Raw genomic sequence first — 144,179 nt, forward strand, 5'->3', positions numbered from 1 at the left:
GAGTTACATTGTTTTTGGGGCAGCGGTAATAAGTTGTTCCCCTGTCAGTCAGCCTTTCACACATGCTATGTAGTACTGCAATTTGGTGACAAGGTTTTGAGTTGTCATATCTGGGGTGTTACAATTTCTTCCAGTCAGTAAAACTAACTAGGGTCATATTGTTAGCTGTGGGAAGTCTTCTCCATTAGTTGGCATACGCCACACGTTTAATGTAAAACAGGACAATACAATTTCTCTGCAGTTAACATTGTTCTGGCCAATTGTTCACACGCACATATAGTTGTTCCTCATTTGTTGGGTTGGGTATGACTAGGTGTTCATGCACGTCAATTGTTAATGGAACGGCTTAATTGTGCTATTCTTGCTAGGGATAGTTTCTAACTCCTTATCTATTCCTATTACCTCTTCCTCGCATATCACGCACACTAGCGATCCTTCCTTCCCTCAGAAAATTACATTTCATTTCCCTTCTTCAGAACAAGCGCCCCTGCGTAGAAGCATGATGGAGAGCTCACCAACAAATAACTACAGGTAACGCCTCCCGAAGTGTCAGAGAGATCATTCCTGAACGGGTGCATTAGACTAGCATACTAAGGATTGCTGAATGTTTCCTTTTAGGTCACCAGACTGCATAGATTAACGACACACTCTAAGAATAGCACAAAACAGATTTTCCAGAGAAGTGCTCCCGCAGAGTTTATGAGGTAAGCGTTACAGAACGCAAAGCCTTGCTGAAAAATACTCTGTCTGAGCATTCATGGAAAATACAGAGATGGATCAGTTGACTCAACTTTTGGGGGAATTACGAGCTGAAGTCCACGCAGCTCGGTCGGAGACCAATGCCCTTAGAAGAGAGCTGGTGGTGAACAAGGATCGAACAGAAGAATTGGCTCGTCAGCTGTTACAGGCTCAAGCAGGTCAGGTACCGCTACCATTAAATAATTCCCAGGCTTCTGCATCTACGGCGCCCCAGGCTCCAGTCCAAGTGGTCATTCCTGGAAACGTTCCGTTAGCTCCTCCTGAGCGCTTCACAGGAGATCCAAAGAAATTTGCTGTGTTCTTAAATCAATGCAGATTACATTTCTTGTGCAGACATGGAGTGTTCCCCACAGACCAATCAAAGGTGGCTTTCGTGTTATCTGATTTGGGCAGCTATGCGGCCGATTGGTCCATACCCCTTGTAAATAGGGATGATCCGGTGTTGCAAAACTTCCAGGATTTTCAGAAAGAATTGGAAAGACTTTTTGCTCGACACACTCAAGGGCATGCATTGGATGGTGAGTTGTCATTGAAGCAAGGCAATCAAGAATTGCTGGCCTATGTGGCCACCTTTAATAGGTTAGTGGCAGAAACCAATTGTCCTAAGGAAAAAAGAACAACTTTATTTTATCGAGGTCTGCGCAGTGAATTAAAGGACGTTTTGGCACAAGTGGAGGATATCAATGACTTCATTGATTTGACTATTCAGTTAGACCACAGGTTACAAGATCGTAGAACTGATCGCGCTCGCCTAGACAATCGAGCGTATGTGGTTCGCCCAAGAGAATCAATTGCAAGATCAGGCCCAGAAACTCACTCCGAACCCATGCAGTTGGGGGGAATTCGAGGCCCAATTTCTCAGACGGAGAGAGAGAGAAGACGTCAACAAAAGTTATGTCTATATTGTGGTAAGGCGTCTCACTTTTTAAAGGACTGTCCAGTAAAACCGGCACGAAAACCGTTGGGAGGAGTGGGTCAAGATCAGAAGGACCAGAATTCGGAAAACTCCAGTGCCCGGCAAGTTTAGAGGTCAGCTTGTCGAGCGTGGATAAGGTTTCAATGACCTCCCACTTTGTGTTTCCAATCATCCTATTCAGTCTTGAGTTTCCCACAATAAGACATGAGTTGACTGCTTATATTGACTGTGGGGCTATTGGCAATTATATGGATCTTCACCTGGCTAGCAAATTGGGATTTCCCTTAACGGATAAGTTAAAGGCAGAAAATGTATCCGGGGTCGACGGCACTCCCTTAGTGTCAGGTCCGGTTACACAATGCATTAACAACCTTATTATGCTCTGCCAGGAGGGACACAGAGAGAGGATCTCTTTTGACCTGATTCGAGCTCCCCAATTCCAGATTATCTTGGGAATGCCGTGGTTGGAAAAGCATAACCCATTGATCAATTGGCGAACTAGAACTTTGGCCTTTGCTCTTGACTGCCAAAACTCTTGCAATTCTATGGAAAGTTCAGTGGAGATAATGCAACAGGAGGGGTCTACGGAAAATACTTTAGGTCTTATAGGCTCCTTGCCCCATGAATACGGGAAATTCCAAGATGTATTCCAAGAGGAAAAACAAGCCAAAGTATTGCCCCTCACAGACCTTACGATTGCCAAATTGATTTAATTCCTGGATCCCAGCTTCCGTGCAGTCGAATTTATGCTTTGACAGAAAAGGAAAATGTCCATTTGAAAACTTATTTGGATCAATATCTGGCTAATGGATTTATCAGACCATCTAAGTCCCCAGCAGCATCACCCCTATTTTTGTCCCCAAAAAAGGAGAATTGAGAACGTGTATAGACTACCGAGCTCTAAATCAAATCACTGTAAAGAATCGCTACCCTCTTCCACTCATTTCTACATTGTTGGACCAAGTAAAACAGGCGCAAATTTTCACTAAGCTAGACCTCCGAGGTGCATATCATCTAATTCGCATAAAAGAGGGAGATGAGTGGAAAACTGCATTTCGAACCAGATACGGGCTTTTTGAATACATGGTGATGCCTTTCGGGCTGTGCAATGCTCCAGCGGCCTTTCAATCCTTTATGAATGACATTTTCAGAGATATGTTGGATATTTGTGTGGTGGTTTATGTGGACGACATTCTAATCTTTTCTGATGACCCTTTGGAACATGTCAAGTATGTGACTGCTGTTCTCCAACGACTCAAGGAAAACTCTCTATATGTTAAACTGGAAAAATGTCACTTCCACGTTCCAGAAGTTGAGTTCTTGGGGTTCATTTTGTCGGCACAAGGAGTCAAGATGGACAACCGAAAAGTTGATGCAATTCTCACCTGGCCTGCACCCACGTCTGTTAAAGGAATTCAAAGTTTTCTAGAGTTTGCAAATTTTTATCGACGGTTTCTGTCTGATTTCTCACGATTAGTTCATCCCATTACGTCCTTACTCAAGAAGAACAAAAAATTTGATTGGACTACAGAGGCAGATGAGGCCTTTAAAAAATTAAAGGAAAGATTTACCGCAGCCCTTGTCCTCCAGCATCCACGGCCGGACCTTCCGTTTGTGGTGGAAACAGAGGCTTCAAATGTGGCCATGGGAGCAGTGTTATCACAGCGCAATCCGGACTCCCACGAATTGCATCCTGTAGCCTTTTGGTCTAAAAAATTCTCCTATACAGAGCTCAACTATACAATTACTGATAAGGAATTGTTGGCCATCAAGTGTGCCCTTAAGGAATGGAGACATCACCTACTTGGGGCAAGACATACCGTTACCATTTTTACGGATCACCGCAACCTGCAGTATCTCCGCTCGGCTAAGGCACAATCCTCCCGTCAACTACGTTGGGCCCTCTTTTTTGCCAAATATGACTTTGTCGTCATATTCAGGCCGGGGGTGCGAAATGGAAAGGCGGATGCCCTATCTCGTATTGGAAAAGGTGAAGAAGCTTATGTGCCTCCCATTCCTGTGGAAATTATTTCTGGGGAAAAGGTGCTTGGAGTTGTGGGTACAATAGATTTGTCTTGGGAGAAACTGAGAGAGGAAGTCAAAATCAGCATGAACACTGACGAACTGCAGAAATGGGAGGCAAGGGGTGAAAACTTCAGTGTTCTGGATGGGTTGCCATTCTATCGGAATCGCCTGTATTTGCCTAGGCCCAGGCTGCAAGTTCAAGTAATTTCCGACTATCATGGAGCCTTGCTGGAGGGTCATCCTGGAATTACCAAAACCATGGAGAAGGTGAAAAGATCTTATTGGTGGCCCACATGGCGAAGAGATGTAGTACAATTCTTGAACACTTGCGGAAATGGTGCTCAAAACAAGAATCAAAAGAGTAAACCTGCTGGCCTTCTTCAACCGCTGAGTGTGCCACCTGCTCCCTGGCATACTCTCTCTATGGACTTCATCACAGATCTACCCATGTGCGAGGGGTATGATACCATTTTGGTGGTGGTAGACCTTTTTTCAAAGATGGCGCACTTTGTAGCATTGAAAGGTTTACCTACAGCCTCGGCTCTGGCTAAAACCTTTTTGGAGAATGTAGTAAGACTCCATGGTTTTCCGTCAATAGTAGTGTCTGATCGAGGAAGCCAGTTTGTTTCTAAATTCTGGAAAAAATGCTGCGAACTGGCCAAGTTGGAGGTTCGCTTGTCCACTAGTCATCATCCACAAACGGACGGACAAACCGAGAGAACTAATCAAACCTTGGAACAGTACCTCCGATGTATGTTGCATCAGTCTGAAGACACCTGGTTTAATATCTTGTGGGTAGCTGAATACGCTTACAATAACTCTATACACGCCTCCACAGGTTTGAGTCCATTTTTTACCTTACATGGCCGGCACCCTCGGACGTCTGCCTATGATCCTCCTGAATCCTTAGAAATACCAGCTGTGAAAACTCTGCATGAAAAAATTGCCACCGCACTGGTGAAGGCACGAGAGCACTTGTTTGTTGCCAAAGAGGCCCAGAAGAAATTTGCTAGTCTGAAAAGAAAAAACACTCCCGATTACAAGGTTGGAGATTTAGTTTGGCTGTCTACCAAAAACTTAACATTGAAGGGGTCACGAAAATTACTTCCAAGATTTCTGGGACCATTTACGATCGAAAAAGTGATTAATCCAGTGGCCTTGAAATTGACCCTTCCCAAGACCTTGAAAATCCATCCAGTGTTTCACGTTTCCTTGTTAAGCCAGTCAGCCCGAATACCAGAATTCATGAAGTACCAGCCCCAATGGAAGTTGAGACTGATCAGCCAGAGTATGAAGTCAAGGCTATTCTGGACTCCAAGGTGGTGCGCAAGAAGTTGTTCTATTTGGTGGATTGGAAGGGGTATGGTCCTCAGGATAGAACATGGGAACCCCAAGGGAACATACATGCGCCTAGATTGCTGAGAGCCTTTCATAGAAATAACCCGTGCAAGCCTACCAAGGGGGATTCTGGCTTAGGAGGGGTTTTGGGGGGGAATACTGTCATGAGCTTGGGTCATGCCCCCAGATTAGCCTCTAAGAATTCGTGGACCACGGCTTATCATGCTTGGTCTGTAACAAGGAAAGAACCATGTTTAGGCTATATGGCAAAAGACACTTCCTCATTACCTAAGATGGCGGCCTAGTGGTTCTATGGAAAGTGACAGTTATGGTCTAGTGCTTCACACTCGCAGCATATATAAGCCCCTCCCTTCACCTGATCCGCGCTTCGCGTCGTCTGCTTCGCAGTGTACGCTTACCGTGGCGCCAGTTCCAGTCACAGTTTTTCCTCAGCCCATTCTTATAATCTCCTGACCGTGGTTCCATAGTTTTCCTCTGAAGTTAGTCATATATATTCCCGTCATTTCCACAGTATTCCATGGTGTCTGGTTTTAGTCCGCATTCTCGCAAGTTGCCTTCACGGTTACCTCAGCACTGTTGCCGCGCTCATTCCTGTCAGCAGAACATTTTGTGAATCTCCCTCAGCAGTCGAAGCCTGTTGTTTCGTCAACCAGCATTTATCGCAAGTATTGGCTGTTAATGTTGTTGCGCCCTTGTTTTAGCGTGCATTTCCAGTCAGCTGAGTTACATTGTTTTTGGGGCAGCGGTAATAAGTTGTTCCCCTGTCAGTCAGCCTTTCACACATGCTATGTAGTACTGCAATTTGGTGACAAGGTTTTGAGTTTTCATATCTGGGGTGTTACAATTTCTTCCAGTCAGTAAAACTAACTAGGGTTATATTGTTAGCTGTGGGAAGTCTTCTCCATTAGTTAGCATACGCCACCCGTTTAATGTAAAAAAGGACAATAAAATTTCTCTGCAGTTAACATTGTTCTGGCCAATTGTTCACACGCACATATAGTTGTTCCTCATTTGTTGGGTTGGGTATGACTAGGTGTTCATGCACGTCAATTGTTAATGGAACAGCTTAATTGTGCTATTCTTGCCAGGGATAGTTTTTAACTCCTTATCTATTCCTATTACCTCTTCCTTGCATATCACGCACACTAGCGATCCTTCCTTCCCTCAGAAAATGACATTTCATTTCCCTTCTTCAGAACAAGCGCCCCTGCGTAGAAGCAGGATGGAGAGCTCACCAACAAATAACTACAGGTAACGCCTCCCGAAGTGTCAGAGAGATAATTCCTGAACGGGTGCATTAGACTAGCATACTAAGGATTGCTGAATGTTTCCTTTTAGATTACCAGACTGCATAGATTAACGACGCACACTAAGAATAGCACAAAACAGATTTTCCAGAGAAGTGCTCCCGCAGAGTTTGAGGTAAGCGTTACAATCTGGAACAGGGTATTGTTTCAGATGAGGGGTGTACAGTGAACACAATCTATTGTATTCTAGAATGCAAGGAATATCAGCTTTGACTTTACTTGAATCAAAGTTTATTAGCATTAGACCGTCTAGTGTACGTAAGTGTGATAATGCTACGTTGCTCATGCCTTCCTTAAACACTGTGTTTCCTATATCTATCAATGCTTTGTCTAGGGTAAGACCTTGGGATTTATGAATGGTAACTGCATATGCAAGAGTTAGAGAAAATTGCTCTCTACGTACATACATGTCTTTGAAGAGAAGGAATCGAGCAATTGAGCGTCCTATCCTTTTCACTTCTGAAACTTTATCAAAGCGAATATTGACAAACTGTTGCTATCACGTGGGTATGATTGAAAGCCAACAACTGTGCCCAGTGCTCCATTAACTAGCCCTTGCTCTACATCAAGGTTACGTTTAAGCATGACTCTACAATATAAGGCTAATTTCAATATTTTTTCCAACCCAGCTGTGTTCGAGATTGAATTTTCTAAACTATTTAGTCTTGTTTTGGCTTGCTCACACATGGGTACTGTCAAACCATGTACGTCTAGTTTGTCTGTGGCGCTCATTTTCTTTCTTTAACATTGTTTCATTGAATTTGAAACAGCTTGCAAGAGTTGGCATTAAGGCCATACAATTGACATTCTTGTGCGCTATTTGTTCCATAACATCAGTTGCACATGCATTATCTCCATAAAGTGCATGTATATGCCGCTTTTTCAATACAGCTTGTGCTTCTTGCGATAATACACCAACTCTAATACTTTTCAAAATGTTGGCATAAGTGAGATCTGCAGATTGCTGCATGTTCTCAGTTAATTCTCTGTATTGGAAATGTTGCCAAAGGTTAACATTACCTATGCTACCAACAGTTTTCCGGAAGAGTTTGTGGCCTAAGGTTTTAAAAATCGGTTCACCTTTTACTGGTGTCAATTGTAGAAGCTCTTCGAAAACGATAATGTGTTTCCCTGCAAAGAGTTCTTCGTTATTACATTAGATTGGAGACCATGCTCACTTCATCTACTAGTAGCATTTTCATTTGTTTCAATGCTCTATGTAATTCCATTGCAGCTTCTGCCGAAAGTTTGTAGTAGTCTAATTTATTTTGATGCTCTACTGGAAGCAGTAGTAATCGGTGTAAAGTCACACCGCCTATGTTGTAGGCAGCTAAACCTGTGGGGGCTGTTACAACAGCTGACAGTTTGTTGTTTGTCAATTGTTGAAGGAACTTGCTGATAATTTTGTTTAAGAATGTTTTCCCTGAGCCAGCTTCACCACTGACGTACAGCAGTATAGGTTTGTAATTTTGACAGGTACATTCTTTATTTTCGTGTTGTATGCCATGCACAATTTGTTTTGTTACCTCTCCAAAAATGGTTCGCTGATCGTTGTTAAGTTTTCCTTGTTGTACAGTTAAGTCCTCTGTATCTTCTTGATACTGATACATGGTGCTTTCTACTTCTGCCATAGCAACTTCAGCCTCATTTGCTATTAGTGGTTGTCCTAATGGTTCTTGACTTCCTGTTACAGAAGGTTGACTACTGTCCGAAGAGTCTTTATCTATTTGGGCCTGAATTTCTTCTTCCTGTTGCTGCTCATTGTGTAACATTGTTTTGTATTACCATCGGTGATAGTGCTTTCATTTGCTTTGAAAGCATCTTCATAGCACTCATAATTATCTAGTATGTCTTCCTCTTTTCTCCATGGTTTGAAAAGTTGTAACAGAGACATGTAATATAGTTCTTTCTGTTGAGGAGTTTTTAATGACAATTTCACATGATTAATTAAGCTTCGTTTGTTAAGTTTCACTAAACTCCCTTCACAATCGGTCACTCTATATCAATGTTTGCTTTCATCGGGTTTTACATTATTTTTGTATGCAAAGTTTTGTGCTATGTGGTATAGACACATGCTTTCCAGAGTGGTACTCCTATTCAGATGGTATGTGTCCAGTAAATGGTTTTTTAGAATGTCTTGGCTGTTCGGATCATTTCTGGCAATTGTTTCAATGTCCTCATATGATTTTAGCACTCTTTTTCGAGATTTTGCAGGACCAAGACTGAGCCATACTATGTTGTCTGATTTTTCCATACAAAGCGGTGCCGGTTAAACAATCTGCTGCTTCATAGGCCCCACATTCTCTGAGAGAGCATTTTTATGCCTAGGCTGTACAATTTCTGTGATCATGTTTTCTCTGATGCTAGGTCATCCCAGAGGTCTTGAAGCTCTGCTTTTTCTGCTTTTGTTAAGTAGGCTGTAACATATCGTGCAACAGCAGTTTAATTGTCTGCAATGTACTGCACATCTATGTTTGCATTCCATAATAGGGCAATGATTGCATTGTAATCATTGATATATTTTGATTCTTCCCTTCTTTTTATGTAATGTGTGTATTTAGGTGATTTACCTTTAACACTATGTCGAACTGAAGACATGAAGTTGTTTACTTCACCTGTTTCTGTAACTGGTCTAGGGAAACCAAAGCGGCATTTGGTGTAGTATTTATCTTTGTTTTTGTATTTACGGCGACAATATTTGACACATTTGTATCTTTGAAATTGTTAAATCTGCCCATGCAGCTCACTATGTGTCTGTTGTGAAGGGATTTCACATGTGACATATTTTTGGATAAACTGCAAAACAGTGCTATCACTGTCGTGCCCAAATTTCAGATCCATAACAGCATGTGAATATGTGGTGCTCCTCTCGCTTGATATTCTTTTCTCCAAAAGAAGTGTTGCATTTCTCCAAGGGGAGGAACAGTTTTATTGCAAATAAAGTGTAGCATTGCAATGAAACGATGATGGAAATATCTTGAGATATTAACTGGATCTAGAGAGCAAAGTTCTCCAGGTGTTAATATATCTATGTTGTTTTTGTTGCTGTTTGCTATGCGTAGGACCTCATGCAAATCTTCCCATGCATATTCTGCACAATTTAGCATAACAAACCAAGTTGGTGGTCCACGGTTTCTGATCATGCAACGCACGTCTCCGTGCCGTCTGAACCAGTATTCCTTTGTACCACGCATGTTTGCAAACAAATTTGTTATACTTGACTGTAAAACCTCATCTTTTTCTTGTACATTTTGTATTAACTGCGTAGCTGACATATTTTGAAAGTGCGTTCCAGATTTAAGAATGTGTGCAACTCCATAACATAGTGTTGCTAATTCACTTTCATAGAGTAGGTGGAATATGTATTCCATATTTTGCCTAAATCTGGGATCTTGCGAATACATTCGTAATGAGCGGTATTCTGATGCCCCAATCTGAGTGGGGTCTATCATCGTATCTTCCACCTTTGCCAGTTGGAAATAGCAGTGGAAAAGCATGTGCTTCTATACTTTTTTCCCAAATACTCATTGGTGACTCTTTGGTTTGTCGCATTTGGTAAGTTTCTAGTGCATCATCTATGCTTTCATTGGAATGCAATGGATGAATTGTGTAATGGTCCAAAAGAGTGGATACTGTAGCTGGATCCAAATGTTCGAATTGCCCAGTTTCTGATGGCTCTTGAATTATTTCAGTTGTTTGCCTTAAGCTTTCATCAATATTTATTTCCTTGTAGTACTCATTGTTATCTTTTAGATATTGCAATGCTTGTTACTTTGTGTAAGTCTACTAATTGTTGCCAATTTTTTTTATCCTTTATTGGTACTCCATTTAACAAGACTATCAAAGAATGGTCTATTGAACGTTCCACTCCTAGAGTGTGCACATTTTCCGTTAGATCTAATGGCAAGTAAACTACTTTGCCACAAATTCCTTTAACCAATTCAGAGGAAGGTAAATTTGCTGTTTTTGGATGAAGGCGTATAATTGCTTGAAATCGGTGAACTGTTTGAATTATTATGCTCTCATACAAATTGAGCTGCTGCAGCATTTTTGGTAATGGAAACAATTCAAAATTATTTGTAATTGCACGTGAAGGAGTGTGGTTGTCTAATTTTGCAGTACAGTAACTGCAACATATTAGGTGTTCAATGATTTCATATTTGCTTTCAGCTAAAAGATACAAAGCTAATTCAAACCATTTAGAGTCTTCATTGTTTTCTATTTTGTATGCTATGTCTACATTTTTTGTTTTCCTTTTGTAAAACGTTCTGCGGCAACATACACACACATGGTTTGGTACTTCAGCCGATGATCTTTTACATTTTAGTATTTCTTTTCTATATGTGTGTAATAGAAGGTTGCTATGTGCAGAATTGTCGCTACTATGCTCTAAAACTGTTGCATTTTCTACGTGGCTTTCACTTCCAAAATACTTTTTCTAAATACGGTCCATTTCTTCTTGTAAGTATTTGGGAGTATCATGCAGAAGAGTGGTATTTAAATTGCCTAATTCTGAAGCTGGACTTTTTGCACAGTATATTTTGTACACTAAATTTCTTACTTTGGAATGATGTACTGCTATTCTTTTGATATCATGGAAGGTATTTTTGCAAATAGGGCCAGAAATGCAGGGTAATGAATGTCCTTTTAGTCCTGTGACTTTCCGCACTACACAAATATCCATATTTTGCAGCACTTTCATTTTACTTTTCTCTTTACCTTTTACATATTGATTGAGGAACTGACAAAGATTTGAAAGCTTTGTTTGGAATGGCACACATTGATGTGCACGGCCATTTGTATTCTGGACGGTGTGGTTCTGCTGAATCAAGAGGTAATTCTGAGTTTTCAGAAGACAGTTTTGTAAGCAGTGTTTCTTGTTCCATGATGGTAGTATTGATTTTCTCATACCCTCGTCCACTGCTATGGATGGCAATTGTGTTTGTTTGATTTTGTTTGTATGCTTCTTCATTAAAGTATGGCTCTGTGCTTGTTGTGTGACTCCATTCACCACCAAAAACATGCAAAAAAATATTTTTGTTCACATTCCTTTTATTGCTGAGTTTAATTTGTAGTTTGGTACTTAGTTTTGTTAATGCTTTCATCCTTTTCAACACTAATATGAAAAACTTCCTTTTGAGAAGGATGGCAATGTCCATGAGTGCTTGTAGAATTAACTTTCTACGATACGTTTTAAGGGACGAGGATAATTTTGGTCCTCTTCTTAGTAGATTCTGAAGTACTCTGTGACGAAACATTTTTGCTAACATACTTTTTTTTACTATGGGTTATTCTTACACTATCAGGATTATTAGGATATTAGGAACATTGTTAGCTGTACTGGCAGCTGTTTTTTTTTTTACATTTCTGTGTTTTGTGACACTTTTTGATGGAGGAGGTACAGTTTCGGTAGTTGAGACTTATTTTGTTATGTTACCCAACTGTATTAGGTGGTTTGTACCAAAATTCTCCACTAACTCTACAACAGATGGATGCTTACATTGGGTACCTTTATTTTTATTTGTTCTAATTCTGCGTTCCTTTCTACAGAGCTGCTTTTTGGTAGGCATTCTTTGGTGTCTGTTGACAAAAAAAAGTATACTTTGGTCTGTTCTCCAATGTATATGCGCTGTGTGCATGTGTGCATAAGTGTGATGGGGATGCTCTTTGGCGTGGTGTGTCAACGCACAGTGACCTCTAACTATCATTTGGTAAGCTACTTTACTGTTTGTATACCAGTACAATGTGCTTTAGATGAGAGTACAAAGTGTCCTACTTGTGACGAGAACCATTATTAATAACAGAAATGCCAAAAACTTGCTACCACAACTTACTTTCACAATCTAACCTTCTAAGGATTCCCTATGTTCTTTCAGTACCAAACACACAGGGATTTGTCAGCCATTTCACCTGTTATTCTTTGTTCAATAAATGGATATTTATAGGTCGAATGGCTTACAAATGAATCCTTGCTTTGGTGCCCAAAATAAACAAATAACCCACGCCGCCTCTTTAAGGAGTAGTTACAATATGAAGGTTGTACTGTACTTACTTTTTTGTACAAGATGACCAGGTTCCTTCGGATATGTCATCTGCAGTGTAGATGCTGTTGACTCTCGGGACAGTAGTCTTCACTGTGAATTAAAAAAACTATATTAATTACTTTGTGTGTTTGCAGCGGTCATGATACTGCAGACTTTACTTGTACTTCTTTCGACAGAGGATTAAACTTTCATATTTCAACCCAGTTGACGTGCACTTTTCACTTCTCTCTATGCAGTCTTTCCATACTACTTACATATGGTACTTGAAAGTCCTTCAAAATAACTACATTTTTTAAGGGTTTGGAAATGCCTTGTTGTTTGCAAAATGTAGAATGCATAGGAGAGAGGTTTGTAAGCGATAGGGCAAAGTACTAGATGGGCAAACATTTTGTACTTGTTAATGAAAAGCACGATGTCCAAAAATCGGGAGACCCTCCGAAGGACATGTGAGCACCACAATCGGGAGCGATTACTATTCTCATACGATCACATTGCAAGAAGCATTACTGTAGGCAGTGCAGAGTACAGAACTCCGACATTTTCACATACAAAATTAAGGTCTACCCTAAATTCTACTTCTGAACTCACATGATTTTGGTGGGTGTTACCTGCCTTGTAAAGGGCAGACTCACCCGCCAAGCCTCCTGCACGGCCATTATATCCAAATACAAAATCGGCTGATTTCACCCGCCTTTAAGACAAAAATGGTTGAGAGCTATGCCTAAGCAGGCATGCTTGCAACGTATGTACAGGTTATGCAGACGACAGTAAGCGGTCGTGCGATTTGTTAATGACAAATCGGCATTGTTGCACTTTAAAAGGGGGAGCGTTATGTGTTCCCTATGGAAATTTACCGCTATTATTTTGTCTATTTTACATCATAAGGGTTCCACATGTACTCTGATTAAAATGTACATACCTGTACTCTATACTGATGTATGTGCACATGCATGGAGCTGTACATAGAAATTTGCAATCCTTGCACAGTCGCTTGTGAAGTAGGTGCTTTGCAATGGTATGCGATTTTCATTAAGAATCATCAACAGTAATTTTGAAGTGCGCAATGTTGATGACGGAGTTAAAATTAGCGATGTTCTATGTGATTGGTGGATGATTGTGCGCCCGCTTAGTTGTGTCCAATGAGGGACTCGCTTTGGTACCGCTGTAGAAAGGGTGGAAGGACTGGGTAAGAGTTACGTGTCGCACATAGGCAACGCTTGTCCGCTGGTAGGGCGTGTCACATACAGGTTTCTACAGCAAATCCTGCATGGCAAGACGACTGTGGACATCAGCCAATCAGATGTTCACATTAGTCTTTTGTGTCGAAAGACAGTGCGCACACTGAAAATGGCAGAGGAGCAGAGGGTCAGGGTTTTGCTCCTTGGAGACATTTTTGTGCAAGGCTTACAACACTATGCCAAGAGTAGGCATGTGGCACACCATTTCGATGTGCGAGGAGTGGAGATGGTGTGGAGCGCTGACACTGATGACAATGCTGCGGCAATTCTGCAAGTTTGCAGAAACATGCGTCGAACTTGCCACTTGGGATACCTGACTTCATGTACTTTGTTGGCAGATATGGCACAGTTGGTTGAAGTACTCATGACCATCTTCCCAACATCAAAATGTATTTTTCCTCCTTTACTCCCGAGATTGCAATGGAACAATACTTCTGGTTTCTGTCCAGATCAAAGCATCGGGAGGTGCATCATCAATCGCGGCATGTGTGCATTCATGCTACGAGTTGGTATGTTTTTTTGTAGACACGATAACATTGCTCCAAGCAATGCGCATTACTTTGAAGGAGATGGTATTGCGCTATCCTCTTTGGGAAATGCGATGTTTTTTTGGAACCTAAGACTGACTTTAGAGAAGGTTCTGTAATGTTTGCATGAGTAAAGCAAGGACAACAAATACAAAAGAATACATAAAATACCACATGTCTGTACGATATGTGGCCAAAAATAAAAAAATAAAACAGCTCTTTTCGGAGCCTACCTTAAAGGGGAATAGTACTTTAATGTACCGTCGTCACGCTCTGATCCTGTACATGTCCGCGAACATGGCGGTAGTTAGCAGCCAGCATATATCAACACCGGGGATTGAAGGGTGGAGCTGCATGTAAATGAGAATGAGCGGAGCTAGGGATTGGTCTATAAAGTTCAGTAGGTATGTTCTGACCGACGTACTTTAGTAAGACCGTCTTCTCCCTCACAGGACACCACACAGCAATGGCTTTTCATGCTCAAAAACAGATTATCTGGATTGTGGGAGACTCATGGATACATTGGTTGAAGGTGCATACAGAAAGCTGCAGTTTATCTACAAATCTCAGATTTCCACATGGGGAAGTGCACTGGCATGGCGTGCGTGGCATGAGATGGGTGGACTTGGTACCTCTTTGTGTTACTTTACAGACAGAGCGTCCTCCAGATATATTCATCATACATCGTGGAGGAAACAGTTTAGGCCATGTATCTGTCATTTCTTTACAATTTGCCATAAAGGAAGGACTCGCGAAGCTCATGGACATGTTTCCAAATTGTCAAATACTTTTTTCCCGTATTGCCCAAAGACAACAATTGTTGCGTTCTCAGCATTTGGTCCACAAATGGAGAAAGCGGGACGCAATGTGAAAAAGGCTGTGTGTGCCTTTTTAAGAGATGTTGGCATGTCCTCTTTCCACAATGAAAATATTTTGTTTCGTAGCACTTTCATTTTCCGCAGAGATTGAGTCCACCTCACATATGCTGGTAATAAGATGTTTCTTCACAATTTACAAAATGCATTGGGCCCTCTTTTGCAATCACACTAACCTATCTGACAATCCATTTTCCCCAATCCACTGTTTTTCACCCACACAACACACCACCAAAAGGCTCTTTTCAGAGCCGCCACTTACTTCCAACGTACACTTTATTGCGTTTGTGCCGCTTGCACCCTCCCTTTTTCCCCTCTACGACTGTCCGCAAACTTTTGCTGAACTCCACAGGGGTCTACGGCCTTCACTTCATAGTTCTATTGTTACACTGAGAAAGGCAGCTCTGAAAAGAGCCTATTCTGTCATTTTTGTTGTTTTTACGTTCATTAATTAACAGCAATCGACACACTAGGCAAAGAGGCGAAAGGAGGGTAAGGAAGGGACACCAGCCACGGGGATAAGAAAGGGCAATTCAACACACAAATATTACGGGTGATCTTTATTTAGGTAAGGAGCAAATCTTCGGGTGCTCAGTGACTGCAGCCTCAAAAGCACTTTGAAAACTCTCCCCCCTGCAGAGTACTGTGTCACAATACGTGCACACTACTGTCACCTTTGAAAGGTAAGGGTCCACAGCATTGTGAATGGCTTGTGAAGCAGCTGGAGGGAGGCGCTCCCCCACAGGAGTGTCTCTTGTGGTGGGAGGAGCAGATTCCGAGGATGCTGTGGAGGAACTTAATCGACTACGCTCTTCGCATGGCACCACCTTGCAAATGTCTGCAGTGTGGAACAAAGTGAGGTGTCGCTTCATGGTTGTCCTACCAAAACTGTACGCTCCAAATATCCCGCGACTCAACACCACATTGCATTGGTTACACTTCACCAGGTTCGCACATGCTTTTGGCACGTTCCCATAAACAGAAAACAACCGCCACACCCACGACTCCCACCGAGTGCTCCCGGTGCGGGGTTCCTCCACTTCATTCTCTTCCTCCTCTTCTTCCTCAATCTCTACATCCTCACCCATATATCTCTCTTCAGGCCCTTGGTGAGGTGGTGATGGTGGCAGGTTTGGGGGTGGTTCAGAGGCTAATAACCCAACAGCAGCCATGGAAGCCATACCGATTAGTTTCCTTTTCGTCACTACAGCAGTAAAGGCAACGCACCTCTATATACTATAGCTAGAAGGACAATGAAGATGCGCTCGGGGGTGTGGCCTTTTGAAGGGGTGCAGGGGTGTGCCTCGCGCCCGTCTTCATCCCTACAAAGCGGTACACACATTTTACACAGCAACTCATGAGGTGGCCTATTGTTTGGGATGTTTGAAATTACATTTTTACACTCCTCAATAGTTTCCCTTGTGTCTACAAGTTCATTTTTAGTGTTGCGGAAGCACACAAACCGTGGAAACTAGTCCCCATGCGCAGCGTAGGTGCAGTCACAAGATGACGTCCTCAACACATCCGCCCCCTTAATGTAAGTCCCCTGGATAGCAGATGCAAACATGCGCATGCGCACAAGTGTCCTACGCACATTGTTCGAGTTCTCAAACTACTTCAAAGTGCGACACAAGTGAGACGGACAGTTAGCAACTGGCGCCACGTTGCCAATCCTTTCGTTTGTACTGCGCATGTGCATGCATGCAATGTTCACTGTATGGACAGTTCCAGTGTCCTTAGAACAACTCCATTTTGTTTGCCTACGAACTTGCCGGCCACCGTGCCTGTTCTACGGACGGCACCATTTTGACTGCGCCCAATATGGACCGCTATACTGTCCTGCCCACACTCCCTTTTTACTTATTTACACCCATTCCGGACATCTTGTGTGTTCTACGACCATGTATTATCTCGTTTCCAAGCGGTACACCAAGATAGTATATCCTTTGGACACCCCTTTCTGTTTATGTACGCACATTTTGAAAAGATGGTGCAGTCACACATCACATCCGTCTTACTTGGCATTAGACAGCACCCACATTCCATTGCTTGCAGATAGGTCGAACAGGTGCGCTGTTCGCAAACATTTTACGTCTTTTTAAAAAAAATGTACACACAAACTCTTTCTCTACAACTACTGTACAAAACCATTTACTACACACATACACACACATCAATCTAAAGAAACAGCAGGGGAAGCGGACACTGAAACAAAAATGGGGGAATTTGGATTTAAAACGGGCAGGTTATGAGGGGAAGATTTGTGAGGGGAAGAAGGGATGGATACTTCGTCGAAACGTCGATTTTCCTCTTGCAGTTTTGGGGATGGTTCACTAGGGAATGGAGAAGCAGGGCAGGTGCAGGTGGGGCAATACTTTTGCAAATAGGGCCAGAAATGCAGGCTAATGAATGTCCTTTTAGTCCTGTGACTTTCCGCACTACACAAATATCCATATTTTGCAGCACTTCCATTTTACTTTTCTCTTTACCTTTTACATATTGATTGAGGAACTGACGTAAAGTGATGTCATCAATGTTATTTGTGATGTCATCTTTGATGTCCTGGGTGTTAGTCTTAGCAATGCACGTAGATGGTGTGAGTTATGGTTGCTTAGCTTACTATAAAGGGGGAATGTGCAGTGGAGTTTGGGTGCACTGTGAAGTGTAACATTCCTTTAGTGAAGTCTTTTTAGTAAATGTACATATATATGTATGGCAGGGAAGGGAAAGAAAGGGGCTAAACAAGTGATGTTGTCATTGATGGCATCATTGACATGTGGGATGACATCTTTCATGGTCTGGGTGTCAGTGTTAGCAGTGCACAGGGGTGGTGGCAGGGTTGGGGGCTTAGTTGACCATAACTGGCGAATTTCAGGGTTTTCTGGTTTTAATTTGAACCATAAAGGGGAGGAGGAAAGTTTTTTTTTTAGTGAAGTGAGCAGGGTTTTGTTAGGGCAACTTAACCATAACGTCCCCTCAATAAAGTTTTTTTTGTAATATATATATATCTAAAACTCGGCCCGCGGTAGCGGCCATTTAGGTATGGTTAAGTTGCTAAACTCATAGGAAGACCACTTTTTGGGCAGCTTATAACTTCGCTCCTCCTGGACGAATTTGGATAAAACTTTGCAAGAAAAGTATATGGCCCACTCTGAATTGTTTCGGAAAGTTTGGTGAGTTTTCGTGCAGAGGAGGGGGGCAAAGTTATAGGGGATGTCCCACGTTTTTTTTTTCTTCCATAGACTGAATGGACAAAAACTTTGCACACGGCTACAGCCGAAACAGCTGGATGGATGTTAACCAAATTAGCGACAGGAGCGGGGCGTAGGTGCCGAAAGCGTGCTTTTGTGTGTTTGCTGGAAATCCAACCAGTACTTTTCTTGAAAAGAACTGTAATGTACGTCACAAAAAATTAGTGATATCAACCCTCCGCGGACTCATTTCCCTGTTCGCTCCGTGGACAAACGTCTCATTGGTTTGCAGTACAATGTGATGTCCGCGAACATTGGACGCGGCCGGTAGTTGGCTGGAGGGAAGCGTGCTGTGCATCAAAATTTTTGGGAAACGCCGCCATGGATTATGGGAGGACAGTGCGGTGCCGAAAGGGCCTGGTAAACATACTTTACGCCATGTGGGGGAGTGAGAAGTGGTTCATCTGAGATATGTTATTAGGTGGAAAAAGACGGTGGTGTGCCTGCAATATCCGTGCGAACTGCGGCAATTCGCGGGTCCCTCCACAGGCGACTACCATGTGTGGGGAATGCAGGCAGCCTTTGCAACGGCTCGGTAGCTCGTGCCGCAACCTCTTACCGTGCTGACTGGTGGCAGCTGAATTGCAGAAGGGGAGTGCTTTGCACATAACATAAACATTGTAACATAGTGTGTGCTATGATGTGTTGGGTGTGGTAAGCCCTAGCCCCTTACATGCATGGCTGGGGTACCAACAACTATGGGCCCTGATTGCAAGTAGGTTTGACATTGTTGCCTTGTTTGTGTGGTTTGTCAACATTGCTTACATTGTTGGTTCGATGGGAGTGCCAGAAGTGAGCTGACATTCCTAAATTGTTGGTTCTATGGGTGTTAATTGTTAGAACATCCTACAGTTTTCGGTGTATGGCTGGAGATGGTGCAGTGCCAAGTCCTGTAGTGTGCACACTGGGTGCAGTGTTGGAGTCTAGAAGAGGGTAGGGTTCACGTGCATCTTCTATGTGCTTGCTATTACAGTGTGTCAACTGGGTGCAATGTTCTAATAGTGTGTGCATAGAAGTGGATAGGGTTGAAGTGCATACTTTATGGGCTTGGGTAGTGTCCATTGCGTGGAGTGGTGACTACTGTACTGCACTGTGAAGTATTGGTTTTGTGGACTAAATAGACTGATTTCTTGGGTCGGTTGGCAGTAACAACATAGTATGTAAATAAAAGTGGGGAGGGGTGCCGGAGGCTCTGTTATGTTTGTAGATTCTGCTAACTGTTGCATGTTTCCATGTATAGCTGTTTCACAGTGCAGAGGTTGGGTAGGAGTGCCAGTGGCTGTGGTACGTTTGTGGATTTGGGTACTTTGTCACATGTTGGCATGCATGGTTGCGATGGGTGTGTCCAAGGCCCAGACTGTTGGTTGAATGATCCAAAGGAAGTAGGCCATGTACCCAAGAGCCAAGGCCTTGACCAAACCCACTGCAGCAATGCAGTTTGGACTCTGCATCAGTCAGAGGGTTGTGACCTGTAAATAATGGTTGTGGAGCAAATTTTAAACTCGATAGAGCACCAGAAGTGAGCTGACATGCATACGTTGTTGATTTCGTTGAGTGTGGTAATTGTTAGAACACCCTACAGTTTTCGGTGTATGGCTGGAGATGGTGCTGTGACAAATCCTGCAGTGTGGATACTGGGCGCATTGTTGGAATACTGTCAGTATAGAAGAGGGTAGGGTTGAAGTGGATCTTCTATGTCCTTGGATACTCTGCTTTATAGCGATTGGTGGGAGTAGAGCCAATGTTGTTAAGTTTTGGTGGTTTGATTGACAGTGACGCAATACTTAGTGAATGGAAGTGGGTAGGGGTGCTGGAGGCTGTGGTGTGTTTGTGGATTCTGCTGTTACATGTTTCTGTGCATCGCTGTGTTATGGTGCAGGGGTTGGGTAGAAGTATCTGGCCACATGTTCGCATGCACGGCTCCATTATGTTGTGCTGGGTGTGGGCAAGGCCTAGACTCTTGTGTGCATGGCCAAAGTCGTGATGGGTGCCGCTCTGGATGATTTTGGATGCTGAAATTGGGGATTCGTTTGCTGCACTTTCTACTGGATGGGCTTTGGAAGCACACGCGACAGGCACTCGAAGTGTGTAACGGTAAATATTGAGTGCTGTACAGAAATTATAGTGTTGGATGCAGAGGTCTTGTCTGTCTTTGGTGCATGCGTGTGTGAATATTTCACAGTACCCAGTAAGGGAGTGCTGGAAAAAGAACAGTGGAAAGGGAAGAAGTAGTGTCCCTGCTTCACTGGGGCGTGGCCCTCACTGTAGCTGGGAAAGCGCACATGCCACATCCTGCCATGGAAATGGAACTGTGGGGAATATCCAATTGGGTATTCAGGGTGTGGTTGACAGGAAGGGGCGGTTCTATTTTTTCCCAATACTCTGTGTAGTGAGGTTGGTAGAGATGGAGAGACGCACAGAGCTGATCGTGGGTGATACCTTTGTGCAACATCTGCACAGGTGTGCCGTGCAAAGAGGCGTTGCTGCTAATTTCTGTTTGGAAGGAGTGGACGCTTTGTGGGGCAGTCTCTATGAGTGCAGTTTCCATGGGATGGTTCGCCTTTGCAGATATATGGCCTCTGTGGCTGCCGTTAATGTTTTTGGGGTGCATTATGGAAGTTTATATTTGGGTTACATGTCATGTGGACGTTTGCTCCGTCACCTGAAGTTGCTGAATGCAGTGATTTGGATTTTTCCCACTGCAAGGTCGTGTTTTCTCATGCATAACACCAAGAGGAGTATGGGACCATGCTGGTGTAATTTGTCCCCAGCCAGAGCTCGGAAGATGTCTTGTAAACAGAAGCATGTGTGAATTTATGCGCATTGCTGGGATGTTCTCCACCCACTATGAGATCATGAGGTCGCAAAATATGCAGTGGCACCAAAGAAATGGCATTTATTTGACCGCCATTGGCAATGCCATTTTCTTTTACACTGTGCAAGGAGCGTTGACCAGAATTCAGTAAAAATGTAAGGAGGAGAAGCAATCAGAAACAAATGTAAAGTGAAAAAGGTTTGCAATCACGTAAAAAAAACACGTAACAAAAAAATATTTTCAGAGTCACCACTACAGACCCAATCCCCTACCCTGTTTCAAATTTCTTCCCCCCTCCCCTTACTAGCACAATAACAATGCAGATTCCATGGTAGTTTCAGGATTACATGTGCCACATCTGGCACTTTTCAGGATGGCAGGCATGGAAATGGGACTGTGGAGGGTAACCCATTGCTCAGTAAGGTTTGTGGTTGTAGTGTGCACGCAACAACTGTGGCAGAAGGTCTATTTGTACAGAGACCTGCAGAAGGCTATGTTTGAAGTGTGCGAGGTAAGGGGAAGGCATCCTGTTTGTATGCATGCACTGTATGTACTTGATGTACACTGCTAAGAAACATTGCATGCTGCTTTTCTGCAATATTTTTACGAATTTTGTAGGAGATGGGTAGGTGCGGAACAAAATTTGTAGCATTGTCGGACGGCAAGAAGACAGTTACTGTTTGGATGTTAGAATGGCTAATATGGGTAAATGAAAACATTGAAAGCATATTCCATTGCAGTGGCACTAGATGGTAGGTGATGGGAGAAAGAACAGTACGTCTTGTAAGTACGTTGTGGACGTTCAATGGCAGACAGGCTGCTCAGAGGCACTTAAAACACAGTTGTAAAAATAGTGTACAGAAAATATTTCTACCTGTACTTTGCAGTGATAGGTGGCCATGTGGATTAATGTGGATGCAGAAATCTTGGATAGTTTTACAGAACTTTCTACTGGAGGTGCTTTTGAATCACATGACACTTGCACTCTGATTGTGTAACGGTACATTTGAAGTGTTGTACAGAACTGATGCTGACGTCTTTGATGTGATTGGTGGATGCGTATGTGACTAACAGGACCCAATGAGGTAGTGCTGGACAAAAAATAGTGGAAAGGGAAGGACGACTGCTCTTGCTTTACTTGGGCACTGCCCTCGCGGTACTTGGGGAAGCGCAAGTGCCACAGTCTGCGCTTCTCACCATGCAGGCCAATAGAAATGGGACTGTCGGGATTATCCAATCAGGCACTGAGGCTGTGGTTGAAAGGGTGGGGCGGTAATACTGCGTAGTGAGGAGGCTGACATGGAGAAACACATTGTATTGATTTTTGGTGATGCCTTTCTGCTAGATCTACACAAATATGCCCAGGAAAGGCATGTTGATGGCGATTTCAGTTTGGTAGGAGTGGACGCATTGTGGTGCGCTGTCGATGTCTGCAGTTTTGCCGTTATTCTTGATCTTTGCAGACAAGTGGCCAGTTTTGCTACAGTGCACGTTGTCGTCTTGCATTATGTCGGCATGCATTTGGGTTACATGACTTGTTCACGTGTGTTCCATCGACTGAAGAGGTTGATGAAGGCAGTGAAGAGACTTTTTCCCACTGCCCAGGTGGTTTTCTCTGCCATAACACCGAGAAGAGTATGGTACTATCCTAATTTATACTGTGCCCAGCCAAAGGCTGGAAGGGGTCTCATCAATAGTAGCATGTGATTTTATTTTTTTTTTTGTCCGCTCGTGGGATGTTCTTCTGCAACCATGATGACATTCATTCTCGAAATGTGGTGTGCTTCCATGCAAATGGCATTTCTTTGTCCAGCATTGGTGATACTCTTTTGTTTGCCCATATGTAGGAGGTGTTGATAAGTTTATTGTAAGCACGTGAGAAGAAAACATAAACCCCCCATAAAAACCGAAAATAAAGGTGTTTCTCTACGAAACAAAGGCTATTTTCAGAGCCACCACTGATGACGGAATCCCCTAACGTGGTTGCAATTTATTCCCCCACGCCCGCACACAGCACGAAAGCCACATCCGGGGCATGTGAGGATGGCGGGCATGGAAAAGGCACTGTGCAGGCTAAGTGATTCCACAATAACATTTCTGGTTTTGGTGTCTACGCAGAGGAATGTTGTTCAGAACTGATAGTGTTAAATGGAGAGCTCTTCATTGTGTTTGGTGGATGCATGTGTGACTATTTATCAGTACCAAATGAGGGGTTGCTGGAAAGAACATAATGGAAAAGGAAGAAGGGCTGTTACTGCTTTACTAGGGCGCAGCTCTCGCGGTACTTCGGGAAGCGCACATGCCACATACTCCCGTTGTGAGCATGCTGCCCATGGAAATGGGATAGTGGGGATTATCGGTACTGAGGGTGTGCTTCACAGGAAGGGGCGTTAATACTTCTCTTCGTTACTGTGCGTAGTGAGGCGTGCTGACATGGTTGCCATTACTTGCAACGATAATGTAGCATAGCAGAAATTATTCCAAACTCAGTTGCAGATCACAGCTATGTAGGCTGCTACTCTGTTCTGAAAAGCTACAAACAGAATGTGGAGCAGGTCTGCAGTGTGACCTTTTGTAGGGATGTTGCAGAGACCTTGCAACCGGCAAAGAGGCCCATATCGTTGAACCAAATACATACATGTGCAATGGCACATTGTGGGGAGTTTGTAAGCGTGCAATTTCCCAATAACACTACGTAGATCGCAGAATATTGCACTTTTCCACTGGTTAAGGATCCGGATCGTGTCCGCGCCATAAGGGCCCGCGCGCAGCATAGATGCAGTCCCATGGTGATATCGCGCATGTTCTTCATTGAGACGGCTGTCCAAAGGACGCGCTTTGGGCAGAATATTTTGTGCGCATGTGCATAGGTGTCCTATGCACACCGTTTGCATCTCTGCAGTAATTAATATTGTGACACACGAGCGCTGACCTTTTTGGGACACGCTGGCTGTTTGTAGGGTATAGCAGGTGGGATGTTTATGTGTTCAGCTACCTGTAAGATGCGGGTGGGTGCCTCAACCTACTTAAAGTTTGGCACAAGTTTCTTTGCATATGCTGGACAAGGGGCAGTGTTACCAGGAGATAGTGGAAGAGATGCACATGTGCGTACTTGTGCAACGGACAGACATCCGCTCCCACAACTAGTTATAGGTGATTCACAAGCTGCAGACATGCGGTTCGTACTGGCATGGTACACTTGCCTCCATTGTGATTGCGGCTAGGCCGGGCAGGTGCGGTGTCAGTAGGACACCTCCCTTTTCCTTAATTGCGGTAATTCCCACCAGTACTGTGCGCCGCTGAGTCATAACAGCATTTTAAAACCAAAGGAAAAGGTACATGTACACTCAGCAACAACTTACATATCAACGTTTACTTCCACACATTCATACATGCCATTAGGAAAGGGGGGGGGTAGCAGAAGTGGGTACGTATTGTGAGGAATTGCAGATTTGCACAAGTAGGTCGTGAGGGGAGGAAGGGTTTGAGGTAGCAGCATAACGTCTCTAATCACACAGATTTTGATGGGTTGGTGGGCTGTGAAATGGGGAAGGTGTACATGTGCAGGTCGGGCAGTGGTATTTTATTTTGACCATATTATGTCCTTGTACGTCAACTTTTAAGGTGGTAAAATTGTTCACCAATTCCCCCATTTTGCTTTCCGGCTGTCCAGTTTGCTAATTACAGAGTTTCTTTCTTTCCTGTGCCCGTGTGCTGCTGTTGAAAGGGTGCCGCTTGTGCTGCCTTGCTTTCCTTTCCAATGTCTTCTCTTAAAGAAAAAAAATTTGTTGGGTGTACATGAGGCAATAGATATTATAGATTTTATGTTTCAGACAGCAGTGCGTACCATTGGGGTTACAATTGTGAGTCATTGCGTCATGAGTTAAATATTCTTCCAGCACTCGAAGGTGCTTGCCATTGCTGCATAAAAAAAGAAATGTTATGCTTCTCAACTGTTCTATACTGCACCACCTGTGCAATTATCAGACAAACTGCAGTGTGCTTACTACGTTGTAGTGATGTTCTGGTCTTAGTACTTTCCAGTCCTTACTCTGCCCGTTCTTTGTTACCATGTAAAGTAGCAGTGTAGTAAGATTGTTGAAGGCAGACGTCACTTCTCTTGTTGGTGCATTCTGTTAGGGTGTACTCGCTATGCCTTTGTGCTGTTCGTTTCATAAGTACACAGTTTGCAGACCTCCTCTATTTTCCCTTGCACTTCATGCACATGGTGCTGTTTGTATATGTTCTTGGGTTTGGTGAATGGTACCACTACGTAAGAAAGCCCCAGCCTTTCTGAGCAGGTTGGATGCCACCCGAAGTCTGCAACCAGACACATAGTCCGCGAATGCTGTGCGCATTAACATGGTGCCAGCAGTTTCAGTATGTTCTACAGAAAAGCTTTACAAACTAAAGGTAGCCTGGTAAAAAAAACATGAAATTCAGTGAAAAAATGTTGTTAAAGGGATGGCCTAGTAAAAATGTTTATTTAAAAAATAGATAGGCCACATACAAAAAAAAAATACTTGCATCCTCCATTTTAAAACTTCCTATGTAAAATTTTGAGCTATTCAAGCTCAAAATTTGGAAAAAAACAAGCACAGGGGCACAGCCATTTTGTGAAATGAAGGCCCTCCTGTGCTGGCTTTTGCTTTTGCGGCACTAATGAAGGAAAAGCCAGCCAGCTGTAGTAAACAAAGTCTACCGCTGGGTGGCTTTCTCTTCATTAGTGCCGGGACTCGGAGGACGCGGACCGGAGACCAGAGCAGGAAAGCTGCAGCTGAATCTCGGTAAGTGCTAATTATTTTTTTTACAAAAAATAAGCACTGGCTGCGGTTTTTTTTCTAAGTTTTCCGGGCTGGAGGAGCCCGGAAAACTTAGAAATAAAACCGCAGCTTTAAAAACGCTGTATTTATGTTTGCGGTCGCTTTTGAAGCGACCGCAAACATAAATACAACGTTATTGTGTCGGAAAACGCTGCGGTTTTTCTTTCCAAGTTTCTCAGGCTCCTCCGGCTCGGAGGAGCCTGAGAAACTTGGAAAGAAAAACCGCAGCGTTTTCCAACACAACCGCGTGTGTTTCTGCCTGCTGTGGCTATCACTTTGGGTCTCCGGTGCTCCCAGGGAAGCTCCCAGGGGAGCACCGGAGACCCAAAGTGAAAGCCACAGCAGGCAGAAACACACGCGGTTATGTTTACATGCCACGTAGTGTTTCTACCTGCAGCTGATTTCCCATTTGGGGCTCTCGGGCTCCCCAAATGGTAAAGCAGATTCAGGCAGACACAACGCGGTTGTTTTCCGCAATGCCGCGTTGTGTCTGCCTGAATCTGCTTTCCCATTTGGGGCTCTGAGAGCCCCAAATGGTAAAGCAGATTCAGGCAGACACAACGCGGTTGTGTTGGAAAACGCTGCAGTTTTTCTTTCCGAGTTTCTCAGGCTCCTCCGAGCCGGAGGAGCCTAAGAAACTCGGAAAGAAAAACCGCAGCGTTTTCCAACACAATAACGTTGTATTTATGTTTGCGGTCGCTTCAAAAGACCCCGGTGGAAAAAGAGGGGGGGGGGCTGTTACGGACACGGACACAACCTCCGAGGAGGAACTGACCGAAAATTTGGAAGAGGCCCAGCCCCACGGGAGGAATCCTGAGGGGCGGGACGACGAGTACGAGGGTGGCAACGACGACGAGGTTCCCGTGGACGAACAACCGTCGCTCCCGGCACGTCTGTCGCAACCCGAGCCTCAGGACAACTCGGCGACCATTTTGACGGCAATCCAAGCCTTATGAACGGAGATAAGGACGAGACTGCCCCTACCCCCGATGGACGACCCAGCTGTACCGGGTCCGTCGGGAAGCCCTCCGAATAAGAGGAGGAGAATTCATCCAGTGCCCCTTCAGCCCTCACAGCCTTCTTAGCCTTTGTCGCCTTCCCGATTCTGAGGAACGACACAGGAAAGGACACGGCCATGACGGGGACAGATGACGACGGTGGTGACGACGGGACTGGCCTCCCGTCTCCAATTTCTCAGGCGTCCCGCCCAACGAGATTGGCTCCTTCCACGCCATGATTGCCAGGGCATCCAAGCTTTTTCAACTCTGCCATGAGGAGAAGAAGAAGGAAGGATTCCTCTACCAACGGCGCAAGGCCAAAAGGAAGACGGTCCTCGCGGTGCCGTTGCTGCATGACATCTGGGACGAGGGACTTGCCCTCCTCAAGAACCTGTCCACGACATCTGCCAAGAGGGACCGGTACGAGAAGAAGTACCAGGTCCCCGACGCCGCCCCGTTGTGCCTTAGAGGGCACAGCCAACTCTGGATTCGGTCGTCTCAGCGGCGGCCAAGAAGAAAGCGGGGGGGGGCATCGGCTTCATCCTCAACTTCCCCACTGGACGGCGAGGAAAAGAAGCTGGACGCCGTGGGACGAGTCATCTCGTCGGCGGCAACGACGATTAAGGCGGCCAACGCCCTAGCGATCAGGGCCCTCTATGACAGGGAATTGTGATACAAGATCGCCCCACTGTTGGACTTCCTCCCGGACGACAAGAGGGAAGAGGCCCTGGTGATCCTACTGGAGGGTGAGGTGGTGTCGGACCACACCATAACTGTGGCCACGGACATTGCCGACACCGGTTTACGCCAGTTGGGCAGCAGCGTTTGCCTTTGACGGCGGGGGTGGCTCAAAGCGACGGATTTCCGCCAGGACATGCAAGCCAAGGTTTTGGACATGCCCTTCGACGGGAACAATCTGTTTGGAAAGACTGTGGATGAGTCGCTGCAGGCCATCAAGACACTGAGACGGCTCGGGCCTTGGGAGTTCTGCAGCAACGGCGGCCGCCCTTTTGGAACTCCGGAGGCAAGCAAGGTGCCTCCAAAGGATTCGGTGGTGGCTCCTCGACCTACTGTCAAGCGGCCCGCTCCTCGTCGCAAGAAGCCTACAGGGGATGAGGCAAGTCCGGTGGATCTCGCCGTCGTCGCCAGGGAGGCCGCTTCCAAGCAAGACTGAGCCGGCCATCGCGTCAGGCCCCCACTGAAGCACCCCGGTGGGAGGCCGGTTGACAAGGTTTGTCAGCGTGTGGAAGTCCATCTCCACCGACCGTTGGGTGCTGGATGCCCTGGCCCACGGGCACACTCTGGAATTTCTAAAGAAGTGCCCCCGAATTCCTCCCGTGGCCAGGAAGGAAAACACATCCCTCAACTACTGTTAGAGGAAAGGGCGTTGCTCAAGAAAGTAGCCATCGAGCTCGTCCCAAAGATGCTCCGGGGCTCCGGAGTATACTCGAGGTACTTCCTCGTCAGAAAGAAGACAGGAGGTTGGCGTCCCATCCTGGACTTGCGTCGGCTAAACAAATACATCAAGGCACAGAAGTTCCAGATGGTCACCCTCCAGCACGTGCTGGGCCAGCTGGAGGAAGGAGACTTCCTATCGTCGTTGGATTTGGAAGATGCGTACTTCCACATCCCCATCCTAAAAGGACATCGAAAGTTTCTCAGGTTCGCAGTCAAAGGGCGGCACTACCAATTCAAGGCCCTCCCTTTCAGATTGAAGTCGGCGCCCAGGGTGTTCACCAAGTGCCTAGCACCAGTGGTGACGCGGCTGCGCCTGCAGGGGATCCACGTCTACCCCTACCTGGACATGGCCAGAGTGAGGTCCATCAAGTCCATGCTTGGGATGATGTCCTCTTGCATCTATCTGGTGTGCCTGTGCAGGCTTCGCGTGCGCCCTCTGCTTAAGTTCCTCGACACCCGTTGGATGCAAGCGACGGGCAGCTTCGAGGACAAAATCTCCCTCAACAAGGCATTCCGCCAGGCAATCCGATGGTGGGGCACGCGCACGCATCTCGCAGCGGGTACAAACTTTCAGACCCCAGCATACCAGGTGATGGTGACGACGGATGCCTCCTTGGAGGAGTGGGGAGCGCAAACCGGAGATCTTCACGTGAGAGGCCTGTGGCTCCCGGAGGAGAGGCCGCTCCACATCAACATACTGGAGCTCTGAGCCGTGTTCTGGGCCCTCGAGTCATCCCTGCCGTCCCTCAAGGGCAAGGTTGTGAGGATCTTCACCGACAACACCACCACGATGTTCTACATCCGGAAACAGGGAGGAACCAGATCCCCAACCCTGTCCAAGGAAGCCCAGGATCTGTGGCACTGGGCCGTTGCCCAGGGGATTTTTCTGGCGCCTTTTCATCTAGCAGGTATAAAAAACACCATCGCTGACTCACTCAGCAGGGAGCTGCGCTCGTGCCACGATTGGGAACTACGCCAGGATCAAGTGGATCAACTCTTCCGGCGATGGGGAAAAACCCATATCGACCTGTTTGCGATGGCGACAAACTCCAAGTGCCAGAGGTTCGCCAGCAGGTTCCCCCAGCCGAGGAACATGGGCGATGCTTTCTCGTTCCCCTGGGACGGCCTGTTCCTGTATGCATTCCTACCATTGCCATTGCTGCTCAGGCTCATCAACCAACTCAAGAGGTCCCGGTGCAGGATGATTCTCATCGCACCGAGGTGGCCGAGACAGATCTGGTTCCCGGACCTTCTGGACTTGTCAGCGTCCCCACCAGTCAAACTGTCGACGGACGCAGATCTTTTCTCCAGAGAAGGAGGCGCCATTCTTCATCACAACCCGGTGTCGCTGAACTTGCAGGCCTGGCTCCTGCAGCACTAGAGTTTGGTGGGTACGATATCCCGGCCGAATGCAGACAGGTTCTTGCAAAGGCCAGGGCGTCCTCAACTCTCAAGTGCTACGGACACAAGTGGGAAGAGGTTCTCTGTCTGGTGCTGTGCACAGAAGACTAACCCTCTACGGATTACTGCCCCTCAAGTGCTACCGTACTTACTGTCGCTGGCCAAAGCTGGACTAGCTCATGCTTCCATTAAGATACATCTGGCAGAGATTTCCCGATGCACCAGAACTGCAGGACGGTCATCCCTGTGGTCTCATCGCCTAGTGAAGGAGTTTATGAAAGGACTGTTCCGATCGTTCCCGCCGGTGAAGGCTCCAGCCCCGGCGTGGGAGTTCAACCTGGTGCTGACCAGGCTCATAGGCCCGCCATTCGAGCCTTTGCGTTCGGCTCCGTTGAAGTTCCTGTCGTGGAAGACAGCGTTCCTTGTGGCCATCACCTCCGCACGACGCGTGGGAGAGATTCAGGCCCTATCCTGCAAGCCTCCATACTTGACTTTTCACGAGACGAGGGTGCTTTTCGGGAGACGAGGGTGGTGCTGAGGACGCACCCCTCCTTCATGCCCAAGGTGCCGTCGGACTTCCATCTCAACTAGCCCTTGGTGTTGCCAGTTTTCTTTCCGTCGCCTTCGTCGCCGGCCGAGAGGACTTTGCACTTGCTGGATGTGGCTAGAGCGCTGAAGTTCTACGTGGACCGAACGAAGAGATTTCGGAAGACATCACAGCTGTTTGTGAACTTAGGACCTGTGAACCAAGGGAAGCCTGTCTCGAAGGCTTCCATTTCCAGATGGCTCTCCGGCTGCATCATGCACTGTCATCGGTTGGCAAACCGACCGAGAGCCCATTCGACCAGAGCGATCGCTGCTACCACAGCGTTCTTGTCTGGTGTGCCCCTGCTGGACATCTGCAGGGCTGCTACGTGGAGGTCGACGCACACCTTCACGAGATTCTACTGCGTCGACCGGGATTCCAGGGAGGAGTCCAGAGTCGGCCAGGTAGTGTTGCGCAACCTGTTTGCTTAAGGTGAGCCTGGTGAGGAGGTAAGAGATGCTTGATGTTGAGTTTTATGTAATGCTTAATGTTGAGCCTTGCCACCTCCCGTGGTTGTGCATGTGTGTACTGCTATGTATTCTTATATTCATCAGCATGTGAATCCATGCCAGACCCCATGCTGGAGAAGGAACAAGTTACTTACCTGTAACCGTTGTTCGCCAGCATGGGTCTGATATGGATTCACATGCGAACACTCCCTCCTTCCCCTCTGCGGCTCTTCACTTGGTCATACTGCCACTTCACGTGCTACCAAATCTGAGGATGGCTGCCAGGGGCGGGGCTTAGGGAAGGGCAGTCATTGGCTGGGGGCAGTATGACCCAGAGACCAGTGATTGGTTACTACTAAGAAAGACAGATCAGAAACGAAACTGATACTGATTTTTTTCTTTACCGAGGATTCCCAGCCTGACAACAGGGAATATTCATGAGCATGTGAATCCATGCCAGACCCATGCTGGAGAACAACAGTTACTGGTAAGTAACTTGTTAGTTATGGTGAGCTAAGCAACTAGAACTCGCGCTACCACTGTGCACTGCAAGGACTAACACCCATGACATCACAAATGTCATTGATGACATCACATGTGTATTTAGTTCTCACAAAAAGCCTCAACAAGGGATTGTCATTGCAATGTTGGCAGAAAACTATCCGAGATCATTGGAAGAACTATCATGACATACATAGTTCATTAACCAATGCATTGCTATAAACACCATTGCATTAGAGTTCTTTCCAGTACATGCACCACCTCATGTAGAAACGTAGACACAGTCTGCAGCATGCATCATAGAGGTGTACTATTCAAAATCTTCCCATGTTGGATAGTAAAATGTTGTTTGCTTTCGTTTCAGAGTTTTGTGTACTGTGAAACATGTAATAAGTCGCTAAGAATGCCTCGCTTACTACATAATTGTGCTACTCTCCACAAAACACAAAGACACCACAACGCATACAAATATGAGCATATACTATATAGGGCAAGTAAAGTAAGCAAAAAAAATAGCCGTACTACCAGAAAGTGTTCATAACATAACTGATTATCTTCATGAACAGAAATGATTGCTGTATTTCATGCTGCCTTCTTCCTCTATGTATATGTATCCTATCATTTGCCTGAACCCTACGGAAAGTAGTTTATGAAAATATGAGAAGGGTAAGGTCTGCAAACGTAGTACCTTTTTGCATTCTTACTTCCTGACTGCCAGTGAAGAAAACCAGCTGGCCTAGATATGTCAGTGAACGAAAAAAGAGGGAGCCAGACATGTGATGTCATCAGTGATGTCATGGGTGTTAGTCTTTGCAGTGCACAGTGGTTGCACGAGTTATAGTTTATTAGCGCACCATAACTGGTGAATTTCTTGGGGTTTTCGGTTTTACCTGTAACCATAACGTCCCTGTAACAAAGTATTTCCAATGAATTTCATAGGTTTTTACTAGTGCAACTTAACCATAACATCCCTTTAACAACTTTTTTCACTGATATATAAATATATATTACACGGCCTGCGGTAGCGGCCGTGTAGTTATGGTTAAGTTGCTAAACTCATAGGAAGACCACTTTTTCAGCGGCTTATAACTTCGCTCCCCCAACACACATTGGGCCTCATTACAAGTTTGGCGGTAGCTTTGCCGATAAAACCGTCAGGCTGCCGCCAAACTTGCAAATATTTCCAGCACCTGCGAATGGGCAATTACTGGGTCATTACGGCCCTGCCGGACCCGGCAATTGCCCATTCGCGGGCGCCGGAATAAAATGCTCCCCATGCCCATGTGAGTCCCTATAGGGCTCCAATAGGAATGGCGAGGTTGGATGCACCGCTCGCGGATGCCGGTACGCCTGCCATGTCCTAAAAGGCACCCGCGAGCAGAACTTGTAGTTTGCCGGTCCGGTAACTACGCTACCGGCAAGCTTACCGGTGCCATAGTTACCGGACCAGCAAACTTGTAATGAGGCCCATTTCTGGGGAGGGACACAGCATCAGATAACTTTGCATTTTAAATATAGAAGATTTAAATTTCGATAGGCTAAATACGTTTTAAGCTTTCTCAGATGTTCATAATTCAGCCTCCAATCATACTGATTTGAAAAAGAAAATTCTTTGGTTGAACACCAACAGACCTGACCTTGAATCCTGAGGAAGGGATATCACCCAGGACGTTATAAGGTTATTCATAAACTGTGAATGTTGTTCATGTGATGTTCTGTTCTGTTGCCATATATTTCCTTTGTGTATTTGTTGCTTAGTGTGAGGGCCAGTTATCCAGTGTTAGTGTTTCCCCTTATCTTTGGTTAGGCAGGGAATCCTCAGCAGAGTAGGGACAGTGAGGCCTGTTTGAGTATATTTCTTTTAAGAATAAAATGGCATATGTTATAAAATCCTCAAACAGTTGTCTGCCTAGCATTACTGATGCCTCAAACTTCTGACATGTTGTAGAAGGATTTGTCAGTGATATTATCATCCCCCCAAATCCAGGTTGATAGTTGGCTTCAGCAACCAACTGGTCAAATTGACTTCCTTGCAGTTTAGGCGCTTGGTCCTACGTTTGGCCTTCCTACATGCCTTTGTTGTAGGCCCAATTGTAGGAGCCCGATCTTAGGCAGAAGTAATGGGTGATTCCACAGATATAACTTGCTCAGCACCACATTTAGCTTTCTGCGCACGGATCTTATGCTGTCCCCTTCTCTCTCTATGGAATATATACCATCCCAAACTATTGTCTTCATCAGGGGAACGGTGCAACTTGTTCACTCGCTGCCTCCCCACTTTTCGGTATTATTAGAACTGCTTCTTTATTTGCACACACATTCGGGCCATTTTACATCAGGCCAATACTGGAAGTGTCATTATTTCTCGTATTATAGGGCCCATTCACCTTTGTTATTGCTTCCAATCAAAAATCTGGCCATGCATGCATACTTCATAGAGTTTTTTGCCGCACAATTTCAATAAGATTTTAACAGCAAATTGTAATGTGGGTATCTTAAGTATAGATATCCTCAAGCTTTCTAAAAAGGACATTTCGTCATTCATATTACTTCCCTCAGCAAACAGTCTCAGCGATGCAGACAACCTGTCGGTATTTCCCTCAGGTGATACCTCCTGAGCACCCGCCATTGTTCTTCCTCTGTCTTTATCAATAACCGTTAACTCCTGCTTTCAATTTCAGTGTGTAGAGAAAGACACAAGTTCAGGACGGAGTTGTTATCAACCATTGTTGTTTCCTACTCTAGGAACTGGCTCCCTTTGGTCGGTTCAACCCTGGATTCTTTATCACCGTTGTAAGACATTTATTGTAAGACATTTATTGATGGAGTGTGAGGGAACATGGGCAGTTCGAAAGAGGTTGTTTGGTAGATTTTTGGGACTATCTGGTTTCTGTTTATAATATTGCACTAACAACATCGATTGTTCGATCTCTAAAACTGTAAAATAATGGAATAATGCTCTTCGTACTAGCAACAGGTAAATGGTGAAATTATAACTTATTTTAGATTAATTTAGGTATTGTGGAAAAATGTAATTTTTCTCTTTTTATGTCGATCGATTTCTGTTATGTTTGTTTCCTTTGGGTTGTACACCTTGTGATCTCTTTTTAAGATTTTGTTTCTTCTTTGTAAAGGTTCATGGTAGAACCATATACAAATAAATAAAAATAAAAAATGTAAAAAAATTATCAACGTTGTCACCCGAATCGGGCCAACAAAGGCAGTCATTTCCCCCTTTTGTCCATGGACCGGAGGCGCACCTTTGGAACACTATCCTTTTCTAAAGGGTTAGAAGTCATGCTGTCCTCAGTGCTAACAGCATTTTTGGCCTGATTACTACAGAGAGCGTATGCTCTCCCCTTTGGTTTTGATTTAGCTCTCATTTGTATAACAACAATAAAGAGCCAAAATGGGCAAGTGTTGAACTCAACAGCCTTCGGAGGTTACCTGCCCTGAATTTGATTCTCAGAAGGACTTGCAAGGACTGCAAAGGCTGCCACTTATCCGCCACTTCCTCACCACATGCACCTTTTGCGCTGGGAGCCGTTTAGGCGCTCCAGGCACAGGTGTTGCACGCAGTCTGCAGTACGTTTAATCAATCCCAGAAAGATCTTCACCAAACAATGTATGTGCTGCAAAGACTGCCACTTGTTCGAAACCCTTTGTCTTCTCTTGTGGGTTCCCTCCCTGGCGGAAGGTGGCCACTCTATTACCCGTATTGCAGAGGGAGGGCTTAATGCACCAGCATGCATTTCTACAGAAGATGACAGATTGACTTTTCATGGACACGCTTACCAGCCTGACCCACCTGGGTGATGAAAAACAGATTCCACTAGGAGCAGATTGCTGTGTTCAGCTTCTAAGGAAGTTAGCACACTACAATGCAGGCACACAACTGTAAACACTCCAATGTTCATTCAATAGCATTTTTATTGAGTAAAGTGTTAACAAAACCTTTTAGAATTTCATTAAGAAGCCTGGTATATGGTAACCATGAAGGGAGAGAGTGCGAAAAGTTTGTTTCAAGGTGAACTGATCCACTACCTTCCAGATTTAGCTTTCTATTTATAACACATGCTAACTAACCCTAGATCATTCATACACTATTTGGAGAAAGATGGAATCCAATTTGGAATGTTTAGGTCGATGGCAGGCTGTACTCTTGAAGATGGGTGTGAATCAGGCAACAGTGAGTCCTCCAAAATAGCAGTAGTACTGTGGTGCCAAAGTAAAATAAACGTCCAGTCAAGGGTCCATATAATATGGGAGTCTTTAAACTAAAATATAAAAACACTATTAAAAACAACTACAACCCAACTCGGATGCAGTTTAGCATGGGCATTGCTCATCGAGGCACCATGTAAGAGGTGACGCCATCTCGATCCACCAGGCCTGTTTGGACTCCCTACATATACCACATTAACTGGATATGTGGAAGTCTGTTTCGAAAGCTGCTGACTTGTCGCCTCTAGGGCACCATTGATTAGTGGTTCGCCGACTTATCGAGCTGATTTTGAAGGCATTGGGACCGGCAGCCTATCTAAGATAGCACAGGCCACATACGCCGCCATAGTTCACCCTGTATGTCGTCGCCTACGGCAGCCACGGTCCAGTTCTACTACAGCTGGCGCTGGGGGAGAAGCAATAGCCAACTTCAGATTTCATGACCCATAGACCACCTTTACTTACCTCTTGTGACCCCCAACAGAAACCTTGCTGCAAGCAGGTCTTGAGGGGGACTAATCGCATGGGTCTTTATTCCTCACTGAGTGGACCGACCACAGAATGGCAGGGTGTAGACCGGACAATCTATGCAGGACTCTACCTTGGACGGTCATGGGTGGAGAACTGGAGGACTGTTGGCCTGCCGGTGAGTTCCAACTGGAGTTTGATTACTGGGGATTCCCATAGGACCAGCTCCATGGACCCCACTATACAAGCCTTACTCCCCTGGAGGTGAACAAATATAATTCCTCTTATGACGCCCTATACATGACACTTTCGGAATATTCATGCCAACATTGAGCTACAGAATTACTGTCACTCTTGTAGAGGTTACTGCATGCTTTAGGCTCCCCACACCCTTCTCTGCCTCCGTACACTTCTGAGGGTTTCCAGGCACCTTGAAACTCAACACAATAACCACTTCACAGGTGCCTGTTGAGCCACAAGTTTCCCACAAACTGGATGCCCTGGTGTTGAAAAGTGAGTTACACCTTTTACTTACCAAGATTAAAAAAGAAATAGAGTGGACCTTTGCAGAACCAGCGCATAAAGTCTTGACATTGGATAAACGGGTACTCACAGCCAAAAATGCATTGGAGAGCTGGAAGATGTGGTTTGCAACCAATATCATGAGCTCATGGATTTTACAGAGAAAGTAAATGCGTTGGACAACCAATGCACAGCATTGCATAAAAAGCAGAAAGTCCTGGAAATTAGGCTGAGACATAATATTCGTGTCCACAGCATTCATTGGCATGTCTCTGACTTTGATTTGCAGACATTCATACAAAACCTGTTTTGCGCTCTACTTCAGTTGCCACACGAAGCAGAGGGGCACACAATGCACCAAACTCACGCAGCAGGCCTTGTGGGTGCAGACTGGATCCTGGATATCCTCACTGACTACTTCTACACAACTAAAGAACACATTATCAAGGCAGCATTCAGACATCCCGTTTCAAGATGCTCACATCAAGATATTTCATCATATACCCCCATCGACTCTTTGCAAGAGAAAAGGTCCCTGACAAGTGTTCATGACAAGTGACAAACTGGCACAGATCTAAAGAGGCGAAATACAGATGGGTCTTCCCATGCTCCCTAAATTTTACATTTGCCTGAAAAAACTGGTCAATTTTAACAGTGAAAGAAGCCAATCTATTTCTCCGGCTCAAATTAGCAATATTTACCTGGTTGCCTGGATTGGAAGTACTTTGACCTCTGGAGCCCCAACTGCTGCAATAGAGTTGGCAGACCAGCATGGAGGGGGGAGGCAGGGAGAAAGAGGGAGATGTGGCACCCTAAAGCTTCCCAGTGGGTGAAGGAGAAACTACATGAATGAGTTTCAGTTCCCGATGGCATGTATTTTGGCCCTGCCTGCGGTTTAGCGATATCTCAAGCCATGTAGTCGTTAGGCATACTGGTATGTATGTACATAGTAAAATGCATTGAAATGTATTCAGGCGGGGACCATATATTAACAGCAATGAACAGATCAAGCAAAGGTCGTAGGTTCTGGCTACAGAGATAATTTCGCTTCAAGCTAGGGCCTTGAAGCAAGGTCTTAGTTTCTACCTATGGAGGAGAATAGACTGCTTAAGTAAACAACGCTCCAATAATATAAGAAGCAGTCCTCTGGTGGCGGCAGTCAGAGAGAGCTGTTCATATATCTGGAGAAGACAAGAATAAAGGGTATGGCAGTGTGGAGGACCAAGAAGCAGGCTGGACCCACTCTCTCCAGAAAAGGGGGTGTCATCCCTCCTTTTTTCTGCTTGGATTTTGAGGCATCTGAAATTGCATTTTTGGACTACAGAGTCTCATAAATACTTTTTCTTTTTGCATTTTGAGAAGAACTACTATTTTTGACTGATCTGCATAGAGAAGCATTTTTACTTATGGCAATCGGCTCACCACCCATGGACATATTCCATTTGTAATTGGCTGTTGTTTGCATCTTGGTCGATTCTAATTGACACTAATTCTTTTAAGGCATTTTTGATGTTTTTTGCTAAGAGACCATGGTGATTTTGTTAAGTGATTTTCCCAAATGGATTTGATATTTTTGAATTATTCTTGGATTGTGCAGACCACACACCTTCATCTAGGCATCCAGCCTTCAGCTCTGACCTTCCTACCCTCTGAGGACAAAAGCAATTTTGAGGGCCTGTTTTACCCATCTTTTTATTTTTTATTTTAATAAAGGTTTTTTATTATTTTGAAAACAAATAAACAATACAAACCAAACTTGCAGCATTATCTACAACAGACTCGTGAACATCAATTAACGCACATTACTGCTCCCCAAATCCCCCCCCCCCTCAAGAGCTTGTTTGCGTTTCTTGTTCTGTATTTGCTGCGTGTGGCCGGGTATCGCTTCCTTCCAAAGCTGCAGAATCCATTATTGTGCCAAACAGTCCTGTTATTAACACTCTCCAAGCCATCAGGTTACCCACATCTTCTTCCCCACACTTGCTACATGCCTCCTGCCACACTACCGTTTCAGCCTCTGCCCATTTTTGCAAATCCCGCCACCATACCTCAATCCGTGGCTTGTGGCACTGCTTCCAGCCCATAGCAATCCTTCTTTTAGCAAGCGCATATGCCAGGTCCCTCAGTTTCCCAACATGTTTAGTATTCCGTGGTCTGGGAAACCCTCCCAACAGGCAGGCCCAGGCCGTATCTATGTTGAGCGTGACCCCTTTATCCGCTAGTTTCCGTGCCACTTCCCCCCCAAAAAGCTTCAATCACTGGGCAAGACCAGAACATGTGCGTCATATCAGCATCTTCTTCATCGCATCTTGGGCATGCTTATCTTCCTGCGTTTACAAACTTAGATATTCTCTTCTGGGTCGTATAGGCTCTATGCGTTATGTATAACTGAATCTGCTGCAATCTGGCGTTTCTGGACACCTTCTTGTGGTATCCCATAGCATGTTCCCACATCCCATCGGTCATCTGTGCCCCCACCTCCGCTTCCCAGTCCAGCCTCAAATGAGTCAAATCCTTCCCCACTCGGGTCATCACCATCTCGTACAGTCTAGAGATCTCGTGCCCTCCTTCTGATATGTCATATATTGTTCCCATTAGGACGTCTGGCTCCTCCGCCAGTACAGTCTCTGGCCAGGTTTTACGAATAATCTGCACTAGCTTAAGATACTTGACATATTGGCCTCTGTGCAAACCTGCCTCTTCTCCCAGTTCTTCGAAATCTTTAATGATCCCCTCTTGCCATACATCTCCCAATGTGACCAGCCTGACCGATTCCCAATAGGTCCTAATTATCATTCTGAGTTGGTTGTCTCCCCCAGCTAAGGCGACTAGCGGTACCTGTGGGGAACACAGCAGGTTCTCACACCAGCATGGATACCAAGGCTATTTCATTTTACCGAATGCCAGGCCGAGGGGTCTGTAGATCCTTCCAGAGACAGTGCTGAGGGACTGCAAGGTTCTTTTACCGGGTGTACATCCGAGGGGCTATGCCCTTGTACCAACAACATGTCAGAGGGGGTGCTTGAACGCAGCACTGCTGCGTACTCTGTCTAGCTGGTTGCAGGGTCTGAGGCGCAGGGTAGGTCTCATGCTCCACCACCAAGAGACCTGGAGGAGGCCAGCCCCAGTGAGCCAAGCACCACGACTTCGATATGTGGCATGCAGCGCGACAAGATGGTCGCTCATCTGATACCGCCCCGAGGAACGGAGCAGGTGGGAGAACAAGTTACAAGGTCAACTTATGTCATGCCAGGTACGTGGCCTACAGCTTATCCATCAGCATCGCAGAGCATGTTTACCCTGCAACCAGCTAGACAGAGTATGCACCGGCCCCAGAAGCCACCCGCTACCCTGTCAACATCACCTGCCATGCCACCGGCCTGCGAGGACAGGTTCTTTGAAAAGTTCCTCACTCTCATGAGATCTCCTCAGGTGGGGACCATCCTTAAGGATGTGATCAGGGACATGCTCCCTCCGCCTGTAGTCATTCCTCATATGGCTCCAGCGCTGCAGGCCCCGGTGCAGCTCCTGCTGCCCATGCCAGCTCCTTCGATTCCGGCTCCCCTGGCTCCCACAGTTCAGGCGGTTCCTTACCAGCCTCCGCTGCAGCCTCCGGCTACGGTCTCCACACCTCAGCCCTCGGCACACAGCACTCCTCCACCCGTTCCGGACCAGCCGGACGCCATGTTATGTTATTTTGCATTTATATAGCGCCTTATATACCATTGGTATGGTCTGAAGGCGCTGGTAGGTTGAACGCCCTTGGGAACTGAAGTTCAGATCAGTAGAGGGAGTAGGGAGAGTCAAAGGTGCGTGTGAGCACCAGGTATGTGTGCAGCTTGAGCGTGTAATAGCTGCTTCTTAGCGATGGGTGTGGTGATTGAGGAGTCAGGAATATGTGTTCGTTCTGGCAGGATTTATCCAGACCAGATGTGGCTGCGGTAGCCCTGAGGAGTACACTTGACTGGGGGTGTGAAACCAGCAGTGTTTACATAGAGTGATGTGGAGTATGTGGCGGTTGTAGGTATGAGACCAGTTATACCGAATGGTGTCATAGTACCTCTGTGTTCTAGTTGAGTGGTGGTGTAAAGGAGAGAATAAGCGTATGGTGGATTATGTGATCATTCAAACGTTTTCAGCATTCCAACTATCCTTTGTACTTCACAACATCTGTTCCATGCACCCAATCCACTCCATGCACCCAATCTGTTCCCAACATTCCGGTCCGCTCCACGCACTCATGCATTCCAGTTCGCTCTGCGCTATCTAGTCCGCCCCGTGCGCTCCAGACTGCCCCGCGCTCACGAGTCTGGACCACGCAGGTCCAACGTCATCATCCGTTCTACGCAACTCGTCTGCTCTACGTGGCACATCGGTTTGTTCCAAGCACTCCTTTGCTCGTGGTACTGCACTCCTTCGCTCCAGGCACTCCATCGCCTTATGCCCTTACACGCACTACGCATTCATCCCCTCTCCGCACCCGTCCCCTCTCCGCACCCACCCGCTCTCTGCACCCACCCGCTCTCCGCTCCCATCCACTCCCCGCACTCATCAGCTCTATGCATCTATGCATCCGTTCCCCGTGCTCATCTGCTCCCCGTGCTCGTCCCCGCCCCATGCTCGTCTACGCCCCGTGCTCATCCCCGCCCCGTGCTCATCCCCGCCCCGTGCTCTTTTGCTCCCCGCGCTCATCCGCTTTATGTACTCATCACTTTCCGGGCATTTAACAGCAATATCCCGTTCTACATAATTCATCTCTACACTAATCCGCTCTATACACTCATCCGCTCTACACACTCCTCTTCCCAGCACACTACACATTCTTTCGCAGTCACTCGGTCTACACACTCATCTGCTCTACTCACTTCTGCATTCTACGCACTTATCTGCTCTACGCATTCATCCATTCTGCACATCCAGCTGCTGTACACACTCATCCGTTCAACATATTCATCCATTCTATACACTCCTCTTATCTACACACTAATCCGATCTACACACTCATCTGCTCACCGCATTCATCCGCTCAGCGCATTCATCCGTTTCACATGTTTCGTCGGTTCTAACGATTTCATCCACTCCATTCACTCCATTCATTCATCATGCATTATAACCATTTCATTGATTTAAATCTGTTTTTGTACGATTTATTCTTATTATTCATTTCACTGCTTAGCTCTACTTTACTCGTTCTATTCTGTTTGTCTTTTCAGTTTATATAAGTGGTTATTAGATGTTGATTTCTCACATCTGGTAATTTGTTGGGTTGGTGCCATTGAGGTGCTTTTATTCTGTTTGGGTCATTTCGCATACGGGTCGGTTCTAGGGGAAGAGCCATGGTGGACACAGATGAGGAAGAAGGCCCCCAACACACCATTGTCTGCCAAGGCCTTCCACAAATGGCTTGCAGGTCTGGTAGAGTACTTGGGCCTTCCCCAACCCGAAGTTGAACAACAGGAGGCGGGGGTACTTGCTGAGGTCCTCACTCAACGCCCCACAGCTAAACAGGGATCCCGAAGCAGAAGGACGTTGTCGCCTTGGCCAAAAAGGGTTGGCTCAAAACTCTCTTGGCCCAGCCTGTCAATCGGTGTCTGGACGCCACGTATAGACAAATGGAGGGGGATCCACTCTTGCTGTCAGCCCACCCTCAACCGCACTCTTCTGTGATTGCTGCAGCGTCGCTCTACTCAAAGCCTCAGTCTTCTTCGCCCACTTTGTCCTTGACACTGCTAGGCAAGGAGGAGAAGATCTTGGAAACGTACAGGAAGAAGCTTTATTCAACCGCATCTTCATCAATCCAACGCGGATGCCATGCTGGCAGCTGTTAACCAGAAGCTTTGGCGGGAAATAGCCAACGTCCTTCCTGAGCTTCCGGTACAGAGCCAGTCACGTTTCAAGGCGGGACTGGCAGAGGCTAAAATGGTGGCGCAGGACATCATGAAGTCCACCGTGGCTCACACTGACACCTCTGCCGGCCATATGCATCTCCACGAACATGAGAAGGACTGCTTGGCTTTGGGCTTCTGAATTTAACCCAGACATCCAGGAAGGCATATTGGACCTTCCATTCGAGGCTGGTGACCTCTTTCACTCCACCACCGATGAGCTAGATAAAAAGAAAAACAGTTTGCAAACTGCGAAGTCTTTATCCTTACGAAGGCCATGCCCAAGGCGTACACCCAGTCGCATCAACACTCTGACAAGGGTTGAGTGTTCGGCAGGTTCCTGGGCTTCCAAGAACAGAGGTCCAGACAGCCTGACCATTCCCCGAGTCAGCACCGGCGCAAACAACAAAGGGGGGGGGGAGCAAGGGCTTTTTTCAGTCCCCCTCCTCCGCAACAGCGTCAGAGAGAAAGAAGGCATAACGCGCCCCTTCAGGTCCATGTGTCTACGGTGGCGTGCAGGCTTGCCCTTCATGCACAGTTTTGGCGTCAGAGGTTCACGGACCCTTGCATCCTCTATGTAGTATCCACAGGGTACCACCTACCAATCCCTTCCTCTCCTCCCCTCCACTCCCACAAATTCAGACAGCAACTCTCTTGGCAGAAGTTTGGCCGTTCGTCGAGAGCCAGGCAGTGGAAGAAGTCCCAGCCTACCAGCTATGATTGGGCTTCTACTCCAGGATTTTTGCCATACAAAAGATGAACCAGGCTGGCCTGAGAGTTGTGTTGGACCTTTCCACCCTCAACCTCTCCCTCCTTCTTCAAAAATTCAAGATGGTTACGCCAGCACTCATTGCAGAGACATTGTGCAGGGGAGACTGGATGTGCTCTCTGGATCTGAAGGACGCTTATCTAAACGTCCCCATTTGGCAACCGCATCGTTCCTTTCTACGATTCAGGATCATGGTCTGCCATTTCCAATACAAGGTGCTACCCTTAAGCCTCAATTCAGCCCCCAGGGTATTTACTAGGCTCATGAATGTGGTGGCAGGAGAGGGCACTAGAGAGCCGTCCAAGATGGCGGCCTTCCTGTGAGCTCGGCGGAGCTCCCACGAATATCCTGAAAAATCGCTGCATCCGTGTGGTGTATTCCGATAGAAGCTGCCTCCCCCTTGTAGAGAAAGCGATTCCTCACAGGGAGATATATTCATTTCATCGATCCGGCGGACGTGTGTGGCGAATCTCCCACAAGAAGGTGCCGCCCCCTCCCCTCCGCGGACACTAGGTGCGGCCGACGTGGGCGACCCAGAAGGAGTCCCGAGCGGCGAGAGGACCGGCGGCCGCTGAGCAAACACGAAAACCGGTGAAGCCTGGTCGAACTGTCAGGAGAGGAGAAAAAGAAGGCAGGCGCCCGGCCCGGGCGGTCAGGTATGAGCGCTCCGCGTACCCCCCTGGCCCACGTGGCCGTGACGGCTGCCGCACGAATTCCTGGGTCCCCTCGAGTGACAACCATACGATCAGAGGTCATCGGAGCATTGGGCGGCTCCCGACCCGGGTCTGCCCGCTAATTGAGGCCGGCGACACTCCAGGAGCGCTATCGCGCGACCACGGGGGTCAACGCCGGGTAGCATAGGCTGCCCAGGCAGCTGCAAATCCCGGTCCTGGAGTTCGAGAGGGAGCGTAGCGGAGACAGAGCCGCGGCCCGTAAAACAGCAAGCTCCGGCGGCACCCCACTGAAAAAGACCACCACCGCCTCAAACAACCCAGGCTCGCACAAGCACGTCAAATCCGTAGCACTGCTCACCAAAGGTGGCACAGGTGCTTCCACAACAACAGCAACTATGGGGAAGACAGACAGACTACAGAAAAAACTCAACTTCGAGAGCAGTTCTTCAAACAAGACACCTGCGGCCGATGGTCGCTCTCAATCCCCTAATCCCAGCGCAATCCAAGATGAGACTGCGGCACAGGATCTTGATATCCGAGAAATCCTGCTCGATCTGAAAGCCGGTATAGGCAGCCTTGGGAGCAAGCTCGACGCCCTCTCATCCAAAGTGGACATGCTCCAGCACAGACTGGACAAGCACGCAGACAGACTGGACACGGTGGAGCAAAGGGTATTGGATCTTGAGGACGACTCGACCTCCCTAACATCCAGAGTGTCCACATTAGAATCACAAATGAAAGCGGTATGCGCCAAAAATGAGGACTTGGAAGGCCGCTCCAGGCGTAATAACATCAGGATAGTAGGCGTTAGAGAGCACCAGTTGGCTACCAGGATGGAAGATCATGTGGAAAAAATCTGCGTTGAGCTGTTCGGTGAAGAGGCCCTTTCCAAGATGTTCGTCGTCGAAAGAGCGCACAGAGTACCCAATTCGAAGCCAATCCCAGGAGCGAACCCTCGTCCAATCATAGCAAAGTTGCTTAACTACAAAGATCGTGACACAATCCTGAGAGCCGCCAGAGACAAAGGTGACCTCCAATTCGAGGGGGACAAAATCCAGTTTTTCCCAGACTTCTCTCAAGCGGTACAGGCACAAAGATGATCGTTCACAGCAGTGAAACGCAGGCTGCAGGAAAATCAAATTCAATACTCAATGCTGTTCCCAGCCAAGCTCCGCATCCAACACGAGGGCAGAACCCAATTCTTTAACACACCTGAAGAAACAAGTGACTACCTAGACCGCTCCAGATGCAGACCCGTCACAAATAACAGCAGACCACAAAGAGGCAATAGACCCAGAAGAGACCCTCCGTAACTCTCGTCAGACGGATTCACACTATTAAGGCAAAGTATCACCCAGACGCAACTACTTTCACCACCACGGAACAAATCCAGTAACAGACGTGGGGAACCAGCCCCTCTTGGAGGGCCACCAGCGCCCCATGCACAGCAACGTTGGCTGTTTTGCCGACCAGAGTTAGTTTTATTTGGGCCAGTTGGGGGTTGCCCACTCAAGGGAGAGTTCCCAGTTCCAAGAAGTCACCAAGTGTCTCGTACCCTCACCTCTCGCCAACCTCACCACGGAAATCAAGCAAGCAGAAGCCAAGACCTCAGATTCCCCCCGAATGCCTTGACTCCACGCCTACCGTTGAACCTCGGCCCAGCATGCCCATGAAATTTCCCTCACGAGACAATGACGACTTATAGGATTGCCACATGGAATATACGTGGGGGCAACCACCCGGCGAAAACGAGGAAGATCCTCCAATACTTGCGAAGACACAAAATTAATATCGCCTTTCTACAAGAAACACATCTCACAAAGTCCTCGGAATCTCATTGGGCCAGATCTTGGGGCTGCCACCGATACTTCTCATCCTATTCGTCATATGCCAGGGGAGTCGCGATACTGATAGAGAAGAGGACGAAATTCAGTCTGATCGACTCAAGAAGAGATACCGAAGGGAGAGCTCTGCTGGTGAGAGGAATACCAGCCGGAAAAGAGGTGGCCCTATTTAACTCCTATGGTCCCAACACAGATGGACCAGATAACTTCAACTGGGTGCTGTCCAAACTGGGAGAGACGAATGCAACGACCATTATATGGGGAGCAGACCTCAATACCCCACTCGACCCCAAGCTTGACAAATCACACAACACGTCAGGGCAGCCCTCGAAAGCAAGTGCCCAGGTCCAAGAGATCTGCCATGCATTTGGTCTAACGGACACATGGAGGAACCACAACCAGAACACCAAAGAATACAAATTCTACTCGGCGGTTCACCACTCCAGTTCACGAATCGACTATATCCTAGCTTCAGCCCGTTTGAATGGGGGAAAAGCCAAATCATGCCAAGGTCCTTTTCAGACCACTCCATGGTCGTACTTGAAACCACCCCAGCAGGCTCCACAATACCTGGTCTTCACTGGAGATTTAAAACAGGCTCGTTAACTGACACCATCTTTGCTGCAGAACTAAGCCAGGAAATAATCTCCTTCCTTGACACGAAAAAAAACTCAGTCGACTCAGCTAGTACAGTGTGGGAAACACTCAAATGCTATGTGAGAGGAATATGCCTGGCGAAAGAAAACAGCATGCTAAAGCAAATCCGCAGAGAACTCACGGATAGTGAGCACCGATTGAAAGACCTAGAGCTCAAATCCTCCGTCCCCCCTGACCCACGACTCCAAGCCAAGATGAAAGTGGAACTCAAAAACTTCAGAGAAACGGCTGAAAGAGAACTAAAATTCCTGGGCCGCAGACATCAGATCAGACAATATGGAGAAGGTCAGAAGCCTGGAGCCCTGCTAGCTCGCCTTCTCTCGATCGTCAAAACTCCACCTCGCATCGAACGTATAAGGAATGCACAAGGCCAACTGGCATATACCGAAGAAAACATCTGCTAGGCATTCTACGACTTCTACCACACCCTGTACAGCTCAAAGGGTGCCGCAGATCCAGGAGCAATACAAGAGTTTCTTAATGACACTGAACTTTACTGGGTCAGCGCAGAACTACAAGAACCCCTGAACGCACCGATCTCACTGGAAGAAATCCAGGAAGCAATAAAAGCCCTCCCAAACACGAAAGCTCCGGGTCCAGATGGACTAACCGGAGAATTTTACAAAGCACACGCTTCAATAGTGCCCCCCCTTCTAGGTCAGGTCTTCGAGGAGTCGATAGAACGAGGTTCACTCCCGCCCACGATGTGCGAAGCCAACGTGATGGTACTTTATAAATCCGGCAAACCTGCAGAGGATTGATCCTCATACAGGCCGATCTCTCTAATAAATCTGGACAATAAAATCCTAGCGAAGATTCTAGTAACGAGGTTGCTCCCTCTGATGCCGGCCCTGGTGCTCGGCGACCAGGCCGGCTTCATCCCAGGTCGTAGCACGACCTATGGCATCAGGAGGCTGTTCGGCGTTATTGAGGCCCTTGACCCGTCACAACAGGCAATTGCAGTTCTCTTAGACGCAGAGAAAGCGTTTGATTCGGTCGAGTGGCCCTTTATGTTTGCAACGCTCAGGCAGATGGGCCTAGGCAACTTCTTCCTTAAACTAGTGTCACTATTGTACAACAAGCCACGCTCATACATCACAGTTGGTAGCACTAGGTCCCCAGGCATCACACTGGAACGCGGAACAAGACAGTGCTGCCCGCCTTCCGCCCTCATCTTCGCCCTGGTGATGGAGTCCTTGGCGTCGAGACTACGGGCCGAACATCGTCACCACGGTTTGAAACTGGGGCCCCATAAACTGATAGTTTCTCTCTACGCCGACGATGTCATGCTATTCGTCAGCGATCCCCAAGACAATCTGAACCCTGTAATAAGGGAAGTGATAAAATTCGGGAGAATGTCAGGCCTTAAAGCAAATCACTCTAAATCAGTAGTGTTTCCTTTAACCCCTCACACGACAGAATTCAGGGATGATCATGGGTTCAAATGGGAAAAGCCCAAAGTGCGCTACCTGGGCATCTACATGTCCCGCAATCATCACAAGGTATTTAGCGATAACTACCAAACAGTGTTACATTCCATACAAGAACGTGTCCAGAGATGGAAGTCTCTTCCGCTGACGCTCTGGGGCAGGACCTCCCTGACGAAAATGGTTATCCTCCCCAAATTGCTCTACCTCTTTACGAACATCCCACTACTCGTACCCAAATCCTACTTTCAAAAAGTCAAGAGTTTGATTTTAGAACTACTCTGGGCCGGGAAACCGGCACGAGTGGCCTACAACACCCTAACGTTGCCAACAGCGAAGGGAGGCCTGGCTCTCCCGGACGTTGAAAAATACTATTGGGCAGCCCAGGCACAATTTCTGAGTCATTGGTACTCGGCTCACTACATCCGTCCACATGTGCAAGTGGAAAGAGCTCTGGCATCCCCGGACCTGCTTAGCACGGTCATTATTAGTAATCTCCCCGTTCCACACAAGACAATAAACACAGTTCTATCCACATATGCTATCTGGAAAAAGATGGCCAAAAAATATGGCATAACCATACGGTATTCCCCCCTGCTTCCCATTAAATTCATCCCCGGAATACCCCTCACAAATGAAAAAGTGTTTCTCATATGGATTGACAAATTGAACCTTAAATCTCTGGGCGATCTGTTCCCGGAGGGCACCTTTCTAACCCTACAAATGACCAGAGACAGAGAAGCTAACTCCTCCCTAGATGTATTCCTCTATTTTAGATTACGCCACACCCTACAGGGGGTATTCCCCACGTTCCATCAGCAGCCTCCCACGTGGACCCTGCTACATAGGGCGATCCAAGCTCAGGGAGAGGGAAGACTGGTGTCAACATTGTACAGATCTCTTACACAAGACACTCGAAGGCCCAGCCCCCGAGCCCAAAGGAAGTGGGAAACAGCCATTCTGGAGCCAATACCCACAGAGGACTGGACATACATCCTCTGACAAACCCAAAAAATCGCATTAAATACGAGATATAAATTGATCCACTTTAACTTTATTTACCAAACGTATTGTACACCAGCCAAAAAAAAGACCCACCACCCAGAAACTTCGGCCCAATGCGAAAGATGCTCATCCGATAACGCAGATTTCTTCCACCGGCATGGAGCTGCCCAGGCGTGTACCGCTTCTGGTCCGCCGTCATTCAGAAAACTTCCAAAATTGTGGGAGAGCAGATAACCCCGCTCCCCCTAGGCGCCCTCCTGGGACTTACTAAACACATGCAACCAGCATCACGCAGATTGACAGCACTCCTCATGGTTCTGGCCCGGAGAAGAGTAGCAATGACATGGGGCAAAGGCCCGCTCCCCAAGATCGAAGACTGGGAAAAAGACATCATATATTGCCAAGACATGGACACAGAATTCATTAGAACGCTTCCACTACAGGCGCGCCTCCTGGATATATGGGGTCCATACGTGTCATACCTGATAAACAGTACAGAATCTTTAGACTCAGAGACCCCGAACTCTCAATTGGGACAGACCGGGATGAATGGTCCTCAAGAGAAGAATACTCAGGAGTGAAAGCATCGAACAAAGGGTCAACAAGGCATCTGCACAGTAAACGAGAGACACGAGGGGGGGTGACTGGGAAGGGATGGGTATGAGGGATATTGTTCAATGAGCACCCTGTTGGTGCATGGTTTGTTCTTTCTTTCTGTTGTATACGGAAAATACTTAAAATAAAGTTTTTATATTGGCAAAGATAAAAAAAAAAAAAAAATGAATGTGGTGGCAGCCCTCCTCAGGGACCAGAGCCACCACGTCTACCCATACCTGGATGACTTGCTCGTCAGGGCGAGATTGCCAGAGGCGGTTCATCACACTTCCTCCGCCCTTATGATCACACTCCACGAGCTGGGGTTTTCGATTAACCTCAATAAGTCTCAGCTGCAGCCTACGCAGAGCCTGACCTTTCTGGGACTCATATGGGAGACAAGCTCCGTGAGAGTTTTCCCCTCGGAGGACAAGGTCACGGCCATCAAGAGGGCCACTACTCACTTCCTCAGCCGAGAAGTGACCTCGGCCTGGTGGTACTAACACTTATTAGGAATCATGGCAGCAGTCCTAATGGCCGTACCCTACACGAGACTCAAGAGGAGGGGATTGCAGCTGCAGTTCGCAGCCTCCTGGAATAAGGAGCGGAGTTCCCAAGTCGAGCTTGTCAGCATTCCTCCTTCTCTCCACCCGGACCTCACATAGTGGTCCAGGGACTGCAACTTGCGGACGGACAAGCCTTTCCAGCAGCTGACCCCGCTGGTCACCATCACTACGGATTCCTCTTTGGAAGGCTGGGGGGACCACTTTGGACAACCACAGTGTCCACAGAGTCTGGACCCTGCCAGAGCAGGAGTCTCGTAACCACTGGCTGGAGCTGAAACCATCTGGCTAGCTCTAAGCTTTCCTTCCGCTTATTGGTGGCAAGTTCGTCCTCATCCAGATGGACAACTCCACCAACATGTACTATGTCATCAAGCATGGTGGTACAAGATCCCCTCCACTGTGCAACCTAGCGATCAGCATGTGAGAATGGGCCCTGGAGAACAGGCCTACCTGATGGCCATCCACCTTCTGGGGGAGTCGAAACTGGAAGCGGACAGACTCAGAAAACTGGGAGCGGACAATTACAAAAGGCAATTGAACGCTCGGGTGCTGCTGAAGATCTTCAGCAGATGGGGGGCATCCTCAGGTGGATCTCATTGCCTGCTGGGACAACAAGAAGTGCCAGCAGTTTGTGTCCTGGCTGGGACAGGGCCCCGGCTCCCTGGGAGTCACCTTCCAGATTCAGTGGAACAGCAGGACAGTGTATGCCTTCCCTCCCACACCCCTGGTCCACAGTGTGATCTGCAAGATAAAGGAATCGTGCCACCTCAGCATCATTCTGATAGCTCTCTGGTGACCGATGAGACCGTTGTTCTTAGAACTTCTCGGCCTCTCGGACAGGCCTTCCATTCACCTGCCGATGGGCCCAGCTCATCTCCTTGAGCAGCAGGGGGGTAGGGCCATCCACCCCACTCCACAGAAGTTAGCCCTTGCAGCGTGGTTCCTCAGCAGGTCACGCTGAAACACCTGGGTCTATCACAGGCTAACCTAGAAATCATTCAGGGTGCTAGGAGCAAGGCTACTAGGAGCCAGTACAAGAGTAAATGGGCTAGGTACTGTCACTGGGTGAACTCTAAGGAGATTGACCCCTTACATGCATGTTCGATGACATGCTCTCCTTCTCTGCACACCTTGCTCATGCCACACCTATTTGGCAGCCACAGGGGCCTACAGAAATTCAGAGGAGGTGGTCTTCTCCTCTTCCAACCCGGTGGTCAAGCGACATTTGGCGGGCTCCGTCAGGCTCTTCCCGCCCATCAAAAAAACCACACCCCGTGTGGGACCTCAATGTAGTGTTGAGCACCTTGGTGCACAAACAATTTGAGCCAATGGTGTCCGCGGACATCAGGCTGGTCAACATTAAAACAGCTCACCTCTGCTCGCAGAGTTAGCGAGATCCAGGCACTGGTGGCGTCAGAACCACCCTATGCTACTTTTCACAAGGATAAGGTGGTCCTGAGAACACACCGCACGTTCCTACCTAAGGTAGCCTCTGCTTTCCATCTAAACAAGGAGATCGTCTTACCTGTGTTTTTTGACGACCCTAAAGACGATGCTCAGAGGGTCTTGCACTGTCTGGATGTCAGACGCGCTCTGAAATTCTTTCTGGACAGGACCAAGGGCTTCCGCAAGTTGGACGCTGTGTTTGTCACCTTTGGGGGGTCAAAGCCCGGTTATCAGGCACCCAAGGCCTCTATAGCAAGGTGGATGGTTTCAGCCATCAAGGAGGCCTATGAGGGGGAGCACAAACCACTTCCAGCAAACATGCAGGTCCATGCTGTCAGAGCCAAGGCCACGGCCATCACATTCCAGCGGCAGGTGCCTTTGCTGGTCATCAGCATGGTGGCCACTTGCCCACCCCCCCCCCCTTCAGCTTACTGTAAAAACTACTGTTTGAATGCCGGCTCCAAGTCAGACGCGGCTTTCGGTCATGAGGTGTAAGGAATGTGTTTTCTTAAGGAGGGTCTCCTCTCCACCCTGGGGCTACATTCAGTTGTAATCGCCCATGCAGTATGGAGGAAAGGGGACGGGACATAAGAGCAATTAATAGTTACCGCTTTCCTCCATGCGTCCCACCATCCCCACCCCCTAATTCTGGTGTTATTAGGCAATGTTATATATTGTGCACGGGTCAGTGGGGACTGAGGATTGGGGCTGGTGAGCGGAGTCAGTGGAGCACATGCTCCCCGGGCCGCGCCCCTGCGCGCGCCTCTAAATTTAAAGGGGAGGAAGGTTTTTTCTGATGAAAAAGATTCTGTCTCCCGTCCCTAGCGAGGGACACCCATGCAGTTTGGAGGAAAGGGGACTAAGAACTAAGAGTATGTTAGTCACTACGGCAGATAACTATTAATTATTGCAAACAGAGCTATCAAGGGGAGGGTGGGCCGCCCAGCAGGCGGACTGTTGATAGGTGTAAGAAATTATCTTAACCTCAAATCGATCTTTACATGGCCGCGCCTGGTGGTAACATTCTGGCAGTAAAGGTGTGTGGTAACAGTGGTGGTTTCGAACAGCCTGGTATGTTAATTGTGAACATCCACCGGGTACTAGCACCAAAGAAGTTATGTTTGATAATCTGGACCAGATTTTGATACAATGGGGGGAAAAAGGTCAACAGGACAAGGATGAACACCATGCTTGGAACGATCGGTTATGTTCAGTCTTATCCTTACTTGGGATTAGACACAAACGGCACTTCTGATTATAGCCACATAATTAACAACAAAAGTAGAGGAGCTAAGCAATTGACCCTCCAGGCTTGAAAAAAGCCAGGCTGGATACTCTATAGCTGGTATTACCAAGCTGTATAGGCAGTGCTTTGTACCTGCAGTACTATATGCCCTTGTGGCCCTCGCCATGCAGGACTACTATTGGTTGAATAAACTAGAGGGCTCCATTTGGCGCGCCGTCCTAGGTTTGGGCCCCTTGTGATCTATAGATTATATACGCTTAGAAAGTGGGCTGACTTCATTGAGAGGAATGGCGCTTTGCGGTAGAGGCTGCCTGTACATACAATCTAGATCTTGCGCTGCCTATAAGTTACTGTCAGGCCTGGGCCAGAGTTATGATGGAGAAGCCGTATTTAGGGGTTCCAATTATACGTCCCTGAACGCAGCTATTTTTATTGATGTTAACTGGATCCCAGATTTCAGCAAAGGCACGCCTTACATTTATTTAAAAAAGTCTTTTGAGAGGCAATTTAACAAGTGGGACTTGTGTAATAACTATACCCACCTTTCGTAACTAAAGGGATATGATGCTGTGTCCCATGTGCTGCATCATTATAGAAGGACCCAGCCATGCTTGTTATTGTGCACAGATCCTGCAATAAGGCAATTTATACTGCAGCTACGGAAAAACCAATTACTAGTACTGGCTGTTTCGCGGACCGCAGATGGGCATAGCTGCTTAGGCCCACTTCTGTCGTATCTGTGGGCTGCCTGATAAAGCCGAAACTGCTAAGCATGTGCTTCCCCAGTGTTTGCAATTAGGCTCTATATATATATGTGTGTAATCTTGGGAGCCTCGTTCACAGTTATGAGGCTATTGTACCCAAATCTTTTTGGGACTATTGCCTAAATATGGACATCATTAATTTGCAAATTGCCTTATATCGGGTTTGGTTACAGGTGAAGACATTATTATTACTATCACAGTTGCCCGATAAGGTAATTATTTCAGGATGAGGTATCCGTAAGGGGAGCTAAGTTATCCTTATAATACTTAAGGGCTTGTAACAAAATATGGGTGAACAGACAGCTGCGGCAATACTGAATTTTACTCAACCAAGTTTGATATTTCTAAATGAATCGTACAAAACGATTAACTGTTTTTTACATTATTTTAGCAATGTTTAATGTCTACTTTAGACTTTGTAATTTAGTGAAATTACATCTGGAAATGAATTGTACGGAATTTTATGGATTTGTATTGTATTTTATGAAATGTTTTTTCTCTTGTGCAAAGTTCAATTTGAGCTAATCGCAATAAAAGATATTATATTAAATAGAATTACACTGTACATGAGAGAGTAAGAGCATTCATTGAGTTCATTTTTGAGAATAAGGTCAGAGGCATGTGAGCAGGTGCACTATGTATGGGGCATCTATTTGAGGTACTGTATATTGACATACTGTGTATGGTGCATGTTTTGATAAGAAAGGGGTTAGTAGAAGGATTGAGCGGTGGACCATCAATTAAATATATGTAACATTAGTAAATCAATCCTGTGTGGACGAGTAAGAGTAGCTACCCACTGCAGGGGTTTGTTGCCTGCTCTCTCATCTGATGCATAGTGACAGGTATCTGCTTTTCTCTACCTTTAATCACGTCATCAAGCCTGATTAGATGGCATACAAAAGTGATTTGTTTAGTTGATTGTTATAGTCCCCCAGGTATTAGAGGCGAGACGCCCACTGGGAAAGGGGAATTGTTTTAAGGTTACAAAGTCACACTGATTAGAAATTAGTTATTGAAATACCAGGGAAGCCGCATGGTGGGTAGGCAAAAGGCCTCATTGGCTAATACCTAGTTTAAGAAAAGGCACGCTATCCTTAACTGTCTTTAGCAACAGCTTTTAAAATATCTACTCTTAATGTCCAAGGCCTTAATTCACCTAAAGAAAGGAGGTCCAGTTTGAAACGGCTCTAGGATCTGGATGCAGCTGTGGTAATGCCCCAAGAAACCCCAAATCTGAAGGATGAGTTTCGGGTATACTCTAAGAGGTATTTCCACCATCAATGGGCCTTTTTGAACAGAGAATCAGGATGAGGACATTCAGGAGGTCCTGGGGAAGACCGTGGTCCATAAAATATAAATATATGCAGACAATGTTTTCCTTAGCATGCCCAACATCTAGCAAACGGTTCCAACCATTTTGCACAAGCTGAGGGGCTTTGAAGGCATCTCGGGATTCAGGGTGAATTCTTCAAAATCTTTTGGTCTCAATAGTTTCTTACCACAGAACACTTTAAGGAAATAGAAAACAATAATCCTTACAGTTGGTCCTTCATCTCCCTAAACTGCCTAGGAGTTAAAATACCAGGCAAGAGTGACCTTTATCAATCCAACATCACACTTTTTTTATAAAAAGCCAACATGAGATTTGGATGATAGTCCTCCCAGGAGATTCTGTGGCTGGGGTGCATGTCGGCTGTTAAAGTTAACCTGTTCTCCACGATAGTGTACGTTTGTTTGGTACTCCGTATCAGAGTTCCAATAATGCCCTTATGCTTGCTTCGTCAGAAAATCTCGATTTGTATTGGATTTAAGGTGCTCAATGGTACCAATAGGGTTAATGACTAGGACACTGCTGATGGGAGGTGTGATGAATCTGATGATGTCATCACTAATTTCCCAGAGGAAGCCCCTCCCCATGTGGCCAGGGGACAGCAGCCGCTACCTGATCCTGACACAGAGGCTGGCTATGCGAGGGAGGATCACATGAGGGGAGGCAACCCTCAAGGGGGAGAACAGATGTCATCAGCTGAAACATGGTATCCCCCTTTCCCTTTTAGGGATACTTGCTCCATTCCTCATGCCATGATGGCATATTGTAGTAATCTCCTTCAACAATTTGCCAAGTCTGCTGACAGTATCTTTCAATACCCATCCTTTGTAAGTCCTGTGAAGGCATAATGAGTCATACACAGACAACAAGTTCAAGTTTCTCAAAAAAGTTTTATTTTAACTTAAAAGGGCAGGGTGGACGAATGCCTAACTTGCACTATGCTAATGTGGAATTTCCCTACCTAAAGAAAACTAAGGATAGTCTATGTCAGGAAGTCCAGAATAAAACATCAGTCTGTGTCCAAAACCTATACTTGCCCTAACAACTAACAGCATACAATGTGTTGGGATGTCAGCATCAAAAGGGAATAGTGTTCAAAGTCTAGTTCAGAGCCTCTTCTAGTTCTTTGGCTTGTGATCAACTCCCCTTCAACAAGTTCAAACTAGTTAATAAAATACAGGCTTTCTCTTCCCCAAGACTTCAAATCTTCCAGCTTTCCAAACACTTGACTTCAATATCACAACAAGGTCTTTACACAACACAACTTCGGTTATATGTGATGTTACCGCATTTAAAAGACTGAACACAAAAATGACCAATTTCTTTTTCTGCTGTTTTTGTGTTGGCTTTTAAATGTAGCAATATGACATTCCCCCCAAGATGACCCCATGCCCACCCTCACCCGCTGGTTTTTATGTTAAACAAGGGTTTTCACCCCTCAAACCCTTCCTTCCCCCACCCCCCTTCCCAGCACAAAACACACCAAATCCGCACACATACGCTCACAAAAACACAGACACTCCTGTCAGCCCCTGAGACCCTGCGCGCACTCGTGTGCGGCAGGGGTTGACAGCTCGATTTAGAATGGTAGCTCTGTGCGGTCATTCTAAATCGATCTTTTTTCGGTCCAGTGAAAACAAAGTTTCCACTTATTTTTTTATTTTTTTTTATTTTTGGTTCTTGTATAGCTTAGGACCCAAGCTTCTAGATAGGTGTTTTTAGTTTCTTTTCCATTCAAGGCTACCCGGTCAAGGCGCATTTGTCGGACCACACGGTCCACCCATTATAGGTCACGCAACCAGTACCCTTCCTTGACTGCTCTCCTTGGACTCCAGTCCACTGCTTCTCTTCAGCGGTGAGATTTTCCTCAGTCAAATGTGTCACACACTTCTGATAATGTATTATGGCTGGTTTAAACACCTTGTGCTAGTTACATTTCCTTATGTTTCCTTGGCTCTTGCCAGTGCTTGTTTCCTTACAATGTACAGTTCCTTGCACGTGCTTGGGTGTGGCCAGTATTAGATCTCCCATATCTTGCATTCAACTCTTTATGCTCTCTTGGTTTTGCTAGCACATGTTTCACTTAGTGCAGTTCCTTATTTCCATGCAGTTCACAACTTTTCTTTCAGTAAAGTTCACACTCTTTGTCTCACTCCTTTCAGGATGCCAGAGTGTTTTCAACTTATTCTCAATTTGTTCGATATTCACAACACCTTTACTTTGCTTTACCTGGCTTTTGATTGGTTCACTATTCAAAATATGTGTCATCTGCTTTCATTGCTTTTATTGTGTTCGGTATTCAAAATACGTTTCACCTATTTCATTGCTTTCATTGCATTCAGTGTTCCAAATATGTTGGATTCACTTCATTTCTGTCACCACCTGCCAGCCCGGTGTTCCCTCTTTTCTGATTTCACTCACCGGCCGGTCTTACGGCTCCACCTGAGTCCATCTTCCGCCATGGGTTCCTGGTTCGCTGTGTGGTCCCTCGTGTCCTCTCCCGGCGGTCTTTTTGTGTCTCGTGCACACTCTGAAGAGGGATACATACGATAGCTACCTTCGGTCCTGCCGGCCTCTGTCTCACGGCTTGCTACCAGCATACAGCTTCTTCTGTCACTGCTTCCTGCTGCATAAATCGCACTGCTTCACACGCTTCCAGCGCTCCTCCTGCCATGCCGTCACACCAGAGAGGTCTCTCTGTACACAGCTGATTGTGCTCACGCAGCTCACCGTGCTTCCACAGCTGACCTCATTTGTTTTGCACTTCCAACTTTTAAAGATCCCACCTTCAGTTTAATTACAAAAAGGACTACACCGCTCAGCAGCAAAGTGGTAGCCCTGCCTTCATTGTGTTGTCCTCCTTGTCCCAGTACTTGGTTGGGCCTGACAATTGTTCGTTTTCATAAAATGAGGATGTGTTGGTCCAGTTGTCCTCTTCTTTATCCTAGTACCATATTGATGCATGGTGGGAAATATTTTAGGGGAATCACAGTGACAGGCCTGACAAAAGCCTATGAAGGCTTGAGGGATGGAGGGTTCATGTTGAAAGGGAAATGGGGGATTCGATGTCTCACCTAAGGACGTCCTCTTCCCACTCCCCAAGTCTCCTCCACCAAGGCGAACCTCCATCGCATATCCACCCCCAGGTTCGGGTTCCAAAAGCGATGGGCTTTCCCTGGCCACCTGAGCAGAGGATAGCGCGGGAAAAGAAGTGAGGATGCCCTCAGGTTTCTCACAGTACTGAGAAGAGGATGATGAATGGAGTAATGAAAAGAGAGCCATGAACGGCAATCCAATGCAGCGGTTTACTGTTTGGTAGCTGTTGAGCTGTGGTCAGAAGTTTAAAATAGACACAGCTGAGAGAGAAGGGGAGACACACTCCGTAACGTATGCTGATGCGGAGCGTAACACGAAATGCGGAGAGGAGCAGAATGTGAAAGCGACTAGGCTGTCACGAGGGAGAGAAACTCACAACTTTATTCTGACACCTATCAGAGTCCTAGAAATAGGGAAACCGGGGAAAGCAGCACGAAGGCTCTCGCCAAGGCTGAGCACGGTGACCAAGCCGACAGAAGTGCTGTGTTGAATGCCCGCAGGCAGACAAAGCAGCCGAAAACAGAGGAAGGTGGTGGATAGATCACCCGGCTAACTGGACGCCCCCCGAGCAGGCGAATGAGGAGGAAGGACAGACCCGAGCAGCACCTGAGCTGCACAGTTAGCCCATAGAAAGCAAATGGGAAACCGCACCGCTTCGGGTGAATGTTGCATCAAAATTGAAGGAATGAACAATGTTGAACAAGGATCAAGGACCCACTTGTTAGAAGGCAAAGTGAAGTCAAGTGCAAACTGTGTTACTAAAAGAGCACTGGCCCTAATGTGGAGAGGTATAAAGATATGGTTGAAAGAAAGAGTGAATAAGAAGAGAGAAATCCTGGCAGGCTAGTGGACAAGGATGTGTAAGATTGGCAGGGAACCAGGAGAAGAGGATCATTCCTCCCAAGGCAAACCAAAGTAAGGAATGTCCATTTTGGAACTGTGACTATGTCCTGGCAGGAGAGTATACCGGGCAAAGCCAAGTTAATCAAGTCTGTGGAAGGAACTGTAAAACAGAATCCCAAGGAAGATTCATACCCTTAGGATTTTGAGTTACATTGAAGGTGAAAGAGGCCCTGGCAGGAGAGTATACCCAGGTATTCTGCGAGTTTGAGACCCGCATTCGAAATTGTTGTATCTTGATAAGAGAATCCCAAGGAAGATTCATGCCTTTAGGATTTTGAGTTGCATTGAAAGAGGAAAAGAGAATCCCAAAGAAGACTCATGCCCTTAGCATTTTGAATTGCATTAAATATGGAAAAGACCAGGGCATCATGACCAGGGCATCATCTCCTCCCTAGTCCCTCACAAAGGGCTGGGGTGGCTGGTTATTAAAAAGTGCATTTGGGCTATGCAGATCACCCCAATATTTTGTTGGGAAAGATGGAAGCATTCACCACGCTGGGTAGAACTCGAAAAGGACCTAAATGGGATTACCCTACAGTTGCTTCCGTGCCTAAATTCATTAGATAGAACTGAATGTCATTCTCCACTAACATTAACTAGAACATACTTATACTTTTGGTAGAGAGCCAACAAGCATTGGGCAGGTAGAGGAGGCTTGTGCCCACTATCACCAGGACTGGATAATCCAGATTTTTCTCCAGGCCTATGTAATCCCACATTCGTAGCATGGAAAAGAGGTGGAGCTCAGATATCTGGGTGAATTACATATTCAAGGATTCCCCCTAAAGTTTGAGATTTGTATGGCGACTTTCCACTTGACTTAGATAAAGAGATAAAATTACACCCAAATCTGTCACTGGACATCTAGCTTTCTGACCAAAGTCACAGACACCAGTGCTTAATTGTCAGGGCACAAATATTTAGCAGCACCTCTTTGACACATCGGGGAATGCATCTCCATGCCACTCTTGCTACCTCCCACGGCTGCTCCCAATAGTTTCAATATATTTGGGTTAAAACTGGTTGTAAGGTAAAATTGAAATGCCAAAGAAATTTGCCAGCTATGCTAAGCTATGCAAACATAACTAGTGGCACCACAATGCACTGCTAAGATTAACACCCAGGACATCAAATATGACATCACAAATTGCATCATCGATGACATCACGGATGACATCACAATTCTCCAACAATGCAAATGCAAGGTCCCTATAGGGGTCCTGATTAGAGTGTTCCTAGCAACATATGAAGGGTGTTCAGTAGGACTGCAATTAACTACTCCATGTCTAATAAAATGTGCTTATTAAAACAGAAACTTTATACAAAAGTTTGATTGTTAAAACAGCAGTCTAATAATACATAAATGTATACAATTACTGTAGCATAGACCATCCAGGTAGAGTATTTTTAATCTGCTATGTTTGGCTTGTACAATCTTAAGTGTAAGCCTATCAGAATGTTGAATAATGTTTAACTTGCAATCAAAAGTTAACAATACAAGAATTACTACATACATCTCTTAGTATAGACAGTATATGTACAGCACCAATGCATTCAAATGTGAAGTATATAAAAGGAACGTCTAATAAGGAGGGAACTAATACTATGACCATGAAATGAAACTAAGATTATGCAAATCATTATAAATAAAAATTGTATAATTTGAGTGGGGTCTGCTTATTGTTGTATGTATGTGCATCTTAAGCTCAGGCGAAACTGTAAGGAAAGTAACTTAAGACCATAGCACAAGGTTAAAGGTATACAGTATCATGTTTTAAATACAGAATGGCCAAATGAGACCTCTGCTTCAAATGAATACTGTCACTAAACAAAAACAACTTTCTAGCATATGTGATGTTATCAGAGATATCATTGATGATGCCATTTGTGATTGATGTCATCTTTGATGTTCTGGGTGTTAGTCTTAGCAATGCATGGGGGCGGTGGTCCTAGTCATGGTTCCATTTCTTACCATAACTAGCAATTATCTTTGGTCTTTCGATTTTACCTTACAATCATAACATCCCTTTAACTAAAGTTTTTTCACAAATTTTGATAGGTTTTTATGAATGAATCTTAACCATAATGTCCCTTTAAAGTTTTTTTCACCTAATTTCATAATTTTTTATTAGTACAACTTAACCATAACGTCACTTTAACAATGTTTTTTACTGAATATTTATATATATTCAATGAAAATATGTTGTTAAAGGGACGTTATGGTTGAGTTGCACTAATAAAAACCTATGAAATTCAATGAAAAAACTTTGTTAAAGAGACATTATGGTTACAAGTAAAACCTCAGACATTCACCAGTTATGGTAAGCTAAGCAACCATAACTCACGCCACCACCATGCACTGCTAAACTAACACCCAGGACATCAAAGATGACATCACAACTGTCATTGATGACTTCACAAGCGAGGGTGGATAACGAAGGCTCTGGACTGTTATCCCCCATTCTAGCCCCTGCAAAGGGGGATGAAAGCCATTAGCACCGTGGGTTCCCAAGCCGGGAACCCAGGGTGCTAAAAAAAAAAGATGTTGCTTCCTACACCGGGATGCCTGCGGCATCCCGCTGTAGGAAGAAAAATCCTTTTCCAAGATGGCCACCATGGAAAGGGAAGGTGGGGCTCCATACAGATCCCTTCCTCCCTTTCCATGGCAGCCTGCAGAAGGCGAAATGAGAACCCTATAACCATATTAATATGAGAACATGCTTGTTCCCTTTCAAACCTATCCCACTTTTTTGAATACCCTTACTCCATAGCCGGTGCCAGGTGGACATGGCCAATTTAACCCCATTTGTCGTCCCTCATGGTCATGTCTAGTATTGATATTGATATTTTATTTCTATCACGCTCGTACACAAGTGTTTCAGAGCGCGATAAGGCAAGGGAGGGTAACAGGGGAGAACAAAACAATGATCTTACTAGGCCCAGTGACATTGAGTACACGCATGTGCATGGGACAGGGGAGGAGAAAAATGCATGGAAGGGGGGAGAAGTGGAAAGTGCGGAGCAAAGGAGAAACAGATACATAATAATAAATAAATAATAAAGGCAACAAACAGTAGTAGTGCAGCCAGCAATTGGCAAGTGCTGAGTTTAAGGCAGCAGACATGGTAGGTCTGATAAGTGCCAGAAGAAAAGGGCGGGGGGCCTGTATGGGTACAGATACAGGCCCCAGTGCAATGGGTGGCTCAGAGGCAGTGCAGAAGGGTGGCAGGGTGAGCAGGTACCTGGGCCCGGAGGACAGACGGTTGCCAGGTGCATGGTGCCAAGAGAGAACAGATCAGCAGGGGAGAAGGGGAGAGAAGGCAGAAGCAAAGAGGAAGGTCTTGAGGTGCTTCCGGAACCGGAGATGGTTCTCCTCATGTTTTAGAGTGGCAGGGAGGCTGTTCTAGAGGGGGGCCCCAGCCGAAGACAGAGATCTACCCCCAGCTCGTTTCTTTGAAAAACGACTGACCCTGAGGGAGTTAGAGGTAGAGGAGCATAGAGCTCGAGAGGGGAGGTATTTGCGGAGGGATAGCTGAAGTTATTTTGGACCCAGGCCCCAGAAATGCAGAGGGTTTTGAATTTAATCCTTGCATCCACTGGGAGCCAATGGAGAGATTTCAGAGCTGGAGAGATACGATCCCAGTGCTTGAGGCTGAGGACAAGTTTCACAGTCCTGTTCTGGATTAGATGCAGAGGACGGAGAGTGGAGGCAGGTTAATTTAGAAAGAGGCTGTTACAATAGTCCAACCTATAGAGAACCAGATCTTGGGAGACCATGAGCTTCTGGGGGAAGGAGAGGAAAGGCAGAGTCCCTCTGAGGAGGTGCAGTAGGAAGTTTGACTTTTTAGAGACAGCAGAGATGTGGGCGGAGAAGGAAAGTGTGGAGTCAAAGATGACCCTGAGGTTCTTAGCCTCGCAGGTGGAGGTAGGAGGAGGGCCAACGGAGGCCGGCCAGAGAGGGAGGGGAAAGGATGGTGAAGGTGTGCCGATGAGGAGGATCTCCGTCTTGCTGGCATTCAGACAAAGATCATTGACGGCATACCAATCTTGAATGGCAATTAGGTGATCCGAAAAGAGAGAGGGAGAGGAGGTGGCCGAGAGCAGCCTGAAAATGAGTTGTCGTCAGCGTAGCACTGGAAATTTGAGCATAAAATGGCAATGCAGTGGGTGAGAGTTGCCAGATATTGGTTGAAAAGCCAGAGCGAGAGGTTAGACCGCTGGGGAACACCACAGGTAGAGAGGAAGATAGATGATAGGAAGGGCCCAAGTTGGACCTGGGAGGGTCGATCAGAGAGCAAAGAGGTCAGCCAGGCCAGAGCCTGATCAGTGATACCCAGGTTATCACTTAGAAGGTTGAGCAGGATGGTATGGGTGACCGTGTTGAAGGCAGAAGAGAGATCAAGGAGAATGAGGACAGAGGGAATGTTAGAGTGGTTGTATATGAATTGTTCGAATGTCAATTGTTCGAATAACAATTGACCTTCTAGACAATTGACCGAATTTAAACGGTCAATTAGGAAATGTATGCAGTGGAAACCCCCCACATCCCCCCACCCAATTCAACCCCCACCCCAACCCCCCTCCCAATCCCCTTATATTATTATTACACCAACCCAACCCATAATATATATTAAAATGACCATACGGTCAATTGTGCAGAAGGTCAATTAGGACCCCTATTATTCGAACAATTGTGTCATTCGAACAATTGTAAACAAACTATTCGGGTAATACCATTAGAGTCAAGGTTGGAGAGCAGATCTTCAAGGATGTTCAGGAGAGCAGTTTCCGTGCTTCTGGCAGCTCTGAAGCCAGACTGGTGGTCATGGAGACAGCCAAAAGAATTGGCATGAAGGTTAAGCTGAGAGATGGCCAACTTTTCCCGGAGTTTGCCCAGAAAGGGAGTAATGGAAATTGGGTAATAGTTAGCCGGACAAGAAGGATCAGCTGTGGGTTTCTTGAGAAGAGGATGCACAAGGGAGTGCTTCAGAGGGGAGGGGAAGGCTTCTGAGGCAAAGGAGTGGTTGCATAAATCAGCAAGAGCCGGAACAAGGGTGTCAATGTGGTCCTTGATGGTTTTAGAGGAACAGGGATGAACCTGTTTTGACAAGGCTTTCATAGATCAGACTTGTCTAGAGACCTCATCAGAGGAGAAAAGAGGAAAGGACGAGAAGAAGGGTGGGGGGTGGCTGAAGGAGGGTCAGCAAACACAGTCGGGGAGAGGAGGGTGAGGGGTGGAGAGGTTGGACAGTATGTCCTGGGTTTTTGAGATAAAGTGAGAGGCAAGGGCATTGCAAAGAGCCTAGGAGCCAACAGGAGGGGTAGAGACTGCAGCAGGGTTGGCCAGCTCCTTGCAGATTTTAAAGAGTTTGGCCGGGTTGTTAGATGCCACAGAGACACAAGCTTGAATGTGGACTCTCTTCTTGGTGAGGACAGAGAGTCGGTATTGCCTTTGGAGCAGACGACAGACCAGTTTGTCAGAGGATGAACAAGAAGCCCTCCATTTCCTCTCAGCTGCCCTACACTTACGTTTAGTGTAGCTAGGTCGGAGTCATACCAAAGATTGCACTTGGCTTTGGACTTCAAACGGATCCTCATGACAGGGGGAAGAGCATCAAGAGTATCAGAAATTGAAGAGTAGAGCAGGGACAGGGCTGTGTCAAGATGTGAGACAGTGTTACGCTCACCTGGCTCCCACAGAGGCGTCGATCTGGACTGGACTGCTGCGGTCTCCACCAATGTGACGGGTAGGGCTGAGATGACGGACTGGACTGGCCCTCCTAGCTTCATTTGCTTGGCCCGTAGGAATAGTCTTCTGCAAGTGGAGAAAGGGAATTAACCACCCGTGGAGTTGAGCGTAAATCCCCCCACCCCACTGTTCTCCCCACTGATCACCTTGGATGTTCCCTCTTATAGTCTCACCTGATGATTTGAAAAGATGAGCTCTCCATCCTGCATTGAGCGCAGGGGCGCGTAGATAACCAGTTGCTTCACTGGCTCGAAGGAATTGGTGAGTTCCAGGACAATATTGACTCCGATATTCCCGGCAAGACATCGTAAGTATGTAGTTCGTAAGAGTTCAAATGCCTGACTTTCCCTCTTGTCCGATTCCTTGCAGGTTGCAGCTTGACCCTACTGAAGAGTTCATCGTGGCAACCGGTAATGTTCTGGTAAGGATTTGTATTATCCAACACAGTTCGATAAAATAATGTCCATATGTAACCTGTTGCTTTCTCCCTCATTCAGGCGCTGAGAGAAAGTATGAAGTCTCGGGGAATAATGCCTCCGGCGGTAAAATCAGGTAAGTCTTTTGTGGTGAGGAGGGTTCCTCTTGTTAGTCCCTTGTTTCACCTTGCTGTCCTTTTGTTTCCCCTTAGGGGCTGGGGGTTCGGCTAGGATGCAGTGGAAGCTGCACCGACCCGTGAAGAAGAATAGTACCCCGGTGGTAAAATCAGGTAAGTCTATGGGGGGTATTCCTCTGTGTATTCCCTTGGCTCACCTTGCTGTTCCTGTCTTCTCCTTAGGTGCAGGAGTGCGGTGGTAACATGCAGGAGGATGCGGTGAAATGTGAAGGTGCTGCGAAGGCCGGTGAGTTCAGTGCGGCGCTGCAGCAGGCGAGGCGACGCGCATAAAATAACCTCTTTCTTCCAGCTCGAAGGCGCGATGGATCGGGAATTCAGGTAAGGATCAAAGGTATTGCTCTTGTTCTAACCTTTTCTCCTTCTTTCTCCCTTTTTCTAGGAGCTCCAAACTCGAGGCGGGCGTGGCAGAAGACTGGATGCAGACTTGCAGGCACGGTGAGCGTTACGCTGCTGGATGCAGAATAACGCGAAGCGTGTGCTGCTCTTCGGGCGTGGTTTAAATAGCCTCCAAAGTAGTCCCAGGTAAGTATTCCTCCCCAGCCCCACCCGAGTAAAAAATAGTCCCTAGGTAAAATAGTCCCTTCCAAGCCTCGTTTGGCTTGGCGCTCTTGCAGCATGGTCTGCATCAGGTAAGTTTGCAGCATGGTCTGCATCAGGTAAGTTTTAATCTATGAGCCTGGTGCCAGGACTGGCTCTCCATATGAGCCTGGCGCCATAGGTGCCAGGACTGCACCCAAATAGCCCCTAGCAGGGATGGTTGGGCTTGCTTGGGGTAACTTGATGCCTGCTTCCTGGGTTGCTGGACTTGGTCTGGGTACCCGGGGGTAGGCATCATGACAGACAGCCAGAGGTGGAGGGGGGAGAGAAGGTGGCGGCAAAAGCCTCAACTGACACATGCTTCATGAGCCGGATGTCCGAGAAGGTAGGTGGCAGTGTTGGGGTAGGCTTGGCTTGGGGGAAGAGAGAGAGGAGAGGGGAGGAGAGGAGGAGTGATCGCACCAGGAGAGAGGGAGAGGTCAGAGGAGATCAAGACATTGAGTGTGGGCCCTGCAGAGTAAGTCGAGCCAGAGGGGAGGATGTACAGTGAGAGGGAGTTACAGAAGTCACGGAAACGTACAGAGGAGGAACAAGGAGAGTCTAAATGGATAGTGAGGTCACCGAGGAGGAGGAGGAGTTGAGTGGGAGAGGCCAGGAGGGAGGGGGAGAGGCCCGCCTACTCAGAGAGAAATGAGGTGATTTGACCAGGAGGCCGGTAGATGGTAGCCACAGTAAGAGAATAGGTAGGAGAGAGAGAGCCTACAGACAAGGCATTCAAAAGAGGAGTAGGTCTGAGTGGGAATGATAGAAGCAGGAATCCACTCAGGAAAGATCAGGGCTACCCTTGCACCGGACCGGCGGGATCTGGGTGCGGAGAGGATCTTGTAGCCATCAGGGAGGAGAGTGTCAAAGCTCGTGACAGAGCTGCCTGGGAACCATGTCTCAGTAAAACCAAGGACATCAAGGTCTAGTTCTTCAAGGAGGTGGCAGATGTCAGAGGAGTGTTTGACAGCAGAGCGAGAGTTGAGAGTAGCAATATGAAGAAGGTTGCCAGCCTTAAAGACCTTATGGGGAGGGGTACAGATCAGAGGTACGCCCTGCGGAGAAGAAAGAGCCCTGGTAGGGGCAGAGGAGGAGGAGAGAGAGGGCAAAGTAGCCAAGGGGGGGAGAGGAGGGAACAGCAGGAGTTGAGGTGAAATTGATGAGGCGAGGGAAGCGCCTATCAAAAAGGAGGAGATTGGCCTGAGGGCCTTGGACCATGACAGTGCCATTAAGGTGGACATTAATGATGACTTTAGAGGAGTCGAAGGAGGCCATGAGAACTTCCCAGCGAGTGCCACCATTAATGGCAGAGCAGGAGATAGACCGAGCACAGAAATCATATGAAGAGTCCATAGCTCTGGCAAAGGAACGACAAAGAGGATGTCGGTGAGGGTCTGTCTGGAGGATGTTTTGGAGTAGGTGTTGGCGATAGGAAGAACAGGGTTAGAGGCCAAGTTATCCTTTTTGAACTTCTTCCTACCAGACTTATTGAGAAGGGAAGGATAGTCAATGGAGAAGCAGTTGGAAAAGATAAGAAAAACAGAAAGCGCCATTGGGGTGGAAGCGAGGAGAGGATGGAGAAACTGGGGGGGGCTAAGACAAGTAGGCGTGGGACAAAAGAGAGTGGTGAGGTCACTGGCCTGGCAAGTTACAGAGAAGCAACAGTATACAAGCAAAACACTGAGAATTTAGCAAAAACAGAAAGATTTGACTTTCTAGCAAAAACAGCAAGATTTGACTTTCCAATCAGGGATTCAGATGTTAACAAAGGGTTTTAAGAAGCACTGCGGATCAGGATGACAACATGGGAATAACAAGCAGAAAGAACAGTGATAGTCAAAGGTGGTAGGAGTGAGTCCAGAAGGAGGGAACTAACCCATAGTTCTGGAGGGGACAATGTCAAGGCAGTCTGGATTTCTTAGAGAAGTGAGGTGGCAGCATCATTGTGGTTAATGAGCAGGGAGGACTCCAATTAGCGTTCCGGGAGCAGACAGGGGCCTTAGAAGTGAGCCTTTGCTGAGAGGGCTAGCTAAAGCCTGCCGGTCCCTGGTTGGATGGAAGAAAACACTCAGCAACCAATGGGGGTGCTGCACAGGGAGAGGTAGTTCAGCCAGCCTGTCTACACAACAAGGAAAATCATGGCGGCCATCTCGGAAGGGCCAAAAATCAGACAAATAAGCAGGCAATAGTGGGAAAACTCATGCCTTCTTAATAGCAAGGCAGCTTCAGGTATTAAAAAGCTCAAAAAACAACAGCACAATGAAAATGCCCAATGAAACAGTGCTTCTTCAACAATTTTAAGCACATTTAATTTTTTCTTTGTTTTTTCTTCAATTTTTTATTTTTCAGGTTCAATAATTCCCCTGGAGGTGCAGTAATGCACAGAAAGTGCACTTACCTAATGGAGGAGTCAACAGCCAGGCACAAACTCCACATGTGCAGGAAACAACATATGGCCAGGAGGGTGGAAACAGGACCTCACTCTCCGTGAAAAGCAGATGAAAGAAGAAGGCCAGTAGCCATATTGTCCGGGTCATGACCTTATGCCATGACCCAGACAATCGGGCCACTGCCCATGGCCACAGGCTATACCTCAGTACCAAAGGTATTTTTGTACCTACATTATGACACTTGTCCAAAAAAAACACGTGCCCATTTGCAAAACCATGCTTTAAGGTCCTGGAGACCTCCATTTTGTTGCTAAATCTATACGCCTGTAACACTTGCACAAACACATGCATTTGTTTTCGCTTGTGACTATTTAATTTCAAGCAAGGGTCCTGTATTGCTAACCCTGCCTTACGGTCCTATCTGCGCTTAAATCTATTATGGAACCTATTTAATTTGATATACTGGAGATGTTAATTTCATTTCATTGGGCCTCATTACACGTAGTGCGGTAAACCATGGTGCTATTAGCACCATGGTTCATGCCGGTAATTTACCGGTACCGCCTTGGAGGAAAGTGGAATTACCGCCCTATTCCAAGGTTGGGAAGGCAGTAATTCCGCCTTCCTCCATTGCCCTTCCCCATTTTTGCCCCATAGGGCTCTATGGGAATGGGGAAGGCACTAATTACGGTGCTGCAAATTGCGGTACCGTAATTAGCACCCTGGTCCCTTTGCGGGTTGGTTTTTAACGCCTGCTAAAAAGCAGGCGTTAAAGTACCAACCCGCAAAGGGACCTCGTAGTAAGGCGATAAGGGTTTACCGGTACCGGTAAAGCCTTACCGCACTACGTGTAATGAGGCCCATTGTCATGAATGGCCTTTCTTGGCTATCGTATTTTATGTATTTATTCATTTGTAATGTGCCAAGGGCCCATGGGCATTCAGGTGCACATAAAAAAGAGACAAGAAAAACAAACATAAATAACAACTGCAGAAGGGCTGCATAGTCGAAGACAAATTCATAAACCAGAAACTGAAACCGGCAGACAGAAGTAGTCTGGGATAGGCCATTCAAGTATTATTAGCAAATCCAGCAACATCTTATTTAAGGAAGTGAGTCTTAAGTGCCTTCTTAAAGAGAGGAAAGGAGAGTATTTCTATCTAGTCTAATGGAAGGCTATTCTAAAGATGAGAAGCCGTTGATTCAAAGGCCAGTCTACCAGCTCTTTCAAGTTTGACTTGAGGCATAGTCAACAAATTGACTTTGCTGGAGCGCAATGTCAGAGCACAGGATTTAAAGGCCATCCTAGATTTTAGATAGGATAGACTTTGTTTCCCATACAGGCATTTACGGGCAAGAGTAAGAACTCTAAAGGCAAAATGCTCCTTCACTGGCAACCAGTGTAGGACACGATGAGCCTCTGTAACATAATCCCTACGTTTGATTTGGTTTACTATTCTAGCTGTGCTATTTTGAAGTGTCTGCAGTTTAGCTGTATTGCCTTGCATACAGCCGTGCAGAAGGCTGCCACAGTAATCAATCTTTGTTCCAACAATGGCACGGACCAGGCAAGCACAATTATCCTTGGAAAGGAAAGGGCGAATACGGCACAACAGTTTAAAGAAATATGTCGTGGTAGAAACAACATAGTTCGTGTAGGCTTTCATCAAAAGGGAGGCATCAAGATAAACTGCCAATGTTTTAACCTTTGTTCACACGGTAATGACACAACCAGCAATGGTAAACTCACTAAATTCAGCAGAGAGCATTGCTAGTCTTTGTTGGGTGCCAACAATAAGAAGCCCTGTTTTGGAGTCATTCAATGCTAATCCATTGAATGCCATTCAATTTTGGGCGGTATTACACATCTTGTTAATGTTATCCGAGTCCTATTTGTAATCCCATTGAAATGCAGCAAAATGTTTGTGTCATCGGCGTAGTTAATATATAACATGCCAAGATCATCAAGAGTATCAAAAAGGGGTTTTGTGAATACATTATATAAGATGGGGGAAAGACTAGAACCCTGCAGGACACCACAGACCAAGTTAACGGGGACTGCTGCATATTAATTAAAAACTCTAACAGTATGTTCAGACAGAAAAAAGAGAACCCAGTCTGTGACCTCGGGTGACAAATTTGCACAAGAATGCCGTCTGTCTACCAATATATCATAGTCTACCAGATCGAATGCCGCAAAATGATCCAAAAGCATAAACAGAACAACCCAACCCTTATCCAAAATCTGGGACATGTTAGACTTACGGTCTAATAGGGTGCTCTCTGTCCCATGCACAGCCCTAAAGCCTGACTGCCTAAGACCAAGTAAGTTGTACTTCTCCAAGTAAGACTGTATTTGTATATGCTACTCAATCAATAATCTTTAGTAGGGAAGGTATATTAGTTATTGGTCGGTGGTTAGAAGCCACACTAAGGTCCTGGGTGGACTTCTTAAGCAAAGGCATAATCCACACCTGCTTGATGGTAGAAGGTACAATAACTAAGTTAAAGGAAACGTTGATAAACTTGTTGATCAGATAACTCAGAGAGGGTACACACTCTTTCAAACGACAGCTGGGCAGGGATCTCCTTTGCACAGAGTGGGTTTAAGGGAGTGGATAATAGCTGTGACCTCCTGTTCCATAACATTAGCAAATTTAAATAATGTAAAGTCGGCCGGAGGGTTATTGTGATGACTCGGCAGTGGTGAGAAAGTAGCTTGTTTTCGAGCAATAGTTTGCTTAAGAGTTTGAATGTTATTCATTAAGCAGTCCTGTATAGAACTAGACCACATTTAATCCTCACTGATGAAATCTTGTGGTTTCACATCAGGGGACTCCAGTTCTCTTTGAACTTTAAGCAGTTCTGTAGAATCAGATTTAGCTGCACTGGTGTGTGAATCAAAGTGTTCCATTTGGCATTATGTTGGGTTTCTTTAAAATATTTCTTTGCAGCAGAGACATAAACTTCCTTGTCTTCAGATGAAAGAGATCTAAGCTAGTTTTTGTGGCATTTATTTTTCTCAAATTTTAACTCATGTAAATCAGGCATAAACCAATCTTGTTTATCGGAAGTGACACAGATCTTAAGATTTCTTAAAGTAGTAATCTCATCTATGGCTAAGGTCAGTGAGTGCTGATAAAAGTCAACAATGTCTTGAGCAGATGTTAATGACACAAGCACCTCAGACGGTGTATGCAGCAGTGGAGGAAGAGAATCCTTTGTAGCTTTGCGCAGATTACTCTTGGTGACAGTGATATTAACAGGACGCTCTCATGGCTTGAGCTAGGGGTAGGCAAACAGAACTTAACAAAATAATGATCCGAACATGCCATGGTAAGATTGTAAGATTATCAATTGTAATTTCATAGGTAAACATCCAATGCAGTATATGACCTTCCCTATGTTTGGAGGCCATAACATGCTGCTGTAGGTCAAGATCAATAAGAGCGTGATTAAGAGAAGCAGCAGCAAGATCTGCACCATCATTGAACCAGTAATGAAAATCACCCAGCAATGAAATATTGGATGAGGGTTTAATCATTGGAAGGGGACTAGAGATGAACTGAGTCTCAAAATGTGGCATATCATGTGGGGGGTCTATACAGTATAAAGAAACGTATGTGATATAAGGGTTAACAAGAAATGGAACCAGCAATAGTTAGAAGCCTTCAGGGACCTCGATGGTAACTTCATGAATATTAAGAGTCTTTCAGAAAATGATGACAACCCCATCTCCCTTCCAGAGAGTCTTTGTTTATTACCAAATAACCATCTTGCACAGCAAGTGCAAGGTCTGGTCCAGAGGTACCAGAAAGCCAAGTTTCAGTGATGGTAATTATGTCTGTTGTTATCAACAATTTAATCAGCTATTTCGCAAGAGTGTTTAACCAAGGACCACGTGTTTATAAGGCCACAATTTAGGTCGCTATTTTGTACTGCGTTCAGCGACGTTAACAAAGTACCATCAGTCAGAGCTACTCTGCTGCTATTAGATATAAAGCCACAGCCTGTATTTGGAGTATCAGAAACAGTATCAGCTAGATTGGTATCAATGCTTGACACTGCAGGCCTAGTAATAACGTTAACATTGGTATCAGGAAGTGTCAGCAAGATTGGTATCTATGCTTGATATTGCAGGCTTAGCAATAACGTCAACATCACTATCAGGAATAGTATCAGCCAGATTGGTATCTAACTGCACACAGGTACAGGTATGATAAACAAGCAGCCCCTCCTGTGTATCATACAGCAGCAGTTCTTGCTTAGTAACTAACTTATCAATGACCTCCAAACATGGAGTGATAGCTGGCAACAGCTGCAGCACCCTGTAAGGAAGACATGGTATCAAAGTAAAACAGACACAAGTGATCCCAGTTCAAGGGTGTTTATTAAACTGTAAAGTGGGTTAGATAAAGGTCTAATCTACAGTCGTAGTGGAGTTTTGTCAAATAAATAGGGCCTATACTAAAGAAACCTATTGCCAATCCATAACGGTATGCTGCAAAATAGTGTGGGGTAATGTTCACAAGAAAAGAAAGAAATGTTCACAAAATGACGAGTTAGGATTTATGGCTGGGATCTCCCTTCCGCACGTTTGTTTGCACGGGACAAGGTGGGACTCCTGAGCACAGCACACTCCTGGGCTTCTCGGGCACAAGCTTACAGTTCCCTTACTCTATATCAGGGACTTCTGTATCCAAATCTCTTTTCATACAAAGTCTCTTGCTTCAGAGGCCCTGATAGGCCAAAACAACAAAACAAAAGTTTGTTCTGTTGATCTTCACATTGGGTGATTACCCTTCTTCCTTTGGAACCCCTCAGCCGGCCTCCGATCCTTTCTCAGTTGTCAGCCTCCCTCAGTCAGGCTTAGACCCACCACTCACTGTGGACATCCCTCAGTCGGGTTCACACTTGTCACAATGTAGTTTACTTAGCTTCTACGCAGAGTGGGATTCATTTCCCTATACTTTTCCTTTGACTCCCTCGTTCGGGTTCACTATCGTCTTTCAATCACAATCAACTCATTTGTAATGTTCAAAAGTCTCAATGTCTTTTTAAACTCACAATGTTCACTTTAGGTCCCCCTCATCCGGGCTCAGACCTTCCAAAGCACTTGCCAATTAGAAACAGAGACTTCTGAAGGGTAATCACAGTTCGCCAGGTAACTGTTTGCCTATCGTAAGTGCAGGCTTTACCAAAAAATACACTGCTCGGCGTTTCCCTCAGGCGGGCTCAAACACTTGTTTCACAATTCTCTCAGTCGGATTTACTATTTCACAATCATCAAATCTTCAGCAATGTGTCAAGGATTTTCGATTGTACAAGGGGTTAGCTTGAACCTTGTATGACCGCCTTGACACCTCAAGCTGGTCTTTCCTGTGGCCTCTCCGTACTTGTTGTCTTCAATAATTTTGTATTATCAATTCTCATTATTCAGGAGAGGGGTAAGAGCCAGAGGCCTTCCGATGAGCGCCCACGAGTCACCAGTCCACTCTATCTCTCGTAACAAGTTTGTTCACAACCAAGACCTCTATCTATTTCTCTTCTTAATGTTGCCACTGCAACCTTGAGCTTAACACAGTCTGGTCCCCTATCAGGTTCTTCCAACTCAAGGGCTGTTCTGAACTCAGCATTTCTTTTGCCGCTGGAGTCAAGGACGGTACCACAATGACAGCTGCGTCTCCCCGCCCTGGCTATCAGTGCGGGAGGGTTCCACATACCACTGACATTCGTCACACCATTCGCCAGCTGCGATTCCCGGTTCTGTATTTTCTTTGTCGGGGGCTTTGCGAGCCTGGGTTGAAAAGGGCAAGGGCAACTCCCTCCTTGATGTCCTTTCACTACCTTTTTCCTCCGGTGAACTGCCTTCTTGGAATAGCTGTTTCCTCATGCGTTCAGCCTTGCTTAGAGTGTGCTCTCATGCTCTGCCTTTTATCCCTATGGGGAAGGGAAAAGGCAGTCCGGTGTGCGTAGTTGTCGGCAATTGCCTGACTCTGCCTGACACTTGTGTTGGGACATGTCAGTTAAACAGCTTTGGTCTTAGTCCATTGTCGCTCACAGTGTGAGAAGGTGTTTGTGTTGGAAAAGGAGGGGTACAGTATCCTACTTGGCAGGATGGGGAAAAGCTGTCATAATGAAGGGGATACCGGGTCTCACCCTTCGGTGTCCCATTTCCACTCCCCGAAGACCCCTCATTCAGGTGATGCTCCCTCTCTGGTCCACCCGCAGGAACTCGATCCAATAGCGATAGCCATGTCCTGGCCACCTGAATGCCAGATCCCCAGGGACTAGTAAGCGAGACACCTTCAGGTTTCCCACATCCTGAGAGACTTATATTGGGTAATTATTTCAGAGGAGTTCTGACGCCAAGTTTGCAATAGCATTGCAGTTTCAATCATAGTAGAAGCTTTTGATTGTGCCTTCATCTCCTCAATTAAAGCAAGTGGACTAGCCTCAATCATTGAAGGCATAACAAATTTACAGAGACCAGAGCAATACCAAACAGTCTAACATGCGGCCACATCGGCACTTCCGGTCATGAACCTGCACAAACCGGCTTGCATGCACCGGCGCTCACGCGCCTGATGACTAGGTGGGAAAAGCAGCGCTAGGCAACCTGGGAGATGTAGTCCCACAATGTTATCAGTGGCAAGAAATAGCAACATTGAACAAAAAAGTGATACCACTAACGCATCAGTTATTAAAACAAAGAAAAGCACAGTGCACTGCACATCAGGTTTAAAACAATTAAAGTTCACTTGCTTTCTCGTGTCAATGTTTTCTTACAAAAAAGAACCTCCCTCAAAAAGTGCTTTCTTTTATTCTATTTGGTGCATCTGTCTGGGAATAGTCTGAAATGAAGTGTTAAATTGTTCAGCCTAAGATGCAGTTGAATATCTGGAGTTTTGGCTTGCAATTAGAGAAACTGCGAGAGCTCCATTTCAACGGCATGTGTTCATGGAATGCCTGCATGAATTGTGCTGTCAAAGTTTGGAAATGCTGCATTTTGCGCACCCGTATTTATGGTCCCACGGCTCTTCAATGAGAAGCGACAGGTGCACTTCTTCAGCTACACTTTCCCTACTTTGAAGTTTCGAATGAGTGAGCGCGTGCTAGTGGGGCATGAAATGTAAATTAAAGCGCGAGTGCCAAAGAATGTCCCATGCTTGCACGGGGATTCCCTTTCCATGCTGGCCTATCTCGCACGTTTGCTTTACTAATTCAAACTGGGCTTATGCTTATTCGCACCAGAAACTTATTTTCTAAATCACTCACTATTTATACTTGTCTTTTTAAATAGACCCATAAGCCTGCCGATTTGGCAGGGGGTAACGTGTCCTTGTAATACATACACTATGTTCTCCGTTTTCTATTTTCTTTCCCTACTTTACACCCACCAATCTACTGTAATGATGGATGGGAGTTGCTCAATATTTCTCTCACTCGCCCTGTTCCATAAATGCTAATGATAATGGTTAAGGAGATTTGTTCCTGGAGAGGGGTGTGAAGCCATGTAGCCTAAAGACAAAACGGGGTCCCCAACCAAAGCTAGAACAGTCCTGGCTATAAAGGTAATTGTGGGAGGTCAGTCAGGCTTAACTCAAGGGAGTGAGCAAGGCTGGTAGTGAAGTATAGTTAATTGTTGTAATTTGCCTCCTGCAAGTTGTACCTGGGCCAGTGACGAACAAGGAGCTGGAACCAGGCTGATCCAGGTGAGTAGAAACGAAAACTGCTTTATTCACTCTTAGTTACATAGTACATATAAGAAGGTAGGAGAGAAGATCAACAAGCCTCTGCCCTGGTTCCCTGCCCAGCTCCAAGTCCCCACCTTCACCCTGTGACACCCCCAAGCCTCCCATACTCCAAGCTAGACATAAACATTCCATGAGGGCCTGCATTCACTCAGACAGACACATTAACCAACCAAGCTACATAACATAGGCACTAGGTTACAACATTAATCCCCACACCTCAAAGAATACATCACAATGTTATAATGAGAAATATGCATCTATTCTTGGAGTTGAACATAGCACATATTAAAAGACAGTGCATGTGTTAAAACAGCAGTGGTGAATGAAGGTCCTACCCTTTCATAATACTAAATGGAAGCCGGGTGGCTAGCACTACACACATAGCCTAGGATGTGAGACGAAAAGGGAACCCTGGACAAGGATAAACAATAATCATGAAGTAATATCCTGTGCCCAAAGTGCCACACTGAAATCTGTCACAAGAACATTGTAACATAAATTATACAAATGTACACTGAACAATATATAGAGTACCTAGAGAGAAGAAGGGGTTAACACCTTTGTTTCAGAGAAATCATCCCCCACCAGAGTTCTTGATCAATTAGTAATACATTATTAATTGGTGCTTTTGACATGGAATCTATTCTTCCCAATGTATTAGATCACCTCTTGCTCTGCCTCTTTTCTGTGGTTTCCTTGATGCCTACAGCGTTTCCAGTACGTTTTTCTCAGGACCACCCAGCCGGACAGTTTACTTTCCTGTAATCTCTCATCTTGCCTCCATCATTTCACTTAATAGTTATGGAGGTCCCCTCATCTCCCCACCAATGTGCTTTCTTTGAACTTGGAGAAACCATCTTATTTTGTCCTTCTGGACATTTGGATATAAAAGTAAAATAGTAAGGGGTTGTAACTGAGTGAACCCTTAGGGTGAGGTTCTGCATTATGCACCAAAGGTGTAGCCTACTTTAGGACACTGGTACTCAGCCTTTACCTCTCTTCCATTAAGAAGACAATTTTCCTAGCAGTAAAAGAGTCACTCAAAGTCATTTTAAAGAGGTGCCTGGCACTTACAATTCCAGACACCCTGCAGAGTCTTTCCTGCATTGGCTCAAACTGATCAGGATGTCACCTCCATTCACCTGAACTGCCAGTATACTTACCACCACCACCCATTCCCTTTTTATTCCTCTACCTGGCACAGGCCTGCTTGTCTAAATCATTTGATTGAGTACAAGTATGTCTATGTGCTGTGGTGATATAGAATGAGGAGTATGACCAAGGTTTAAGGTTTTGGGTTATAAATGTTTATTATATATTTTCAAAAACCTAACTTTCCCTTTCTCTAGAGGTGGTTACTAAACCTCCGGTCTGTCAGGAAGTCTGTGATGTCCAAATATTATTTAACTGTCCTGGTCCAAACTTCTGAACTATCCCTACTACTGAAACATAAAAGCCCAAAACAACAAAAACCATACCCTAGGAGAATGCTTCCCATTTCTGGGATCAAAATGTCTATGGCCAGGAGAAGGCATTCCTTCTCTTAGCTTCTGAGCTTGACTTTCACCTGAAAGCCTCTTCTTCTTATTCAATCTTCTTCTTTGTTTTCTTCTTGTAGAGTCCCTTCTTGACAGGGTCTAAGGGTTTTGTCCCTTTTTGTTGAAAAGAGAGGAGAGGGGGAAAGAGGAGCTGACTCTTGGCGTGATCCGGGTGTTGACACAATACCAGGCAAAGAGGAAAGTCCACTTTGACAAAAGACCAACTCCTAAGTGTGAGTTATCCTCTACGGTTCTGAAATTCTCTGCAGAGCTTGGGAACTTTGGAATTTGTGGACCTTCGCCATGTGGAGAAGGGATGTCTTGATGCTTTCGGAGACAACTTTCAAAGGATGCTAGTTTCTGCTTACCGGGCTTCTTTGTTTTTCCCAAATTACTAAACTGAGGAAAAAGAGTTCTTCCCTCAACCTAGGAGAATTACTCCCTTCTCCTGCGTAAAAGTCTCCCAAGTTTAGGTTTCACAACGATGCTCAGAAACGTCACTGGACTAAGAGAATGGCTTCATTCTCCTAGTTTATGACAAGTTTCTAGCAGACTTTTCTTAACTTGAACACTGTCTTTCAACTTGCCCCACCGGGACGATGGAGAGACTCCCCAAGCTCTCTTTGACTCTTCAATGTTTTCTTGAGCTACTTTAATTTTAGATTCTTCATCAATTCTTTAAGTTCCCTCCACTGATTTATAGTTGTCCTTACTTGAACAATGTCCTTCAACTTGCCCCCACTGGGATAAGGAAGAAGCTCCACAAGCTCTCTTTGACTCTTTGTTGTTTTCTTGAGCTACTTTAATTTTAGATTCTTCATCAATTCTTTAAGTTCTCTCCACTGATTTATCGTTGTCCTTACTTGAACAATGTCCTTCAACTTGCCCCCACTGGGATAAGGAAGAGGCTCCCCAAGTCCTTCTTGACTCTTCATTACCATAGTCTTATGGAACCGACCAGGGAGTTTCCACACCAAATGAGCTACTTCTCTCTTCTCTGTTGGCTTTGCCTTCTCAAGTTTTCCTGACACCCTCTCAAAACTTACTGCTGATCCTGTTACCTTCTCTCTGGGATCTCTTCACTGGTTTTGCCCAGGGTTGTGGTTTTCGGTTTTGCTTTCTCAGGTTTTCCCGGCCCATTCCCGGACTTACTGTCGTTCCCGTTACCTTCTCTCAGGGAACTCTTCAATGTTTTCGCCAGAGGTTGTGGGTTTCTTCTTATTCTCTCTCTTCTTCTGCTCTCCTTCGGTCCACTTGACTTCACAGCCCGTTACTGCTGGCGGTCTGGAAGCATGTTTCAGACCAAACATTCCACCTGTTACAGGTCACGCAACCACCACAGCTCCTTGTACTTCCCATGCAATCGCCTACACGGCTATGCAATAGGCTAGTGTTGGCAGTCCCTGCATAGTTCTTGGACAGCACAGTCCACCCACAATAGGTCACACCACCACCACACTGACTCTTAGCTTAAAGGTTGTCGACTCCCAGCCAATGGTCAAGACGCTTTTCCTGGCGTCCCTCAGTTCACTCTCGTTACTCCGCACTGCTGCTTTGACACAGCCTTCAAATGCACTGTTTCCAAATCTCTGGCTTTTTGTCGGCCTCCTAGCTTGCTGACTTCTCCTTCCGGATGTTGCTCTCCTTGTCCTTCTTTACGTTTAGCTTAACTAGCTCAGATTGCCCCAGCGTAACGTCAGTTTGATTTGACAACAGCTGAGTGAAAACACTTCATGCTTGACGGTAGTGTTCTTGGGTTCTTCTTCATCCCAGTACCTGTCATAGTGAAACTGTCTACCACATTACAATAACACATTGGGCCTCATTATAAGTTTGGCGGTAGCCTTGCTGGTAAAACCGGCACGCTGCCGCCAAACTTGCAAATCTTTACGGAGCCCAGGAATGGGCAATTACCGGGTCATTACGGCCTTGCCAGACCCGGTAATCACCCATTCCCAGGCGCCGGAAAATATTCTTCCCCATTTCCATTGAGCCCTATAGGGCTCAATGGAAATGGGGAAGCCAGATGCACCGCTCTCCTTGTCCTTCTTTACGTTTAGCTTAACTAGCTCGGATTGCCCCAGCGTAACGTCAGTTTGATTTGACAACAGCTGAGTGAAAACACTTCATGCTTGACGATAGTGTTCTTGGGTTCTTCTTCATCCCAGTACCTGTCATAGTGAAACTGTCTACCACATTACAATAACACATTGGGCCTCATTACAAGTTTGGCGGTAGCCTTGCTGGTAAAACCGGCACGCTGCCGCCAAACTTGCAAATCTTTACGGAGCCCAGGAATGGGCAATTACCGGGTCATTACGGCCTTGCCAGACCCGGTAATCACCCGTTCCCAGGCGCCTGAAAATATTCTTCCCCATTTCCATTGAGCCCTATAGGGCTCAATGGAAATGGGGAAGCCAGATGCACCGGCACCATTCGTGAATGGTGCCGGTGCATCTGACATGCTCTGCTTGCGGGTGCCGATACGGCCGCTAGGTCAGACCTGGCAACCGTAATGGCACCCGCGAGCAGAACCCATAGTTTGCCAGTCTGGGAACTACGGTACCGACAAACTTGTAATGACCCCCAAAATTGTCTCGGTAAGGAAGATTTGGGTGTCGTTACTGACCTGTGGGGTTGGGAGATAAATGGGCCATGTCCCAGATTCACATCCTTGTCCCCAGGAGGGGTGTTCCCATTGGCGCCTTGAAACACTTGTCTATAGGCACGTTATAAATACCATATCGTAGCATATCATATCATGAGTTCTTCCCACATGTTAGCAACCCTAGGGGACGATCGGTTAGCGGCCTCACCTCCCTAGCCTCATCGAAAGGGGCTCTCCTCTGGGGAGAGGTGATATAATCTGACGGATAGTCACATTGCATGCATGATAAGTGATTTGTTGTCAACCGTAAGGACTACAGAACTGGCCAGTGCTATCACGCATTGAGAGTGTCACTTTTCCACTGTCCAGCATGATAAAACTTACAGGCGGCATCTTTGCTTGCAGTGCAGTACTGTGATTGCAGTTGTGTTCGATTCATACCTGCCCTTCACTTGGTCACACCACCACAAGAGCCTGACAGATTCTGGAGTGCACAAGTGAGTGCACACAAAGGATGCAGACTGCATTATGACTTATACTTATGAACTGCTGTCATTCGCTGTACCAAACTTCACAATCAGCTGTTCTCTGGGTACCCGTAGTGGGGCTTAGCTTTGTCCTTGCCGTGAGGCCCATGCCATGACTATCTATATATTGTTTGGAGAAATAATGGTGGTGGTAAGAAAAAAGGCTGGGGAACAAGTGGGGTGCTTGATTCATCCACCGTGTACCATTTCATGGCATACATCATGGAGTAGTGGTGGTCACTTCAGTCCCATCCTTTAGCCTGAAACAGGAGACTTTGTCACATTCCTTCTACCCGTCAGATGTGTCCCCCAATTGGTAATCCTACAGAGTGGCAATATAATTAATCTACATTCACCTAGAGGTGGCCTTCCCAGTGTTTAATGGTGTGAAGGTGTACAGTTGCATCACCAGGAACCACCCCTAACATGTGGATTAGTCTCCTTTTTTCTGGGGAGTCAAGTTAGAGGGGAATCATCCTCAAATAACTGAATATGTTTGGCTGTCAGGTAATATATGAGGTGAGGGCTTTGATCACCCATTTAATGGCAAGACATCCGCTTTGATGGCATAAGTCTTTTCCTGAACAAAATGCTTTCTATTGATGTACAAAATGGGGAGTTTGCAAATTGCTTGATCTTGGGAGCGTACCAACCCGATTCGCTCCTGGAAAGTATCCGTTTAGAAAATGAACCGTTGAAAGAAGTCGAGCATAGTGAAGGGGGTTAGATGGCACAGAGAATGCTTCAACTCCTCAAAGAACTCCTGACTCTGACTCATCTGCCGGTATTACCCAAATTGTTCGTTTACAATTGTTCGAATTTAAAGGGTCACAATTGACCTTTTCACAATTGACCGAATATATATATATATATATCGGTTTGGTAATATATATATATATATATGGGTTTTGGGGGTTTGGTGTTGGGTGGGGGGTTGTGGTGGGTTCCCCCCCACATATATGGTACAATTGACCTTCACAATTCGGTCAATTGTGAAAAGGTCAATTGTCATTCGAGCAGTTGTATCAATTCGTATACAACCCATCTGCCACAAATGGTTAGATGCTGAGGCTCTTAGTTGGTCGGTTAAAGGTCCTGAGAGACTTGAAAACTGAGTGATGAATCTTTGATAATATTCATCCAAACCAAGAAAGGCCCACATTCCATCTTTGGTACTTGTTAGGGGAATCTTCAGAAACACCTCCACCTTTCTTTCCTCTGGATGCACAAGGCCTTTTCTAGCTTTGAAGCCCATACTGACAAGATGGGAAGGAAATAATTTGACTGATGTTTTATGACATACTCAGCATATTGTGATGAGTCAGAGGTGATTACCCCAAGAACCCTGGCCTGGGACCCTTCTCATTTGGTCAGGGAAAGGTAGACGCTTCCTGATCCTGAGCCTGGGGGGGGGGGTGTTCTGCTGGAGGATCTCATGAGGGGGGACTAAGGTAAGGATAATTGGGAGAACCCTCTCTATAATTTCCCTAGAGACCCTACAGTTTTGATGGCCTATTGCAAAATTGAGACCTTTGATATAAAAAGAGATTAGTACATTGGGGACTTCCAGTCCCACAATGTCTGAAGTACTGGGACAAGGAAGTGGGACTCAGAAGAAGTAAACTGCAATGTGCAGTCTAGTGGTTCTAATGACCCACACCTGAGCAGTATGTTTGAATATGTAAGGTCCCCTCAGGTGCAGCCAGGGAGAACCAGAGTATGGAGCAGTAGCACGAGTTCCCAGCTGCAGTTTCAGTAGGAGAAGCAGAGTGTCACAGATGCTGAAGACGCTGCTGTCTTGGAAGGGGATGTCGTCTCTGAGAGGGACTCTGAGATTGCTGGCCTGAAGTGCAGAGGTAGCGCAGTAGGAAGCCGTTTTTTGGCAAGCGTTCCCTGTGGAGAGAGAGGCTCTCCTTATTGAATGCCTTTTTCCAGTGGCTGGCCAGCACCAGAGTGCACTAGGAGCAAAAGAAGCTTGTATCCCTATCGATGCAGGCCAAAGGAAAATAACCGAAGCAGTCAGCTGTGCAGACGGTCGCAGAAGAAGCAGAACTGGCAGTGGCAGCAGATCGAGTGGACGCGTATGAAGAAACCGGTGAGTTTACCTTTGTAGGGTAATCCCGGATTGCTCGGTAGGCGATCGCTGGCTGCTGATAATCATTTTGAATACCAAACAAATGTAAGAAAGTCATATTTGCGCAATAAGAACTTTGAAAAAGGACAAGAAAAGAAAGGTTATAATCATTATTGGAAAAGCCAAGAACATTGCCAAAACAAACAGGGGGCAATATTGAGTCAAGCTAAGAGCCTGCACTGCCAAAGTAAGAAGGGGCAATATTTCAGAAAAACTATAGCCACCATTGCCAAAGTAAAGAGGGGGCAATATTTCAGAAAGTATATAACCCGAATTGGAAAAATAACAAGAGAACACAATTGCATAAAGATTCTAGCCATTATTTTCAGAATGATTGCCTAAGTCAAGAAGAGGCAAGTGTAATAAAGAGACATTGTCAGCAGTTAGTTCATGTGAAAGTCGGAAGTCAAGAGTGGGAGGAAAAAAGCCCTTCTGGTAGAAAGTATCAAGGAGGAGAGGAACATAACCTGAATTGCATACAGCAAATAAAACAGTGGAACAAACAGCACCAATGTGTATCATGTGTTCTCAGAAGAAGTTATGAAATGTGCGGATATTAAAAGTCAATATTTTTTCCTAATTGTTTGAAGCAGACCCCACCACTGAGTACTTGTAGTAGTGTTAGGGGTTTGGTCATGGCACGCGAGTATACAAGGAAAGGGATTTGTAGTGTTAGTCCTGGCAGGTAAGTGCCCCAGGAAGAAATAATTGAAGTACAACATTGTGTTTGGAGGTTGAGGAGAAAAAGAAGGGGCAAAGCCATTTATGTGTTTTATGAATTGTGGTTACATCATCCAGACAAAACATTGTTGTTAATACAAAAGAAGTATGAAATTCTTTGTTTTCTCAAGAAGAAGAAGAAGTTGTGTTAAACTGTTGAATACAAGTGTAGCGATAAAGACTTTTTCATTTAATGGAACCTTTGAAAAAGACAAGTGAAAGACTTTTTCTGAATAAGAGGAACTTAGTGATCAGAACCTGGCTACAAGAGGAACTTTCTTATTGTTTTGGAAATCCTACTTTGAATCTGTGGTAGGGGATTGAACCCAGGTTACCAGGATGTACAGTTACTAAGTTTATATTGAATACAACTGTTATTTTTACTACATCTGAATTGCCATATCCTACCTTTATGAGTTTGATGTATGTATAAGTGTGAGGGACAGTCTTCTTTTGTTAGAGCGTTTTCCTTTAGTCTTAGTTTCCTAGGTTGGGAGACCCATGTTAGGTTAGGGAAAGTGAGGCATTTATCACATCCTTTTAAGTAAATAAAATGGCTTCTTGTGAAAAACCTTTACCAAGTTGTCTGCCTCGCATTTCTGACCCCTCACAATATCCATGAAAAGAGACTGAAAGAATCTGCTGAAACTAAACTAGTCGCTTTACAGATTCATCAACAGCAACTCCCTCTGTGAAGAGCAGAACATAGAGCAGAACTGGGGCATGGAGGCCTGGGGCAGGGGAACCTTTGTCAGTTCTGATCCAGGTAGAGTCCCTACCAGACAACTACCTGTTTCCAATCCTTATGGTAACCCGTGTAATTGTTGTAAAGACTTTGGCCACTGGAAGTCAGTATGCCTGAACTGACCAGCTCAACAGGAGGCCCAGCCTTTCTCTCTACCACCACCCCAATTTCCTTTAATGCCCCATACGACATCCAAAGGACTCGACATTTTGATTTGTTAATTCCGACTAGCCCGTCTACTTATGTGCAATGTTCCGTCAGTGGTAGATAAATCTGTCATGTCGTGCATTGGTGAAGACTTCATATTTTCCATATTGCCCATGTTCAGATGAAGTTACAAATGCTGTTGGTATTGGAGGTCAGTCTATACCTCACCAAGTTTCCTGACCTTTGATAGTTACCTCAGGTGCTATCTCACAGCATGCTTTTTTCTGCTGAGTCCTTTTGCATATGTAAACCACTTTGGGTCAGAGATCCAAATTGGTTGCCGATGAGGTCGGATGTTTTCCTCAACCTCCAGCATGAACAATCAATAAAGATGAAAAAAGCAGAGTAGGAATGCATCAGCTCGAATAAATCCACCCCCCCCCCACAGCAGTGGGTCAAAATAAGTTTCTACGCATAAATGAAGCATTGAGGTCTGCTGCCCCTAGAGGAAGGGCGTGGTTCTGGGGGCCCGGAACTGCAACTTGCTCGAAGCTGCGGCATACATAAATAAATGGGGACGGAGTGCAGAAGGTGGCGCCCGTGGGAGAGACGGGCAGTTTACGTCAGGGGTGTGTTCGCAAAGTCATGTGGTAACTGCATACCAGAATAGACATGCAGAGGGAAGAAATCTTTGATCCTGGCTGACCTGGATGGGTGCGGGAGACAGCTACCTGCAGACAATTCGGCAAGTGAGAGGGGTAGGTGGAAGGGGAAGAGGGCCCCGAATGGACTGGAGACATGACACTCAATAAGGAAGATCTTGCAGCATGCCCTAGGGGAATGGAAGAATGAATGAGGGCAACTATGCAGGACCTGATAGCGAGTCTAAAGGAAGAACTAAAGAATTCCATGGCAGGAATTAAGGAAGATATAAAAACCCTGTGGAATAGAGTGGACATTATGGAGAAGGATCTATCAGTGGTTTCTGGCAAAGTGGAGCAGAATTCGGAACTACTGGAACAAATTGCAGCGGCTACGAGCAATCTGGAACTACAAACGGAAGACTTGGAGAATTGCTCCCGGAGGTACAAAATTCAGATAAAAGGATTGGCTGAAACAACTGCTGATGCGGAAATAAAAGTGGTGCTACAACAATGTTTCTCGAAACTTGTTTTCGGACTCTGTGCCAGGAGATATCCAGATAGACCGAATACACCGGGTGGGTCTGAGAAGATCTGGGAAGGGAGATAGAGCCTGGGATGTAGTGGCTGCACTGGCCTCATATGAAACTAAAGAAGGAATACTTAAGGCGGCCCGCAGTCATTCAGACATTACAGTTAATGGATCAAACATTCTCCTATTCCAGGATTCAACCGTAGCTATGCTGCAAAAGAGAAGAGCGATGGGACCGGTTACCAGGGTTCTGCCTGCAAAAAGATCCCCTACAAATGGACCCTTCTGTTTGGCATGTTGTTCTCCTGGGACGGAAAACAATACAGGGCTACTACATGTCAGGAGGGCCTATCCATATTGGGCTTGGAGGAAGAAGATGCAGCAATGGGAGTGGAGCGCCATGGTCCTATGGGGCAAGGAAGGAGAGCTTGGGAATGGTCCGGCCCACTGGAAAAGAGAGGACAGAAGCTAAAGGGCCCTCCTACCTGGTTACGATGGGATGGTAAACGCTGACTGGTCATAGGTCGAATTATGGGTCGAGGAGACTTAATTTTGGACTACGATTAAGAACATCACAATATAAGACAGTATGTTGGAGGGTGGAATCAAGGGGTTTTACATTAGAATGGATGCAGGACTTGGTCGGAGACGAAACAGGCTGGGTCGGACTCGAGTTATTTGACTGATTTTTTTGGATTGCTAGAGAGGTTAGTTCCCTCGCAGTTAGTTCTGGGTTTAAATATGGGCCGGTTCCAAGTATTGGGATGTATCATAGGATACCAGGCCCGTATCTGGAGAGGGAGGGTGGGAGTCTTGGGCGGGAGGAGGGTAGTGGGAAAGGGGTGGGAAGAGATCACAGTTTCATAGGAGGTTTTACCTGTTTTTCTTTAATACAACGGTTAAATAGGCAAATATATTTACAAGGTTGTGATGGACATAAGAATCTTGTCTCATAATGTACGGGGGCTGAACACCCCTACGAAGAGGAAAAAGTTAGAGGTGTAGATAAGGAGAGGGCAGGCGGACATAATATTGCTTCAGGAAACCCACATTAGAAAGGCAGACAAGTCTAGATTTCGACAGTTGTTTTTCTCAGATACTTGAGGCTACCGCAAAGGAGAAAACGGCTGGGGTTATGATTGATTAAAGGGACGTTGGATGCCAGGGTTCTTCATACACTGATAGATCCAAATGGTAGATATGTTTTCCTAAGACTAATTATAAGGAACAAGAAGATAACAATAGGAACGTTGTATGCCCCTAACCAAGGACAAGAAGAGTTTTTATATTCAACGTTCGAGAAGTTGGAACTGTTTGCGGAGGGAGAGATATTGCTAACTGGTGATTTTCATTTGACCTGGGACACTAAGAGAGAGAAAGAGAGATAGAAGTGTTCATATAACTGGGAGGGGGTAGTGGGCGACGGACACATTAAAAGAGAGGTTCTGAAATATGGCTGTGAAAGATCTTTGGAGAGTGAAAAAAGGGAACGGGAATGGATTCACTGGTTTTTCTCATGTACACCACACATCCCGGAGAATAGAGGAGGGGTCGGGGGCATTGGTGGACATGGAGGTAAATCCAATTTCATTATCTGACCACGACCCCATGATGGTTAGGCTGAAGGGATGGAAACAGGACAATCGTTTGTGGACATGGACACGTCCGTTAGAGGTGCTACATGATCCGGTTTCACAGGAAACATTAAGAGGGAAAATTAAGGAATACTTTCAGAATAATATCACGCTGGAAGTGTCCTTAGGCAATGTATGCAATGCCTTTAAGGATGTAATTAGGGGGAGTTGATTGTACTTAAAGCACGAAGGTAAAAAAAAAAGGGATAGACTGGAAAAAGAGTGGGTGTCAAAACCAGACAGTCCTTATCACAACCCTCTCTTTGCCTGAAGCCAATTTGCAGCCAGACTTTCCTCACAAGAGCACAGTCTGTAGGAGGATGAGAAAGCACATAACAGACTAGGGGCTTGAGTGAAAAGGCAGGAGCAGCAGCAACAGAGCTAGAGGAAACAACAATAAGAGCTCTTTTAATGCTTTGTCCAAATATATCAACCGTATCAGACACCACCACCCTTTTTCCCCACTCTTACCTACTCCGTGAAGAACAAGACCCGTAACCTACTTGACCACAATGGAGGAAATGGAATGAAGAACCAAATAATGAAGTTCCAAGAAAAGTCCCGTAATCCCAATGGAAAAGCTGACAAGAGTTTGTGTTGTACTGCAGAGCGTCCTGGTATTAGTGTAAGGAGTGACTGAAGAAGAAAACAGCAGAGCGTCCACAGTAGTCACTCAGGTATCCAAGGTAAACAACCCTCGTGATTCAGCAAAGCGTCCCAAGGAGTAGGCAAGTGAGTCCGTGTATGAGGGCGTGGAAGAAGGGACAAAATAGACAAAGAGCGGAGGAGAAAAGAAAGGAAACTTGAAGGGGAGCAGAATGCAGGTAAGTAACGGGTCCAGGCGGAAAATGGGAGGTACTGGGCCAGGTGTCGGAAGCGATATTCTGGGTTGCAGAGTTCCGGGAATGCGATGTAACCAAAACGGTAGGCAGAAGGAATCCAGGCAACGTGAGCTGCGTCGGGGGTAACAGGAATCAATCCGAAGGGGCCAAAAAACCAGAAATCAGGGACGGTTCCAAGAGGTAATTCCGAAGTAAGAGGCCAAGGAGTCAAAAACAGGATTCAATAAACAACGAGATTGCCAAAAAACTGATGCTACAAAACTGGCAGACAACTCAGTTAAGGAGCACCCGTTCCGTGCGCGCAACAAGAATAAGTACTATTCGCATACAGATGCGAACAACGGTCCGTGCGTGTCATGTGACCATAGCCCCTGACTCGAGTACTACCGCGGAATGCTGGATGCTGCAGTCCGCACAGAACCGCCGTGTTTTCGGCGTTGCGCTAAACGCCAAGGAATCCTCCAAGTACTTGAGGGGCAATCGCAAGTCTTCGTGAGATGACATAAGGCCGATTCACGACAGTACCCCCCCGCAAAGGGCGTTGCTCTCTGGCATCTCGCATGTAAGATTGCCAAAAGGAGCGCAAAAGACGAGGAGCATGTAAATTGGACGCCGGCTCCCAAGTCCTATCTTCCGGACCATAGCCTTTCCAATCGATCAAATATGAGCGCACTCCATTCCTCACTCGAGTGTCCAGAATTGCGTGAACCTCATATTCATCTTCACCATGCACTTTCAGCAGAGTCGGAGATACATGGAGGCGAGTGCCAGACACATATGGACGGAGCAAGGAAACATGGAACACAGGGTGTACACTCCAAGTGGAAGGGATTTGCAGACGCACAGCAACTGGATTGATGCAATGCGAAACCTCATAGGGGCCCAGGTAGCATGGCAAAAGCTTCTTCTTGCCCCGTAGAGTAAGATATTTGGTTGACAACCATACCCGGTCACCTGGAGTGTAAACAGGGGCTGGAGAGCGATGCCTATCTGCTTGTTGCTTAGTGCGGCGTTTGGCGGCTTGAAGATGACAAAGAACAGAGGTACGTATAGAGAGGAGGGAATCCCTCATTTTCTTAGCAGCAGGTACCCGATCTAGGGAAGGAAAAACAGCAGGAAGGGTCCTTGGATGTAGGCCATACAAGGCGTAAAACGGGGAACATCCCACCGATTAATGTCGGGAATTGTTGTATGCAAATTCAGCGATCCCCAACACAGACAACCAATCCGACTGATGTTGTAGACACAGACAACGGAGGTACTGTTCCATGGTAGCATTAGTGCGCTCCGTCTGGCCGTCTGTCTGCAGATGATAAGCCGATGACAGACGGGCATCAATGCCCAGAGACTTGGTTAACGCATGCCAAAAACGTGATGTAAATTGCGATCCCCTATCCGATATCACCACTGTGGGAAGCCCTTAAAACGGACTATGTTGTCAAAGAACAGAGAGGACAACAAAGAGGCCGATGGGATCCCTGGACACGGAATGAATCGGGCCATCTTGGTAAACTTGTCCACCACTACTAGTATTGCCGTCTTACCCTGAAGCATAGGAAGATCTACTACGAAATCAAGCATAACCATGTACCACGGGTGCAGAGGTAAAGGCATATTCATCAGAAGACAGACTGGTTTCCCAGGTTGACGCTTGCATTGGGTACAGACGGCACATGTGGCAACGTATAAATCAATTTCTATTTTTATCCTGGGCCACCAACACCATCGGCTTAATAGCTCATGAGTCTTGGTCCGGCCTGGGTGTGCTACTAGTTTGAACTCATGGGACCACTCAAGAGCCATTCTTCTTGTCTTGTTATCTGGCAAATACAAGAGGCCATGAACATAGGGAAGACCCGACACCAACGTAGCTCCCAATTCCTCAAGAGAGGAAACATGATCCTTGGCCCATCGCCGGATCAGATCCAACAGTGAGGAAGAGGCTGCACAAACACAGATTACAGATCTGGTTGGCAAAATCCGTGTCACCGGATTGTTAGGGTTGCAATCAGTGCCTATTCGAGACAGAGCGTCTGCCTTCCCATGTACGGGGCCGGGACGATAAGTCACAGTGAAATCGAAAATAGTAAAAAAAAAAGGTGCCAGCGTATTTGCCGAGCATTGGGCCATTTGGCATGTGACAGAGCTTGCAAATTTCTATGATTGGTATAAACCGTGACCGGATGTCGGGCACCCAAGAGATGATGTCTCCATTCCTTAAACGCGGCCCGTATAGCCAAAAACTCCCTGTCCATTATTGTATAGTTGCGTTCAGCAGGTGATCATTTTCGGGAGAAAAAAGCCACAAGGTGCAACTGGTGTGTAGAAGGGCAGATTTGCGAAAGGATAGCTCCTACAGCAACAGCAGATGCATCGGCTTCTACAATAAACGGGAGAGATGGGTTTGGGTGTTGTAAGACAGGTGCTGTCGTAAAGGCCTCTTTCAAAGTTTGAAAGGCAGTTTGTGCATCAGAGTTCCATAGAAATGGAACTGTAGGGCTGGTAAGGCGTGTAAGGGGGGCTACGATTTCTGAAAAGGAGACAATCCGTGATAAAAGTTTGCAAAGCCCAAGAAGGACTGTAAGGCTTTTACGGAAGTGGGGACAGGCCATTCGAGCACTGCCTGGACTTTGGAAACACACATATGGACCCCCTCTGCTGATATTTGGAATCCCAGGAATTCAACTGAGGATGCATGAAAAACGCACTTTTCCAGTTTTGCGTATAAAAAAATTATCTCGTAAACGTTGCAAAACAGAGCAAACATGCTGAATGTGTTGATATAAGGTATCAGAAAAAGTCAAGATGATATCCAGATACACTACAACATAACAATCCAGCATGTCCCTGAATATATCGTTGATAAAATGCTGGAAGGTGGCTGGGGCATTACAGAGGCCGAAAGGCATTACGCAGTACTCGTATAGACCGAACTTGGTTTTAAACGCGGTCTTCCACTCGTCCCCTTTTCACATCCTGACCAGATTGTAAGCCCCCCTTAAATTCAGCTTGGTAAAGATGGTAGAGGAGGTCAATTTGTCGAGCAGTTCGGATATCGAAGGAAGTGGATACTGATTTTTGATTGTGATCTTGTTTAGGGCTCTATAATCCACACAGGGGCGTAAATCGCCCTCTTTTTTGGGCACAAAAAAGATAGGGTACGCTGCAGGAGAGCAAGATGGCCGGATATGCCCCAGCCACAGGGCGTTGTGCACGTATTCTCGTAGATGGTCCTCCTCCTTTTGTGTCAGGGAGTAAACCCTGCCATGAGGTATCACTGCCTCAGGGACTAAATCAATTGGGCAGTCATAACTTCGGTGCGGAGGGATTTTTTCGGATAACTTCTTGTCAAAGACATCGATATACTGCTTGTATACCGCAGGTAACTCCGGGGTAGGTGTTTGTAGTGTGGCATTAACCGAGGAAACACTAGTGACCATAGCCAAGCAAGGTGAAAGCTTGGGTATAACCAGAGAGTCAAGACATTGCTTACGGCAGAATTCAGAGGAAAAACGCACTGTTTGTTCAGACCAGTTAATAACAGGATTATGTGTTTGTAACCAAGAAAGGCCGAGAATAATCCCAAATTGAGGAGCTGAAATAAGGTCAAACGTGATGTAATCCGAGTGACCTTCAGCAGTTGACATCCGAAGAGGCCCAGTCTGTTCCGTTATCTGACCTGATACCAGACAGGTACCATCAACGGCATGTACTTCTTCCGGTCTTTCTTTGATTATAGTGGATAATCCATAACGACCAGCCAGCTGGACGTCCATGTAATTCCCACTGGCGCTGGAGTCGATCATAACAGGACTGGAAAATGTCTCAGAATCAGGAGCGGAAAAACACATATGGAGGAATATGTGTGAAGGAGAACAACTGACCTCTGAGCCTTGTGTCTGCTGACTCGTCCTGCAGGCTCGAGTTAAGGACGAGTCCTGGCGTTTCCCGCCGATTTAGCTGGTCTTTTGGGACAGACACGAATGTAGTGACCTGCCTGGCCACAGTAGAAACAAAGGTTGTGAAGCACGCGTCTTTCCCGTTCCATCTTGGACAAGGGCCATCTGATAGCCCCTATTTGCATAGGCTCTGCTTCGCTTGAAGCGCTGGTAGTACCCGTATCTGATTTCCCAGAGGAGCGGAGTTCTGGGTATCTGCGTTCACCCCGTCTCTACCGCTGTGTCTGGCATCAACCTGCAAGACCAGGTCGACCAGTTCTGAAAAAACAGACAGTACTGCTAGTACTACTGCTAAGGCATCCTTAAGTTCATCGGAAAGGCCTTTATAAAAGACAGCAGCTTTCTTTTGTTCTGGCCACGAGGTTTCAACTGCTAGCTGGTTAAAGCGAGCAAGATAGGTCACAAGGTCCGTTTTCCCCTGAGTGATAGCTAGGAATGCACGGTCAGAGGCTTGCGCCTTATGTCTCATGTCAAATACCGCATCCATAGCTTGGATGAGAGTGTCAAAGTTATACAAGACCGGGTCGTCCCACTCTAATAAAGGGTTAGCCCAGGCAGCGGCCGTTCCACCTAAGTGGGACAGGACAAAGGCGGCTTTCGTTGTGGCATCCGGAAACGCCAGGGGTCGGCACAGAAAATGCAACCGGCACTGGTTTACAAAAGTGCGATAGGTTTTAGGGTCTCCCGTAAAACGTTCTGGTGGAGCAAGAGGAAAAGGCCCGGGCAAAACCACTGGGGTGGGAGCAGGAGGGACAACTAGGGGTCTCGGGGGGCCTGCTACTGCTGCAGCCTCACCAAATTCCTCATCAGGAGGTAACAGTTGTATAAAGCATTGTAACACATCCATACGTTGGTTTAAGGTCGTATGGGCTGATGCCATATCTGTACGCAAGGCTGACAAGGCTTGCATGAGTGCCTGCACTGGATCTGGACCCAGATCCATTCCACAGGTTGATAATGATAGGCTCCTTAATCTGTCAAAACCAGACAGTCCTTATCACAACCCTCTCTTTGCCTGAAGCCAATTTGCAGCCAGACTTTCCTCACAAGAGCAGTCTGTAGGAGGATGAGAAAGCACCTAACAGACTAGGGGCTTGAGTGAAAAGGCAGGAGCAGCAGCAACAGAGCTAGAGGAAACAACAATAAGAGCTCTTTTAATGCTTTGTTCAAATATATCAACCGTATCAGACACCACCCCCCTTTTTCCCCACTCTTACCTGCTCCGTGAAGAACAAGACCCGTAACCTACTTGACCACAATGAAGGAAATGGAATGAAGAACCAAATAATGAAGTTCCAAGAAAAGTCCCGTAATCCCAATGGAAAAGCCGGCAAGAGTTTGTGTTGTACTGCAGAGCGTCCTGGTATTAGTGTAAGGAGTGACTGAAGAAGAAAACAGGAGAGCGTCCACAGTAGTCACTCAGGTATCCAAGGTAAACAACCCTCGTGATTCAGCAATGCGTCCCAAGGAGTAGGCAAGTGAGTCCGTGTATGAGGGTATGGAAGAAGGGACAAAATAGACAAAGAGCGGAGGAGAAAAGAAAGGAAACTTGAAGGGGAGCAGAATGCAGGTAAGTAACGGGTCCAGGCGGAAAATGGAAGGTACTGGGCCAGGTGTCGGAAGCGATATGCTGGGTTGCAGAGTTCCGGGAATGCGACGTAACTAAAACGGTAGGCAGAAGGAATCCAGGTAACGTGAGCCGCGTCGGGGGGGTAACAGGAATCAATCCGAAGGGGCCAAAAAACCAGAAATCAGGGACGGTTCCAAGAGGTAATTCCGAAGTAAGAGGCCAAGGAGTCAAAAACAGGATTCAATAAACAATGAGATTGCCAAAAAACTGATGCTACAAAACTGGCAGACAACTCAGTTAAGGAGCACCCGTTCCGTGCGCGCAGCAAGAATAAGTCCTATTCGCATACAGACGCGAACAACGGTCCGTGTGTTTCACGTGACCATAGCGCCTCACTTGAGTACTACCGCTGAATGCTGGATGCTGCAGTCCCCACAGAACTGCCATGTTTTCGCCGTTGCACTAAACGCCAAGGAATCCTCCAAGAACTTGAGGGGCAATCGCAAGTCTTCGTGAGATGACATAAGGCCGATTCACGACAGTGCGAGGGTGAATTGTGTAAAGCACAAATAGACTTGGCCAAATACAAGAGCAAGGAGGGTTATAAGAAAATAAAAGTACAGAGACATTTAGAATTCATTTGTATGAGAAAGGTGGAGAAATCTCTTCTGAATATAAAACAACGTTATTATATTAAAGCAAACAAGGCTGACAGATTACTTGCTAGGCAACTGAAAAGACAAAACTCTCAAGTGGTCACGTAAATGGTATAAAACAAATCGGGACATTCATTTTCGTCATTTTACAAACAATTATACTCCACGGTATGCCCAAACCTGGTAGCAATAAAGGGGTATCTTAATGATCTACAGATGCCAAAGATAACAACAAGGGACAGAGAGGCTTTAGAGGAAGACATAAAAGAAGAAGTTGAAATAATGATAAAGACACTTCCCAGGAATAAGGCGCCAGGCCCAGATGGGTTCTTAGCAGCCTTTTACAAGACTTTTAACAAGGAGTGGATTGCCATTTTAACAAAAGTATTTAACTCAATTCGCCATAGAGGGGGCAATAACAGGCTCCATGTCAGAAGCAAAGGTGATCTTGCTAGGGAAACCAAATAAAGACCTAACTCAATGCGGTTCCTACCGACCGATAGCATTTTCAAGCATAGACGCTAAAATATACACAGGGATCTTAGCTGCTAGACTAAAACGTATTCTCCCTTCTTTGATAGGATTGGATCACTCAGGATTCATTTCGGGGAGACAAACTTGGGATAACATTAGACGGGTTATACATCTGACAGAAAAAGTAGCAATTAAACATGTCCCTGCAACATTAATTTCCTTAGACGCCGAAAAGGCATTTGATAGGATCGAATGGCTGTTTCTTTTTGAGACGATGAAACATATGGGCTTCGGCCCAAATTTCGTACAGATGGTGTAGGTAAATTATAAAAACCTGACAATACATCTTTCTATCAACTCTTGTATATCCGACGCCAAAAATATTCAACAAGGAACATGACAAGGGTGCCTGTTATCCCGTTTATTATACGCTATCTACTTGGAACTGCTATTATTTAGGATTCATCAAAATATAGCGGTAGAGGGCATACCATTTGGAGGGGAAGAGCACAAGACTGCAGCATACGCTGATGCTATGCTAATGACACTGGTAGAGCCCGAAGCATCAATCCCAGCATTGGTATCCTCAGTGGGGGAGAAGGAAAAGATGTCTGGTCTGAAAATAAACATGACAATATCTGAACTATTGGGATTGGGTCTTTCGAAAGATCAAATTTCTAATTTGAATACATTCTCCCTTTTTTGGAAGGCAGATAACACTTTAACTTACTTAGGGATAAAATTCACAAGCAATGTCACCCACTTGTACAAATCAAATTATCCTGATACTCTGAAGAAAATACGAGAAGATTATGAGAGATGCCCCCATCTTAAGGTGTTCTGGCTGGGTCGTATCTCCACAGTTAAAATGGTTAATCTACCAAGACTACTATATTCATTTCAGGCCCTACCGATCCCCATTCCTCAGCTATTTTTTTAACGATTAATAAACTGATTTCAAAATTCGTTTGGCAAAACAAGGGCCCTCGGACCTCTTTTGACTTGTTAACTACACCTAGAAATAAAGGGTGTTTGGGCTTACCTATTATGAGCAGGTATTATGAGACGGACCAACTGCGAGTGGTTTACAAACAATAAGGAGAAAATATGGGCGTGTATGGATAGAGCTGTAGCTGGCACATCATTGGCAGGTTTGTTATGGCTATCAAAGGGAAAGACTTCTGAGTGCTCGTTATAGTGTTGTAATAAAGACACGTGTGACATACGGGACAGACATGTGAAAAAAGGACACCTATGGACTCATCCCTCTGAACTTACTCCCCTATTTGGGAATTCCCAGTTCTCCCCGGGTATGATAAATGGAGCATTTGGTCCATGGAAAAAACAAAAATGCAGAAAAATAAGGGGCATGGCATGGAGTGATGACATAGCGACATTTGAAGAGTGTAAGAAACATATAGGTCTAAAAGAGACTGATAGATTTGAATATGGTCAGATGAGACACTTGCTGATGCAACCTGCGATTTGGCAAGCAGCAAGGAGACCTTTAACTCAGTTCGAGACATATATAGTTACCCACACCGCGGACAAAACAATAGTGTCTCAATTGTATCAGATATTACAATCTTGTAGATCTCAAAACACTTGGCCTTATCAGTTGGCCTGGGAGAGTACGACGGGAAAATATCACACAAGAGCGCTGGGTAGAACTGTGGAGAAATATTTCAAAATTAACTAGGTCTATATAGCTGAGAGAGATGTATAAAATTATGACACAATGGCATTACACTCCTCAAAGGTTACATAGAATGTATCCTGCTGTGTCGCAATATTGTTAGAGGGGATATAATGGGGAAGGGGTTTTGGGAGGAGGTTAAAGCGTAATGCCTCATCTCCTTGCACCTGGGTCTGGGTTTACGTGCTGCTAAGTGAACCGAATGTTCCAGGCATGGCAAACCAATTGAAGTAGTCCATATAACTAAGGACCTTATAGATTGAAGAACAATGGGAAACTATGTATCTAATGTTTCTGAAGATGACATGTTTTAGGTATATGTTGTCCACCTGATAGTTGGCAGCCAGTCACAATCCTTTTACACTACACCCCCAGCCAATTAGCCCAGCATCTCCCATCGTCCATGCCTCCTGCCATGAAGATTGCCTTTGAACTTGGCCTTGAAAAGTATCCTTGTCTTTTAGAATACATGGGAATGAGGGCACTTGCTATCGTGTTCTGGGACTCCAAGTTCGAACTCTATTTTCATCCTTGGCTCACGTGACAGGAGACCACAATTTGGCCCATTTTGTAGGTTTTAATTGCTTTAAATGAATTTAACTTGGCACTTGGTGTTCTTTCTTTGCACCTTAACAAGGGATGATTCATCCTTCACACATTCGCTCATTTACAGAATAGATAGCTGACCTTGGCTGCTTCAGTCTTGACTACAGGCCAGACAACCTCGCCATGTAGCTCCACGATTCTGCTTATTCTTGCTGCGATACAGTTTTCCCTTCCTGTTTCTTGTTTCCCTTTCCGCTTCTTGGGTCCTGGCTTACTAAATTCATGATACCGATGTCCAGCTTCTATACAATGGCGTCTTCGCCTTTGCTCTATTTACTATGTATAGCCAGCTTCTATGATGACTTGTCTACCTTGCATTTCAGCATCTGTACAATTATTGAACGATTGATTTACTGCAGCGCTTTGTGCACGTATAATCTCCTTCCTTTATATTTGAGATTTCACTCGATACCTTACTTCGTCATTAGTTTCTTTAGGATCCATACATTCTCTTCAGTCACACTGGGTACACACTTATCACATGAGGGCAGCATCAGCCTCTCCACCGAGCACAGACACCTTGCGGTCCTATCTAAAGCCTGTGACCTTCCCCATCCTGGCTCCCACTCTGGTCACACAATTGGAACAGCCTTTATCCATCGCGGATGTCACAGCGGCCATCAAATCCCTGAAAAATACGGCCCCTGGGCCAGATGGGTTCACAGCAGACTTTTACAAGGCATACTGTGAGAGTATCGCCCCTCATCCGACACGTCGATTTAATTATTTTCCTGAAGCCGGTGCACTCACATGCACAATGCTTGAAACCGCCACCATCCTGCTTTTGAAACCGCACAGAGATGCCCGCCTGCTCGACTCGTATCGTCCCAACTCCCTCATCAATCTAGAAGCCAAATTGTATTCTAAGGTCCTCGCTATGAGGCTGATGCCGGCCATGCCAACTTTGATCCACTAGGACCAAACCGGCTTTATCACCCGCTGATCGACTCAGGATAATATCCGGTAGGCTCTCTACTTGGTTGAGATAGCAGGTAGAACGCAAATGAAAGCCGGCCTCCTGGCTCTGGATGCGCACAAGTCTTTCGATCGGATGGACTGGTCCTATCTTGAGGTGGTCCTTCAAAAGTGAGGCCTATGCCCGAAATTTCACCAGTCTGTCGTGGCTACCTACTCAGCCCCAACTACCCGTATTCTAGTGAACGGCACTGCCACCCCCTTAATAAGGATGGCCCCTATCCCCTCTCCTGTTTGCTCTCTCGATGGAGGCTCTAGCGGCTTGGTGCGTGCTCATCCAGATAACCAGGGCATTCCTTCCCAGGGATGGGAACACAAAATATCTTTATACGCGGACACCGTCTTGCTTTCTTTGACGGAAGTGCGGCAGTCGATCCCGGCCCTGAGGGCTGAATTGAATGGCTTTGGTCTGGGCTCCGCCTTCGCAGTCAACTACACAAAATACTTTGGCTTGGCAATTGCATTAACACCTGGGGACACGGTCACGCTGGTGGGCACTTATACAATTAAATGGAACATGACCTATTGAGTACCTGGGAGTTAATATTCCCAGCTCTATCAAATCTGTATACTCAGCCAATTTTCCCTCTTTATTCACAGGGGTGGAGTCAGATTTGAAGAGGTGGCATAAGCAAACAACGCTGTGTCTTGGGTGCGCTGTGGCTATTAAAATGACCATTGTTCCTAGGCTTCTCTATCACTTTTTGCCCCTTCCTACCGTGGTCCCACTCCCAAAGCTACACTGGTTACAGGGGAAGATTTTGGGTTATATTTGGCAGCATTACAGACCGAGGATTGTTGAGAATGTTTTGATGCATAGGGAACATCTGGGAGGCCTGGGGGTCCACGACATTTACCGCTATTACCTTGCCTCTCACCTCTCGCACATCCTTGCATGGTGTCAGTCTGGGGAAATCCCAAAGTAGGCAAAACTGGAACAGCTGCCATACGTAAAGGTGAATGGCAGCCCGATCAAGACCGCACTTTTGTCATCAAGATTTGATACACTCGGGTGTTGGAACTTAGCTATTCAATGGCGGGTCCCTGCTCACTTTTGAGGAGTGCAAATGAGAGTTTGCAGTGCAGGAGGAGGAGAGGTTTTGGTACCTTCAGCTGTGACACTCGGGGTCTCACCCAGTGGTTTGGGAAAGGGGTACTAGAGCCCTGAAAGCCTTAGAACTCACATACTTGAGAGGTAGATCAAAGGGCAGAGTCTCAAGACTTGCTAGATCGTTTTGAACCACAAGAACATTTACGCTATATGGTGGGATGGGAGAGTGACCTGGAGAGGGAGATTGGAGAGGACTCATGGCGTCACATCTGGAAACAGAACCACAGGACTCCTAGGTGTAACACGGATAAGGAGTGCTAGCGCAAGCTTTTTTACTGATGATATTACGCCCCAGACTCCACTGCATAGCTCCCTCATACCATGACAATTGTTGAAGGAGCTGCCAGGAAAGCAGAACCTATTTCCATATGTGGTGGCAATGCCCTAGCCCAATCCTCCTGGAAGGAGGTTCTTTCGCACATCAGAACTCTGTTGGCTATTGACTTACCTCTGCACCCGTTCATTGTCTTATTGGGGGATTGCAGGGATGGGCTTTATCCTCTGACGGGTCACAAGTTCAGGTTGCTTACTTACCTCCTTCTCACGGCCAAAATCGCGTTAGCTTGGAACTTGAAGAATGCAGATGGGCCGGTGCTTGGCATGTGGTGGGGGAAGCGATGGGAGATGCTGGCATCAGAGAAGATCACGCCTCTGGCAGAAGGGAGATATTCTTCCTACGTAGCGCTACCTGGCTCCCCTTTATAGAGTACACGCAAGAAGCTTACCACGGCGTGCATAAACCCAAGCTATATAAATACCTAAGCCCTACTTTAGGCTTGGGCACAGACTTGGGTGCCATTAGCCATTGTGTTCAGGCAGTGTGCAATAACTCTGTGTTTTGCTTGATCACTGTGTTCTTTGGCCTATAACTCTTGACATCCGTTTATGCCTATATGTATTACTGTGCTGTCTCCCATGTCCCACAAAACTTACAAAGCAGAAGGTGAGGTATTGTTTGTGAGAGAGAGTACTACCAGTTGTATGTAGTGTCATGAGAAACGAGTATAAAAGAAGAATGGGGAAGAAAGAGTGAGAGAGATATTTTATGGGTGAGAGTGTGGAGAGATTGGAAGGTGGAAGGGGGTTAGAGGTGTGGGCGGAATGAAGCAGGAAGAGGGTGTGAAGGTAGGGGTAGATGTTAGAGGGGGAGAGAGTGGTAGGGCATATATAGAGGGGTGTAGTCAGAGATGAGAGAGGTGCAGTGGCAGGTGATAAGAGCAGCATAGTAAGAGGTGAGGAGAGTGGTTCAGTGAAAGGTAAGGGGAAAGACGTGGGGAGAAGTCGCAAGAGCGAATAAGTGGAGACCGGAGGCACAGAGGAGGTAGATATTAAAAATATCATTTGATATCTAGGCTAAGGTTAGGTTACCCTTAGAATGTCCTGGAGGGAGAACGATAGATACGGCTCTGACCTTTAGGCCTCCATCCATAGCCAGAGAAATTTTAGATAGGAGCTACCAATCTCTAGTGACCATCATATTGGGAGTTAGGACAGCCTGGCTTCGGGTGGAAGGAGCCCACGTGAGATGACATAGAGTGGGGTGGCCAATATTGGACCAACAACTTAAAGTTTGATAAAAAAAAACCATTGGGCTGTCACTGAGACTTTGGGTTTGTTATTGAGGCCACCTGTAACAGCATCAAAGGTAAAGCAAACATGATACGCATTGTTACATAGTCATAGTGGCCCACATTAAGGAAGCTGGACATGTTTTCTTATTGGTGGCACAAGGGCACCGGCTGTTAGGGACTGTGGAACTGTCCCTGAAATCTGGAGTGGTCCCAATTTGGTTGCGAGACCGACTGGTTGTTGGCTGCTTGCCTGCTTTTCCTGCGCGTGTCTGCTGGATTCTTCACAGGTGTTTGTGACTGCATTCTTGGATTTCTCTTACCCCTCTCTCAATTATTCGAACTGAACTAGCTCCACAGTGCTGTGGCTGCTGCAATACACCCAAATGGTGTGGGGGGAGGGGCGGACTAGAGAAAGCCCCCTAAGCCAGTCGGGTGTACCTTGGGTGGTATCCCTTTGAACGAACAAACTTTTGTGATTTTATTGGACATTTTTTTGCGACAAATAGAATTGCGTAATACTGCGAATTTGAAATGTTTTAAATTGTTGTACACTGTCCCAAACTTTTTAGAATGTGCTAAAATTCATAGTGTTGTATAGTATAGTGCTGCACAAAGCGGTAGATGTAGACCCACAGAGCTAGAGAGTTATAACGTGTTGCACATATATATATTACTAGAAAATGTACCCGTTCTCTGAACAGGTTCTGTGGACAAACATGACAACACTCTCATCAATTGTTGAAAATCAAAAATCCTGTAGGTTGCTGTTCCAATTCGCTTATTGCTTGATGTTCTATGCACTCTGAAGTAAACTGCAGTGAGAATGTGTGTGTGTGGCTGGCTGACATACCCAAGAGCAGACATAGGGGATAGGCGAGAGTTGGTGTGCTGCTGCATACTGGGACCTACTGTGCTCTCTTTTCACCTGTTACCTCACCCTGGCATGGTGCAGTTGATTGCGTGCAAATGTCCCAGAAACTGTGAATTCTAGGGTTGAGGACCGGTCCTTCTCAGACCACATTGATGTTTCGCCGATTTTAGGCAATCGGCTCATGTGTGAAGGTGATGAAATCTGGGGAAAGGGCTGAGGTGTCAAAATGTTATGTAGCCAGTCATGTCTGCAGGGTCCTAACAGGTAACTAAGCAACATTTGGTGTAGATTGGTGAAACAGTGTGGAATTGTATAAGGAACAACGCTTCGCCAAGCTACAAACCCACAAACTAATTTTGACTTGTGCTGAAATCCGGGGTAAGGGGTGGGGTGTCCACACGTCATGTAGCCAGTAATGTCCAGAGCCTCCTAACAGGTAACTATGCAGAATTTGGTGCAGATTGGTGAAACGGTGTGGGATTGTATGAGGAACAATGCTTCGCTAAGCTACAAAACCCACAAGCAAATTTTGACTTGTACGGAGAACGGGGTGGGTGTCCAAATGGCATGTAGCCAGTATTGTCCGGAGGGTCCTAACAGGTAACTATGCAACATTTGGTGCAGATTGGTGTGGAATTGTATAAGGAACAATGCTTTGCCACAAACCCAGCTACCCACATATTTTCACTTTTATAAATATAGATTATATTATATATTTTGTATAGCTATTTTGCACAAGTATAAAGGCATACTTTCCATTCCTATTTTTCCACAAGTATAAACGCATACCTTCCATTGCTATTTTTGCACAAGTATAAAAGCATATTTTTCATTGCCATTTTTGCACAAGTACAAAAGTATATTTATTGAGCTATGGCCAAAAGGAAACCCCCAGTGGACATGTCTCCTGACCTAAATAGGAAAAAAACCTACCTACATCAGCAAATTGATGAATTAGATAAATGTCCTTTCCTCAGAAATGTAGGTACTTTTAAAGGACATTCCTACCAATTTTTCAAACATTGGCCATATATTCTTGAAAAATCCTCTTAATGCCAAAAACCCAGCGATATGTCTCGAGGACCTTGGGGTAATCCCTATTCCCTTGGCCCCCATACCTGTACCCTTTTCTGTCCCCAAAAAGAAATCTCAGAGGGTGGGGGTCTTTCCAATATTGAAGTCCTCGCTCAATAGTCCATCTTAACCGCCAGTGCACATTACAAAAGACATGGTATGGTATGGTGACGATAGGGAGGAGGACTGACCAGCAATAGGGAAATAGATACAAGCTGACAGTGGCCCAAGTGTGTTTACCAATACCTGACCCCCTGGTTTCTGTTGCATCGTGCATTGATATCCAGGGTCAGTACTCATACTCCTCCTCGATGGGTGGGTTCTTCCCCGCCCCTAAGGCATTTCCCGTTCCTGATCTCTTTCTTTCTGCAGATAAGGAGAGCAACCCTGGTCCTGTCTTGGACCACCTACAGATTTAGTTTCGTCCTTGGCTATAGATCACGCTTTGAAACATATCCCCAGGGCTTTAAGTGGGCCGGGGCCTGCCGGGGCTGGGCCCCGGCATGCTCTGAAATTTCGTTTTGAGGCGGGGCCCTGCCGGGGCCCACTATTCTCCCCTGGCAGCCCCGGCCGCTACACGAAAGGCATTTTTTTCTACAGCCTGAAGCTCTTGATCGTGTGCGAGAGCTACAGGCTTCAGAAAAAAAGGCCTTTGAACCATAATGGTGGCGCCACCATTATCAAGTGATGCCCGTGGGCCGGCGCCACCATTATGGAGAAAACTCTGAGGCCACTGGAAGCAGAGGCCTTGCTTTCTAAATACTGAAGCTCCCGCGGATTCGCAGGAGTTTCAGTCTTTAGGGAAAAGGCCTCTGCTTCCAGTGGCCTCACCCTTTTAGCCTTAATGGTGACGCTGCCCCTCCCCAGCTGGCGAGGGGCAGCGCCACCATTAAGGCTGAATAGGCGAGGCACTGACCCCTGCCAGGCAAGCCTATACAAAATAAATGCTGAGATGAGCACCCTCTCCCCTACAGGGGAGAGGGTGCTAATCTCTACAAAAGGCTGCCTGGCAGGGGTGCCAGTAGCCCATTGAGCCGGGGCTCGTCGAGGGGGCGTGTCCTAACGGGCCATCAAGACCCCCGTTGTTAGGCCATGCCCCCTCGATGAGCCCCGGCTCGATTTGTAGTGCCACTTAAGGCACTGCATATCCCTGCAGAGGGCAATAATTGTTATAATAATGAAACAGAGGTTATGTTCCGTGTGGACCCTTGTAATTGTTGCCCAAACTGTAAAGGGTCAATTGTAGATATTAGGGATACCATGGGGACGATTTTGGGTTACTTCATTAATATTTCTGTACACTTAGAGGTGGTAAGAGAGAAGGATAATGCTGAATTTGACAAGAGTTAGGCTCCCCCACTGCCTAATCCCAAATGTTCGGCAGGTAGTACTCCCCCTGTACGTTCTCTTTCTTCTGCTCAGCAGGGAAAATAAAATGGCGGAAGGGGTATACACTTGACAAATACTAATCAAAATGGAAATGCAAAAACAGGAAACTCCTCAGTAAAATATATTGGTAGAGAGGACCATTCTGAGGGCAGACTAAGAGCAAGGAATGTACTTATTAATTTATTTTATTTTTTGCATTTGTAAAGCGCCTCAGCCATCAGGGCGCTGTTGTGAACCAGTTACACGTAGGGCGAAACAAAGTCATGGAAAAACAGTTTGAAAGTCCAAGAGGGTGACTGTTAGGTGAAGAGCCAGGTCTTTAGTGCCTTCCTGAAGGGCCAGTATGATTCTTCTGCTCTTAAGGTTGACCCTGACTACTTGACCCTACTATGGGACCTAGTCTCTCTCTGATGGTAAGATCAGTGTACCAGTATCCAAATGTTTAACTTTTCCAAACTCTGACCCTATAAATCAGAGGACTCACTTAAATGAGACTGCATTGTACATGACAAATGTGCAGAAACTACATCAAAGTACGAGGGAAAATCATGATACTCTGAAAAATAAAGTCCTTCAATGGATCCGGCATGTCAATGATCCATTTTGGCATTACTACTGTATCCAGACACCCAGATTCTGTAGATTTGAGACATGATTATATTAAAGTAACTCTGATGCACATTTTCTGAGGGAGGGATTACTCCCCATAGAAAACCGAATGCATCCCCCAGTGAATTCTGCTATTATTCTGAGACCAAATCCTCCCACACCTCCGAGTGTTATCTCGGCTACATTCCAGGGAACAACTATAGGGGATCTTATTGACCTTACGGTGGACCCTGTCAAAATTGAGAGAGTAAACCAAGCCCTGCAACTAAATCAAAACATCGTCTAGTGTATCCCTGATAAGAGTGACGCGGGTCAAAGACATTTTAGGCAAACTGCTGAAGTTGACCTTTAGACAAAATGAGATCTTGACCCCCCCTCATGACCGTACACCCACCTAGACGACCCACAGCCTCCTATAGTGGTGGGTAATGGGCCAGTCGGATTTCTTTCATGAAATGTAAATGTTGAAAGGGTATGATGAACTTCATGAGAAACCAACTTAAGTGCCTCAGCGCCTTATGTCCATTTGTAGTTTACACACGCATGTATGTCGCATGAATATGGAAATAAAGCAGAGAAAACATTCCTCTACTCCGTTAAGCAAAAGTTAAAGTTTGTGTTTTCCATATGTTCACATGCGCCACAAAAGGTAAGTTTATACCAAACAGGATTTATATTGGTAAATGACTGCTTAAGTCTTTTGCTTTTACTCTTGCGATTTTTTATTATTGTTATTATTGCCCTTTTGATCATCAAAAGGGCAATAATAACAATAATAAAAATGTTTATCAAAAGGGCAATAATAACAATAATAAAAAATCACAAGAGTAAAAGCAAAAGACTTAAGCAGTCATTTACCAATATAAATCCTGTTTGGTATAAACATACCTTTTGTGCCGCATGTGAACATATGGAAAACAGACCATTAATGAAATGTAAATGGTCTATCTGTAAAATATTTAGACCCCCAACTTGCAAGAACTAATCAATAAACATATGTTAATATGTTTACAGGAAACATGGTCCCCTGAGTGCATGCATAAAGTGAGCTATCATACATTTCATTTCCCAGCCACTAGATCCACTAGGGGAAGACCAAACAGCGGGCTTATTATGTGAATCCATGGGAGTTTGGGTATATCCTGTAAACAGAACCCAATTAAGTTGCTGGATCTACAAGGTATGGAGTTAGGTCTAGGGGGTGGGGGTTTCAAAGTATTGGTTGTGAATGTATATCTAAGACAGAACCAATCTGCAATTTGTCATCTAGAGGAGATTCTGAATAGGGTCTCCAAATTTATATGAGATTAACAAATAGTGTCTTGGTAGTGTTGGGCAATCTTAATTCCCCATTTGAAGACATTAGTGTGATATCAGCAGATATGATCTTAGAGGATGAAGCTTGGGGATAGCGGCCCTTTCCTCCAATGCCCCCCCGCACTTGTATCCCTTTTATGGGGACATACGCCTTATTATGTATAGCCTTGGCCTATCAGACTGTAATGGACGTTTTGCCAATGATTCCCCAACCCACCCTACTTTTCGGCTTTTGAATAAACCCAGCTATATTTACTATGTTTTGGTATCTTTGAATTTCTAGGCCAAAATTGAAAAATTTAAGATATTGGAGTGTGTGGAAAGTGACCACGATTCATTGTTTCTAAGTTTTAACAAGGATATTGATTGGTATAACTCTTTCGACCCCACACAAACTCATCCAAAAAAAAGTGATGCCCTAGCCCTGAAATCAACAAGATGGACAATGAATTTTGGCGAGGAAGTTCTCCCAAAAACTCCAGCAAGTGATAACACAACATTTGGAACAATATGCAAATTCCAACTCTAGTCTCACTCACATTGATTTCTATAATTCATTGATGGAAGTGTTGTTGCCACTACTAACAAGGAACACCACGGCCCAGAAGTCCAAAACCAAACATTTTCGTGGCTGGTATGATCGAGATTGTACAAGAACAAAAAGTGCCCTTGTGAAAGTAATCAAAGACAAAATGACAGAAATAGGGAAGAAGTGAGTACCCTGACAAATTAATACAAGGCTTTGTTGGAGACAAAAAAGTATAAATATATTATATTTTTTTTAATTGTTATATGGTTATAAATAACCTTTAACAAATACAATTCATTTAATAAAATCACGTACATTTTAACAACTTAACATGCTATAACACCAAAATCACCCAATTAATCATAAAATTTCTTTTAAAAAGTGCGTAGCAGCAACAATCCATTGATTTGAACCCGTAAGAAAACATAATGAACTGCCATATCACCTCCACATATAACAGTTCATACTGCAAGACTTATCATTGGCACCGCATCTCTCCGGCTCTGAAATTGCTCCACTGGCTCCCAGTGGCTGCAAGGATCAAGTTAAAGACCCTCTGCATCATCCACAAGGTCTTCTGGGGCCAGGGCCCGTGCTATCTCCAACGCTCTCTTCCTAAGTACCTTCCATCCAGAGCCCTCTGCTCATCTACTTCTGATTCTCTGCAGATGAATCGCTTCTCCAAGCAGAGACTGGGTGGTAGATCTCTTTCCTCTGCAGGTACCTCCCTCCGGAATGGCCTCCCTGACACTCTCCGCATTGAGCCGGACCTCCTTAAGTTCCGGAAGCTCCTCAACACCTTCCTTTTCTCCTCTTTGTTCTCTCTGACTCTCCCCTGCTAACCTTTCCCCACCTCCTTTTCTCTCTTCCTTCCTTCTGCTATCCTTAACTTCCTTTTGCTCAGTTACGTTGACTGGCTGCATGGTGCTCCTGTGAGTCATATAGGAAACCTGGCCCCCCGTGCCCAGTCCCTAGCACTTGCCTTTGGGTCCTCCTGCACTGCCACCTGGCCTTCTTTGCACTTAGCCCCTGGCACTGTTCCACTGGGTGCACTTCTCCCCCTTCCTCTCCCCTGCACTTCTTGTCTGCGCACTTGCACAATCTAAATGATACTAGGCCTAGTAGCCCGCGTGGAGTTAAGGGCGCGCTGTTTACTGCTGTGCGGCTGTGAAGCTGAAAATTACTTTTTTGCTTGATCCTCCTTACCTGGCTGAAAGACTGCTCCCGCTCCAATTCGCGTAAGTCTATCAGCTGGAGCGGGTTCTGACACAGAGTTCCTGCATCATCACATGACTCCTGTTACGTGACAACTTGAGGCCACTCCCCCTGAACACTACCTCAAAAGCAGAACAGCGCGACCCTTGCGGCGTGAAGCCCGCGTGGAGTTAAGGGCGCGCTGTTTACTGCTGTTTGCGGCTGATTGTGGCGGTTGGTGGTAAGTGTTTGATTTCTTAATTTCAAGGTGATTCCGGTAAACCAGATCCAACAAAAACTCGTATTCTGGCACCTATTCTAATAATATCCATGGAACCGTCTAAACCCAGAACTAGGCTGCAAGGGAAGTTAGAGGAATCCACAGCCCAAATGAGCAGAATTCCTATTATTAATATGACACCCGAAGAAGACACTGCAATAGATACTGACCCTACTGAACACGATACGCTGATCCCAGATCAAGCGACAACCAAAATACTTCTAAAAACAACAGAAGTTGACAGTTGTTATACGCCAACTTTACAAGAACGAGCTAAAGCAGCAAAACTACACTGGCAGTCAACACATTTACCAAATCTCTCACGTAATAATGATCATAACAAACCCCTAGCACTCAGAATTGCTCGCCTATCTCTTGATATTACAGAGATAAATGCCATGATGAATTTCCCTAGAAAAAAGGAATGAAGTATTCAATGGAGGCTTCACGCCGAATCCACTAAGAAATATCGAGACATCAACACCAATGGTACAAACAAGATTATCTTCTCCGATGAAAGAAAGTACTATCCCTATGAATCGGCTGCAACCCAAATTTAAAACGGAAAAAATGGATTCATTTTCCTCAACCACAACAACAGAAGAGCATAATGATTCTGTGGAAACCCAACAAAGACTGCCCACGACTATGCTTGACTTACAAAACACATTAGTGGCAGTATTATCTACTGCAATGATCCCTTTTCTAAAGATTCAAGAATACATGGTTGATTCCACTAAAGATCAAGCAACTTTGCTAGAAATGATAATGACGAAACAAACCTACCTGGAAACCTTTATAAACACCACACAGGAACGTCTAAAACATGAAGCTGAAATATCTAGGATGTGGCAAATGCGATTAGCGGAACTAGCAAGAGTGGATCGGGTAGATAAACAGAATCTCTTGGAAACTGTCTCATCAATCACTAATAAACTGATTGATGATAAAGCAAAAAAAAAACTACAAACGACATATCAAAAACAATACATGGCAAATTAAACACAAACGGAGATCTTAAATAAGCCAGACGCAATGAAATCAGATCAAAGCACACAATATGAAATTCAATCATTTGTGGCCGGACCAAGCATTTTGACAATACCGACATTACAGGTTAATGCTGAACCACCTTCTTGCACGTCGTTTGATATCTTTGATCTTTCAAAGCGTGGGATAGTGGGTCAAGAATCAACAAGCAAACCGAAAAAATCCAGAAAACGGTTCTCGTGCATTCCTCGGGAAAATGCAGTCAGTCCAGAAATCGCTATCGGAAGGGGCAAAAAACACTAATGACCTACTAAGAAATAAAAAAAAACTAAATACGCAACAGAGAACTCAAAAAATAAGAATGCCAAATACACAAAAAACTGCTGCTATTGTGGACAAACAATCAGTGAAGGAACCTTTGGATGCACTGTTAGAGGTAATGAACCAAGAAACGCCCTCCGATCCGGGAAATTTTATACCAATGATAGATTTATCAACTCCCGATGAGGTAAGTGAGTGTAATTCAATCACATCAAACTCACAAGACGACACCTTGATCATCGTTGACGAATGCCAAGATTCGGTGACCGAACAATCACAAAGCGAACCCGATAAAGAAGTTGACTCAATTAATTCCTCGTTTGAATATTCATCAGTATCCAATAATGAATCGTGGTTAGCAGCAGATATGCAAACTGATGAACATAAATTCTACGGTCCAGCCAAGTCCCTTGCTAGACAGACCAATTTTTAAAAACCCGCTAAAAGCTTCCTGTGCCCATAGAATAGCAGTGTTTCAGACTAGATCAAACACAGAAGAGTCGCTAATAATGAACAGATTTAACATCTTACGCTTATTCAAAGCGATTCCTCAACTGGCTAAAATTAATTCTGATGACCTGGAAGTAGTACTATTTCCTAATAAACGTTATATGGAAGAAGCACATACTGACTTTCACAAACAAGAAACAATGCAACGTGTCCTAACAACTAAACATCAGCTCTCAACATTGGGTTTTGAAATAGAAGAAATTTTTGTTTCAAGAATGATGGCTGATAAAAAAGCAAAGAATCTGGCACTCTTTAAGCAACAGGCATTTAACAAGGAAATGGAACACAGCAAGGAAATAAGATCTGCATTAAATGCAAATGATTCACAAACAAAGTCACAAGTACAAGTCCAAAGAAATACCCAAATTCTATGGCGTGATTATTGTGAGTCCCCAGAGCAGAAAATAAACTGGATGGTGGACCAAAGTGGAAGGAAAACCTACCTATAACAACGAAATGCTGCTGATTTTCAAAAAAGTAAAACAACTTTAGGCTCGTGGAATACGAGAGGATATAAACATCTACTGGAAAAACACTCTTTAATATTGGAGGAGCTGGATATCATTTGTCTCCAAGAAACTTGACTGAGAGATGAGGTAGTATGTGATGGGTATAGTATCTTAATGAACCCAGCAATACCCTCACAACAGGGACGACCAGCATCTGGAATGCTGATATTAATAAAGCTACTGACGGCATGGAGAATAATTGCAAGCAAAAATGTACACCCGTGGGCACAATATTTAATTATTAGAATGTCAACAGAAGACAATACCGAAGCGAATGTAACAAAGGCTGGTGAGCTGATAGCCATCTTTAATATATATTGGAATCCAAACGCAATGTCAGAGACAAGATTCATAGGTTCAATTTGTGAAGAAATTGTCAACCTGGCCCCCTCCAACAATGGAATTGAATTTATTATAGCAGGAGATTTCAATTTCCATCTCTTCAATAAAGAAGGTGACAATCTAGCCCGCAGCGAGATGTCAACTAGAGCTAAAAAATGGACTAAAGAAGTACATTTTCGAAACATCTCTCTGAGTGAACAACTGGCGAATAGTAAACCTCTACCGATGTGGTCAAGAGAAAAGTCCAATTCAACCATCGACTATATTTATATATCCGAAGGGATTCGAAAAGTAATAACGTTGACTGCCAACTCGATTCAGCCAGACAGCGATCACCATTTGATACAGATCGAATGGACAATCCATCCAACAAATGACCAACGAATAAATTTACCTGAATTGGAACTAACTAACGGGCTGAATAGACTCCAAATAAAACAACACCAAATATCGGAAATAGTCACAACTTTTGAAGATGCACCAATCCAAGACAAACAGAAATTGAATCATGGATGGATTTTAGAAAAATATCTACAAGTGGGAACAAACCAGAGACGGAAACAAATCCATTCCCATTACTTCAACATGGAAATTCAAGCGTTAAAAAAACAGCATCATAAATGTTTGAGAAAAAAGAGGGAAATAAATTTTGAATCTGAATTAAAAAAAGAAAAACACAAGTATTCCAATGCCATAAAATCAATTAAAGCCTTGATAAAGCAGAATGACGCAGAAGCAATTTTAAAAGCGCTGAATCAAAAAAACACACGGCAGCTATGGTCCTTACTGAATGGATCTGCCACATCACAGTATATGATTCAAGAAGTAGATACAGATTGTTGGGTGAATCACTTTTCAACCTTATACCAAAAGACTGTACAACCAGATACTAATGAGAGAGAAAAAGATGATGAACCATGGGATCTAAATTGGGATACAGAAGCGATTATTAGTACTATCAAGTCTCTTAACTCTTCGCGGGCTCCAGGCCCCGATGGCTTAGCAAATAGTGATCTAAAAGCGGCGCCAGAAGAGTGGGCTAAATTCCTTGTTTTCCTCTTGAGTTTAATACAAAGGCAGAAAGAAATTCCTCAGACGTGGACAACAGCTGTTCTGATTCCGATCTATAAGGCAGGAGATAGAAAAAACCCAGCAAATTACAGGCCGATTGCCTTATTAGATCCCTTGGGCAAATTATTTGCTGGCTATCTACAGAAGAAATTGAATGCATGGCCAACGGATCACGACAAAAAAGCTAAAAGACAAACAGGCTTTGTAAATAGCATTGGGACAAATGTCAACCTTTTGTTGCTGAATATGATAAAACATGAAGCAATAGCCAAATCATACCAAGTATATGCAATCTTTATAGATCTAAGGACTGCGTTCGACTCATTCAACAGACAATTACTTTGGATTAAGCTAAGATCTTGGGGATGTCCTTTAAGCATCCTAAATACAATAAAACAGTTATACTCGAACACCTCGATACGAGTCCGACTTACGGAGGACGGAAGAGTGACTGAATCCATTACTACTGGTAACGGGCTAAAACAAGGGTGTCCCATGGCCCGTGCCTCTACAATCTCTTTACCTATGACTTTGGTGACAAAATTCAAAATAACATGGCCAATCCGCCAAAACTCAACAGTGAAGCCATTCAAACATTAATTTATGCTGACGACATTATAATCCTAGACAAAACTGTGAAAGGCCTTCAACAAACAGTGAACAAAGCCTACGTCTTTATGACAGAGAATAATCTACAAATAAACATCGACAAAACGAGAACAATGAAACTTGTTACGAAAAAAAATAAGTCTCAAGAGGATATGAAGATTCAACTAGAAAATAAAGTGGTTATGTCAACCAGGACAATAAAATATCTAGGTGCTCTAATCAATCCGTCAGCGAATGAAATTGAATGGAAACAACATATTGAGGAGAAAGCGAGATCTCTAGCAAAACAAGGACGCTTCTTTCACCTAAAATATGGGACATACCCAGCAAAAGCCACAATATTGCTCTACAAACAAAAAGTAATTCCAATCTTGACATGTGCCAGTGAGTCGCTCATTAACCAACAATTAATGAGATGGCCCTACTACGAAGCAATATTTTGGAGGAAACCCTTGTATTGCCTAAAGCATTTCCTGTCCAGAGAATACGGTTTGAATTAGCGTTACAATCAGTACAATCCATAGTACTATGGAAACAAATGGATCTGCTAAGAAAAATAATTTCAGAGGAAAAAATACCAGTGCTAGAAATTTTAAAGCAAAAGAAAGAAACATTTCAGGTATCAGCTCTCTTGAAATGGTCCACTGAGATCAAAGTGAAAATGAAAAGAGAAGAGATCACGGAAGAGATGTTGGTCCATAGACCACAAAATGCAAAACGGAAAATTCAAATGAATGACTGGATAAGAACTGTAGAAGAACAGAAGAAGTATAAATGACATCTGCATGCTGAAACTGAAGTAAGAAGACTGAACGAATTACCATCATACTTGTCACAGTTTCCGTGTTGCCATATTTGTGATCTATTTCTACGTTTCCGATTAAATATACTGCCCACTCGAGATTATCTAGCTTTGATTGACAAAACAAACATCAGATCCTCGGTCTGTCGATTCTGCAAAGATCAAGATAGTGTGGAAACTTTATTTCATTTGATTATGGTTTTCTCAGCCCTGAAACCAAAAAGAGAACTGTTTAGAGACTTTTTCAAAATTTCTGACAAACAGTTAACAACTGAGGAAAGATGGACAGAACTTCTTGAAGGAAAAAATCAACGTCTTATATTCACGGTGATGAAATTTTGGAATGAGATTATGAAAGAAGCTTAGACGAACAAAACGAATATATTTTTCTAAATCTGTGTAAAAATTGATGTAAATATAAATGAAAAGTTTGTTAAATCAAACAAACCATTTTAATAATAAAAAAAAAATACTAGGCCTAGTAAGATTATGTGTCTTGTTCTTCCCGGTTTTCCCCTCCCTCACTGCCTGGTTGCGCCTTGAAACACTTGTGAATAGGTGCATTATACATAACCTATCAATCAATCAATACTGCTGCAACAACTGACCAAAATATGAACATCTTCGATCATTCAAAGCTTGACAATGTAGTACAACGTGCTGCAGAGTTTCCACTTGGTCCGCAAGAAGACAATATCTACATGTCCTTTGTTCACGAGGTATCCTGTCTCTGGCACCCATGATTTCATGAGTTGGCATCAAGTTTAATCTTAGTCGCATAATCTGAACTCCCCATGAGATGGATGGAGATTTCATCAAGTAAACCGGGCAAACTCCGACAGGCCTTACATCCAGGAGTAGATCACCATATAAACAGTGTGTCCTGGTCTTCTCGATTGTGTAAATCTAATCCATTTCACTGAGATTTTTCTTTGCTTTTTATGGTGTTCTACAAATCAAGTCATTAGATAAACAATAATCATTGCTTAATCTCTCACATTCTTTTGTCCATACATTTAATGAAGGCCAGTAACCCCTCTCCATTACCGATTTCAATTCCCACCAAACCGAGTCCTCATCTGCATTTAAGATTGTACTTAATATCTACAGGTTCTTCCACAGAATAAGGAATTTGATATAGTGAAGGCCCAGCTCGTATTACTGCTGGTGGGATGCCATTTGGGAGCCCTCAGCACCTTGCGCCAAAAGGGGCCCTCCAGAGCGGCACAATCCAGCAAGACAGGCTGAGATTTTCTACCCCATATGTTATTATGGGCAAATTGTTCATTTTGTAAAACTCCAAAGTCGGCACCAAGGAGACTTGACCAAACGTACCGTTTATTGTGGATGCTTGAGCCGCCAATGCGGTCATTTTCGACCGTAAGTGCCCATACAATTCTGTCTGACTTCGAAGTTCTGACAGATAAATCCCCAAGTACCAGAAAATTCGGAACACACTCCAATTTTACTTCTCCCATGGACCACTGAAAGTGTTAGTACTTCTGCTTCATCCCTGTTCTAAATTGGAACAACTTAGATTTAGAAGCATGTATTCACAATGTATTTGACTTAGCATAGGAGTCTAACACCTCCAGTTTATGTTCTAAGCCGATCGGGGTGAAATCAAACATTGCTAAATCATCCGCATACAGCAGATAATTTAAGTTGGACTCTGCAAAACATGGAGGAAAGCAGTATACATTCTCAAACACCTCGTCGATGTCTGAAACAAACAGACTACACAGAATTGGAGCCAGAACACAGCCTTGTTTAGGAACAAAACTGGCTCCAATAAAAGATGTTAACTTTCCTCGACTGTTCAACCTGACTCTCACCAAGGTGTTTGTATGCAATGCCACTACCATCTGTTGCAAGCTTGCCGGACAACCAAATTTAGCAGGGCTATTGGGCGATAATTACTAGCCACAGTTCTTGGACCCTTCTTGTGAACAGGAGCCAAAAATTGACTCTCTCCAAGATTTAGGAAGACACTGAGTTGAACTAGTTACTTCAAATATGGTTCCTAGTAAACATGATCATATAATTGGAACCTCCTTCAAAACCACATTGGATCATTTTCATCAAAGTCCAAATACCAAGGTTCAGAAAAAGTTGTCATTGGAGTCAGCCCCTCCCCCAGATCTCCCTTATGCACTCTACCGAAATGCTCAATCCATCCGACCTCTAATATCAGGTTAGTATGAACATGTGGTAATACTGCTGTAGCTTGATTAATCAATCTCCAAAATGGCCGGTCATCCCTTATCGCAATCTAAGCCAGCATCTTTCTGGAGTATCTCAACAACATTGCGTGATGACGGGCGCTTAGCGATTGTCTATGCCTGGATTTAACAACCTTACGGTCCAACTCACTTAATCATTTATTTTTACGCAATTGTTTCCTCATTTTCTTCTTTTTTTTAGTTGCACCTCAAAATCGTATTTGTGATTCCGCACCAACCTACTTCTCAATTATTTCTGGGACATTGATGTATATACATGATCTAAAATAAGCTAGTTCAGAGTCCTTTTTAGGGGTAACTCAAGCTATTCAGGTTGATGTAATTTTTCCAGAGTACGATAACACAATTGCATATTAGCTCTGTTCCATATCATCCGATTTGATCCCCTATTTACCTCTAGTTCGACAGGCTAAGATGATCCCGGAATCCCTGAGCTCTCCACTCTCCATTTTAATAAAATAGGAGAGTGATCACACATACTTGAAGAAAGTACTTGAATGGGGATGAGATCCTGAAATATTTCCCGGGACACAAAAAAGTAATCCAAAATACTTTTAGAATCTTCTTGCTGCCAGGTCTAATTAGGTGAACTGTCTCCCGGGACAGTCCCATTCAGGATACTAAGTCCCACACCTCCATTAAGGCTAGCCAAGCGTTACACCATACATTCAGGTCTGTATTATGTTTGCTCATGCAGAGTCGTTCCTTTTGCTGAATACAGGCCGCATTCATGTCCCCACAAATTATCATAGAATTACAGTTTATTTTTGTTTGCCAAGTAAATATTGCCTCTTCGATTAATTAAAAAAAAGTGAGCAGGTTGAATCTTAGTTGGTGGTTTAGATCATGGGATTTGGTGAGACCAATATGAATGAGGTCCATGAATTCACTGCCCAGGTTGTGCTTATTTTCTCTAATAGCGACGTTGAAAGAGCTATCCTTTCACAGCACAATTGCTAGGCTCCAGGACCTGATTTTATCCTGGCCGATCTCTGCAAGAGTAATATAGATATATGGGTCCTCTTTTTAACCATTTTTTTTAATGAAGTCAATAGTTTGCTTGTCCTCCCCCAGAGTTGGAAGGGCGGACACTAATTCCAATCCATAAGAAGGGAGACATGGATCTTGTATCAAACTATAAGCCTATATCACTCATTGATTCTCTAGCTAAAATGTATGCGAAGGTTTTACTTCAGTCCCTGGAAACCTGGGCTAAAGAACATAATATCTTGTCTAGTGCCTAGGCAAGGTTTAGAAAAGGAGTATCGACTATTGACCAGGCCTTCAGGTTGAACCTTATTAAAAGTGTGTGACGCTTCGATCACAGCCTACATACCTGGCTTTTGTCAATCTCCCAACAGCCTTCGATATCGTCCCCAGAAACAAATTGTGGCAGGTGATGGCAGATCTCCAGGTTCCTTTGCCACTTGTGAAATCCACTATGGCCCTATATTGTAGCAACTATGCACATGTAAAATGGAATGTAGAGGGAGGACTAACAAATCAATTTTCAGTCGAGATAGGGGTATGGCAGGGTTGTGTCCTGGCATCCCTCCTGTTTTTATTGTATATCAACAGCTTTTCTGCTGCTATGCAAATACTATTGCTTGATGCACCAAGGTTGGGGGTCTGTCAAATGGAGTCTCCTCCTATTTGCTGACGACACTGTGCTTTTGGCCAAAAGTCCCAAGGGCCTACAACAACTCACATCCTTTGGACAGTTTGCATGGACAAAAATGTGACTATAAACCTATCAAAAACAAAGGGACTCATCAAGAGTTGGGCGGTAGCCCGGTGATATTCCCGCCAGGATACCGCCCGCGCTAATAGCATTACTGCCAGACCCCCAGCGCTATTCGTGCCGGATCACGGGTTTGGCGTAACAGGAATTCCACATTGGGCCCATTCGGGAATTCCCCATTGGGCCCAATGGGGAATTTTCAGCGTGACTACCATCGGCGGTATAACTGTGCGGTAATCGTGTCGAAAATCAGCAAATGCACCGCAGATTTACCCCCAGCTCAGAGATGGGGGTAAATCCTGCCAAACCCGTGATTTGGCAGACCCTTAAATGCGGCGGTAATAGCATTACTGCCACATTTAAGGGTTACCGCCAAACTCGTGATGACCTCCAAAGACTATGGTGTGCTGTCCTTTGCTGATCCGAGCAGACCCAAACAAAAATTTTACCTGAACAACTCTCCACTTTTTTCTGTGGAGAGTTTCGACTATTTGGGGATATCATTTGCAAGGGATCTGAAATGGATCAAACAGCTCAAAAAGAGCAAGTTAACAGCAGCCAGACAAACTCGTGCAGTGACCACCTTTTCAACACTCTTTGGAGGCAGATCAGTGTCCTCAGCAAAAGTGGTATACAGGGCCCAGGCCGTCCCAGCCATAGTCTATGGTGCAGAAAAATGTGGGCATACCTCGGCTAATTCATTACAGAAAATTGAATTTTTGAAACGCTGCTTAGGTCTCCTGTCAGTGCTTCATCGGCCCCAGTGGCCCTAGAACTAGGCCATGTAGAAATTAAGTACAAGGTGATGTTAAAACCGCTCTTGTATTGGGTAAAGATCTGGTCCACAGTGGAGTTGAACTTGTACAGAGAGGGCCTTGTGGAAGTACAAGAAATAGAAGGCGTAAAACCTATACCGTGGCTGAAGCATGTTAAACATCTCCTCCTGGTTCTTGATCTCAATTCTCTATGGTTTCGGATTCTGAGTATAAATGGGCAATCAAAACATCTACTAAAGACGAGATTATACAAGTGGGCTACAGAGACAAGACTGGATATATGTTATGCAGGCAGACTATCTGCTAACTTTATGGTGTATAAATGTGATATGGCTATGGAGCCTTACATTGACTACCCGGTGGGAATGAAAAAGAAAGCTTGGTTCCTTAAATTTCACATAGGCATTCTCCCATTAGCGCAGTTTGAGACACTGGGGGAAGGGGTTGTCTGCACATTGTCCAGCATATCCCACCATAGTTTAAGACGATATGCACTTTATGTTGTCGTGCCCGCTCTATAAAGACCTCAGGTCCAAATGGTTGAGGCCTCTAATAACCTCACAGGTGACTAACAACAGGAAAGAGGCTCTTACTTTTTTGAAGCGATCCCTGTCTATGGCTGCTTTTAATATGGTTACTATGTTTATATTTATGGCTTTCAAAAAAGTGAGGCTGTGGTCAAAAATTGTTAAAACAACAGTTGTCTTCGTTTCCATGGTGCAAATGCTATAATTAAGCAATATGCCCTGAGCAGCGGGGTCATTACTGAGTCAGGTAATTCCCCGGGCCCATAGTTATAACCCCCGCCACGAGGGGCATATTGCTATTAGTACCCCGCCTTGCAAGACCAGCAAGACTGGGTACTAAAAGCATTTTTTTCTGTCCCGAAACGCTGCAGTGTCCAGAACAGATTATTTTTTTTTTAAATGACAGAGAAAATGGCCGTCGGGGAAGGGAAAACGGAGTCCATTTTCCCTTTCCATGGCGGCCATCGGGAGTGGACGCGCTGGGAACACATGTGTTCCCAGCGCGTCCGCTCCTGAGAAATTAAGATAAGAAGGTAAGTGGGGTTGGGAGGGCGTGGGGGGAGGAGGAAGGGAGGGTGTAAAAACACACAAAAAACAACATACCTAAGTTCCTGGTGGGGGACGATGGCAGCCTCCAGCCGTGTGGAGGCTCGGAGCGGGGATGGCCCTGCTTCGAGCCTCCTCATTGGCTGAGGGGCTGCCACGCCCCCGCCGTGGACACAGCAGGAAAATCCCATCCGAGAGATTCTCGGCCGGGTAACGACCCGGCGAGAGCCAATCAGAATGTGTTTTACATTCTGCTTGACTCTCAACGGGTACTAATGTCTTTTGTGATACATCAAGAGTTATGAAATCGTGCTTATGAATTAGTATCCACTTTCATTGTTTTAATGACTTCTGTAAAATATTATTTTCTAGAAGTGTGTTTGCTCTGCTTTTATGGTGTACAACCGAAATAAAGCTGAATTGAATTGATGTACTGGCACTGCAGTTTCCAATACCATTTAATCTAGTAATCTGGGATCCAGGTGGACAAGGTGGATTCTTGATTTCAAATTGTACATTGAGGCTAATGGTCCTCAAGATGACCAAGGAAAGTTTACTTGCATTGTCTATAGGCTCCTCATCGTACAACTTAATATATGAACTCCCTTAAAATACCATAATTATTCTGGATGATTTCCGAAAGGCTCTAAATGAATATTTCGATCTACACACTAATGTCAAATTTAGAGGATACTTGTTTCACACAACCACACAGTCAAAAAGGAGAAACCATTGACAATTTCATGATGCACCTTCACACTTGTGTGAAGCATTGTAATTTCCAGCTCTATTCAACTGAAGAGGTCCTCAAACTTGAGATCATAGAAGGCTGCAAACCTTCTGCACTCCACAAAAAACTATTGCAAAAGCCACGTTCACTAGAAGAAATACTGAACATGCTGCATATCAACATGCCAATTGAAAGGCAATTGGAAACAGTGGATCAACTCAAACTCAGCACTGCAACCATGGCACCCCTGCACCAGGGGAGGTATCATCAACACCATAAATTCAGATCTATATGGTTGTGGTTTTCCTCATGAGGGGGCGCCCATCTCTAGGCCAGGTCTCTGCTGCTTCTGGTAAGAAGAACTATTTTAAAGCAATATGTAGAGCCTCCAAGAGCTCCAATTTCATTCTGCCCTCACTTCCCGACTATTCAAAAGAGAGGACAATCCCAAGATTGCCAAGGGAGGGCAAATACAGAAAACTCTCGACTGAATTTAAGAAGCGGTCCATGGGCAGTCAGCATCCGTTTCCAGAGTACAAGCAAAGTCACACAATGCGGTGAAGAATATGATATCTAGCATCAAAGACACACAGGGTGATTTGTGTTCATCATCGGGTACCGATGGCAAAAAAGGTTACGTGTTCCTACTAGGTAACCAAGCAGGACTTGACAGCAGCCCAGTTCTGTTGCTCAATAAATGATCAGCCCATCAAATCTTTATTCAACATATGTACAACCGTAATTGTGATGAGCGAAGAGGATTACCTATATCTACTTCACTCAACAAAGCTGTGCATATCAAAAGTCGAAATTTTCCCCCACAGCTCACAAACACCATTGCCATGTCGAGGAACATGTTTTGCCACATGTCGATCTAAAACTCACACAGAAAATATTCAGCTCCATCTCTCAGAGGCAGTTACTAAAAAGGGGTGCATGCTTAGCTCCAAAACCACATTGAATAGGGGAGTGTTACACATATTATTCCATCTCAATGCAAGCCAATACTTCAACAAAGAAGAAAAGATTGATCAACTCTTTCCGTCTCTCTTTCATGGGTGAGGAAAATTAAATAAATGTCAAATACATTTACATATTGATAGCTCCATCAAACTAGTGGTGCAACACTACAGAGGTGTACCTGTGAGTTGAAGTTGAATTGCACCATCTTCTGAAACAAAACGTTATAGAACCAGTAACTAGCTCCACTTCATGGGTATCTCCCATCGTCCCTGTTCCCAAGTAAGGGCCAGACAAAAGCAATTTGCGCTTTCCAAATCAAGCAATTCAACGAGAAAGACATCATGCCCCCATGATCACTGTCATGAATAATCTTTTAAATGGAGACACTTATGTCTCCAAATTGGATCTAAACAAAGGGTATCACCTGCTGGATCTGGCACTGTAGTCACGGTACATTACAACATTTGCCACTCATTGGGGGCTCTATAGATACAAGCTCCTTATCGTCGGCTGGAATCTTCTAAAAGGAAGCGCACAAGATTATTTGACGCGTCCCAAACTGTATAAGTTATACAGATGACAGTCATATTCGGTACAAACTAACGATGAGGTACTGCACCAAGTGTGCATGGCATTCGAGAATGCTCATCTTACACTAAACAAGTAAAAATGTGAATTCGGAAGAGAGCCTTGATGTTTTTTGGACACATATTCTAGAAAGAAGGGATGAAACCAGACCCGGAGAAAGTTGCTGCATTAAATAACACGCCAAGAAAACATAAGCGCTCTGTACTGAGGACATTTCTGGGATTAGCAAGTTATTGTACCCACAACATCCGAGACTTTGCAATGATCAGCACCGCCTTATGGGATCTCATGAAGCGAAATTGCAATTTCACATAGACCGCAGACACTCAAATAGCTTTCAATTCCATGTGTCAAAGGGATGACATTTGCTGCAAGCATGACCTATTTTGATTCCAATAGCTCTATTGAACTCATGGTTTATGCCAGTCTGGTAGGGTTAAGAGCTAATATGGCTCACTGTAATCTAAATGTCATCTTCAAAAAGTCATACACCAGCAGAAGTTTGACGTCAACAGAGCAAACTTACTCTCAAGCTAAGAAAGAGAGCATTGCTGTAGTGTGGGCCTGTGAACATTTACATGTGTTCCTATATGGGAAAGCATGTATGTGGTCACAGATCATCAGGCCCTATTAACCATTTATGGAAACCAAAAATTCATGCCTACTTGAATTGGCATTTGGGGTTCACGCCACCAGGATTACCATTTTAGGATTATTCACAGACCTGGGAAAGAAGAAAACCTGGCACATTTCTTATCTCATCACCCGTCGCAAGTGATACCATCTGTAGTTGACAGATAGAAACATTATATCATACATCATGCCAAACCCACCTGTCTGGACCTAAACAATATACAGGAAGAACCAGAGCAGGACATGCTCTTGTATTGTCCATCGAGACCAGCAGATGAAAAAAAGCCAATCAAATGGTGATACAAGAGGGCACTAGCAACAACAGTGATATAGAACATGCTTCTAGTAAAAGAAGAGAACATTCTGTGTCAGAGAGTAATATACTCCTCAAAGGTAACACAATTGTAATTCCATCATGTCAAAGAAAAGAAAGCTGCGCCAAAAATAAGGGTTTCCTTAAATGTATGTGTTCGTTGAAGACGTGCTCAAGAAATGCACTATGTGTCATGTTGTGGCCCCGCATATCTCACGCAACACATGACACTGTTATCTGAAGCTACCTGGGTTGAAGTAGCGATTGACTTCTTTGGAATAGTTAATTAAGCAATATAACCCGAGCAGTGGGGAGGGACATTACCAGTCAGGTAACGCCACAGGGCTTAAGTAAGAAGCCAGAGCGAAGTGAGGGCTTCAACGTTAGCCCCGGGCAAGCGCACTGTCGAAGCAATAAGTATTAGAAAAAGCTACATTGCTTGAACACAGATTCCCTGAAGAAAACATTGCGCCTCATTACGAGTCCGGCAGTAGCCGTGCCGGTAAAACCGGCAGGCTGCCACCAGACTCGTGAATTCTTCCAGCGCCTGGCTTGCCGGTAACAGCGGGGGATTCTAACCCCGCCAGTCCGTGAAGTCAGGTGCAAGAAAAATTGTTTTCCCCATTCCCATTTAAGTCCCATAGGACTCAATGGCAATGGGTAACACAGAGGCACCGGCACCGTAAATAACGGTGCTGGTGCCTCTGTGAAAGTCTGCAAGGAGCTGCCGTTGCGCCCGCCAGGTCATACTAGGTCATACCTGGCGGGTGGGACGGCAGCTGCACTCAGACTCTGAGTGTGCTAGTCCGGTAACAACAGGGGCAGTAGGCTTACCAGCACCGTTGTTACCGGACCGCATGCTCGTAATGAGTCCCAAAGACTTTAGAAATAATGGGAGAAGTACAGTTTTATAAAGAAATCAAATGAAAAAAAAAGATTTTCAAAGCATCCACCCAGAACCTGTTTTGTAACCTTAAAATTGTAAGCAGTGATCGAGGTAGATATGTACCAGGAATAAGGGAAAGTGCATATTTACTCCTACATGCCTCAAGGAATGGCTATTGTAAAATGTGTAGGGTTTGCCTTTATGTTGAGGTTGCGACTGAAGTCTTCTTTGTGTAGGTTTTGAAAGAACAAAAGCCCTCATTTTGAGGTGCTTGCAAACATGGGAAAGTGTTCTTCCATAAAGGAAGAACACTTTCCTTATAATCACCATATACTGTTATAGTGATAATGTGGTGGCCTGGAATCAAAACACCACTTTTGTATGTGCCTGATTTAATGCTTGACACAGCCTTAACAACCATGTGGAATGCAGGGCAGACACTGCAATGCGATTTTCCTTTTAAAAGCAATGGTTTTGCACGTTAAAAAAAAGGAGATGAACTACGACACCTCTGAGATGTCGTTATCCTCTACTGCACCATTTTCCCTTTCTAAAAATAGCCTTCCCCAGACTGTAGCATCGTTTTTCTAAATTGCTGAAAGCTTAAGAAGACTTTTGCAAATTAGAAAAGTGGCAGTTTTTAAAGCAATGCTCAATGCCCACTGGAGCACATGTTTCTCCCACAACGAGAGATTTTAGCAGCTTTTGCTGCAGGAAAGCACATCTCCCCTTCAATACATCCAACCACCTCAGAATGGTGGTGGAGGAAAATGGAGGGGAGAATGTCAGCTTTCCACACTACTTTTATCACGAGTTCAGAATTGGGCCCTGAGATTCGTTTTTACATTGCTTTACAGACATGCGTTCTCAATCACATGACTTGTGGCTAGGTAGAAAGCTGCTCTGGTAAGGTTAAATAGTGCTTTTTCATACAAGGAAGTAGGGCATGCTCTGTGTGAAAGTTGTTGCATATATTACTTGTCATCTGTAAAGTGCATAACTGCCATTGGTATAGCCTCGAAGCACTGTCACTAGGCATGAACTGGGAACTAAAAGTGGCCCTGCCTGGAAATGTTTTTCAAAGTGGCCCCATATTAATCAGTGCAAGCAAAGACAGCAAGCAAGACCAACCCCTCTAAGTAGGGCTCAGTGAGTTCTCAGCCCATGACAATTTGGAAGTGAGGAATAACATGCTCAAATTATTTGCTTCAAAGGAATGCAGGTAATGAGGAGAGATGGGAGGAAAGGGTTGTGATATCTGGGAAAGCAAACAACCAGTGTACCCATAGAACATCGGCCCATTGAGCAGAGGTCCACCTGGAAATGCCCAGAGTTCCCTGGAGGCCAGTCCACCACTCACTGTCACAGTTGGAATGACAGTGCATTGCACAAACATGCAGAACATCACAAAATGGCAGGGGTGACTATGCAAAAACAAATGTTAGTATTACGATAATACATTGTGTGCCTGTTTGGGATGGGCTGTGTTTTGCCTATGTAGAGGTTGTTATGTTTGGGTGAGAGATGGAACAATATATTTAGAGACTACATTCAACATGTTAAAGCACCCCACAATATATCATTTAGTTTGTTCACGCTAGCCCTATCTCTGATTCATACAGAGCCACGTATATCCTGCCCCCTGTTCCACCAATAAGCCAAGAACCCGGACGGTATATAGAAAGAATATATATTTATTGAATAATAAGTTCAATTAATATTTTCATATGAGGAAGGCTAAGTTGCTGAACAGTGCTATGGGGTAATGACATATTTCTGTACGAGCTGCTATTGTCTGTATAATGTTGATCTGTTTTTATTTGGTTTTAAGGTAAAGCAATGATTGTGTAATTTTAGTGGAGTAATTATGAGCTTTGCCATTGTGACAATGTAACTAAAGTGTTTTTTAACTTTTCTGTGAACTTCTTTTATGACTATTCTGTCGAAATAAAGCAATAAAAGTAGAATATTTTCATCAAATGATTACACACGCCACCTTCTCTCTGGCACAAAACACAGTTTCAATAATAAAACTCACTTTGGGGATTTCACTTTTGGGTCTCGTGTACATGGAACACAGGACAAATAAACTGTTCAAACATCTTGCCCCACAAACCCTTTTATGTCAAAATTAAACAATACCATAGACTATTACAAGATCACAAGCATTATCATTCCTTGATATGGTTTCGATTGAAATCAAATGCAATATATTTCTATTTTCAAATGCAATTTCACAAATACATCACTTTGTATGTTTAATTTCCCTACACACTTAAAAATGTTAGCAGTTTTGAAAGCACAATAGACTTTTGATAATATTTTGGATTGATAGACCCCTGCTTCACCCTGAACCAACACAAAATCTCTCTTCTATCAGGGTCTCTTTCTCACTCTCGGGAGAGAGTGTGCATTTTTCAAATAGGAATTACACTTTGTTTCATTTAGCCAAGCACTTCTCTTATCCAGCACCAAAAACTCAGACTTTGGTTACGTTCAGCACCCCTCTGCTTAAAGGCCAGGTCTGAGGAATGGTGACAGTTAGGAATTTCGTTTTAGACAAGGACAACCTTTTCCTTTAGGGAAGACTGGGGTTGACAAGAAGAATAGGAGTGCCCAATGTGAATGCATCAAGAAGCAAGACACAGACAACAGATTCAAAGTTCAAACTAAATACTTTTATTAACTTAAATGTCAGGATGGTGTAAGGCCTAGCTTGCCCTATGCTAAGGTGGGGGGTTCCCTACCTAAAGAGACTAAGATTATTACTAGTCAGTAAGTTCAACTTAAAAGTCTGCCTGTGTCCAAAACCTATACTGCCCTCACAACTAAAGCTAAAAAATGTGTTGGGATTTCAACAACAAATTAAGTGGTGTTCCAAAATAAACTTCTGAGCTTCTTCCAGCTCTTGGCTTACTTTCCAGCTGCCCTTACCAAAGTTCAAAGCAGTTCACAAAGTCTCAGGGGTCCCTTCCGCAAGAGGACAACACAGTTCAAAAAGGGCCTTGAGGATCCCTTTCCTAAGGCAACAACAAAGTTCACAAGGTCTTAGGTTTTCTTCCCAAAGACATCAGCTTGTCCAGTTTGCCAACTCACACTTAGTTTCAGTCTCTTAATACCCCAAACCAGTTCCAGGTCAACTTTACACTCCTTTTGATTCCGTAATGGTTCATGCAGATTGCTCTTTTCTGCCTTCACTTCTGCAATCTCTTTAAGACGTGAAGATTTGTGATCTGTATTTTTTCTTGGCTTTCACAGACAGGGTATCCTCGGCCTCTGCAGAGTTGTAGGACCAGACGGTCCACAAATTATAGGCCACACAACCGATAACCCTTCACACTCTTCAGTAATGTTCATTACTTGCTTTTCACTTTATTCCGTAAGAGTCGATCTTTGTATTTCAGCATTTATTACATGGGCGTAACCCATGCTTGCATTCCCTTCATAGGCTTATCAAAGCTTTCCTTTATTTTGGTATTCAATAATGCTTAATTCACGTTCTTTCACTTATAGTTCAACGTGCTCGTATTGTTCAATACAACTCCTCACTTTGGGCCAACTTTTAATTGCACATATATTTTCATTCATCCGGCAATAACATTTGCCCTGTAGTAGCCCCAGTAGCACCCCGGTACAAGTCTTCCCTCTGATTCACTCACTGGTCCTTGGCGGCTCTTGTGTGCTTCTTCTCTCCTTGCTCTTTGCTCCTCGCACACGCCTTTGTAGCTTTGCGAGCCACGCCTGAACTTTGGAAATCTCTCTGTGGTTTGCCGGCAGCATCCACGAGTGATGAACGGAGCTGCCGGTAGCTTGCAGCATGGGGGTCTCTTCCGTGCCCCACAGCTCCAGCCGTGGGCACCTGACCAAGGAGGCTTTGACAGCTTTGACTTTCTCATGTACTGCTCAGGCCCCGACATCGCAGTCTCTCCTAAATAATTGCCGGCGTCCTGGCCTCCATGCAGGACCCTCCTCTGCAGCCACCTTCTTGACAGGATTTCTCTCCTTGCAGGCCTGCACCTCCGGCCCGGCTTTTCTCCTGCTGGTCTCCCACTTCTGACTGTCGGCTGCACCTTTTATGCACCTGTGGCCTATTAACAGGTTGCAGGTGCAAGCCCTTAATTCCATTTGCCTGACCATAATTGTTGGTGTTCTCTGGACATGCCTGACCCTCATAACAGTCTTCAAGCCTCTTCCTCATAACAGTCTTCAAGCCTCTTCCTCGTCCCAATACTAGAGTGGTGTGACTGAGGGTAAATGAAAGGAAGTGATTGGCTACAACCTATAAAGGCAGGGTGAGGGTAAGGTTGGTTATCACAAGGAAAACGGGGATAGCATGTCTTGTCTGTGGACATCTCCCCAATCCCGAAGGACCCTCCACCCAGGTGATCCTCTCTTGCATCGCCACCCTCCGGGCCAGGATCAAAAAGTGATGGCCTTTCTCTGACCACTTGAAAAGAGGATCCGAGCGGAGTAGGTGTGAGGACGCCCTCAGGTTTCTCACACCAATTACATTAACAGACTATAGTTTGTATCCACACTGGGAATTAAATTTGTTAATTTTGAATGTTAACAAAATCACCCCATCTTATTTGGCTATAGGGAATTACTTGAATTATAATTCATCAAATATACTAAGGATGTACTTCCACACACCCCCAACCATTAACTAAGGGGAAGGTATTAAATCAAAGAAATCCCCACACTTGTTCTGTTGAACAAGCTATTTACAGTTACTGTTTTTGGTACTCTGGAAAGGCATCAAGACTGCCTGCTCAGGGGAACACGGGGGTCTGGTCAAACAGCCTCTCCACGTCCAGTCATCACCCTATAGCATTTACCCCTCTCTTGGGCTCTCATTGGTCATAGGGCCCAGTAAACATTTAGGGCCTGATTCACAGAACATTTTCCTATGGGATTGCACCATTATAAAACGCTCATGTGAATCAGGCCCTTAGTCTTTTTCCAACAACTGTCTCCCAGGCAAGGTTATTCCTGCAGCAATTTTTCAGTCTTCACTCAGCTAGATCATTTTTAGGTAGTCCTCACCTCTCTGGCTTGTGCAGCCACTTTTTAACCACAAAGCCCCACCTCTGAAATATTGAAATCAGGAGGTGTTAACTTATTAGTCCTGAGTTTTAATTGGACCCCTAGAGTCCACTCCACCCCCAAGGCACAGCCTCTGTCTCTGGATAGGCCCCCAGGGTTATATGGTTTAAATGATGGAACAGAAGAACACACCTACTATCATTTACATTTTTTTGTACATGTCAGTTTAGACTCAAAAAGGCCTAAGTGGCGAAAACCTTGGCATGATTAGCTTCACCCAAGAATATTTATGTTGTTATGTTTTTATTTACATAGCACATATATATTTTTGGGTTCAGCTAATCATGTCGCACTTGATGAACTAACTCCCATCTAGACAGGAGGTTGCTGGTTCAAATGCCAATTTTCCTCACTTTACACACAAATAATAAAAGTCAGTATCCCCAAATTGTATTCAGTTACATCATTCAGTAATCTACAATCTCCAAGAGTTTCACCCTCTGGACATTTTCTGGGGAACTAGAAATGCATTTTAGGTTGTAACTCTTGGCCCCAATGTTAAATTCTGATGAAGGTTTTGGCAACATCACAGCTGTGGGAAAAGCATTAAAACAATACTAGTCTCATTTTTGTAAGTATCACGATTCCAAAGATAATGGACAAGACGCGAGTCCCAATATAAACCTATGGCCATATATTTACATACATATGATTCTGACTTTCATTCCTATCAGCTGTCCCATTGTTGACTTTAGCCTGCAATTATCCCATCAGTCGTTCTTCTCCCAACGCTATTGGATGATCTGTTTGCTTATCTCACAGAACAGGCCCCAATAAATCCCTTTCTGGTCACTTGAGTGTCCAGAATAGAAACTGCCCTTCTCGGGAAACAAACTTTAAGTCATGCCTCTAGCAACAGACACTTATATGTGTGAAGGTTACATTTCCTTAGGCACATAAGGCCTTTTAAATGTGGCAGCTGAAATGAAATACTGCCTTTTCAATCTGTTGCATTTATTTATCATGTGAAGCCTTTTAATATCTCTCACAATGACATCAATGTCCATTTCACTTTATGATCTATATTTGACTGGTTTAAGCCAGGGAGTTTCACTGTTAAACAGTTCATTATCTTTCCACTGTAGAATGCGCACATTTTCAAGGTATCTTTCTTTTGTCAGCCAGGCTGCCAGCGTTGAAAAAGAGGCCTCGCAAGTTCTGACAATGACTTACATAGCTCTTTTGAGTAAGTGCATTTCCCTTATTTGAACCCAGCATTTTTATGTGTGGTAGTGGCGGGTGAAATGCGGCCTTTCCAATTCACTGCTGCAGCTTGGTTTCATTTTTGCATACTCCTTGTTTCAGCTGCAGAAGTACATACATTGATTTCACTCTGCACATTAGTAGTGTTGCCATTTTTGTATGCTGGCTTTCCAGTCTGCCACTGTGCCTTCCCATTACAAGAAGGTATTCCTGCACATTCTGGGCCTAACATGACCTTTCAATTCATGTGATCCTGGGGTTGTCATTAAACACCACAGTGAGGAGTCCAAAAATTAGCATAACCTGTTCAGTCTATTAAGTGACACTTTGTGTGAGGTTGATGAATATGTGATCAGTTCATATGGCATCTAACTCTCCCAGTGCAACTGCTTGCAGCTGTGGGATCTGCAAAATGGAGAAATATATTTTAGTTATTTCAAAAGATTGGCATATAGCTTTTCCCTTTTACCGATTTATAACAAGAGCCATGGGGATCGTGCACACCAGTGTGTTTTTGGTGTAAGGAGAATGCAGATAGAGTTTTAAATGGTACACCTCCACACACACAAACACTCATTGAATCAATTCCATAAATGGTATAGTGCTGGACATTTTGGGTGGGTGAGATATTTCTTGGACATCTTTACTTTGCTGTGAGTGAACCGTCAGGTACATTTGACACATGTTGTTTACTCCCCTATACAAAAAGGAGAAGCACCACATGTGTGTATGCAGGGGCGCCAAGTACGCGTGTGCTCCGGGGCCCGGGGCAGCCTCTGGGAAACGCAATTTTCATGAAATTCTCTATTCTTAGAATGGGACGTTTTATTTTTTTGCGCCGGCTCCAACTGGTAAAATCAAAATTCGGTGCCCCTGCGTGTATGTGAGTGTGTACATGCTCAACCCCTGGAGCCCAGACCAACCACAGATGGTACGTTCATGCCATGCTTCTCTTTACCGTATTAGGTGCCACACCATAGATTTGTGGCATCTGATTGGAAATAGTCATTGGATGGCAATCACTGGGACCTGCTAAAATAAGCTCATACTTATTGGGCTGTCAAGCCACACCATACATTTGTGATCTGTACATGTAAGGATTCATTTCAATGACCAGGCCTCAACTGCAAATACTCCAGCAACTGTTAGATTAAATACAAATAATAAAAACATTTTTTAAAAAAAATACTCCAGCAACTCAGGTCGTACATTTATCAGTAACAAAGATCCTTTGGCACATAGTAGCAAACAGCTAAGGTGGCATGATGACTGCATGTCATTGGATCCCACTTTTCAATTTTTTAGGTGGATCATTGCTATAAGTTTGCCCCCATTTTCCTGCATGCCATTTGCCAAACAAAACATATTTACTGAGTGGCAGGTGTGTTACATTAGCGCATGCCCCTTTTGGTGCAGTAGTGTGTGGGGGAGGGGAGGCTGAGAGACAGGTAAGGAGGATGCGGAGAAGGGCTGGGCTAAAGCAAAGGTTATAGGAAGGGGAAGCAGGGTGGGAGGACACCCACACTTAAAGGGGAAGGGCAACAATGAGCCAGAAATTGTCGATGTTTCGCAGGCACACAGAGAAGGTGGGGTGGTAATAGACCAGGGGTTGTGAGGATGTTCCCTGCATGTAGCAAGTGTAGGACAGTGGTGGGCTGAGCATTGGGAAGGTGCCCTCCGTATATTGTGAGGGCTTGAGGGGATGTCCCTCACATTACAGGGGAGAGCAGAAAGCCACTGAAGGAAAGCCGGCCAGGAAAGATGGGCTACGGCAAACTCGGCGTGCAACTAGATAACATGGATGATTTTCATTACACCAGGATCTAGTTTATAGCAGCAATTAAGCCATTATATTTCAGCAGACTTCTTAGAAATAACAATTGTATTCCCTTAAAAGTTCAGAGCTAGGTCAGGGAAATGGGTGGGTAGGAGAAGATGATTGATGGGAATGGCCATAGGGATTAGGATGGCCATGAGCAGTCAGTGGGTGGGTAAAAAAACAAACAACATCCACAGGCTGTGTGTCCTCCCTCACGTCTCATGTCTTCACTTTCCATTTCAACAGAGTTCGGCTTGCACTCAGGATTTACAGCCCCACCAAATAGCCAAAACTGAAACATGCAGACACTGGAATTAATCATAAAAGTGGGGTCAGAGAAGAAATAGGGCAACATAAAGTATATAAAATAACAGAAAAAAAGGAGCTAAAGAGTGCTTCCATCTGGAGACTATGGACATTTTTGCAAATTACTTGCATTTTACTGCACATAAATACCTGCAACAGGATATACAATATGCTTTTGGTGGGGGCATACTCATAGTCACACGTATATCTCTAGTCTGGTGCACAGTGCTCCCCCAGGTAAGTGGTTTGCCTTATGTGCTTGACCTCTGCTGCAAGTAGATGAGTCAAGGATCCTTATCCTGTTTAAAAGAGTTGCTGACTTGGACCCTGCACTGGGGCTCTGGGTAAAGATCCTGAGAGGCACTCATCAGCCATTGGCATTGTGTGCTATTATTTACCCTTGAGCTTCATTTCTTTGATAGCCTGGCAGCCAGTTTCTCATTGGTGAGAAACTGTATATGGAACTGCTGAGGAGAGAGGGATAGCTGTCCTTTGCTGACAAAGAGGGATGCTGTATTTAGGTTAAGATACTATCAAGACTCTTGCTTGGAAGAGTTTTGGCATAGTACAGATAAAATTGAAATCTGGTTCAATATTACCACGTGTGAGACAGTACCCCATGTCTAGAGAGGCAGATGAAGGGATTTCTGAGACCATTATGGCGTTGTGGAAACAAGGCATAATACAACCTTCTGTGTCCCCATGTAACACAGCCACCTATCTTGTGAAATGGAGAAGGGGTCCAGTTGGAGGATGGTACAGGATTTGCACCCTTTGAATAATATTGTTGAGGAGGAGTTTCCAGTGGTGCCAAATCCTGCTGCCATTCTCTGTAACCTCCCTACTGGGTCGATCCACTTTACTGTGATTGATTTAAAGAATGCATTTTTCTCGGTCCCCTTACAGCACGATTCTCAGTACCTTACTACATTTACGTATCGTGATCAGAGGTTCAAGCACACGAGGTTGCCTCAGGGTTACTGTGAATCTCTGAGTGTCTTCAACAGGGCGGTTCAAATGGATTTGGCTAATTTACATGTGTCCAGTACAGTAATCCAGTATGTGGACGATCTACTAGCTTGCAGCATTACAGAAGAGCAGTGTTGAGGAGATTCAATAACACCCCTCACCCTACTTGAGGAGAAGGGGTACAACGTGGGCAAAGGCAAAATTGTAATACTGCCAGACACAGGTGATATATTTGAGGCAAGTTATATCACCTGCAGAAAGAAAAGTAATGCCTGAGAGAGCCATTGCAGTTCAGAATACTCCTCAACCAACTACAGTGAGACAGATGCAGCTGTTCTTGAGACTCTGTAACTATTGTAGGGAAGGCATGGTATCACAAGTATGACACTGACGCAATAGGAACACTTTGTAAAACCTTTATTGAAGTTTCTGGGGTTGGAAAAACTCATACTTTACCCTATAACTAAGATGGGAGTAGTCTCAACCATCAAATAATAAACAAAGCAGTCCTGGTGAAGTCTGTCAAATCAAAATGGCCTATTCTAACAAAACCTAATGCCTGTCCTATCTCTTGTACAAAAAGTGTATAAAGGAGAAATGTATGCAAAAGAAAAATCAGTGTTCAAAAGAATAAATGTGGCTGAATCAGCTCTCCTCCCCACGTTAGACCACATGGAGCATGCAGTGTTGGCAATTTTGGAAAAGTCTCTTACAACACAGACAGCCTCTGGGTATGAAGTCATTCTATCAAATGCTTCCATACATACAATAGGGTGTCACCTCCTTAATCCCGTGACATTTGTAGCTGAACTGATGAAACCTGATGATATTGTCCATGATTGTAGGACTTATGAAGGATAAGAGAGGACAAATGTTAAGGAGGATGCATTGGAGGGAGGGGAGGTAATTGTAACGCTCACCTGACTCCCACGGAGGCGCTGGTCTAGTCTGGGTTGCTGTGGCCTCTTCGAGCGTGATGCGCAGAACTCGGAACACCGACTGAACAGGACCCTCAAATCTTGCTTGTCTGGCCCGTAGGAATATCCTTCTGCAGATGAGAAAGGGGATCAACAGTCTGCAGAATAGTGTGCTTGCTCCCCCCTTCTCCCCTTCGTTCTTCTCTAACTTCCTCCGAAATCCCCGGTTGAAGCTCACCTTATGGTTTGAAAGGATGAACTCTCCATCCTGCTTCTGGTGCAGGGGCGCGTGTTTGTCCAGTTACTTCACTGGTTTTCAGAATGGCGCTGGCAAAATCCACTTGACTTTTCCGAGCGGAACGCCGTAAGTATGAAGATTACAAAAGTTCAAGTGTTGAGCCTCCTTTTCTGTTGCCTTCCGAACCTGTGATCTGTCCTATATTTCAGGTGCAGAATGAAGGCGATGCGTTGAGGGATTGAATTGCCGATGGTAAACTCAGGTGAGTTAGCGATGGGGGCGATCCCTCTTAATGTCTTTATATTCCTCCAGTAATGTCTTTTGTCCTTTCCCCATAGGGGCCGGGGTGCGGTACCTGCCAACGAAGCGGCGCCGACCCGAAATGAGGAATGATCCACCAACGGAAGACCGGTAAGTGTTATGGCGGAAAATTAGGCTTTCCTCATATGTTCCTTCTGCTCACCTTTTGTCTCTTCTTCTCTCCCCTAGGCGCAGAGATGTGGCGACCGGTGCAGACAGTCGCGGTGGAGCCAGAAGAACTCCCGAGGACAGGTGAGTGAAGCGCGGCGCTGCAGCGAGCAACGCAGTGCTTTTAAGCTTTTAAATGAGTCTTTTCTCAGGAACGCTGGCGTGAAGGTTCCGGATGCAGGTAAGAAGTTTGATAAAATTCTTGGTTTTCACCTTTCTCTTCTCTTCTTTCCTTACAGGTTTTCCAGGATCGAGGCGGGCGTGGCTGGAGACCAGATGCAGGAGCAGACACGGTGAGCGTTCAGCTGCTTGGATGCAGAACAACGCGAAGCGTGAGCTACTGTCTGGGCGTGGCTTAAATAGCCCCCAAAGTAGTTCCAGGTAAGTATCCTTCCCTGGCCACGCCCGAGTGGCAAAATAGTCCCAATGAAAAAATAGTCCCTTTCAGGTCTCAGGGAGGCCTGAATCTTGCAGCATGGTCTGCATCAGATAAGTGCACAAAACACCTTCCTTTATGAGCCTGGCGCCTATGGCGCCAGGACTGATGTCCAACATGAGCCTGGCGCCAAAGGCGCCAGGACAGAGTCCAAAGAGCCCCTATAAGGGGCTGCTGGGCTTTTACCTAGGGGCATGATGCCTGCTCCCGGGGGTGCTGGGCCTGGCCTGGTGCTCCGGGGGTAGGCATCATGACAGCACTCCCCCCCAAGGCCCCTCCCAAGGTCGTTCCCTCTGGAGGTTTCGGTCTGTTTGGGAAATTCCGATGGAACCTTTTTACCAGCCGAGGTGCATGTACGTGGTCGCTGGGTTCCCAAGACCTTTCCTGAGGCCCGTACCCTTTCCAATCAATTAGATAGAAAAGTTTTGATTTTGAGATCTTAGAATCCAAAATGTTCTTCACCTCGAATTCAGGCTCCCCATCTATCTGGATTGGTTCTGGTGGCTTTATTAATCTGGTTCCTGGTTGCACTGGTTTCAAAAGTGACACATGAAAAACGGGGTGAATCCGCATGTTAGCTGGTAGATCGAGCTTGACTGCCACTGGGTTAATTATAGCTTTGATCGAGTAAGGGCCCAAATACCTTGGATTAAAAGTTCGAGGTCCCTTGAGCAATAAGTGTTTGGTAGCCAACCATACTTGACCCCCTATTTGGTATGGAGGCGCCTCACTCCGATGCAGATCCGCATTCTTTTTTATTTCCCTTTCGCTTGTTGCAAATGTGCAGTTGCATCCTTGAAGGCTTGAGTTATCGTGGAATGCAAATGGTCCACTGCGGGCATTTCAAGGCTCAGAGGTGAGTCCAGGTCTGAAGTACGAGGGTGATGTCCATATAGGGTATAAAAGGGGCTTTGTCCAGTTCCAGAGTGTACCGAGTTATTGTATGCATATTCGGCCACCCATAAAATATCCTTCCAATTACCCTCCAATTGGTGCAACATACATTGTAGGTATTGTTCAAGGGTCTGGTTCGTTCTCTCCGTCTGACCATCGGTCTGTGGGTGGTGGCTGGTTGAGAGTCTTACGTCGATTTGTGCCAGTTGACAACACTTTCTCCAAAAATGAGAAATAAACTGGCTTCCCCGGTCGGAGACTAGTATGGACGGGAATCCATGCAAACGGATGATATTTTCGAGGAATTCCTTGGCTAGGACAGAAGCTGAAGGTAATCCTTTCAACGGAATAAAATGGGCCATCTTGGAAAATAAATCCACCACAACCAGAATAGTATTGTATCCATTACAAGGGGGGCAGGTCTGTGATAAAATCTAGTGCCAAGGTGTGCCAAGGTGCTGGTGGAATGTCTAAAGGCTGAAGAAGACCGGCGAGTTTTGTCTTTTGGCCTTTGTTTTGGGCGCAAACTCCACAGGATATCACGAAAGATTTAATATCCTTTCGCCAGGAAGGCCACCAGAATTGTCGTTTAATTTTTTCCTCAGTTTTGGCAATGCCAGGATGTCCTTCCATCAGGGTATCATGATGACGGGAAATAACCAGTTCCTGCAATTCCTTTTCTGGCAGAAATAAGCGTCCTTGGATGTAAGGTAGGCCATCGTTGACCGAAAAGTAAGACCCCCTTTGGATCCAATCCTGCAAGGCTGTAGAGTCCAGGAGTTGTTTTACCCATGCTTGAATGTCTTCAAGGGTTTGTAAAGAGGTTATCCCCAAAATTCTTTGTTCAGGAATTATCGGCACAGGTTCTGAGTTTGTGTCCATTTCTCCCATTCCTATTCGAGATAGCGCGTCCGCTTTGCCATTCTTACAGCCGGGGCGGTAAGTGATTACAAAATCGAACTCTGCAAAGAACAAAGCCCATCGGAGCTGACGTGACGATTGAGCCTTGGCAGTTTTTAAATATTGTAAGTTTCGGTGATCAGTGATCACGGTGATGGTATGCCTGGCGCCAAGAAGATAATGCCGCCAAGCCTTAAAGGCGGACTTAATGGCTAATAATTCCTTGTCGGTGATTGCATAATTTACCTCAGGCGGCGAGAACTTTCTGGACCAAAATGCTACGGGGTGCAGTTGGTTGGTTTCAGGGTCTCTCTGCGACAGGACAGCTCCCATGGCTAAGCTGGACGCGTCGGTTTCGACTATATATGGGAGATCGGGACGCGGGTGCTTCAAAATAGGTGCGGACGTGAATTTAGCTTTCAATTCCTGAAAGGCCTGTTCGCCTTCCTCGGTCCATTCGAAGCGTTTATTTTTCCGCAAGAGTGCAGTGATGGGTTGTACCACACGTGAAAATTCCGGGATAAATCTGCGATAAAAATTGGCAAAACCAAGCATGCTTTGGACACCTTTCACTGAACTAGGTGATGGCCATTTGAGGATGGCATCCACTTTTCGTGAGTTGATTCCGACCCCTTTAGGTGTCAGGATGAATCCAAGAAACTCAACCTCAGTGGTATGGAAAACGCACTTTTCCAGATTTGCAAACAGTTTGTGCTGGCGCAATTTCTCAAGGACGGCCCTGACATGCTTTCTGTGATCAGATTCCGAAGAGGAGTACACAAGAATGTCATCGATATATACGACAACACAAACATCGATGAGTTCCCGAAGGACATCGTTCATAAAGAATTGGAAGGCAGCAGGCGCGTTGCACAACCCGAAAGGCATCACCTGGTATTCGAATAATCCATATTTTGTACGGAAGGCCGTTTTCCATTCGTCGCCTTCTTTTACTCGCACCAGATAAGCCCCCCGGAGATCTAACTTGGTGTATACGCAAGCGTCCTTCACATGGTCAAGGAGTTCTGGGATCAGAGGCAGAGGGTAACGGTTTTTAACAGTTATCTGGTTCAATGCGCGGTAGTCGATACAAGTTCTAAGGTCGCCTTCTTTTTTGGCCACGAAGAACAAAGCCGAGGATGCCGGAGACTTTGACGGGCGAATGAAACCATTGGCTAGGTATTGATCTAAATATTGTCTCAAATGCAGATTCTGAGGTTCAGTAAGGGCATAAATTCTGCTACAAGGGGGTTGTGCACCGGGCACCAGATCGATTTGGCAATCGTACGATCTGTGGGGAGGTAACGTGTTGGCCTGTTCCTTTTGGAAGACGTCCTGAAAGTCTTGGTATTCCGGAGGTAGTTGCATGGAGACAGAGGTTACAGACGCTAGACTAATCTTCAGATTTTCTGGGTAGCAGGTTTGTGCACAATCCGGGAAGGTTATTCTCTTCGCTCGCCAATCAATTCGAGGATTATGTGTCTCTAACCAAGGGATTCCGAGAATAACCTGAAACTGTGGAGCCTTGATTACATCAAACACAACTGCCTCCCGATGGCCGTCCGGACCTATAAGTGTCACCTCAGCAGTGGAATGTGTTACCGGTCCAGAGGCAATTTCGGTTCCATCGACTGTGGTGATGACATCTTTGCTGGTTTTAGGACGCAGAGGGAGGTTAATCCTAGAGACCAATTCACGATCCACATAATTTCCTATAGCCCCACTATCGATGTATGCCTTTATTGCATGCAACCGCTTAGGCTGTTCCGGATCTATGAGGACCATTAGCACAATGAAATGCGAGGTCTGAGAGTTAGTTTTCAAGCTCGGCAAGCGGACCCCTACGCTTGCCGGGCGTGGTCGTTTCCCGAAACAGAGTCTTCGTGGTTTTTATCAGCGGCTCCTACCACCTTCTTGGGCGGTATTGCCGGGCAATCTCGTAGAAAGTGTCCAGAGAACCCACAATAAAGACATAATTGCATCTGCCGTCTTCTTTCACGTTCTTTTTGAGTTAAAGGTCCTTTAACCCCTCCGATTTGCATAGGCTCAGAGACATCAGCACCCTTGGGGTTAGCGTGGGTCTTGACCAACACCCGGGTCTCAAACTTGGACCGATCTGCTTTTCTGTTTTGAAGTCTGTGATCCAATTGGACCACTAAGTCTATATATTCTGTGCATTCTTGGGGCGGATTTACAACTTGGGCCAGGACATCTTTAAGTTCTCCGCGTAGACCTCGATAAAATAACGTGATTCTTTTATCCTCTGGCCACCCAGTTTCCACAATTAGTCTATTAAAGGTTGCAATGTAGGATAGGAGGTCCTGATTGCCCTGTCGCAGGGATAGGAGTTCGTCATCCAGAGCCTGCCCCTGAGAGTGTCGAGCAAATAACCTTTCCATGCTTGCTTGAAATCCTTGAAAATCACGGAGAATCGGGTCATCTTGAGTAACCAGTGGAACTGACCAAATCGGCAGCACAGCCGCTGAGATATGACAGTACAAAGGCTACCTTGGTCTGGTCATTAGGGAAGGCCCCAGGTCTGCATAGGAAGTGCAAACGACACTGATTCATGAATACGGCGAATCGTTTGGGGTCCCCAGCAAAGCGTTCGGGTGGGGCCAGCGGCATGTTTCCAGGTAGATTAATCTGCACAGGGTTACTGGGAACCACAGGAGCGGGGTTCCCCCCGAAACCGGGTAGAGGAGTGTGTCCAGCTTGACCTTGCAAAAACTGTCTAGCCAGGCCATCAGTTCTTTCCTTTGATACAATCACTTCCCTCCTGAGAGCATTAGTCTCTTGACGAGCGGTGTGTACTTCCGCCCGTAATTCCCCCAGTAGTTGGGCCAACTGATCAGTCTCAGAAGTTTCCATAGCGCCTGGGTGGGAATTTGTAGGAAGGCTTCGCATTCTGTAACGCTCACCTGACTCCCACGGAGGCGCTGGTCTAGTCTGGGTTGCTGTGGCCTCTTCGAGCGTGATGCGCAGAACTCGGAACACCGACTGAACAGGACCCTCAAATCTTGCTTGTCTGGCCCGTAGGAATATCCTTCTGCAGATGAGAAAGGGGATTAACAGTCTGCAGAATAGTGTGCTTGCTCCCCCCATCTCCCCTTCGTTCTTCTCTAACTTCCTCCGAAATCCCCGGTTGAAGCTCACCTTATGGTTTGAAAGGATGAACTCTCCATCCTGCTTCTGGTGCAGGGGCGCGTGTTTGTCCAGTTACTTCACTGGTTTTCAGAATGGCGCTGGCAAAATCCACTTGACTTTTTCGAGCGGAACGCCGTAAGTATGAAGATTACAAAAGTTCAAGTGTTGAGCCTCCTTTTCTGTTGCCTTCCTAACCTGTGATCTGGCCTTTATTTCAGGTGCAGAATGAAGGCGATGCGTTGAGGGATTGAATGGCCGATGGTAAACTCAGGTGAGTTAGCGATGGGGGCGATCCCTCTTAATGTCTTTATATTCCTCCAGTAATGTCTTTTGTCCTTTCCCCATAGGGGCCGGGGTGCGGTACCTGCCAACGAAGCGGGCCGACCCAAAATGAGGAATGATCCACCAACAGAAGACCGGTAAGTGTTATGGCGGAAAATTAGGCTTTCCTCATATGTTCCTTCTGCTCACCTTTTGTCTCTTCTTCTCTCCCTTGGGCGCAGAGATGTGGCGACCAGTGCAGACAGTCGCGGTAGAGCCAGAAGAACTCCCGAGGACAGGTGAGTGAAGCGCGGCGCTGCAGCGAGCAACACAGTGCTTTTAAATGAAAGTCTTTTCTCAGGAACGCTGGCGTGAAGGTTCCGGATGCAGGTAAGAAGTTTGATAAAATTCTTGGTTTTCACCTTTCTCTTCTCTTCTTTCCTTACAGGTTTTCCAGGATCAAGGCGGGCGTGGCCGGAGACCAGATGCAGGAGCAGACACGGTGAGCGTTCAACTGCTTGGATGCAGAACAACGCGAAGCGTGAGCTACTGTCTGGCCGTGGCTTAAATAGCCCCCAAAGTAGTTCCAGGTAAGTATCCTTCCCTGGCCACGCCGAGTGGCAAAATAGTCCCAATGAAAAAATAGTCCCTTTCAGTTCTCAGGGAGGCCTGAATCTTGCATCATGGTCTGCATCAGGTAAGTGCACAATACACCTTCCTTTATGAGCCTGATGCCTATGGCGCCAGGACTGATGTCCAACATGAGCCTGGCGCCAAAGGTGCCAGGACAGAGTCCAAAGAGCCCCTATAAGGGGCCGCTGGGCTTTCACCCGGGGGCATGATGCCTGCTCCCGGGGGTGCTGGGCCTGGCCTGGTGCTCCGGGGGTAGGCATCATGACAGTAATCTTTGTTGATGGTTTACTCGATAATTAATCAGGACACCAGAGAAATACATACAGGTGCAGCAGGTGTGGGCCTTGTGGATGGGTAATAACAGGTTAGGATGAAGAAGGGTTTGCCTTCACATTATTCTGTGCAAGTGGCGAAATTAGTAGCAGTCATAGAGGCATTGGAGATGCGCAAGGGAAGGCGGTCACTTTTCACTCTGATTCTGTGTATGTAACCTCCATGGTACATTCAGGCTTGTTGAGATGGCATAGAAGAGGGTTTAGAAGATCGGACAGAACCCCTGTCCAGCATGCTGCACTTCTACCCAGACTAATTGAAGCATCAACATTATCAACAGACGTTGGAATACTTAAATGCGCTGCGCATACTAGCTGTACTAACCCAATAGCGATTGGAAACGATGCGGCTGATAGAGCTGCAAAGGAAGCAGCGTATTTGCCATGTACAGATTCCCAGAGAATGGAACCCGTTTTCCAGCAGGTACAGTGTCCAGATCCATATACTGTGGTCCCTTTGCTTAAAATTGTAAAGATGCAGGAAAGAGCATTTAAAGAAGAGAAATAGCTCTGGGCAAAGAGGGGATGTGCCCTCTCGCCCACAGATTTGCTGTGGAGACAGGAGCGTACGGGAAAGGTAGTGATGCCTGTAGAGCTACTTCTTGTGGCTCTAGAGCAACTACATTACTCGTCACACAATTCGCAGTGACAAATCGCAGCAGAGCTCCAGGAGGAATGGTGCATCCAAAATCTGCAAGAACAGGTGAGTACATTTGTAGGGAAGTGTATAGTATGTAGAGAGTTTAATCCTGAAAATACAATGAAAATGATACAATTTTGCCTCGACCTTCAGGGCCTTGTCGGGAGCTCCACACTCATTTTGTGGATATGATATAAAGATGTAATCATTTTTTATATCTAATTCTAGTGGTTTATCCATTTTCCAGATGGCTTGAGGCTAGTCCCTAAGTACACAATGATGCTAAATCAGCAGCAAAATTTTTGTTGAGGGAGGTATTTCCACAGTGTGGAATTTGTGAGGTTCTGAAGTCTGATAATGGGATCCACTTCTTTAATGCCTTTCAGAGATTGCTTTGCTTTTGGGAATTTAGCACAGGGTGTGTTCAGTGTACCACCCTCAGCCCAATGGAATCATAGAGCATTTACATAGAATTCTTGAAGTTCGATTATGAAAGATTTGCAGTGATCTAAGGAAGAGTTGGTTGTACTGTTTACCACTAGCCTTGTTTTATTTTAGAAATCAGCCAGGGAAGTAACATCACCTCAGTCCTCATGAGATAGTGATAGGGCGCAGATTACCGAGACAACTTTCGCCTGCACACACAGCATCAGATGCCCACAGTCGCAGATATTCTTTGTGAGGAGATTAGGGATAACCTTATGGCTTTAACCAAAAGTGTCAGAATGGTATCTTCTTAAGTTGTGTTTTTTCATCAGCAGTCAATGGAAGGAAACGTTCAAGGGCCTGAAGATCTATATCGGCCACAGCTTCTACCCGGGGACCTGGTCTTTGTTCGCTCCTTCATTCGGAGGTGGCACGAATGGCATTTCCATGGGCCTTATTGAGTGAAGTTTGCGACCCCGACTTGTAGGTGGAGGGCAATAAGAGCTTGGATCCACATCAGCAATGTGCATAGGGATACTGGCGCTCCTCCACCAGCACAGGCGCAAGAGCAGGACTAAAAGCTATGTATGCTCTAGGATTCACCATTCGTTTCAGTTGAGAAGGTGAACAGAAAGGGGCAACCAGGTATCTTCTTTATTCAAAGTGCTCAGATGTTCCCTTATCCGCACCCTGAGTTCCCGGATTTTACTGCCAATATAAAAGAGTCTACAGATACATACTAGAGTGTACACTACATATTTAGTTCTGCAGTTAATAAACTCAGAAATCCCGACTTCCTCTTTGATATTGATCTCAATGGCCTTGCATTCCTGTGTGTATTGGCATATGCTACACAATCCTCATTTTTAAAACCCTTTAAGATTATTCTGCAACCAATTTCCTGGACCTTTGTCTGGTTGCAAATGGGATGGACTCAGATGGTTCCTTAAGGTGGGTGCTCGAGGGTATACAAATTGCGTTTTTTCTTTTATATAAGATTGTAAACCTGGTTCAAGTGTATGGATGTGCCAACGTTTCTGAAAAATATGATAAGGTTTTCTGCTCTCAGCTGAGTATTTCATGATCATTCTGACTACTTGAAGATTTGAAATGTTCTCTGGTTTTGGTTGGAGTAGGTCTCTCCTTCTTAAACCAGCACTTTTCTTTCTGCTGTTAATAATGTTTCTCTTTTATATTCACGTTCGCGAAAGCAGCCATCCAGTACAGTGCATTCCTTTTCAAATCCCGATGGGTCCCTGCAATTTCTTCTCACCCCCTAATGTATTCACCAGGGGGTATATTCTTTTTATTTTAGACAACTTTATTTATTGCTCGAATGCATACAACCTCTTAGCAATGTAACCATTTCAGTGAACTAGTAACATTATATCTGCAATCCACTTACTTTCACCCTTTCCAGTTCAGCGAAGGCTCTCTTGCCTCCGAGTATGTTCACATTTTCCCCCTCTTCCCGCCCCTTCCCCCCCACGCTCCCTGCCTTCCCCCTCTTCCCCCTTTTCCCCTTTTTCATTTCCTACTTTTGGGATCCGCAGTTCAGTCCGTATTGAGCCAGATATTGATCCAGGCGTGGGGTCAGATGACGTGTGTATATTTAAGTAAACGTGTATATTTAAGTAAACATGGTTTAAAGTATTGGGCTCCGCTGTCCCTCACCAGTTCGTGAAAGGGGTTCCAGATTGTCAGAAACATTCTATATTTCCCTGTGCTGAGGGCACATATATTTTCCTTGGCCATCACTCCCCAAATCTTGACCCACCACCAGGCAGTCAGCGGTCCTGCTTCACTTTTCCAGTTCTGTGCGAGGGTCATTCTCGCTGCCGACAATAGATGAGTGATTAGTGTAGCTCTTGCCCCCGACATTGCATAGACTCCCTCTATTGGTACACCCAACAGGATTGTTTTCGGGGACATCGGTAGCTCTACTCCCGTGATGCCTTTTATGTGTCCGATAATTTCTTTCCAGAATGCCACTGCTTTGGGACATGACCATCACATGTGAAATAGGTCTCCCCTCTCACCACAATTCCTCCAGCATGCGGGTGGATAGTCATTTATTCTTAATCACACTAGGTTTATGACAGCTGCTTGCTAACAGTACTGAGTTAGCCTCTGTGGGTTTTCTAAATGTTTTGGACATAATCCTATCATCTTTCTCACATAGATGTACATCCAGGAAATCAATATTAGTGGAATGCGCATTGCCTGTAAAATGAATACCAAAATCATTCTCATTTAAGTAGCTTACAAATTCCATCAGGTTAGTTTCATTGCCTTGCCAAATGAGGAAAACATTGTTGATGTCCCTGCTCCAAGGTTTTCTACATGATGTGTACAGGTGGTCTGAGTATACATAGATGTTTTTTAAAAAAACATAAAGAGGTTGGCCAAAGGGGGAGCATAATTTGCCCCCATGGCCACCCTCAGGGTTTGTAGACATATATCTTAGTTGAACAAAAATACATTCTGACGTTAAGTGAAATCAACCATTTCTTTCAACATTACCACATGCATAAAATAGGATGCATATCTACTGGCAAAAGTATAATCAATAGTTTTTAGTGCTAATTTGTG

The sequence above is a fragment of the Ambystoma mexicanum genome, chromosome 10 (assembly GCF_040938575.1).
Source record: "Ambystoma mexicanum isolate Mex_15411 chromosome 10, UKY_AmexF1_1, whole genome shotgun sequence".
Taxonomy (NCBI): Eukaryota; Metazoa; Chordata; class Amphibia; order Caudata; family Ambystomatidae; genus Ambystoma; species Ambystoma mexicanum.